This window comes from Bos javanicus, chromosome 15, assembly GCF_032452875.1.
Source record: "Bos javanicus breed banteng chromosome 15, ARS-OSU_banteng_1.0, whole genome shotgun sequence".
Taxonomy (NCBI): domain Eukaryota; kingdom Metazoa; phylum Chordata; class Mammalia; order Artiodactyla; family Bovidae; genus Bos; species Bos javanicus.
In genome coordinates this window covers 38,277,998-38,422,176 of record NC_083882.1, presented here as the reverse complement: position 1 = coordinate 38,422,176, position 144,179 = coordinate 38,277,998, and the positions used below count along the sequence as shown (strand labels likewise).

At 39.4% G+C, this 144,179-nt stretch overlaps 2 protein-coding genes and 1 long non-coding RNA gene across 3 annotated transcripts; all 3 read right to left on the bottom strand.

Annotated features, from left to right (window-relative positions):
• Window positions 1-55,270: 55,270 nt before the first annotated feature.
• On the bottom strand, window positions 55,271-89,979 carry COPB1 (COPI coat complex subunit beta 1). Its single transcript, XM_061440731.1, has 22 exons — window positions 89,853-89,979; window positions 88,952-89,104; window positions 85,227-85,456; window positions 84,638-84,807; window positions 82,821-82,935; window positions 81,519-81,611; window positions 79,672-79,809; window positions 77,713-77,832; window positions 76,238-76,345; window positions 76,008-76,154; window positions 74,581-74,726; window positions 73,030-73,126; window positions 71,791-71,951; window positions 70,848-70,968; window positions 65,918-66,145; window positions 65,580-65,759; window positions 63,108-63,252; window positions 62,040-62,159; window positions 59,326-59,471; window positions 58,636-58,725; window positions 57,536-57,691; window positions 55,271-55,617 (listed from the first exon to the last, which is right to left on the bottom strand). The coding sequence occupies exons 2-22, from the start codon at window positions 89,040-89,042 to the stop codon at window positions 55,558-55,560; spliced, it is 2,862 nt and encodes a 953-aa protein (XP_061296715.1). The 5' UTR covers window positions 89,043-89,104; window positions 89,853-89,979; the 3' UTR covers window positions 55,271-55,557.
• Window positions 89,980-96,309: 6,330 nt separating this feature from the next.
• On the bottom strand, window positions 96,310-109,265 carry PSMA1 (proteasome 20S subunit alpha 1). The gene is made up of 10 exons (XM_061440729.1): window positions 109,120-109,265; window positions 107,772-107,816; window positions 107,393-107,494; window positions 107,171-107,274; window positions 105,200-105,288; window positions 104,506-104,576; window positions 104,253-104,382; window positions 101,481-101,560; window positions 97,820-97,930; window positions 96,310-96,680 (listed from the first exon to the last, which is right to left on the bottom strand). The coding sequence occupies exons 1-10, from the start codon at window positions 109,120-109,122 to the stop codon at window positions 96,624-96,626; spliced, it is 792 nt and encodes a 263-aa protein (XP_061296713.1). The 5' UTR covers window positions 109,123-109,265; the 3' UTR covers window positions 96,310-96,623.
• Window positions 109,266-113,560: 4,295 nt separating this feature from the next.
• On the bottom strand, window positions 113,561-119,626 carry LOC133261917 (uncharacterized). Its single transcript, XR_009741169.1, has 3 exons — window positions 119,469-119,626; window positions 115,776-116,235; window positions 113,561-115,125 (listed from the first exon to the last, which is right to left on the bottom strand). It is a non-coding gene; the product is annotated as an uncharacterized LOC133261917 (long non-coding RNA).
• Between the last annotated feature and the right edge of the window lie 24,553 nt (window positions 119,627-144,179).

The following is a 144,179-nucleotide window of genomic DNA, read 5'->3' as shown; positions in this document are numbered from 1 at the left end:
ATCAGTGTGAATTTCTCCTTGAATTACAAGTTTGTTGTCTGTGGACAAATATCCTCTCACCACACTAGGACAATCATACAATCCATCATCATTCTTTCTTATAGTGGTGAAACTTAGAGCTAAGTGTAGTGCTCAATAGCCATAGTGATGTCATCCCAGGCTCTTGGTACCATTATATTTCTCCTTTCTCTAATACTGTTTCTAAGATCTAGCTGTTGTTTTTGTTTCTTTATATAATAAATTGGTTCTGGGAAAGTGTGCTGCTGCTACTAGGTCGCTTCAGTCATGTCCAACTCTGTGCGACCCCATAGACAGCAGCCCAACCAGGCTTCCCTGTCCCTGGGATTCTCCAGGCAAGAACACTGGAGTGGGTTGCCATTTCCTTCTCCAATGCATGAAAGCGAAGAGTGAAAGTGAAGTCGCTCAGTCGTGTCCGACTCTTAGCGACCCCATGGACTGCAGCCCACCAGGCTCCTCCATCCATGGGATTTTCCAGGCAAGAGTACTGGAGTGGGGTGCCATTGCCTTCTCCGCTGGGAAAGACTAGACCCCGGGATTTTGGAGCCCTTGAGAAGAGACCAACTGAAACTCAGCTTAGTTTAGTGGATTTCCTCCGGGTCAGCAATTGATAGCCCAGATTACATATCTTAATTTGATTTTCATTTGATTCTTAAAGCCCACTGACAAGACACTGGACCTCTATTCAAGTTAGATTCTTAGGATTGTTTTTTGAGGATCATAAGGCCAAAATACATTCTTATGGGCCCACAGGGCATAGCTCCTGAAGGGAATGGGTGTTGCCACCATTAATCTTCCCCGCAGGAATTCAACCCTTTGGCCAGAAGTAAGTTCTGGAGAGCCACCCCGTAGACTGGGGTAAAGGGAAAACTGTCTTCTCTCTCTGGGGCGGAGGGCAAGTTCAGCTTGTTTTCTGAAGTGGGGACATTCCTGGAGAGGTCCTGGTGATGTGGTCCTGCAGGGTGGGACCAGGCCTGGAGCACAGCAGGGAGATGGACAGGAGGGGATCTTGAGGAAGAATCTGAGTTTGTGCAGTCATGGGACATGACAGTTTTTCATTACTCTTGCCTTTCTTTCTTCTGGAGTCTTCAGGCATCTATGTTTAAACATTATAGACTGGTCTTTGCTAGGGTATGGGACATTGACGAGAAGGTCTTGTCTCACATCTGGGCCAGAGAACCCAAAAGGGGAGCAGTGCCCTTTGTGAAACCCAAACACAGTCGACAGGCATAGCCAGCAGTGGACAGCTGGGCCCAAGGAGCAGCAACCTCGTGCATCATTATAAGAGGGGCAGCCATTTGGCTGCATGGAAGGAAGGCCAGAGAAAAAGAATTGGAATAATTCTCACTCCTTTCCTTCCTCTCTTTTCTTTATTCCCTCTCTTTCCTTCCTCTCTTTTCTTTATTCCCTCTCTTTTCTTCCTTCTTCCCTTCTTTCTGCCCTTTTCCCTTCCTGTCTTTTCCTGTCTTCTCCTCCCCCTTCCTTCTCCTCCACCTACCTCCTCCATCTTTCTCTCCTTCCTTCTTCTAAATAAGCAATGTGCTCAGTTCAGTTCAGTCGCTCAGTCGTGTCCAACTCTTTGCAACCCCATGGGCTGCAGCACACCAGGCTTCCCTGTCCATCACCAACTCCCGGAGTTTACTCAAACTCATGTCCATTGAGTCGGTGATGCCATCCAACCATCTCATCCTCTGTCGTCCCCTTCTCCTCCCATGTTTAATCTTTCCCAGTATCAGGGTCTTTTCAAATGAGTCAGTTCTTTGCATCAGGTGGCCAAAGTATTGGAGTTTCAGCTTCAGCATCAGTCCTTCCAATGAATATTCAGGACTAATTTCCTTTAGGATGGACTGGTTGGATCTCCTTGCAGTCCAAGTGACTCTCAAGAGTTTTCTCCAACACCACAGTTCAAAAGCGTCAATTCTTCGGTACTCAGCTTTCTTTAGAGTCCAACTCTCACATTCATACACAAGTACTGGAAAAACCATAGCTTTGACTATACAGACCTTTGTTGGTAAAGTAATGTCTCTGCAATGTACTCACATGGTCCTAAATAAAAAACTATAAATGAAAAAGTATAAAAAGTAGATACCTCAGGGCTTCCCTGGTGGTCAGTGGTAAAGAGTCCGCCTGCCAGTGCAAGAGACAAGGTTCAATCCCTGGTCCAGGAAGATCCCACATGCCGCCAAACTACTAAGTCCACGCACCGCAACTACTGGCCTGTGCCCTGAAGCCCGGGAACCGAAACTACTGAGCCCACGTTCTGCAACGACTGAAGCCCATGCACCCTAGAGCCTGTGCTTCGCAACAAGAGAAGTCAACTGCAATGAGAAGCCCACGCACTGCAAGGAAGAGTAGCCCCTACAACTAAAGAAGACCCGGCACAGCCAAATAAAAAAGTAAATAAACAGCTTATACCCCAGACATCCAGTCAACCAATTCCCTCCCCACCCTCATTATTAGTGTCTTTTGAATTCTTCCAGGGATATCCTACGAATACAAAAAAGCAAACATAAATATGCATACAGTTGACTCTCGAACAATGCAGGGGTTAATCTACATATAATATATAGTTAGGACTTCACATCCACAGTTCCTCTAAGTCCTCTGATTCAACCAACCACAGGCCATGTAGAATTTTTTACCATTAAAAAATATTCCTGTGTAAGTGGATCTGTTCAGTTCCAACCCATGTTGTTCAAGGGTTGTTCTTTAGTCTATAAAAATGGTAGCATACTCTACTTACTGTTCTGCACTGTAAAAATTCATTTAACAATACGCCTTAAGAGATTCTTACATAGCAGTACATAAATAGCTTCCTCATTTAAAAAATAGTTAGATGGTACTTCCTTGTATGAGACCATTATATTTTATTTAATCTTTTCCTTTCACCAACAGAGCATATTTCATTTCTCACGTGGGTAAATATATGTATCAGAGAAATTCCTAGAAGTGGACATGCTGATTCAAAGGATATGAACATTTACAATTTTGATGTATGTTGCCAAATCACGGAGGGGCCTATTCTTGAACATATATGAAATGCACCCTGCAACATTCTCAGAGATGACTGGGAGAATTCATACAGAAATTTTTTTTCTGGGACTCCGTGGCTTGGGCCCAGTTCATTCTCCCCTACTTTCATAGCAGTAGAAGGTATAAGCCAGGCAAATGGCCACCTGTTTTCTAGCTAGTTCGCAACTAGATGTGGCTTTGTGACTAAGTCATCACCAATGGAGTATGAGTGGAGTGAAGGATGCCACTTTGCTTCCCTTGTTTCAAAGCAATCACTTGCTCTGGACTTCTACTCTATCTCCTCTTCACAAATGGAACATCACACTTGTGATGGTGTGGGAGGCTGCTGCTTAACACTGTGTGCACGGTGTGTTCTGCAGAACTCCAGAGAGTGCCCTTCACGTTGCAGACATTCTAGATTTGTAGAGTCGTTAAGAGTTTTCTGGAAGACAGCAGTCATGTGCCTCGAAGAAGAGGCACATTGTTTTCAGTTGGATTGGAGGTGAAAATGACAGGTGCTGGAATTTGGGGCTGGAAGCTGGAGCAGTCTTAGTTTAGCTATAAGACCTTTCCCGTTTTCCAGCTTTCTGGGCATGAGTCCCTGCTGCTGCTTTCTCTTTCAAAGCCTAAAAGGAGAGATTCCAGTGGAAACTTCCGACTCTTACTGGCTTTCTCTCCAGAAGGCATTTGCTTCAGATTCAATGATTCAGAACTGGAAAGGCCCTTAGAGACTTCCTTACTCAACCTTTCATTTTGCAAATGAGGAAACTGAGGTCCCGAGAGATTAAGCAGTTTGCTGAAGGACACAGAGAGTTAACGGCATGGCCAAGATTAGACCTAGGTCTTTATTAAAGGTACACCTGCCTTCTGTAGGCTCCAGCCCCTATTCTGAGCTTGTTTTCTCTGTCATTTCCACCTCCCATATCATCTTCCAACACACATACACAGAGGCGCCCACTGGTCCCACTATCTCTCTCTCCAAACCAGATAAGAAGGAAAGATGTAAAACTCATAAAGCCCATGGGATTGAGGTCAGCTTTGAGGACCATCTTGAGCAGTACAGAGTGGCATTTCGATTGGGATCAAAGACTCCAAAGGTAAAGGGAAGGTCTGCTGGCTTATTTTAGGCATTTAGAGCAGCTGGGGAAGGCGTGCTGGGAATGAAGTTTTCAGGCCCTCTACCCCACCCGCACATGGCCCAGTGCAGCCCACTCTGCCTGCCTAGGGGACTCCCAGGGCCTGTGCAGCCACCGCCCATGGCCGTCCCTTGCCAAGTCTGGGAGGCAGTGGATTTAATTCCTTAACTCAGCTGTGAGTCAGAGGTGGCCCAAGCTTCAGAGCCCAAGCCAATGCTGTTAGGGGTGAAATTGAAAACTGCTCCCCTCAGGCTCCTATCACATCATCCCTGAATTACTAAGGCCCAAAGCAGAAAACCAGAAATTCTCTAGCAGCCTCCACAGCAGGCTTCCTCCCAGGGGACAGCAGTGTTTCTCTGTGGCTCTGAGCCCCACACAGGGCAAATGTCCTTCCTTCCCTTGCTGAAGCCCTTCTAAATTGGGGAACAGATAGGGGAGGTCTCAGTTTGGGGGGATGGAAAGAGAGACAGGAATGGATTTGCCCCAACCAAGCAACTATCTGGGACTTCTGGCTGTAAGGAGAGTCAATTCAGGTTACAGAATTCAGCTACCCAGGGCCCAAAGCCTCATGAGAGAATCACAGTATCAAGATTCGAGCCCCTAGCGGTGGTCCCAGCTAGTACGGGCTTTATAGGATGGTCTTCAACATGCCACTAACTCAACGGTTAAACCCACAGCCTCTCCTCTTATTGTCCCTGCAGCCAGCAATAGCTTTGCTTTCTACCACATGACCCTACCCCACTTTGGCCACAACTGACTGGGAAGCAGAAAGTCAAGTCTAACAAATCCACAGGCTGGCCAATGACCTGCAGAACGGGATGGCACAAAAAGAGGAGTTGGGATAACTATATCTCCCCCATTTAGGAAGTTAAACAGAGAAACACTTAGAGAATGAAATTATTTAGCAGCAAGAGCAGACATTCAGAGGTTCTGATTTAGAGAAAACCAGGGGCAACTAGGATAAGCAGGCAAAAGTAGTAAGAAAACAGAAATTAGGAAGAATCAGAAGCTATGAATGGCGACAGTATTGAAACAAGGGAGCAGACATGAAGGTGCAGACTCCCTGAGTCACAGGCACATACAAGTGCCATGAAGGGCCATGGCAGTCCTGTCTGTCGTTACGGTCCTCTAGGCTCTTTAGAGGGAGAAGGCAATGGCACCCCACTCCAGTACTCTTGCCTGGAAAATCCCATGGACGGAGGAACCTGGTAGGCTGCAGTCCATGGGGTTGCTAAGAGTCGGACGTGACTGAGAGACTTCACTTTCATTTTTCACTTTCATGCATTGGAGAAGGAAACAGCAGCCCACTCCAGTGTTCTTGCCTGGAGAATCACGGGGACAGCAGAACCTGGTGGGCTGCCGTCTATGGGGTCGTACAGAGTCGGAAATGACTGAAGCAACTTAGCAGCAGCAGGCTCTTTAGATTCAGAGCAACCTTCCAGAATTTACAGCCCAACGAAACAACAATAAGAGTCCTCTCCTTAGAGTCAATAGGAATTGTGTCTCCTTTTCCATCTCTCTCTCTCTTACTCACATCAAACACATTATGTGTATGCGTGCACTCAGTTGTGTTAGACACATTACTTGACATAAATTGAATGTTTCTTCATTCCCAACAACCAAAAGAATGAAGCACAGCCTAATCTCGGGTTTTTCATACATAGAATGAGTCAATAGAATGACAGACAATGTTGAAAGAGCAAAGTAAGATCGCCCACCATGCTCCCCCACTTAATAAATTAACTACTACTAATGGTAGTAGTTTTCAAGTATTAGATACATACTTTGGTGTATCCTTGGACACATTTGGACACAATTGCAATTATGGTGAAGATATATTTAGATTTAGACTTTTATTGGCTTAATGGGATTTTAGAGGTATTTAGAAGCATGGGGAAGAAATGGTACCTCCCCTGCTGGTTCGGTGGTAAAGAACCCACCTGCCAATGCAGGAGATGTGGGTTCGATTACTGGGTTGGGAAGACACCCTGGAGAAGGAAATGGCAACCCACTTCACTATTCTTGCGTGGGAAATCCCATGGACAGAGGAGCCTGGAGGGCTACAGTCCGTGTGATCACAAAAGAGTCGGACACGACCTAGCAACTAAACAATAGTGACAATGGGGGGTAAATGAGGATTCAGGGAAGAACTCTACATTTCTGGCCTGTACCATTATATAGAACTACTTTGTTCTATATGATCTGATGTGAGACTTGGACCAAAAAGAAGGCTGAGTCCCAAAGAATTGATGCTTTCAAAGTGTGGTGTTGGAGAAGACTCTTGAGAGTCCCTTGGACAGCAAGGAGACCAAATCAGTCAACCCTAAAAGAAATCAACCCTGAATATTAATTGGAAGGGCTGATGCTGAAGCTCCAATACTTTGGCTATGTGATGTGAAGAACTGACTCATTTGAAAAGACCCTGATGCTGGGAAAGATTGAAGGCAGGAGGAGAAGGGGACGACAGAGGATGAGACGGTTGGATGGCATCACTGACTCAGTGGATGTGAGTTTGAGCAAACTCGGGGAGATAGTGAAAGACAGGGAAGCCTGGCATGCTGCAGTCCATATGGTCGCTAAGAGTCAGACACAACTGAGTGACTGACTGAACAACAACAACAAAATGTTGTTCTAGCGATATGTGTGTATTTAAATTTAAATCTAAATTAATTAAATGAGATAAAATTTAAGTTCCTGGTTACTAGCCACATTTCAAGTACTCAATATCTATATGTGGTTACTGGCTACCACATTAGCACAGATGGAGAACATTTCCATCACTGCAGAAAGTTCCACAGGACATTGGTAAGAGATGTCCATTATCCTCTATCACAGGGGTAGGTAACTCTTTCTGTCAAGGGCTAAATAGTTAATATTTTAGGCTTTGAAAGCCTATGGTTTCTGTTGTAGCTACTCAACTCTCCCACTGTAGCATGATAGCAGCAAGACAAAATGTTAGCAAATGACCATGGCTGTGTTCCAATAAAACATTACTTACAAAGAAAAGGCAGCGGGCCACACTTGGCCTGCCCACTACCTGCAGTAACCTTGCTCTACCACATCGCCCTACTTGTTTCTAAGAATTACTTCTTTATTTTTGAATTGTCTTTCTCCCCATGAGGGCAGAGACTGCATCTATTTTGCTCATCACAGTGAATTCAATACTAAGAACACGTGCTTAATTAATATTTGATGACTGACTGAATGAATAGTGGTGTTGCCCCTTACTGGACTAGGGAATGCCAGAAAAGGAACAATATTTTAGAGAAGATAAAGAGGTCCCTTATGGACATGCTAGTCGTACTATAGTTTATTTTTGTTATTCTCTCTGTAGTCTCTTTCACCTTTAGCCTTCTTTAAGTCTCAATAGTCTGGAAGTCAGTGATATTTTTCAGGAGCTGGACAGAGTTACTGCTTTTTGGACTCACTCCCTGAAGGCTGTAATCAGAGTTCCAGCCATGAGCCAAAGGAGCAGAAAGAGGAGTTGTGCCTGGCCTGGCCCTACTGCTCACTTGTCAGTGTTGGCTCTAAAAACCTAGATCCTTTCCCATTCTGTTTGGACTGAGTGAATTAGGAAGACCAAATCTGTGACAAAAAGAATTATTCAAAGCAGAATTTTCCTAAATTTCAGTCATTCATTCATGCACATCCTTCAGTTGTTCCATTACTGCATTTCCATACCACCTGAAAACAGGTTTACTGAATATTGCCAACCCTTTCAAAATCTTTTTTTTGCCCCTTTCAAAATCTTTAACACGATTTTGTATATGTATAACTGAATCATTTTGCTGTGTATCTGAAACTAACATAACATTGTTAATCAACTATACCCCAACAGAAAATTTAAAAATTTTAAACAAAGAAATAAATGATAAAATTTTTAAAAATTGTAACAAATTTTGATTGGGTCATTCCTTGCTCAAAAAAGCTCTAGGGACTTTCCATCTCAGAGTTAATTCTAGAGCTCTTACCACAGTCTGTAAGGACCATGCAATCCAGTTCCTGGGATCCTTCTCTGACCTCATTCCTGCTGCTCATTCAGTCCTTTCCAGCCACGCTGAGCCCTGCATATCCTTCAAATGTTCCAAGCCAGCTGGTACCTTCAGAGCCTTGTTCAACCTGACCAGAAGGCCTTACTCCTCACAGTCATCTCCCAGAAAGGCCTTTCCTGACCACATTACATAAAATATCAGCCTTCTTTGCTCTTTTAAATACATTTTAGAATCAGCTAGAAAAATTTCACACACACACACAAACAAACAAAACCCTGTCCATAAATCATTTGGGAGAACTGACACCTTTATAACATTGAGTCTTCTTTCTATCCATGCTGTATCTTTTAATTTGCCTAGCTTTTCTTTTTTTCATTAAAGTTTTACAATTTTCTTGATAAAGCCTGGGAACACAGCTTTTGTTAGATTTGTTTCTAGATGCATAAAATGATGTTGTTTTTGTAAAGGGTATCTTTTAAAAAAATTACATTACATTATAAAATGTTTATTCCTGGTATGTCATTTTAGTATCTGTTTTATCAGTTGTTACAACCCCATTTTAGGTTTGACATTATCTATTTCTTCATTCTCTCATTTTTTTTTCCCCTGATGAGTCTTACTGGTAGTAGACAGGTGTTAAAAACCTACTAGCACCCAAGATACATTCTTTTTGATGTAATCAAAAGTGTTGAAAAATTGTGAAAAGGGAAATAATTAAATCTTATTTAATGCCAGTGTTTATGTGGAAACATTATTTTATATCCCACCAAGGCTATCTGGCTTCCGTACTGGGAAACCCTGATTTATTAAATTTCATACCCACAGACTTCCCTGGTGGTACAGTGGATAGGAATCCATCTGCCAATGCAGAGGACACAAGTTCGATCCCTGGTCCAGGAAGATTCCAGAAGCTGTGGAGCAACTAAGGCCGAGGGCCACAACTACTGAGCCTGTGCTCTGCAACAAGAGAAGCCACTACAATGGGAAATCCGCACACTGCAACAAAGACCCCGTGGGACCAAACAAATAAATAAATTATATATATAAAGATTTCACAACCACAGTGAAGTGCCTTTTTAGTTATCAGTTGCTTGCGCTCACCTCTGGACCTGTCTTTAGTTCTGGAGGTGATAGATGGATGCTGAGCTAGGAGAAATGTGTGTGGAGGGTGCCCAAGAGAAGTGGTGATAAGCTGAGGGGCCTGCTTCCCCACCCGCTCCTGCTGCCCACATTGCTTCTAAGAACAGTTGTCCACATGGAGGTATCCCCTAGGGAATGTTTCCAGGGGTGGAAGGGGGCAGCCAGTGAGGGCCTCTCCAACTCCTGGGAGGCAGGAAGTGGGGGCTTCTTAGAACTGTCAAGGTTTCCTGGAAGCCTATGAGAGCTGAGGCCATCTGGCTTTCTGCAGCTTGCTTTTGGGCGTGTTTGGAACCCGGAGGAGGGCGGCCCCTCTGGGGACACAAGCTCACTAGTTGTAAACCCTGAGGCCGGCAGGGTGTTCGTGTTGGTCTGGAGAAGGAGGCTTTCAAGCTGCAGCTCTTCCTCTCTCACTGCTGGTCATCACAAGCCCACACACCTGCCCTCTTTGCAGCCTGCACTTGTCAAATCAAACTATGCCTTCTGAGAAATACGATCGTTTTCAAGGCTCTTCCTTTGAGAAACCCTTGAACTGAGGAAGGCAGGAAGCCACAGGCTTCTGGGTGGGCAGAGCCTACCTGGGTTACCCGCCCCCCACCTCAGAGGGGAGCGCAGCTGTTCTGAGTCATCAAAGAAGCCTAACAAATAACACCTTCTTGCATGTTAACACCATCAAAGAGGTCGGTGAAGGCCAGTTTATAGCTGGCATGAGGGCGCTGAAAAGAACAGAGACTTTGAGGCTGCAAGGCCCAGTTTCCAGCTCCGGCTCCTTCACCTCCTGTCCATATCTCACAGGTGACCTCTCTCAGCTGTGAAAGCCATCATGGTCAGATGTGTGATACTATTTTTAAAAGTTTTGTGTATGTGAACATAATGTAACTTAAAATGGCTTGTGTTTGTATATGCTGTGTTAATTATGGTACCGTTAGTGGCTGCGATGACCTTCCCCCGTGCCTCAGCGGTAAACAATCCGCCTGCAGTGAAGGAAATGGATTCAATTTCTTTCAATCAGGAAGATCCCCTGGAAAAGGAAATGGCAACTCCAGTATTACTGCCTGGAGAATTCCACTGTCAGAGGAGCCTGGTGGGCTAGAGTCCATGGGGTTGCAAGAGTCGGACATGACTTAGTGACTAAATCCCCACCACACAGTGGCTGTAACAAATAAGCCCACAAATGTATAAAGACCCAAACAGAATTTCATTTCTCACTCACGTTAAGTTCATGGTTGTTCGGCAGGTGGCCCTTTTCCCGTCAGTGATTCAAAGACTGAGGTTCCTTTCATCTTGTGGTTCTGTTGGCCCCCAGAGCAGGCCGAAGGAGAACAGGGTGTGGAAGTCACACTCTCTTCCTGAAAGTTTTGGCTCAGAACTGGTACACGTTCTTCCTGCTCACATTCCACAGGCAAAAACGATATGCATGGTCACATCTGGGTGCAAGGATGTATAGAAAACGTAATCCTAGCCCAGGTAGCTGCTTCCTGGCAACAATCTGTATCATGGAGAAGGAATTGAAATTCCAGAGGATATGCTAAGTAGGCAAAGGAAAAAATCTGGCAAAGTGTAGGGAAAGAGCAAATTAGCCAAGATGGTGTGGTCCGGCTCTCTCACCCTATGGCCTCTTGCTCTTGCCCCACGTTTTGTGAATAATGCTATGTGACAGCTGGGATCACTCATAGCACTGCGCATGTGTGTCACGAGATACTCACTTGGCTACAGGCTACTTTTGTTTTGCAAGCATATATAAGTTTCACCTGGAAAGCCCTGGAGGTTGTGTTGTGTCACGTGAGGTTATGTTATGGCTGCTGTTACGGCCGCTGTGTCAGCCAAGAGAGAATAAATGTGTCTGCAGTTCCTATGGCTCCTCGAATCTTCTTTTAGTCTCTTAGCTCGTGCCTTGCCTACCATGGGTTCAGCGAACAGTGCGTGCAGTGAGACACAGCAAGACAGTAGGCATCATGAACAGGATCAGCAATACACAAATGTACACTAATCTATTAACAGTGGTTACCTCTGGGAGTAAGATTGGAAAAGATGGAGAGACTCACTTTTTATTTTAAACAAGTAATATTTTATGATCATATATTAATTGTATAATTAAAAGAATGATGGGCAGGTTTTCATTGTAAATTTCTGAGCAAATACGTGTTATGTGTTGTTACTTTTATCATTGTTCTTTTGTCCAATCCTAGAGTCAGAAACAGAGAAGGCAATGGCACCCCACTCCAGTACTCTTGCCTGGAAAATCCCATGGATGGAGGAGCCTGGTAGGCTGCAGTCCATGAGGTCGCTAAGAGTCGGACACGACTGAGCAACTTCACTTTCATGCATTGGAGAAGGAAATGGCAACCCACTCCAGTGTTCTTGCCTGGAGAATCCCAGGGACGGGGGAGCCTGGTGGGCTACCGTCTATGGCGTCGCACAGAGTCGGACACGACTGAAGTGACTTAGCAGCAGCAGCAGCAGCTATTACAAGTCCTTCATTAGACGCATAAGGTTTTACGGTAGAGGTGGCATGGGGGAAGGCAGAGAATTTTTCTCCTTGAAAATTTGCTTAATCTATTGTATAGCACAGGGAACTATGCTCAGTATTTTGTGCGTGTGTATATATGTATAACTGGTATACTTTGTGCACCAGAAACTAACACAACATTGTAAATTAACTACACTTAAATTAGCAAAACAAAAAAAATTTTTTTTAAGTTAGGTAGGGACTTCCCTGGCAGTCTTGCAGTTGGCACTCCATACTTCAATGCAGGACGTGCAGGTTCAGTCCCTGGGTGGGGAACTAGGATCCCATATGCCAAGCAATGTGGAAAAAAAAAAAATTAGGTAACTCGTCCACAGTCATGAAGCTAGCAGAATCTAAACCCAAATCTGAATCCTGACCCAAGTGGAATTTTTTGCAACCTGAACTCGCTCTCAGCTAATGAAAAGTACTCCACATTTCCTGCACTAACTGGATTTTTTACCAGATCCTCATGTTAAAAAGGAAAATCTGAAGAGATCCTGTATGATATCTGTCCTGGATATACACTGGAGGCACCATTTAGAGATGTTTCTGAGTAATGTAAGATTGCTTATAGCCATACTCTTTGGAAAATGTCTCATTGACAAATAACTGGCATATTTGCTCAGCAATAGATGTAGAACTCATCTGTATCATAGAACACACTTCCAAAAAGGAAAAAAACCTAACCCCAGACATTGACACTTCATTTCAGCATCAGAAAGTATTACTTTAAAAAATGTCTCTGATACAGTTTGGACCCTGTGGACTATGGCAGCACCGTCCTGGAGTGCTGATAGAGGTCCTGGAAACAGGAGAATCACTGTGAATGGAACGTAGGAGGTCTTACCTGTTAACCAGAGAACATGAGTCTATTGAACCTTTGAAGACAAAGCATCGTAGCAGACACCACCTCTGATTCCTCTCAAGGAAGCTAAAAAGAAAAGTGTTTCCCAGTTGGCTTTTGGTATATGCTTTGATCTGAAGCTTCGATCATGGAGCAGGGAGAGTATTTCAAACTATTACTACAGTTCAGTGAAAGACATTTCTAATAGTCTTTGAAGAGTGGAAAATTTTTTTTCCACGAAAGACAAGGCAAATTTGGTAGCTGCTTTCCTTTCCTCATTTCATTACAGATTTTCCTATTCAATGTTTCATCGTGTGTTTTGTTAGTTCTGAACTCAATTAAACCCTTAAGCACTTTAGGCCTGTACATTAAAGACTATCATCAGTAAATTCATATGGGGTTTACAAATTTGTTTAATATTTATACCAAAGGAGACTTCAGAGAGAATACAAATTTAGGAAGCCATGGAAGAGTCGACTCAGAAGGATCTACAGGGAAACACTTTATATGCATTTCTGTAAATACACAGTGTATTTACAACAAGTGTAAAAAAATAAATGTAGTTCTAAAAAAAAAATGAGTTGCCATGTCTTAATTCTTCGCCAGCTGGAAAGGCCATTTAGATTTTCTAATTTTATTTGAACACAAATTATTTAACATTTTGCATGTAGAGAATGAGAGGTAATCATTAGCATGAAAGAGAAAAGGAAAAGATTTATAATCAATACTGTGCAGAAGGAAAACAAAATTACAAATGCCAGCCGGCTTCACAGATGGATGTTAGAGGGACAGGGAGACAGATGAGGAGGGAATAGATGGAGAGAAAGAAAAGGGGGAGAAGAAAGGACCCCCAAGAGGGGATAGTCTCTGGGGAAGAACAGAGGCCTGTAGGTCAGGCCAGAATCATTTATTCATTCAACAAACTGTTACTGTGTATCTACTATGGGCCAGGATTCTTCCAGGTACTAGAAACACAGCACTGAACAAACCAAAATCTTTACCCTCGTGGAGTTTTGTTTTCTAGAAGGGCATAACAGACAAATTAAGCCAGAAGTACACCGTGTATCAGGTAGTGGGAAGTTTTTAGCTAAAACTAATACAGGGTGAGGGAGCTAGGAAGTGCAGGGGAGAGGAGTGGAAGAGTGTTAATTCAGGTAAGGTGGGAGTGTGTGTGTGTCTTTAGGTAACTGACCTCATGGTCAAAAAGGACTTCACTAGAAAGGAGCCTTTTGAGCAAAGGCCCGAGGAGACCCATGTGAACTAGCATGCAAACAGCAAAATAGCTATCACTGCAAAGGATGCCGTTGGTTGTCCAGCCAACATCCAGATATTCTTCCACTCTTTCTAACAGAAACCCTCCCCACTTTCCAGGATGCAACCACATGATCAAGAGAAAGCTGGACTCCATTTCTAATTCCAGATCCCAATTAGACTAAGCCGATCCTGGCAACTCAACCTCACTTATCAGCGACTGGTTCAAGAAGCCAGGCTTAAGCCAATCAACACAGGGAATCCTCCTGGTCACTGTCATTGGTCCAGGGGCAGGCACAAGTATAACTTAAACTGGCCTAAGCAGATTAAAAGAAGGGATTTATATTTCTGTTGAGGGGGAGGAGGTTTGGTCTCTGTTGTGATGGATGTGAACAAGGAAGCATGTTGTCACAGTTATTCAGGACACAGTGACACGGCCATCCTTAGACAATGAGGGAAGCCAGGTTACAGACAAAGCCAGCACAAAGGAGAGGGCAGAGCTAGAACTGCAGAAAAGCAGAGTCAGAGCCTGATTATTCCATGCCTGGAGCCTGATCTACTTAAAGCCTTCCTATTATAGAAGATGAAGAATCTCCTTACTGTTTGTGCCAGTTTGAGTTAGATTTTCTGTTTCTTGGTGCTTAAAGGTTCTTAACTATGATAATAAAAATAACAGCAGCTAACACTTCCTGAGCATTACCTTGTGCCAGGCCCAAATTTAATTAAATCTGTAATCCATTTAATGTTCTCAACAATCTAATGAAGCAAATAACACTACGTCCTTATCTGTAAGATATAAGTGACTTTGCCCAAGATCATATGGGTAGTAAGTGGCAGAACCAAAATTAGAGTTCAGAGCCTGCATTCATAACCACTATGATGGTAATCAATATATGAGGCAGAGAAAGAGAGAAAAAGAGAAAGGCGTATGTGAAGAAGCCTGAGGAAGAGGCAGGGGGAAATCAAGCTGCTGTTATCAAAAGAGGGAGAAGAAAAACCAACGCATGTCCTCCAGAGAGGAGATGTGCTATACATTCATAATGACATAACAAGTGAGCGCTACATGTCTTAAGAGCTTATAGTCAAAGATGAGGCAGGAGAAATGAGCCACTTCAAGGACAGCTGTCCAGGGGCATCTTCTGGAGGGAAGTCTATGAACTAGACCTTAAAGCATTGGTGTTACTGTGTTAGGCGAAGAGAAGAAGGTTTTTCGGATACATAGAAAGGGGTGAACAAAGGAAGGGAGGTGGTGATCCTTTGGAGATGTCCCTGGTTTGGTGGGAAATCGGGGGAACTAAAATTCTGGAATTTAGTTGGGGGCTAGATCTACAGATGATGGTCTGCTGACGCACTAATCTTTTATGCAAGATTTCTTCTGTTTTGAATTCAAAGAGAATACTAATTTGTGTGTGTGTGTGGCTACACCACACAGCATGCAGAATCTTATTAACAGTTCCCCAACCAGGGATCAAACCCATGCCCCCTGCAGTGGGCCGGTGGAGTCTTAGCTACTGAACACCAGGGAAGTCCCAAGAAGACTAAAGTCCAGGAGAAGGATTATTCTCCCCACACTACCAGTGGGGTAACCAAGGCCCAGTGCAGAAGGGCTTGCAGAGAGGTCATGCCACCCAGAGGCAGAGCAGCACAGGACACCAGTGCTCTGCCCTCCAGTCCAGGACAGTACCTCCCACAGACCTAGCACCCACCACCGCAAAACCAAGTCTAAGGCTGTGACTCAGCTCCAGAGGCTCCAAGGGGATCTTTGGAGGGAACTGGGTGCACCCCTCCAGGCTAAGAAAGGCATCTGACTCACATGATGGTTAAGAGCAAAGACTCTGGGGACTTCCCTGGTGGTCCGGTGGTTAAGAGTCCACTCTTCCACTGCAGGGGGCATGGCATGGGTTCAATTCCTGGTTGGGGAACTAAAACCTTGCATGCTATGTGGTGAGAGCAAAAATATAGAGCAAAGGTTCGAATCAGACAGACCTAGTTTTGAATCTTAATTTTATAACTTATGGTGATCAGATCAGATCAGTCGCTCAGTCTTGTCCGACTCTTTGTGACCCCATGAATCTCAGCACGCCAGGCCTCCCTGTCCCTCACCAACTCCCAGAGTTCACTCAGACTCACGTCCATCAAGTCAGTGATGCCATCCAGCCATCTCATCCTCTGTTGTCCTCTTCTCCTCCTGCCCCCAATCCCTCCCAGCATCAGAGTCTTTTCCAATGAGTCAGCTCTTCGCATGAGGTGGCCAAAGTACTGGAGTTTCAGCTTTAGCATCATTCCTTCCAAAGAAATCCCAGGGCTGATCTCCTTTAGAATGGACTGGTTGGATCTCCTTGCAGTCCAAGGGACTATCAAGAATCTTCTCCAACACCACAGTTCAAAAGCATCAATTCTTCGGCGCTCAGCCTTCTTCACAGTCCAACTCTCACATCCATACATGACCACAGGAAAAACCATAGCCTTGACTAGACGGACCTTTGTTGGCAAAGTAATGTCTCTGCTTTTGAATACGCTGTCTAGGTTGGTCATAACTTTCCTTCCAAGGAGTAAGCGTCTTTTAATTTCATGGCTGCAGTCACCATCTGCAGTGATTTTGGAGCCCAAAAAATAAAGTCTGACACTGTTTCCCCATCTATTTCCCATGAAGTGGTGGGACCGGATGCCATGATCTTCATTTTCTGAATGTTGAGCTTTAAGCCAACTTTTTCACTCTCCACTTTTCACTTTCATCAAGAGGCTTTTGAGTTCCTCTTCACTTTCTGCCATAAGGGTGGTGTCATCTGCATATCTGAAGTTATTGATATTTCTCCCGGCAATCTTGATTCCAGCTTGTGTTTCTTCCAGTCCAGCGTTTCTCATGATGTACTCTGCATAGAAGTTAAATAAGCAGGGTGACAATATACAGCCTTGACGTACTCCTTTTCCTATTTGGAACCAGTCTGTTGTTCCATGTCCAGTTCTAACTGTTGCTTTCTGACCTGCATACAAATTTCTCAAGAGGCAGGTCAGGTGGTCTGGTATTCCCATCTCTTGAAGAATTTTCCACAGTTTATTGTGATCCACACAGTCAAAGGCGATACCTTAGACAAATGGTGTAACTTCTCAGAGCTTTAGTTTCCTCATCTGCAAAATGAAGTGGAGTACAGTGCCTACCTCATAGGATGGTTAATAAGGTCTGAATGAGGTCATGTAATGCCTATTAAGAACTGAGCATGGGCTTCCCTGGTAGCTCAGTGGCAGCAAGTCTGAGGGCTAATGTGGGAGACATGGGTTTGATCCCTGATACAGGAAGATCCCAGAGGCTGCGGAGCCACTAAATCCATGTGTCACAACTCATGAACCTGTGCTCTAGAGCCCGTGCTCCACAACAAGAAAAGCCACTGCAACGGGAAGCTCACGCACCACAGCTAGAGGATGGCCCCTACTCAGGACAACTAGAGAAAACCCCAGCAGCAACAAAAACCCAGGACAGCCAGAAAAAAATTAAAAAAAAAAAAAGAATTTAGCACAATGTCTGTTCCATAGAGGGCTCCATAAACGGGAGTTTGAGGGCAGTATGGTGTGGTGCAAGCCCTAGAGTCAGACAGACTTCCAGAGGTCAAATCCTGGCTCTAGTATGACTACTGCATTTCATTAATTCTGTAATGTATGCTCCCCACCCCTTACCTTCTTATTTCAAACATCTCTGCACCAAAGCATCTTAGTTGTGTAACGTGGTTTAATTGCCAGTGTCTCCTCGCAGTACAAGAGACAACAGTGTGACTTGCAGTCAGTGTCTTACATCGGGCAGATAACAATCTTTTGGCACCTCAGTTTCTTCAGTTGCAAAATGGGAACAATAATAATATTTACATTACAAGGTTGTCAGGAGGGTTAAATTAAATTTACTCTGCAAATCTCTGGCACACAAGTGAGTGTTCAATAAATTCCATGTATTGCTACTATCTTTGTGACTATTACCCAAATCAGATAATGGGGATGGTGGGAGCCCCATAGACTGAGGAGCCAGAGGGAGAAGCAGCCCCATGGGGATGTACAGAAGTGAAGGTGACGATCAGAGGGGCAGTGTTAATTCTGAGATTCAGGAGGTGAGTGTGAGGAATAGTAGGAAGAAATGCAAGAAGCCAGTGGGGTGCGATGTGGATTAGTGAACTTTTTTTATATAAGATTTTTTGATGTGGACCATTTTAGAGCCTTTATTGAATTTGTTACCATGTTGCTTCTGTGTCATGTTTTGGTATTCTGGCCCCGAGGTGTGGGATCTTACCTCCCCTACCAGGGATCAAACCAATACCCCTTGCATTAGAAGGTGAAGTCAACCACAGGACCACCAGGGAAGTCGTAGGGCATTTGGTTTTCAGATGAAGACTGGAACCCCCCCTGGGGTACCCAGGCCCAGTGGGGATGGGATGGTGAATCCAAAGGGCTGGTCAGACTGGGCTGCTGGGCTGCTTGATCTGTTGAAATTCTCCCTTTCTCTGACTACAATCATCATTTCTTAAGTGTCACCAAGTGCCAGGCACACTGTGCACTTGATATGTTGATATGTCCTATCTCATAAAACCCTGTTGTCAACGCTGTGAGTGAGGCAATTTTATTAGGTCAATTTTATAGAATAAACCAAAGCTCAAAGAGGCAATTTAACATGTTCAAAGTGGCGTGGCTCTTACAAGCCAGAGCTGGAATCTGAATCCAGTTTTTTGACTTTACATCTAGTACCGAAGTCTGCCTGCCATACTGCCTCTTGAACTCTCTTCTCCACCATCTCTCTGTGTTGACAAGTAATTTTCCTCTCTCCTCACCTCCACTCCTCCTTCCTCCCCCTACCGGTCTCCGCCTCCCAGGCCCACAAATGCCAAGCTCACAAGTCATCTGTTTTGCCAAAATTCTGTTCTGATTTGATAAACTCTGGCGGGGCCAGCTCACTCAGCATGATTCAGCCAGAGAGAATAGCGAGCTTGCATGCTCGGCATGCCGAGCGTCTGAGCTCAGGCAGGATGGGCGGCGCAGGAACCTCAGCTTGACAGATGGCTCCACTCGGCTGTCTCCCTGGGCCCGATGCCAGGGCCAGCGCTTGCTCTTTGCAGTGGGGAGGGCAGGAGCCAGGTCCTGTGATTCTCACATGCGTGGCTGTGTATGTGCATGTGTGGCTACATATGGAGCAGGGGTGGGCCAGGCTGTGAGCCACTCAGGCCCCCTATTTGTAGGCGGCCGATTTGTGCGACCGTGTGTATCTGTGTGCGTGCAGATGAATGTGTTTGTGTGTGCCTGGCTGCATGTTTGTGGGTGTGTGCGATGCATTCGCATTTGAATTTTGAGTTTGCATTCATTCTGGTATGTGTGCTCAAGAACATGAGAGAGGAGAGTACAGTGCCTTGAGAAGTCAACTTTCTGCATGTCCTGGTCTGCGATGGGGACACAGACTTTCTGCAAACACCCAGCTCCAGCTCTCTCCTCACTCCAGAACGGAGTGACGTGAGTAGCTGTAGAAGTCACCTCATTCCGAAGGTGAAGTTGAAGCTCTGAACTGAGATTCAGGTTTCTGAAAACAACTTCCTGGTAGAAGTACTTAAATTCGGGTGAATCCAGACGCCCTCTGAAAATCTCTTGACTAGAATGGATCTTCTTTTTAGGAAAATATCCTCAAAATACTTAATTTCACATACAATATAGAAAGCTCAAGGGGCCCTCCAAAGCCTGTTGTGGATCTCAGTTAGGAAACAGTATGATACAAACATTTACTGAGTGCTCTTGCGTGTTCGGTGTGTGCACTTACTTTACTGAATACTTATCTGTACTATTATACTGAGCCCTTGCTAGAGAGATAAGTACATAATAGAAGTAAGATGGCCACTGCTTTTGAAGAACACAGTCTAGTAGGAGAAATAGATGTAAATGCATGACCTCAGGCCACTGTGACTAGTGCAGTGATAGCTGAGTGAAGGAACTGCCAGGGCGCGACAGGATGGGTTTTTTGAATGGTTCCAGGAAAGATTCACTGAAGAAGTGGGCACTTAAGCTATATCTTGAAATATCAGAAGGCATTTGTCAAACAGAGAAAATTGGGAAGAACTTTCCAGACAGAAAGAAGAGCATGTAAAGAGGTAGAAGGGATGCTGCATTTGGGAAAAATGTGTCTGGGAGGAGCAGGAGGCTAAAAAGGAATCTGGACGCAGACTGTGAAGAGCCTGTACATATTCAATACTAAGCTAAAGGTTTTATCCTATAAATGATGGGGAACCACTGGTGTTCTTTAAACAAGAGAGTGACATGGTGTAATTGGTGCACAGAAAGATCACAGTGCATACAGAGCTTCTCCAGAGACCAGATAAAAAGGATGCCGCAGTAGCTCAGGTGAGAGACAACGAAGATGTGAATAACAGAAATGTGGGAAAACCAGGCCACAGGTGTGAAGAAAGGAGATATTTAGGAGATAAACTAGTCAAGAATTAAGTGCCTCCATTAAATGTATGGGGTTAAGAAAAAGAAAGGACAGTCAAGCATGGCTTCTCTGGTTCTAACATGGGAAGAAAGGCGGACATCAGTACCATTCACTGGGATGGAACCAAGAGGCAGATTCGGTTGTGGAGGAAGATAATGAGTTCTGTTTGGGACATTGACTAGAGATGTACATTAGGCCATTGGCTATATAGGTCTGGAGTACTGCAGAGAGAGATCTGGAAATACATTAATAAATTTGTGAGTCATAAGCAGATGATTGACAACTGAAGTCAAGGGTAAGAGATGAGATCACTCAAGGAGAATGTGGATATTGAGTGAGAAGAGAAAAGAGAAAGAAGTCAGTAGTTAAGGGTACATAGAGGAGGAAGAATTTGTAAGGAGAGAGGGAGGGAGTATTCTTAGGGTTTTGAAGTGTTGAAAAAGAGCCTAGAGAAAGGGATACTCTAGAAGCTAATAATGAACAAAAATTTTTAAATGAGGGATTGATCATTAAGTCAAGGGCTAGAAAGAAGTCAAGTAAAGGAAAGATTGATGTAAAACCATGCGAAAACAGAAGATAGAAAACTGGAAGGAAATATGAAATACACAAAACACTAACCAGAGTTATTACTATAGGGGAATTATGGGAGTTTTTAATATATTTTTTATGTGTGTTATCTAAATAGTCCAGGACAAATCTAATGACTGTGTACCAAATTCGAACAATGAGAGAGAAGACCTGGGGAAAATTTAGGAGGCTATTGGAATAGACAACTTTCCAGCCAAGATGGAGTAACAGGCATTGGACTTAACCTCTTGCCTAAAACAATTATAAACAAGACAAAATATATGAAATTTTGAGTAAGAAAATACGGACATACCTCAGAAATACTGCAAGTTCAGTTCCACATCACCACAATAAAATGAGTATCTCAATAAAGCAAGTCATATATACTTTTTGGTATCCCAGTACATATAAAAGTTATGTTTACACTCCTGCAGTCTCCTAAGTATAGACTATATTCAGTCGTCTAGGCTTCCATGGTGGCTAAGTCATGTTGGACTCTTTTGAGACCCTGTGGACTGTAATCCTCCAGGCTCCTTTGTCCATGGAACTTTCCAGCCAAGAATACTGGAGTGGGTTGCCATTTCCTTCTCCAAGGGAACTTTCCAACAGGAATGGAACCTGCGTCTCCTGCATTGCCAAACAGATTCTTTATCACTGAACCACCATGGGAACCAAGACAACTGACTATCCACATACAAAAAAATTACTCAGATGCTTACTTTACACAGTATACAAAATTAATTTCAAATGGATCATATACCTAGATATAAGAGCTAACATTGTAAGACCTCTAAAAGCAAATGTAAAGAGAAAATCTTCATGACCTTGGATTAGATAAAGTTTTTAGACATGACACTAAAATCTTGAACCTAAAAGAAAAATTAATAAGTTTGACTTCATCAAAAAAAAACAAAAAAATAAAAAAAACCCTTTCGTGCCTCAGAGCAGCCATTAAGAAAATGAAGAGGCAGCCATAGGTTGGGATAAAACATTGCAAATAATACACCTGATAAAGAGCCTGTATCTAAAATATATGAAAAACTCTTACAATCAATAATAAAAAGAAAAACAAGCCAATTTTAAAATTGGCAAAAATTTTAAGACGTTTTACCAAAGAAGACAAACAAATGGCTGATGAGCACATGAAAAGATGCTTAGTATCATTTGTCAACGGTGTGTAAATTAAAACCACAGTGAGATGCCAATGAAATACTTATCAGAAGGGCAATAATAAAAAATGCATACAACACCAAGTGTTGGTGAGGACACACAGAAATTGACATGCTCGGCATTGCTGGTGGGAATGCAAAATGGTACAAGCGCTGTGGAAAATAATTTGTCAGTTTCTTAAAAGTGTAGCACAAACTTACCCATATGACACAGAAAATGCACTTCTATAAAGCTACCCAAGATAGGTGAAAACTTATGTCCACACAAAGACATGTATGCAAATTTTCATAGCAATATTATTCATAATGCCCCAAAAGGAAACAATCAAAATGTTCACCAATTGGTCAATAAATAAAATGTATCCATACATTATTTATTACATGGATATTGCATATCCGTGTAATGGAATCTTAATATTTGCAAGGAATAAACTATTGACATGCCACAACATGGATGAACCTCAAAAACATGCTAAGTGAAAGAAGCCAGAAGCAAAAACTACAGATATGATTCCCTACATCTGCAATATCTAGAAAGAACAAACTTGAAGGGATAGAAAGTAGATTAAGTGGTTGCCTAGGTCTGAGGTGGAAGTGGAGATTAATGATTAAATGGACATTGAGGAACTTCTTAAAGTGATGGGAAATGTTCTAAAATTAGATTATGGTTATGGTTGCACAAGTCTACTGATATATCAAATCATTAAAATTTTACATTTCCAATAGATGGATTTTGAAGTATGTAAATTATACCTCAGTAAAGCTGTTTCACCCTGCTTATTTGTCACCCTGTTTATTTAACTTATATGCAGAGTACATCATGAGAAATGCTAGACTGGATGAAGCACAAGCTGGAATCAAGATCGCCAGGAGAAATATCAATAACCTCAGATATGCAGATGACACCACCTTTATGGCAGAAAGCAAAGAAGAACTAAAGAGCCTCTTGATGAAAGTGAAAGAGGAGAGTGAAAAAGTTGGCTTAAAATTCAACATTCAGAAAACTAAGATCATGGTGTCCGGTCCCATCACTTCATGGCAAGTAAATGGGGAAACAATGGAAACAGTGACAGACTTTATTTTGGGGGGCTCCAAAATCACTGCAGATGGTGACTGCAGCCATGAAATTAAAAGATGCTTGCTCCTTGGAAGAAAAACTATGACCAACATAGACAGCATTTTAAAAAGCAGAGACATTACTTTTCCAACAGAGGTCCATCTAGTCAAAGCTTTGGTTTTTCCAGTAGTCATGTATGAATGTGAGAGTTGGACTCTAAAGAAAGCTGAGCACCAAAGAATTGATGCTTTTGAACTGTGGTGTTGGAGAAGACGCTTGAGAGTCCCTTGGACTGCAAGGAGATCCAACCAGTCCATCCTAAAGGAAATCAGTCCTGAATATTCATCGGAAGGACTGATGCTGAAGCTGAAACTCCAATACTTTGGCCATCTGATGCAAAGAACTGACTTATTTGAAAAGACCCTGATGCTGGGAAAGAGTAAAGGTGGGAGGAGAAGGGGACAACAGAGGATGAGAAGGTTGGATGGCATTACCGACTCAATGGACATGAGTTTGAGTAAACTCGGGGAGTTGGTGATGGACAGAGAGGCCTGGCGTGCTGCAGTCCATGGGGTCACAGAGAGTTGGACATGACTGAGCGACTGAACTGAACTGAACTGAAAGCTGCTTCAAAGAGAACAAAGAAGAAATAAAAACTTTTGGACATAAAAAAGTTGGAAAAAAGTCATTACTGGCAAACTAGCACTAGGAAAAAGGTTAAAGGAAATATTCCGGCAAAAGGTACATCATACCAGATGGAAATCTAGATCTACAGAAGGGAATAAAGAGTACTAGAAATAAAAATATATGAGTGTATTAAAAAGCAGAGATATCACTTTGCCAACAAAGATCTGTATAGTCAAAGCTATGTTTTTTCTAGTAGTCAAGTACAGATGTAAGAGCTGGACCATAAAGAAGTTGAGTGCCAAAGAATTGATGCTTTTGAACTGTGGCATTGGATAGGACTCTTGAGAGTCCTTTGGACTGCAGGGAGATCAAACCAGTCAATCCTAAAGGAAATCAACTCTGAATATTCGCTAGAAGGACTGATGCTGAAGCTGAAACTCCAATACTTTAACCACCTGATGCTAAGAGCCAATTCATTGGAAAAGACCCTGATGCTGGGAAAGATTGAGGCAGGAGGAGAAGGGGGCAACAGATTGACAGATGATGAGATAGTTGGATGGCATCATTGACTCAGTGGACATGAGTTTGAGCAAATTGGGAGATAGTGAAGGACAGGGAAGCCTGGCATGCTGCAGTCCATGGGGTCACAAAGAGTCAGACATAATTTAGTGACTGAACAACAAATCTATTTCCATGAAACAAATTACTCCAAACCTTAATGGCTTGAAACAACAAATACGTGTCTCACTGTCTCTATGGGTCAGTTTTAGGAGACAATTCTCCTTTGCATTTCTGCAACATCTTGTATCCATTTTGTTCCAGACTATCTTTTCAAGACTATTTGTATAGTAAAGAGCCTAGGAAGACAGAGTTTTCCCTGGTGGCTCAAGCCGTAAGGAGTCTGCCTGCTGTGTCAGAGACCCAGGTTGGATCCCCGGATCGGGAAGATCCCCTGGAGAAGGAAATGGCAACCCACTCCAGTATTCTTGCCTGGAAAATCCCATTGACAGAGAAGCCTAGCAGGTTACAGTCCATGGGTCGCAAATGGTCGGACACATGACTGAGCAACTAACACACACTTCCTCCATGGTGGAGGGCAGAGTTGTTTCTTGTTCTAATAGGAAAATGTCTTTGTCTTGGACAAAGGTTGAGTAGGTTTGCTGACATCCTCCAGCTTTTAATCATACACTGTAAATGTCAAAGCTGATTTCAGGGTGTTTTCTCTGCGTGGTCCAAACACAAACTTAACTAGTGACTATTACATTACTATGCTCCAGGAAATATCTATCCCAGGATCTGGAGGAGGGCGGGAGTACAAAAATTGAAAAGATTGTCCAGTGGAGACATGATGAGGGTAGGAGGAGAGAACTTCAAAGTAGAGAAACACACTGCATAGCAGGACATGGCCTGATAAAGGCTCTTTGGTGTGCAGCACTGTGGCTAACTTGGTTGTGAGAGAGACCAAGGGGCCGGCGAGAGCTTCCTGCCCCTCGGAGATGGCATGAAGATAGGAGTATGCTAAAAGCTGAGATGGGCTCTTGAGTGAGAAGAGAATCCACAGTGTGGCACCCACAGAGTCACCACCTTACTGTCATTCAGGCTTAAAGATGACAGCCCATGGAAAGGTCTTGACACTGGTGATGGTGAGAACTTCCTTGGTATCTCAAAAGCCTGGAGGTGATATTCCCAAGAAGGCAGAAAACAAGGATGGCATGTTGGTTTTATTATTTTCTATTATGTTTATAAAAGTAATATATACTTAACATAAAAAATTTGAATAGTACAGAGAATATAAAGTGGTAAACAAAATCCTTTCCCTGCCAATCCCACGCTTCAGAAACACCTAATGTAGAATAATAATCCCTTGCCTGCCTCTCCCCTCCCCATTCCTCTACCCCTCCTTCTCCAGAAACAACCATTTTAGGCTCTTAGCTGTTTCTTCTGGTATGTATAAATCTGTTTTCCTAAATATGTTCTTATTGCTATCTTTTGATTAATCAACTTTAGACATAGTGTAGTGACTCCCTTTTATCAGGATTTAGCTGTCTACACCTCTATCCCTTCTGTTTTTTCTCTCTCATTCTCCCAATGGGAGACTCCCATTGTATGACTCCCAATCAGAAGTCATTGATATATTATTATGCCTATGCAAATATAATTTACTACTGATCATTGAAGTACACCAAAATTATATACTTTTTCTTACTTTTGCTTTTCCTAAACTTAACAATTGCCTTGATTTTTTCATTTGCTTAAGTTTCTTTGTAATTATTACCTACAGCTAATTCTTCTGAAGAAAAGTTATGACAAACGTAGACAGTGTATTAAAAAGCAGAGACATTTACTTTGCCAATAGAGGTCTGTCTAGTCAAAGCTATGGTTTTTCCAATAGTCACTTATAAATGTAAGCATTGGACCTTAAAGAAGGCTGAGCACCAAAGAATTGATGCTTTTAAACTGTGGTGTTGGAGAAGACTCTTGAGAGCCCTTTGGACTGCAAGGAGTTCCAACCAGTCCATCCTAAAGGAAATCAGTCCTGAATATTCATCGGAAGGACTGATACTGAAGGTGAAGCTCCAATACTTTGTCTACCTGATGCAAAGAGCTGACTTATTGGAACAGATCCTGATGCTGGGAAAGATAGAAGCAGGAGGAGAAGGAACAACAGAGGATGAGATGCTTGGATGGCATCACTGACTCATGGACATGAGTTTGAGTAAACTCCGGGTTGGTGATGGACAAGGAGGCCTGGCGTGCTGCAGTCCATGGGGTCACAAAGAGTCGGATACGACTGAGCGACTGAACAACAACAACTCTTCTGAAAACTTCCAAAAATCTTTCACTATAGTATTCCTCATGGTCAATGGCATCAGGAAAACTATCAGTTTGAATTTTTCTCTTGAAGACACTCCTGGAAACCATCCTTTTCCCATGGTAACTGTTTGCACTCTAGTCCTCATGCTCAGATCTCCCTGGACTATCCTTTTCTGTCATCCTGGGAATTCTTTTTATTTTTGCTGTTAACTTTTCCTGAGTTGGAGTCCCTGCTGCCTAGAATTGGGTTACAATTCTTCCTCTTTTTTGGTTTACACCCTTATTTGGGAGATCACATGTAGCAGTGGTTTCACTTGTTTTAGCCCAGTGAGAGCCCACAATGTTCCCCTTTTGAATCACCTTGCTCTCATCAGGACTGCTTGTACTCTACAGCTGGTGCAAAGCTGTCCTCCTAGGACTTCTCCTGTCACCTTTCATGTGCTCTTCATCTCTTCTTGTTGGAACTTCTGTTTTATTGGTTTAGTATTTCTTATTTTGATGAGAAAGGGTGCATTTAAAATGTCTTTATTCTATCCTCACACTTGATTATAGTTTGATAAGGTATAGAATTCTCAGTCAGAAACTATTGGCCTACAGAATTTTTAAAGCAGTTCTTCGTTCCACTCTGGCTTCCAATGTTGCTGCTATGAATTCTGAAGCCATTCTGATTCCTGAGTGTGTATAACCTATTTTTACTTTCTGGAAGCTTTTAGAATCTGAAATTACACAACGATGTTCTGAATTTCACCAACTGCCACACATGAATGTATTTTCAGTCAATGTGCTGAGTACTCTGTGAGTCCCTTCATTCTGGGAAAATGAGTCCTTCAGTTCAGTTCAGTCACTCAGTCATGCCCAACTCTTGGTGACCCCATGGACTGCAGCACACCAGGCCTCCCTGTCTATCACCAACTCCCGGAGTTTACTCAAACTCATGTCCACTGAGTCAGTGATGCCATCCAACCATCTCATCCTCTGTCATCCCCTTCTCCTCCTGCCTTCAATCTTCCCCAGCATCAGGGTCTTTTCAAATGAGTCAGTTCTTCGCATCAGGTGGCCAAAGTATTGGAGTTTCAGCTTCAGCATCAGTCCTTCCAATGAATATTCAGGACTGATTTCCTTTAGGATGGACTGGTTGGATCTCCTTGCAGTCCAAAGGGCTCTCAAGTCTTCTACAACACCACAGTTCAAAAGCATCAATTCTTCAGTGCTTAGCTTTCTTTAGAGTCCAACTCTCTCATCCATACATGACTACTGGAAAAACCATAGCCTTGACTAGACACACCTCTGTTGGAAAAGTAATGTCTCTGCTTTTTAAAATGCTGTCTATGTTGGTCATAGCTTTTCTTCCAAGGAGCAAGCATCTTTTAATTTCATGGCTGAAGTCACCATCTGCAGTGATTTTGGAGCCCCCCAAAATAAAGTCTGTCACTTTTTCCACTGTTTCCCCATTTATTTGCCATGAAGTGATGCAGATGCCATGATCTTAGTTTTCTGAATGTTGAGTTTTAAGCCAACTTTTTCACTCTCCTCTTTCACTTTCTTCAAGAGGCTCTTTAGTTCTTTGCTTTCTGCCATTAGGGTGGTGTCATCTGCGTATCTGAGGTTATTGATATTTCTCCTGGCAGTCTTCATTCCAGCTTGTGCTTCATCCAGCCCAGTGTTTCTCATGATGTACTCTGCATATAAGTTAAATAAGTCCTTAAGTTCTGGGAAAATCCCTTGAATTATTTCTTTTGATTCCTTGCCTCAATTATTCCTGTTCTTTGACTGCCTGTTGTTGGAATGTCAGAATTGTGGACTTGTCCTTTAAATTTCTTATCTTCCATCTCCCACTTTCCATCTCTCTGAAATTTCCCTTTACTTCCTCAGAGATATTTTTCAATTTTAACTTCTCATCTTCCTATTGAATTTTTCATTTCTGCTATCATGGTTTTAGTTTTCACAGGCCCTGTGTTGTTCTTTGAATATTGCTTTATTGAAAACCTGCAAGGAAAGTCCATCTCTTATCTCTTTGAGCATATTGATAGTGATTTAGAAGTTTTCCTTTTCCTGCGTTACTTTTCTTTCCTTTCACTTTCATCTGCTTGTTGGCTTTGGTCTTTATCATTCCTGTTAGAGGTTTTACTCAGATGTTTGTTAATCATTGATTATCTGCTCTTGTTGAAGACAGGACATAAAATAGATCTGAAGCTTTGAGCACATGGGTGAGACTTGTTGAAGTTTCACTGTGGGATGATCTGACTCGGTCATTTGTCGGGGAGCCCCCAGTGTCAGTAGCTCTATTTGTTTCTCCTTTGACAGATCAGATCCTTCAAAAAATGTTTTAATAATCTGTTCAGAGGGTAGATAACCTGGCTGCTTGCCTTCTAGGAGCCAGGAAGGGAAAGAGAGCTGGGAAGTCTCAGCATTCAGCCTTCAGTAAACACGTATCAGGCCACACTACCCCACACATCCCTTAATGCGGGGACTCCTCTTCTTTTTAAAAAATCCTTTCTGGACAATAACTCTTCAGTCTTCCACTAGACTGGATAAAGACAGTTACTCAGGGGGATAAAATATGCAGGAGACTCTAAAAATCCATTTCATAGGCAATGTTCAATCAATTTTCCTAAATTTATTTCCCACTTTATTTCTCCTCAGTTCCTGAGCTTCAGAAGAGTCTGTGGTATAGAGCCAGCTGGTTCTCTGTTTTTCCCTCTTTATGTGTATGATTCTGCTTCTTAAATCTGCCAAGTTAGTTTACTACTTGTCCATCTGCTTTCCAGATTCCAAATTTTTATTGCTGCTGTCTCCTCTCCTTTCCCCACTATCCTTGAGAATCTCTGTTACTCTAAATCTCTTTACTGTGGTTTTAGTGGACAGAGGAGCCTGGCAGGCTACAGTCCATGGGGTCAGACATTACTGAGCACACACACGCTCATGCTCAGGAGGGAGCAAAATTATGTGTGTACATTCAAACCACAACCTTTAATTGAAAACTCTTAAACATTTTATATTAACTCATGGATGCAACTCTGAAGGTTGGAATTCAGTTCAGTTCAGTCACTGTCATATCTGACTCTGCAATCCCATGGATTGCAGCACACCAGGTTTCCCTGTCCTTCACTAACTCCTGGAACTTGCTCAAACTCATGACCATTGAGTCAGTGATGCCATCCAACCATCTCTTCCTCTGTTATCCCCTTCTCCTCCTGTCTTCAACTTTTCCCAGCATCAGAGTCTTTTCCAATGAGTCAGTTCTTCCCATCAGGTGGCCAAAGTATTGGAGTTTCAGCTTCAGCATCAGTCCTTCCAGTGAATATTCAGGACTGATTTTCTTTAGGATGGACTGGTTGGATCTTTTTGCAGTCCAAAGAACTCTCAAGAGTCTTCTCCGACACCAAAGTTCAAAAGTGTCAATTCTTTGGCACTCAGCTTTCTTTACATCCAACTGTCACATCCATACATGACTACTGGAAAAATCATAGCCTTGACTAGATGGACCAGTGTCAGCAAAGTAATGTCTCTGCTTTTTAATATGCTATCTAGGTTAGTCATAGCTTTTCTTCCAAGGAGCAAGTGTCTTTTCATTTCATGGCTGCAGTCACCATCTGCAGTGATTCTGGAGCCTCCCAAAATAAAGTCTGTCACTGTTTCCATTGTTTCCCCATTTATTTGCCATGAAGGTTGCAATTATTTCCCCCATTTTACTTGTTGAGGGAAAATAACTTATTCAAGATCACACAGCATGTACATACTCAGATCTGTCTTAAACACTTTCTGTTTATACACAAATGTGTAGAATAGAAGTTGCAAACTGGAAACCTGCAGACAGACAGAGCCAGTAGAGATTTTTGGTTTTGGCCCCCAGAGTATTTTTAAACTCAGGAAATTTCACACAAAAATCAAGTGTTTGGCTTTACTTGAAAAATCCAAAGATCTGGCAACGCTGGACTTGCATTCCAGCAGGACAAAACCAGCTGGAACGGAGTCGTGTTCGGTCCTTTTAGGTGTGGGACCCTCTTTATAGTTTGCTACAGTCCTCGCATGTCTTAGGCTTGTTTGTAACACTCATATATGTCACCTGCCTGGGTCCTGTTTTCACAGTTTATGAATTTTTAGTCAAACAAAATGAGTCTCACTATACAAACGGTTCTGGACCCTGCTTTTTAACTTACTTTTATTAAGCACCTCTTTGTGTCTGTTTATCTGCCCCACTTACAGCTGTTGTCCTCTTACTGTGCAAATGATCAGGTACACAAGTGAAGGCCTCTTGTAATCAGGTTCTTGCTATTTGATCCTTTTCCCTTCACCCAAAGTTGACTGATCTAGGGACAGACACCTAATCCAAGCTGAGACAATCAAATACTCTTCTTCTGGGAATTTGAAACTTGGACCGTCAAAATGATCAGAGCTGCCCTCATTCCTCTCCTACCAAGATTTGGTTATTTGGTAATTCATTGAATTCTGTGAATGAATTATCCCAGTAGCCTTCCAATAAATTCCTTACTCGCACACTTTTGCTTTTGCTTAAGCCAGAGCTGTATGTTAGTTTTTTTAAATTAACTTTTCTCTCCTTTTCGCTACTGATGCTGCTACCCTTTTCCAAACTTTATAAAAGCAATACCATTAACATCTTTAAGTTAAAACAGCTTTACTGAGATGAATTCATATTCCATATAGTTTGCCCATGTAAACTGTACAGTTCAATGGTTTTTAGTGTATTCAGAGTTGTGCAATCATCATCACGGATTTAGAACATTTTCATCTCCCAGAAGAAACTCTGTACCCATTAGCAGTCACTTCCCGCTGACCCTCAGTGGTCCTCCACACTCAGCCTTAGAACACCAGGAATGTACTTCCTATTTCTACAGATTTGCCTAGTTTGGACCTTTCATATAAATGGAATCTTACAACATGTGGTATTTTGTGACTGACTTCTTTTATTTTGCATAATGTTTTCAAGGTTCATCCAAGCTATACTCTGTATCATGAATTCATTTCTTTTTATTACTGAATAATATTCTATTGTGTGGATATGCCATATTTTGCTTATCTATGTTGATGGACATTTAGGTTGTTTCTACTTTTTGGCTATTATGAATAATATTGCTGTGAACATCCATATACAAGCTTTTGTGTGGATATGTGTTCATTTCTCTTGGATTTACACTTACAAATGGAATCACTGGGTCATATAGTAACTTGATGTTTAACTTATTGAGGATCTGCCAGACTGTTCTCCAAAGCAGCAGCACCATTTACACTCCTACCAGTGGTATATGAGGATACCAGTTTCTCCAAATCCTTGTTAACACTTGTTACAATCTGTCCTTTGATTTTTTCTCGTGGGTGTAATGTGGTGTCTCATGTAGTTTTGTTTTGCATTTCCCTGATGTCTAATGATATTGACCATATTTTCATGTGCTTATCAGCCATTCCTATATCTTTTTTGGAGCAATGCTGATTTGGATCCTTTGTCCACTTTTAATTGGGTTGTCTTTTTATTGCTGAGTTGTAAGAGTTCTTTATATATTTTACTTACAAGTCCCCTATCAGATAAATGATTTGCAAACATTTTCTCACATTCTGTGGTTTTTCTTTTCACTTTCTTCATGGTGACTATGGAAATCAAAAGTTTTAACATTTGAAAGAAGCCTAATTTATTGATTTTCTTGTCACTTGTGATCATTAACATTTTGACACTTCCAGATACTTTCCCAGATATTTTCTATGTATTTGAATAAATATCAGATGATGTATACTTCATTGCTTTTATGTATTTAATAAATTGTGAACAATTTCCATGACTGTATATCATTACTAACATCATAGTATACACTGCATGAATTTACTATAACCTGTTTACGCAGTTGCTTAGAGACAGACATTTAGGTCATTTCCAATATTTTGTTATTATAAGCAATCCTTGTACCAGTATCTTTGCATACATATCTAGGTTGTTTGATAGAAGAAACCAGGACTGAGACATATGACAGACGCATGATGAAAGTCAAAGAGGAGGAGAGCTCATTAAGCTTGTATTGGATAAAGTATAAGTTATGCAAAGAAGACTTGAAGCTAAGGCTGGAAAGACAAGACTGTGGCTAAATCACTGAGGGTCTCAACTGTCAGCTTAATAAATGTAGATTTGGAAAGCCATAGAAGCCTTTTAAGTGGGGTTTTGACTTGATAAGAGCCATTCTACTCCCTTTGATAATGTTAGAAAAAAGCTGACTTCCAAAACCTATGTTCTAGAGAAATTGGAGGAAAACCAAGGGATGCTACTACCATAGCCAGAAGAGTAGAAGCTTCAAGAAGGGTATAGCCAACTAGGTCATATGATAACAGAGAAATCAAATTACACAATTAAGCAATAAAAGAATTGTTGTGGCATTCATCTGAGTAAAATATCAATGGATAGGAGGAGTCTGAGAGCTGAAAGTATAACAAATAACATAATTTAAAAAAAAACACATGGGAAATGAGGAGGTAGAGGCAGTAAATGTATTTGTTAGGCTAGGCTCTGCGGTAGCAAGAAACTACCCTCAAATTTCAGTGCCTTACATTGCTTCTTTCTTATGCTCCATGTCCTGGGTGGAATGCTCCACATGGTCACTTAGGAGCTTGAAGTTTTAACTTTTAGAAGACAGAACCCCCTCCACAATTGTCCCAGTCATTGAAGAGTCAATTGGAAGGTCACATGTCAGCTGCTCTCTGCTTTGGTCCAGAATGAGATACTAGTCCCAGTCAAAGGAGCTGGAATATGGGGTGAGCACCACTATCCCTGATATAGGCAGTGTAGACTATATAAAATGTGTTATAAAGGGAAGGAAGGAGATAAGGTAGTAGCTTGGGTGGTAGGCAATGTGTGTATTTTTGTTCTTCTGATTTCCAGAGAATTGAGTTTGTTTACAGGACAGGTGTAGATAAACAATGGAGCCTGTTATTGGTCCTGGATAAGGTGGAAGAGGGAATGATGGGCTTCAGAAAGAACACGTGGCCCTCTTTCTTTGAGATTGGCAGGAAGGAAGAGAAGGAAGTGTAGAGAGCTAATATGTGGGTGTACAGGCAGGAAACTGAGGAAGCTCACACCTGATATTTTTAGTTTCCTAAGTGAGCGACTGAACTGAACTGAACTGAAGAAGTAGGAGGCAAGTCAACTGATAAAAGTGGTACTAGCAGTGGTGCTGGCGGGAGGAATAAAGGCAGGTTGTGAGCATTCTGGAGTCTGGAGAGTGTTCTCAAATCTATCTCCAATAAGCCATCAGCCCTCGACTGGACAACTATGATAGCTTCTTATCTGGTTTCTTACCTGCACTCAACCCTTTTAACATACTACTAGTGGGTTGACCTTTTTTAAAAGACAAGGGAAATCAGATAGTGCCATCTTCTGCATAAGGCCCTAAAAACCCACAAAACCCCACTGTTTCAAAAATCCTTAAAATGGCCCAAAGATATGGCTCACCTTGACTTTTCCAACCTTGCCCTCAATTCCCTCCGTACATCCTTACAAGGTCACCTTTCATTCGCTTCCTCTTTCTTGTCTCAGGTCCTTCACAGATTCCCCTCCTTCTACCTGGAAACCCCTTCCATTCTGCTTCCGCTGCTTCCACTATGCTCAGTTGAGCCCTTCCTTTAGGTCTGAAATTAAATGTTCCTTTCTCAGGAAGGTCTTTCCTGACCCTTCAGACTAGGGTAGCTCTTCCTGTAGTACATTCTTGTTTGGAGTTTTTTCCTTTGCAGCACTCTTTGCAACCATAATTATACGTTTATATATAGAGGACAAAGTGTCTCTCCTCTACACTGTAATTCCATGAAGGCAGACACTGCGTCTGTTGTTTCTAGCTACTGTTATGTGTTTCACATGCAGCGCATTGCCTGGTGCATAAGAGACAACAACAACTTTGAAGAGATAACCACGATTACAATACCTCTGAATGCCCCATCAGGGGTAAAGAGCACAGAATTGTTTTAGAGCCAATCTGCCTGGTTGAACTCAGCAGCCCACATATAGGGGTGGATGATTGGACTGACACAAGTTTAGGGTTTTCAGAATCGGTGTGTTGACAGGAGGGAAATAAGGCTGGTTTTCATGCAGCATTATCAGATCTAGGCAGCGTAGGGAAGAAAAGGAAATATTAAGGGGAGTGAGGGACTAGGGAGAAGATTGTGAGGACAAAAGCCTGGTGGTATTCTGGATGTCAAGGGGGAGGTACGGTGGGAGTGAAAGTGAGAGAGCTGGGGAGCCAGGAGATGATAATATACTAGACCTTAAGATAGCTTAAGTGGAGTGGCTCCAGGTCCAGAGAAGGCCCAAGATATAACTGTGGCTGTGAAGTGGTGGTTATTGTTGCCAATATTAAGAAAGAAAGAGGCTAGAGTGTTAAATATCTTCACATAGTGAAATCACCTGGGTGATGGCAGGACTCGAAGTAGAGAATTTAGGGACAGAAGTGGTCAAAAGATAACCACTGCAAAGATAGCATAAATGGCATGAGTCTCAAAGACAGGTCCTCCCCTCATTCCTTCCATTCTTGGATCATTCATTCAAGAGTGGAGGTCCCAAGACAGAGTGTCTGATGGGCTGAACTGGATGGCATAAGTCTCAAAGGAAATAATTTTGCATGTGACAGAAGCGTGGTGGTAGGTTAGTATCAATGGGGAGTGGAGGCTCCAGTGGAATATGAGAAAATAGGCAGTTTTTAATCAAGAGATTGGAAGAGGACATTGGGGAGGCATGGTCTTGAGAGCCAAGTAAACTGCCATGAACTTACAGTTTACAGGACAGCTTTTTGTCTGTTTGTTTTACAATGGATCAAGGGTTCTTCCAACAGTGAAAGTAAAAGCAGCAACGTGTAATAATGAGAGGGCAAGCTCTGGATTAGAGATCAGAGTTCCATTTATGGCCCCACTGCTTGCTAGTTAATCAGCCTTAGCTAGTTATTTCACCTCCTGGAGCTCAGTTTTTCCATTTGTGAAATGATAGTGTCATAACTGGCTTACTGTGAGGATTGAATACATGATTGGATGCAAAACCGCACTGTAACCTGTAAAGCGCTGTCCACTTATGAGCTGTTATTATCATTATTGCCCAGTGAGTTAATGGTAGCATGTGGACAAAAGTTTGTAATTCTTAACTTTTAGAACATCATGGGAGGAAGGCAGGACAAAGGCTATCTCCATTTTACAGGTTCATTTATTCAAGAAACCTCACTGAGCACTAATCCTGTGTCAGTTACTGAGCTGGAAAAGGGATAGTAAGGTGAATCAGACACAATCCATACTGCTGGAGTTCACAGACTAATGAAGAAGACAGACACAGTAACATGTTAAGTTGTGCTACCTGGTATAATAGTGGAATAGAGAGTATAGTGTGAGCACAGAAAAAAAAAAAAAAAAGAACTAGGGACAGCCTGAGAGAGCTTTATAGTAGAAGTGGCATGTGAGCTGGGTCTTGAAGATTAAGCTAGGGAAGAGGATATGCCATGCCCAGTAAGTTAGTGATGGAGACCCCACTAGAACCCAGGGCCACAAACAAGCAGTTCTGTGCTACCTCCCAGAGAAAAAAGCCTCTTTTGTTCCACCCAGGAGCTTATTCTCTGTTTTGCTAAGGGCCTGGCTGCCATGGGAACAACACCGTCTTTGCTTAGTCCCTTTGCAATGTGCTGTTAGGGTGCAAAGGTACAGCTCAGATCCTCCAGACATGAGGCATCCTGCTTGTTTCCACCTCCTAGCCTCTTCTCAATTGCCTGATGATGCCTGTTACTGGCTGACTGCCCTGCCCTGATGTGGGAACCAATGAGAGGCCAGGAGGTCAAATCTTGAGTAGTTTCCCCAGGAAACCAGCAGGGCATTAAAGCAATCATGACTTGTCAAGCACATCCCTTCTCCCTTCACTGTTTCCTTCAATAACCTTGAGGAAAAACCAGATCTTGCCTGGTTCCCTTCCTCCTCAGTCTTTTAGTTCCCAAACACTGCTGGTCCCCTTCTCACTTCTTCAAAGGGCACTGAAGATGACCAGCCTCATTCTTGGAAACATGGGTCCTATTCCTGTTTAATAGTCAACAGTAATAAAAGCCATGGTCTATCTATTTTATAGAGAATGTAAGAGCCTCAGAGCCTCAGAGAAGGTAAGAGATGAGGGCCTTAGGGTGGGGGAGTCCTCTTGGAGGGGCAGCAGAACATGGGACTGGACTGCATCATAAGGCATGGGAATAAGGACTGCCAAATTTTGGCTGTCTAGCATCCATCCTCCTAACAACACCTTGATTATGTGCAGTCTTGGTGGGAATGGGCATCCAGGTGCCTATCCCCCACTATGGTTGCTGAAGGGTTACAGAGTTCTACCTTGTGAGGCTGAAGGAAAATAGCAGAAGCTGTCTTCCTGCTGAGACTAGCACCACGCCTAGCCAGCAGTACCTGCTTAGCAGATGTCACCTCTTCTTCAGCACTGCCACTTTTCATATGTGTGGTGTGAGACAAGCCACTTCACATTCTTTAACTCAAAAATGATGTGTGTAAAATTTACCAGCATTCCTAATGTGTATTAACTACTATGATTGTCATAATTATAACTTAATTAGTTCTTAAAACAGTGAATGAGTTGAATCAATTGTGGTTGATCATCACAGTAGTGACTGAAATTAAAGTGATGCAGATGCAGACACTGACTTGCTGATATAGAAATTTATATCATTCATATAAAAAGATCACATTATGACCATTTTTTGAATAAATATATAAAAATAAATACATATCTGAAATGTTATGTCTCAAAGTGCTAACCAGTATTTATCTCTGGGTAGTGAGATTGTGGACAATTTTTAAAAATTTTGCCTTTATTCATTTTCTGTCTTCAGTGAGCAGACATTGTTTAACAGCAGTTAATTTTTAAGTTCAAAAAAGGCCATCACATAGTAGAGAATCAAGGACACTGGCTTGATTTAAGCCAGGGGCAAATTTAAGGGAGTCGGGCAAGGCAGCCAGAATCTATGCAATAGAGATGGACCCAGGTTGGCAGTCACAGCATACTCCCAGATAGCACACTTCTGGTTTAAAGGAAGGTCTTGGGAGTGTCTAGATGCAGAATTCAACCCTCCAGGGGACTTGAGGCCAGAGCTCAAAAAATAATTTTTGTCTCTTCCCTGTCTATTTCTCCTACTGCATCTTCTGCCATGTCATCCTTCTAATGCAAAAAAGCAAAAACAAAAGCAGCCATTTGGTTCCTCAAAATATGCCAAATTCATTTCCACCTCAGGGTCTTCTTACCTCCTTACTTCTCTGACAACCTTTCTAAGTTATTCTCCATCTACCAGGCTCTATCAACCCCATTAGCCTATTTACCTCCTTGGTAACACTCATCCACTCTGAAAACATCTTATTTGATTTTTGGCACAAAAATGTAAACTCATGAATGCAAAGATTTTTCTGTCTTGTTCACCATATACAAGCTGTCACAAGAATAGTCTTGCATAAAGAAGAAGCTCAACTAAAAAAAAAACTCAATTAATGCAAAAGCAAAACTCATCAGGGAACAAAAATATTAAGCAAGGAAACTGAGGCAGAAATCTAGTTGTGCTACTGGAACCTAGAAATAAGGAGGGTCAGCAATTGCGAGTTTACGTTTTGGGTTGGATTCAGAGTCAGGAATATAAGGAAATAAATACTACTTCCTTTGCACAGCAGTTATCATATTAAAAGAAAAAAAAGGTGACACTTCCGGGGGAATATGACACAGCCTGTATGTATGAGTTTATTGGAACTGTGGGCTAAATGAGTAATTTCCTGAATGATGTGAAAAGTGATGAGGCTTGTGGCATTCCGGAAAAATTTGACACAAATCATGCACTAAAGTAATCCCATGGAATGATGTTTGATAGTTTAAATGGTCACTTCATTTAAAAGGTTTTGGCCTGAAGTTATGACAACTGAAAAATTTTCACACACACCAAAATTCCTGGTAGACAGCTGTAACAGCTTTTCTGGGACACAAAGAAGCAGGTACCTAGAGTTCTATGCCACACTCTCTGTGAACAAGTAGGACCAAGGAAGAGAGGGTATGGAGGGAAGAGCTGAGACTTTTATTCAACACTTTTTACATGCCACAAACAAGGAATGAATTTTCTCATTTAATAACCCTGCAAGGCAGGCATTATTTATTTCCATTTCCAGAAGAAAAAAAATTAGGCTGAAGCAGACTGACTTGCCCAAGACCACAGTTAATAAATTACAGAGGAAAATCTGATTCCAGGTTTACTTGACTCCAAAGGCTGCACTCTTTCTACCACACTTGCCTCCCTAGCATTCCTGGAAATCCCCTTGATGAAATGTATTGCTCATCTTTAAAAAAAAAAAAGAGAGAGAGACAGACAGAGAGAGAAGGCAATAATATGGCCTAAAAGCAGGCAGGAAGTAACAGGAAAAACTAAGTAATCCACAAACTATTAGGTTGAATCACATGACATTGCTATTAGTAGTTTTTTTTTTAAGCCCATAAAAGAGGCAATTTCACATCACCCAGCCCCATGGTATATGCGCTGTGGATGAAGATCACAACGAAAATACTATTTAACGGGGACTTCCCTGGTGGTCTAGTGGTTAAGAATTTGACTTCCAATGCAGGTGACACAGGTTCAATCCCTGGTTGGCGAACTAAGATCCCCAACGCCGTGGGGTGACTAAGCCCATGCACTGCAACTTCTGAGCCCATATGCTGCAACTCCGGAGCCTGCATGCAACAACTAAGACCTGAGGCAGCCAAAAAGAAATACTTTTTTTTTTAGGAGATAAAACACTACTGATAACCACTCCACCACTCATTTGTCCACACCTTTATATATTTTATTTCATTGCAATTTCAGTAACCCTTTTGAATGGGAAGGGTAATGATAATCATTTTCACTTTATATATGAGGAAAAGCAGGTTTGGCAACCCAACCTAACTTACCAGAGCAACTTTTGCCCTTAGGCAAACCTATAATTTTTTTTTAAAAAGGCTTCTACCTGCCCCCACCACTATCCCACTCTCCACCTCTCATTCTGTCATAATAATTTTGTAATTTGACTCATATGACAGGCTCCTAACTGGTCTCCCACACCCCCAAACTATTCTCCAAACAGTAGCCAGAGGTCTTCCTAAATGCAAATCTGATCGTTTCACTTGCTTTCTTAAAATTCTCAGTACTTCATTCCCTGCAAGATGAAATTCAAAGGCCTCAGCCTTCACAACTGGATCCTTATTTACCATTTCCAGTCTCACCACCTGCCCCCAACACACTTTACGTTGAATAGGAGTTGCCTTTCTGTGCTATGCATGTCTGTGACTTATCCAGTTGTTCTGTGGCTGGATAGTTTCCCCATACTTTCTTCCCATTCCTTACCTGACATTCAGCAGGCAAATTTATGCTTTCCAAGGCTTAGTTCAAATGTCATCTCTGTGAAAATTTTCTTGACTTTCCTCTGATAGTTTTCTGTGTTCTCATAGCTTGTCAAATAGTCCTTGATTGGGTATTCTTAAAATACTCACCAAATTGTATCTCATCCTCTGTAACTTCAAGATAATGAACAGCACTTACAACAGGTATTACAGTCAGAACCCAAGGGTCTTGGTAATGCCCTGCCTTATGGCTTAGGCTGGGGAAATAAGAGGAAAATCTTACTTCAGGTTGAGTGCCCCAGACCAGGGCACATTCTTCCATGGCTTTTCCAAAGTTCTTTATGGTAAAGGCATAAGCCAGGGACTACTTGAACTTGGGTTTATTCTTCCATTTACCAAGACTTATTTTCATTGAATAGCGCCTGTGAGTATACAATCTGCGTGAGTTACATAATAACATCTTGAGTTTATAAGTTACATTTCACACAGACACCTTGGCCAGTGGTGGAGCATCTAGAAATCAAGTTGTCCTTTGTTGCCACCATGATGGTGACACATTTAATTCAATTTGATGAACAAGAAACAATTTACTAGCAGAAAATAAAAAGCCACCGTGAGCACAAATGGTCACAAAGACAAGTTATTAGATCAAGAACATTCAGCTAGCCAAACACTCCCCTGAAAGTGAAAAGTGAAAGTGAAAGTCACTCAGTTGTGTCTGACTCTGCAACCCTGCAGACTATACAGTCCATGGAATGCTGTAGGCCAGAATCCTGGAGTAGATAGCCTTTCCCTTCTCTAGGGGATCTTCCCAACCCAGGGATCGAACCCAGGTCTCCCACGTTGCAGGCAGATTCTTTACTATCTGAGCCACCAGGGAAGCTCAAACACTCCTCTAATGCTTATTACTTTTAAAATTTGGGAGCTGGTTTTAACATTTATGGAGAAGAAACATAAAACTGACAAACTTCTATCAAATTTTCTTGGGCCTGGAAAAAAAAGACTACCATTATTTGATATTAGCTGTGGGAATACACTGGTCCAGCTTGTGAATTATAGTGTACTAGCAGATATGTTTGAAAATAAGCTCTTAACAGTCATACCTTTACTCAAAGCATGAGTAATAATCATACTTTTACTCAAAGCACGGGGTCATTAGGGAAAAAAAAGTATGACCTTAACTAACCTCATAGAAAGAACATTTTGATTACAACTAATTAAATTCACTTTATGTTGTTGGGCTTTAAGAAACTATATGCATAGCTTAGCAGAGTTCAGAAAATTTTCTGGACAGACTTTTTGAACCACATAGCATTTCCCCCACATTCTGGCTGGTGAAGCCCCATGTGGTAAGATTCAGTCCCCACCCTCTTTATAGGAGAATGCAGTGTTCACTTACAAGGAGATGCTAGCTCTCCGGGTGGGTTTTAAGACATCAAGATTACAGATCTAAAAATCACAAGAGCTAGAATAAGGGACCCCAGCTAATGAAATATCTTAGGCACACCCAGTGATTTGAGGCAGTAAACAGCATTTATTTTCAAGAGGTACCACTGACATGACTGATGTGATATTTTGATTTTTTATTCACCTTCAGAGAGAGACAGGCAGTATATCCATGACACACCCTGATTCGTCTCAATATAGGAGACATTCTTAGAGAGTGGGGTCTTTTTTCTCATCTAACACTCTTTTTTTTAACTGAAGCATAGTTGACTTACTACAATGTGTTAGTTTCAGGTAATAATACAATGATTCAGTTATACATAAATACATGAATATATAGGCTTCCCTATATATATATAGGCTTCCCTATATATAATAGCCAGGAAGCATCTGCCTACAATGCGGGAAACCTGGGTTCGATCCCTGGGAAGGGAAGATATGAATATATATTAAGAATTCTTTTTCAGAGTCTTTTCCCTTTCAAGTTATTACAAAATACTGAGTAGAATTCTCTGTGCTATACAGTAGGTACCTGTTGATTATCTATTTTATACATAATAGGGTGTATACGTTAATCCCAAACTCATAATTTACCCCTTCCTTTCCCACCTAACACTTCATATCCACAACCTGTTATCTCTTATGGCTACTGTTATCTCTATAGCTACAGGCTTCACTCATTTGGTTACTCAATAAATATTTATCTACTTATCTACTGGGGACTCTGGTACACATCATATACTTAACACCATTTGCTTATCAATATTCATTTTAGGGTGTCTCAACATTTTAAATTTTCATTATTTATAATGTTTTTTTATCATGTCAAAGTTTTTGGACATGTTTTTTTCTTTTTTAAGTTATGTCTTCCAAAATGTTATTACCAGGGAAAGGTCTGACCAGGTCAAAGAATCACATAGCTACTGTTGTGTATGGTCAGGACTGCAGTGTCAGCTTTCAATTTAGAATCATTTGTGAAGTATATAGTTGGGCCACTGTAACAGAACACAATAAAGATGATGAAAGTCTAAACCAGAGCAATGGCAATAGGAGTGGGGAAAAAAGATGAGAAAAATACTGAGGAAGGGAGAACACTGGGCTTGATGTCTGATGGGATATAAGGGGTGGCGATAGAGCTAACAGTGACTACTGGGTTTCTAGCATAACTAACCAGAGACTCAGCAGAGGAACAAGTCTGAGCGGTAACATAAGTTTCACTTCATAATGTGGATTTTGAGGCATCTCTGGGTAATAGCCAGCAAGCGGTAGGCGCTGGAGTGGTGGCTGTGCATCGCTGGAGCAGCTGCGAGGAGATATGCCACATCCAAGGGCAAAGGAGAAGCCCCAGCAAGATGGTAGGAGGGGCAAATTCGCATTTAGAATCAAACCCCATTCCTGCCAGAGAGGCTCAGAGGGCTCAAACAAACCTTGTGTGCTCCAGGACCCAGAGACCCCACAGAGACTGAGACAGAACTGTGGTGCAGTGTCTCCTGCGGAGGGATGGGTCAGCAGTGGACTACTGCAGGGGCAGGGGCTCTGGGGGCAGCAGACTTGGGTATGGCATAAGCTCTCTTGGAGGAGGTCACCATTAACCCCACCATAGAGCCACCAGAACTTACACAGGACTGGGTAAACAGACTCTTGGAGGGCACAAAGAGAAACTCGTGTGCACCAGGACCCAGCAGAAAGGAGCAGTGACCCCACAAGAGACTGACCCAGACTTGCCCAGGAGTCTCCAGCAGAGGTGTGGGTCAGTGGTGGCCTGCTGCAGGGTTGGGGGCACTGAGTGTAGCAGTGCCTGCATGGGACCTTTTGAAGGAGGTCGCCATTATCTTCATTACCTCCACCATAGTTTGGCCCCAGGTAAATAACAGGGAGGGAACACAGCTCCACCCATCAACAGAAAATTGGATTAAAGATTTACTGAGCACGGCCCCTCCCATCAGAACAAGACCCAGTTTCCCTCTTAGTCAGTCTCTCCCATCAGAAAGCTTCCATAAGCCTCTTATCCTTCTCCATTAGAGGGCTGCTGCTGTTGCTGCTAAGTCGTTTCAGTCGTGTCTGACTCTGCGACCCCATAGATGGCAGCCCACCAGGCTCCCCTGTCCCTGGGATTCTCCAGGCAAGAACACAGGAGTGGGTTGCCATTTCCTTCTCCAATGCATGAAAGTGAAAAGTGAAAGTGAAGTCACTCAGTCGTGTCTGACTCTTAGTGACCCCATGGACTGCAGCCCACCAGGCTGCTCCGTCCATGGGATTTTCCAGGCAAGAGTACTGGAGTGGGTTGCCATTGCCTTCTCCCTGAAGCATATGTAAAAGCAGATTAATATGACTGTTCCAGCCTTCAGTGACATTCAACTTTTCATTAAAAGTTCTCCTCTAAAATGCTGTTCTCTACAGCAACCATCTAATATTGATGGCCATAGACACATGCATCTATATCAGGTCAGATTCCTGCCCCAGTGAGCAGGTGACCTCTTCAGGGCTCCATCTCCATCATGGTGCCTAAAAAGACCTTCAGCTTCATCTAGATTCAAAACCAAGTCTTTTGAATCCAAGTATGTTAACTTTACTAAACCATGATGCTTGTATATGTTTATCTTAAACTTTACTTTAAAAACACAGTAACTATAAGAGATGTTCAACTACCAGTAATGAAGGGAGGGTTATTTGCTTACTTCTAAATTTCTCTCTGGTGACCACAGACAGGAAAGTACTCAATTATTTTCTTAGGAGCAAGATAAGTGGATAATATGCAGCAGAAGCAATTTATGTGGCAGAGCACAGAGGGCGTTCATAGATACAGGGTCATCTTTGAGTACCACATGAGAAAGCAAGCCAAAAGACTTGGTTTTGAATCTATGCCTCTCACTTCCCTGGGAAATGTGTTCTGACACCAATGCTCCTGATATTCTAGGAGAGAGCATCCTAGCAAGAGACAAGCAGAATGTGAAGTTTCTTCATGTGAAGCCCCACAACTCAGAAGAGACCCCAGATTCAAGAGAACAGAGAGGCTTGGGTCTCCTTGACATACAAACCTCATGGCTGTCATCCCATTGGTTGTCTTGTTTTCTTCATCCTTCACCATCATGCACACAGACTGAAAACCACAATCACAGAAAACTAATCAATCTGATCACATGGACCATACCCTTGTCTCATGAAACTATGAGACATGCCCTGTAGGGCCACCTAAGATGGACAGGTCATGGTGGAGAGTTCTAACAAAATGTGGTCCACTGGAGAAGGGAACGGCAAACCAATTCAGTATTCTTGCCTTGAGAACCCTATGAACAGTAGGAAAAGGCAAAAAGATAGGACAATGAAAGATGAACTCCCCAGGTCGTTAGGTACCCAATATGCTACTGGAGATCAGTGGAGAAATAACTCCAGAAAGAATGAAGAGAAGAAGCCAAGGCAAAAACAAAACCCTGATGCGGATGTAACTGGTGATAGAAGCAAAGTCTGATGCTGTTAAGAGCATAGGAACCTGGAATGTTAGGTCCATGAATCGGGGCAAACTGGAAGTGGTCAAACAGGAGATGGCAAGAGTGAACGTCGACATTTTAGGAATCAGTGAACTTAAATGGATTCACCCATTCACTTAAATGCGTGAATTTAACTCAGATGACCATTATATCTACTACTGTGGGCAAGAATCCCTTAGAAGAAATGGAGTAGCCATCATAGTCAACAAAAGAGTCTGAAATGCAGTACTTGGATGCAATCTCAAAAATGAAAGAATGATCTCTGTTCATTTCCAAGGCAAACCATTCAATGTCACAGTAATCCAAGTCTATGCCCCGAGCAGTAACGCTGAAGAAGCTGAACAGTTCTATGAAGATCTATAAGACTTTCTAGAACTAACACCCAAAAAAGATGTCCTTTTCATTATAGGGGACTGGAATGTAAAAGTAGGAAGTCAAGAAACACCTTGTGTAACAGACAAATTTGGCCTTAGAGTACAGAATAAAGCAGGGCAAAGGCTAATAGTGTTTTGCCAAGTGAATGCATTGGTCATAGCAAACACCTTCTTCCAACAACACAAGAGAAGACTTTACACATGGACATCACGAGATACTCAACACTGAAATCAGATTGATTATATATTCTTTGCAGCCAAAGATGGAGAAGCTCCATGCTGTGGTTCTGATCATGAACTCCTTATTGCCAAATTCAGACTTAAATTGAAGAAAGTAGGGAAAACCACTAGACCGTTCAGGTGTGACCTAAACCAAATCCCTTACAATTATACAGTGGAGGAGAGAAACGGATTCAAGGCATTAGATCTGATAGACAGAGTGCCTGAAGAACTATGGACAGAGGTTCCTGACACTGTACAGGAAACAGGGATCAAGGCCATCCCCAAGAAAAAGAAATGCAAAAAAGCAAAACAGCTGTCGAAAGGCCTTAAAAATAGCTGAGAAAAGAAGAGAATTAAAAAGCAAAGGAGAAAAGGAAAGATATACCCATTTGAATGCAGAGTTCCAAAGATAGCAAGGAGAGATAAGAAAGCCTTCCTCAGCGATCAGTGCAAAAAAATAGAAGAAAACAATAAAATGGGAAAGACTAGAGATCTCTTCAAGAAAATTAGAGATACCAAGGGAGCATTTCATGCAAAGATGGGCACAATAAAGGACAGAAACGGTATGGACCTAACAGAAGCAGAAGATATTAAGAAGAGGTGGTAAGAATATACCGAACTACACAAAAAAGATCTTCATGACTCAGATAATCATGACGGTATGATCACTCACCTAGAGGCAGACATCCTAAAATGTGAAGTCAAATGGGCCTTAGGAAGCATCACTACAAACAAAGCTAGTGGAGGTGATGGAATTCCAGTTGAGCTATTTCAAATCCTGAAAGATGATGCTGTGAAAATGCTGCACTCAATATGCTAGCAAATTTGGAAAATTTACCAGTGGCCACAGGACTGGAAAAGGTTAGTTTTCATTTCAATCCCAAAGAAAGCCAATGCCAAAGAATGCTCAAACTACTGCACAATTGCACTCATCTCACATGCTATTAAAGTAATGCGCAAAATTCTCCAAGTCAGGTTTCAACAGTATGTGAACCGTAAACTTCCAGATGCTCAAGCTGGATTTAGAAAAGGCAGAGGAACCAGAGATCAAATTGCCAACATCCATTGGATCACTGAAAAAGCAAGAGAGTTCCAGAAAAACATCTATTTCTGCTTTATAGAATATGCTAAAGCCTCTGACTGTGTGGATCACAGCAAACTGTGGATAATTCTTAAAGAGATGGGAATACCAGATGACCTGACCTGCCTCTTGAGAAACCTATATGCAGTCAGGAAGCAACAGTTAGAACTGGACATGGAACAACAGACTGGTTCCACATAGGAAAAGGAGTACGTCAAGGCTGTATATTGTCACCCTGCTTATTTAACTTATATGCAGAGTACATTATGAGAAATGCTGGGCTGGATGAGGCACAAGCTGGAATCAAGATTGTGGAGAGAAATATCAATAACCTCAGATATGCAGATGACACCACCCTTATGGCAGAAAGCAAAGAAGAACTAAAAAGCCTCTTGATAAAAGTGAAAGAGGAGAGTGAAAAAGTTGGTTTAAAACTCAGCATTCAGAAAACTAAGACCATAGCATCTGGTCCCATCACTTCATGGGAAATAGATGGGGAAACAGTGGAAACAGTGACAGACTTTATGCTTTTGGGCTCCAAAATCACTGCAGATGATGACTGCAGACATGAAATTGAAAGATACTTGCTCCTTGGAAGAAAATTTATGACCAACCTAGACAGCGTATTAAACAGCAGAGACATTACTTTGCCAACACAGGTTCATCTAGTCAAAGCTATGGTTTTTCCAGTACTCATGTATGGATGTAGTTGGACTATAAAGAAAGCTAAGTGCTGAAGAATTGATGCTTTTAAACTGTGGTGTTGGAAAAGATTCTTGAGAGTCCCTTGGACTGCAAGGAGATCCAACCAGTCCATCCTAAAGGAGATCAGTCCTGGGTGTTCATTGGAAGGACTGATGTTGAAGCTGAAACTCCAATAATTTGGCCACCTCATGTGAAGAGTTGACTCAGTGGAAAAGGCCCTAATGCTGGGAAGGACTAGGGGCAGGAGGAGAAGGGGATGACAGAGGATGAGATGGCTGGATGGCATCACCGACTCAATGGACATGGGTTTGGGTAGACTCCGGGAGTTGGTGATAGACAGGGAGGCCTGGTGTGCTGCGATTCATGGGTTGCAAAGAGTCGGACACGACTGAGCGACTGAACTGAACTGATATCCCAGCTGATTTACAAGGTTTGTTGACAAGTATATGTAAAAACACAAGGCTTCTTAGTATGAATTTTTTGAACTAGAAACCCTGCAGTCAGTTATTATTTCATTATTTCATTTTACAGATAGAGATAGACCCAAATAGACACATCAATTTTCAGAAAGTTAGAGAACTGAGATTCAGTTTAGGAAGAATCTCACTTAGGGGTGTTTCAACCCACCATGCTGCATTTCCTTTGTGTATTTTGTTGGTCTTATAATCAAAATACATAGTTTTCTCAGAATCCCACAATTATATACAGAATCAGATAAAAGGCACAATCCCACTTGCCTGCTTTTGTCACTGCATAACTAACTTCTTAATCAAAGAGATTCTGTCATGCTAGATAGAGAAAACAAGAGAAAGTGGTCAATTATCAGAAGTGACTTTTGATCCAAGCGAGCAATTCTAAATAATTGTTACTGTGATCTAGCTGCACATATTTCTGTACTCAGTTGTTAATCATTCTACTATCATCCTGAAAGCAAATAAAACCAGTATGTTCATCAAAGACCATCTATCACATGAGGTGTATGGGTTGTGACAGTTTCATTTAAGTGTGAAAACAACAGTTTATATGCAAAAGTGCTAAAGCTAATTAAAAAACTGACATGATGAATACTATTATAAAGAATTCTTGAGAAATGAAGCTTCCTCTAAGTAAGTTTCTGATGTTAAGAAAAGAAAAAAAAAGCATTCAAACAGAGTACATAATTAGTATTTAAATTCTGAGGGAGGTATGAAGATAGTTTGAAGAATAGGTTTCAGTCTTTTCTGTAGTGTAAGGAATGTGAATGGGGAAAGAAATAAGAGTGAATACTTATTAACATCTACTATGTGCCAATGTATAATACAATCTATGATTTCATCCCTCACATCAATTCTATGAAATAGACATTTTAGTGAAAGTGTGAAAGTTTTAGTCATTCTGTTGTGTCCGAGTCTTTGTGAACTGCCAGGCTCCTCTTCGTAGCCTGCCAGGCTCCTGTCCATGAAATTCTCTAGGCAAGAATACTGGAGCGGGTAGCTGTTCCCTTTCCTAGGCAATCTTCCAGGTTCAGGGATCAAACCCAGGTCCCTTGCATTGCAGGCAGATTCTTTACCGTCTGAGCCACCAGGGAAGCCCCAGATATTATAAGCATCTCACAAATGAGGACACTGAAGCACAAAGAGATGAGGCAGTAGTGTCAATGTATGACTAGTTGCAAGGTTCTTGTGTCAGAAGGCTTTATACCTGAGTTTGACTCTTAAAATTAAGACTTGATAGGAAGTAACACCCTCTCTTATGACTGTAATCATCATCTGTAAATGATGATTTTAATAATATGTGCCTGATAAGGGTCACTGAGGGGTTATATATGCCACTGAAAAAGCACTCAGTGCTATGCCTGACACATGTAAGCACTCAATAAATTAGCTATTCACGATTGTCTAAGACCACAAAACAAGTACATTCAGACAGGATTCTACACTTCTTCTGATTCTAAACTGAACTTCTGCACTGTAGCTGGTTACCACTTCAGGCTCCTGAGATTCCTGAGGGTAGAGAGTGATGTTCAAGGATGGGAAAAGATAACAGAGTCTGGAGGGGACTGTAAGGCAGGGAGATGATATGCCTGACCCTACTTTGAGGACAGCATTCAGAACTATTAGGACAAAAGACTGTAATTGTAAACTTGATCTTGGTTTGAGGGAAAGGATATAAATTATAAGCTAAGGGACATTCTCCAGTGTGGAAGAAAAAGGTCACCAGTAGAACTACTTACTTTATCCAATATATAACACAGATACTTCATACTTGATGTTATTTGAGTTTTCAAAAATATTTTGGGGACTTCCCTGGTGGTCCAGTGGCGGGGACTCTGCGCTCCCAGGCCTAGGGGCCTGGGTTTGATGGGCTACAATTCATGGAGTCACAGAGTTGGACACAACTGAGCGACTATCACTTCCACTTCTTCCTTTCAGAGAACTACATCCTATTTGCTGCAACTAAGACCCATTACAGCCAAATAAATAAATACATATTTAAAAAATAATTTTGGTTCTGTCACTTTGCTGCTGCTGCTACTGCTGCTAAGTCGCTTCAGTCATGTCCGACTCTGTGCGACCCCATAGATGGCAACCCACCAGGCTCCGCTGTCCCTGGGATTCTCCAGGCAAGAACACTGGAGTGGGTTGCCATTGCCTTCTCCATTGTGTGAAAGTGAAAAGTGAAAGTGAAGTTGCTTAGTCGCATCCGACTCCTAGCGACCCCATGGACTGCAGCCTACCAGGCTCCTCCATCCATGGGATTTTCTAGGCAAGAGTACTGGAGTGGGGTGCCATTGCCTTCTCCGTCTGTCACTTTAGGTATCCTAAAACAAATTCCTTTGTTTTCTATATTATTTACAAATCAAGTGGAAAATTTTTTCACAGCTAGCAAAATATCACAAATATCAATCTCCTTGCTAATAAAAAAAAAATTATATTGGTTTTTCTTTGTATAAAAAACTCTAAACTCCAATCTCTTCTAATCCCAAAATGAAAGTAACTGCACATGGCTCCCTCTAGTGTCAAGACAGCAAAATATCAAGGACATTTAATTTTCTTGTAAGATTTACACACTTACTCAATACATTTATATATTAAGCTCTTAACTGGTATCAGATACTTTGCTTATCCTCTTACTAGATATTATGGTCCTAATTATATAATATTTTATAATGTGAGCATTGCTGTTATTTAAGTCTTGCCCCACTCTGAGACCCCATGGACTGCAGCACGCCAGGCTTCCTTGTCCGTCACCATCTCCTGGAGTTTCCTTAAGCTCATGTCCATTGAGTAGATAATGCTATCTAACCATCTCACCCTCTGTTGCTCCCTTCTCCTCCTGCCCTCAATCTTCCCAGCATAAATGTCTTTTCTAATGAGCTGGCTCTTCGCATCAGGGGGCCAAAGTACTGGAGATTCAGCTTCAGCATCAGTCCTTCCAGTGAATATTCAGGACTGATTTCCTTTAGGATGGACTGGTTGGATCTCCTTGCTGTCCAAGGGACTCTCAAGAGTCTTCTCCAACACCACAGTTCAAAAACAACAATTCTTTGGCCCTCAGCCTTCTTTATGGTCTTTATGGTCCAACTCTCACATCTGTACAAGACTACTGGAAAAACCATATGGACCTTTGTCAGCAAAGTGATGTCTCCGCTTTTTAATATGCTATCTAGGTTTGTTATAGCTTTCCTTCCAAGGAGCACCTTTTAATTTTGTGGATGCGGGCACTGTCCACAGTGATTTTTGAGCCCAAGTAAAGAAAATCTGTCACTGTTCCCACTTTTCCCCCATCTCCTTGTCATCAAGTGATGGAAGTGGATGCCATGATCTTAGGTTTTTGTATTTGAGTTTTAAGCCAGCTTTTTCACTCTTCTTTCACCCTCAAGAGGCTCTTTAGTTCCGCTTTGCTTTCTGCCATTGGTGGTATCATCTGCATATCTCAGGTTGATATTTCTCCTGGAAATCCTGATTCTAGATTGTACCTCATCCAACCCGGCTGGATGATGTACTCTGCATGTCAGATAATAAGCAGGGTGACAATATACAGTCTTGACATACTCCTTTCCCAATCTTGAACAAGTCCATTGTCCATTTCTGGTTCTAACTGTTGCTTCTTGTCCTGCATACAGGATTCTCAGGAGACAGGTAAGGTGGTCTGGTACTCCCATCTCTTGAAGAGTTTTCCAGTTTGTTGTGATCCACACAGTCAAAGGCTTGAGCACAGTCAATCAAGCAGATGTTTTTCTGGAATTCTCTAGCTTCTTCTATGATCCAATGGATGTTGTCAATTTGATCTCTGGTTCCTATCTTTTCTAAACCCAGCTTGTATATCTAGAAGTTGGTTTATGTACTATTGAAAAGCCTAGCTTGAAGGACTTTGAATATTACTTTGCTAGTATGTGAAATGAGCGAATTATATGGTAGTTTGAACATTCTTTGGTAGTGCCCTTTGGGACTGGAATGAAAACTGACCTTTTCCAGTCCTATAGCCACTAAGGTACATGCTCAGTTACTTAGTCACGTCTGATTCTTTGCAACCCCTTGGACTGTAGAATGCCAGGCTCCTCTTTCCTTGGGATTCTCCAGGAAAGAATACTGGAGTGGGTTGCCTCCTTCTCCAGGGGATCTTCCCCACCCAGGAATCGAACCCACACCTCCTGCATCTTCTGCATTGCAGGCAGATTCTTTACCTCTGGGCTATTTGCTGAGTTTTCCAAATTTGCTGACACATTAATTAAATCCAGCAATTTAACAGCATTATCTTTTAGGATTTGAAATAGCTCAACTGGAATTCCATCACCTCCACTAGCTTTGTTTGTAGTGATGCTTCCTAAGGCCCATTTGACTTCACATTTCAGGATGTTTACTGTAGGTGACTGACCACAGTATCGTGGTTATCATTAAGGCCTTTTTTTGTATAGTTCTTCTGTGCATTCCTGCCATCTCTTTGTAAGATCTTCTGTTTCTCTCAGGATGTTTACTGCAGGTGACTGACCACACCATTGTGGTTATCATTAAGGCCTTTTTTTGGTCTAGTTCTGCACATTCCTGCCATCTCTTTGTAAGATCTTCTGTTTCTGCTAGGTCCTTACCATTTCTGTCCTTTATTTTGTCCATCTTTGCATGAAAAGTTCCCTTGATATCTCCAGTTTTATTGAAGAGATCTCTAGTCTTTCCCGTTCTATTGAAAAAGCCTTCTTACATGAACAATGCAAAGAAATGTGAGCATATAAAGTGTATTTTAAATCCCAACTGAGAGCACAATGTAAACAGCTTTTCTAAACAGTGCTATCCCACTCAATTTACATTTAGTAAAGGCACAAAACCAATAAAATGCTAATAAAGTATAAATATCTTAACGTAGAATCGATATCTGACAACTGTTTTAACTTTTTTCTCTTTTGTTCTCCTTATTTATGAATTTAAGAAAATGGCCATGTGAACCAATTTCAGCCCAAGAAAATTGACCAGAGTGTTAGACAATTTTCTGAGAGTATCAACAGAGATATATTTTTGGACATACAGAAAGATAAACCCTTGAGATTTAACATGAAATCATGGTTGTGAACACAAAACCAAAATCTTTAATGTGTTAAGCCACTTTTCCTGTCCTGTGTTATCATCAATAGGTGTTCTATAGAAAAAGGATTCCCTGGTTATATAAGATTAAGATATGCTGGGTTAAACCAAACTTTACTGAAGGACCTCTCAACATTTTCAGTATGCTAATGTGGGTGGTGAAACACCAATACAGAACAACATAAAGCTTTTCCAAACTGACTTGACTGTGGAATCCCTTTTCTCTCATAATATCTAATGGCATCAAGGAAACTAATATTCATGGGAACAGAGCCTGGGAAATGATCTAATCCGAAACTGCATCAGTTGTTCTGCTCTCATCACAAATCTCCAACGCTGGACACTGCACCCACCCGATCCCTTTTTAGCATTCCCAGTATCTTTCCTATTTGGTAGCCACTGACTCTGCTTTGAGATCTTGGTGTTCTGGAATCTCAAATGCCCTATGATCCCCTGGTTCATTTGATTAAAAAAGCAAGTGGCTTCAAAGTTTCTGACATCATACAATGTATCCGTCTCCTTCACACTCCAAACAAATCATTTCATTCTCACTCAAGTGCTGAAATAGGAGATGCCGCTGTCACTCTTTCACAGACCTGATCTATGGACTTATCCTGAATGCAGCCTGAATCTTAGCTGGAAGGCAAAGTGTAATAGTTTAATGTTCAGACTTAGGTAAAAGAGCAGACTATCTCAGTCATCCCCAAGGAAAGCAAGGGCCAAAAGAACAACACAATCTGACCTGAGGGAACTGAACTCAGCTCACAAAGGCATTTAGAATCATCCTGGGGATGGTGCCCAGCCCTGGCATAAAATGAGAGAAAAGGGAGGAGAAGGTGAGGCACAGAGGCAACATGGAAACAGGACAGCTCTCTGAATCCTCTGGAGTTGAATGCTCCCAGTGCAGCTTCAGTAACTGGCTGGCTGGAAGCAACTTAATTCCTGACAAACATAAAGGAACACCCAAAGCTAAATGTGAAGATTAAAAATCTATTTTGGATTATCTGCTTTTCACTATGATTCAGAATAATTAAGAATAGTATGTTTATTTTAGGCAGTTTATAATCCTCTTTTTAAAATGAAGATGGATACAGATGGCCAACAAACACATGAAAAAAATGTTCACTCAACATTACCAATTATTAAAGAAATGCAAATCAAAACTACAATGAGGTCATCACCTCACACTGCTCAGAATGGCCATTATCAAAAAATCTACAAACGATAAATGCTGCAGAGGGTATGTCGAAAAGGGAACCTTCCTACACTGTTGGTGGGAGTGTAAGTTGGTACAGCTACTTCGGAGAACAGTGTGGACATTCCTTAAAAAGCTAAAAACAGAACTACTACATGACCCAGCAATCCCACTCCTGGACATATACCTGGAGAAAACAGTAATTTAGAACTATATATGTACCCTAATGTTCACTGCAGCACTGTCTACAATAGCCAGGACATGGAAGCAACCTAAACGTTCATCAACAGAGGAATGGATAAAAAGTATGTGATACACATATATAATGGAATATGAGCCATAAAAAGGAACAAAACTGTGCCACTTTCAGAGACATGGATGGACCCAGAGACTGTCATATAGAGTGAAGTCAGAAAAATAAATATCATACAACGTCACTTATATGTGGAGTCTAGAAAAATTTTTACAGATGAACTTATTTGCAAAGCAGAAATAGACATACAGACGTAAAGAACAAACATATGGATACCAAAGGGGAAGAGGGGAGTGGGAGTATGGAGAGACTGGAATATATATATATAGACTACTATGTATAAAATAGACAACTAATGAGTACCTACTGTATAGCACAGGAAACTCTATTCAATGCTCTGTGGTGACTTAAATGGGAAGGAAATCTTAAAAAAAAGGGGGATATATGTACACATACAGCTGATTCACTTTGTTGTACAACAGAAACTAACACAACATTGTAAATCAATTACACGCCAATAAAAATTAATTAAAAGATAAAATGAACATGGATCTGTTTTCTCAAGGTATTTGATACTTTCTTCTAGAACCTAAATTTCAGAGAAAAGCCCTTTAGAACACGATGAGGCATTTTTAGATAAACTGATGTCAGAATAGTAAGTCAGTAACCATTAATCTGGACAGGGAAATGGCAACCCACTCCATTGTTCTTCCCTGGAGAATCCCAGGGACGGGGGAGCCTGGTGGGCTGCCGTCTATGGGGTCGCACAGAGTCGGACACAACTGAAGCGACTTAGCAGCAGCAGCAGCAGCAACCATTAATCAAGTAAATCAAGGCCTATCTCATTTCATATCACTGTATCTTTAAATTCTCTTAAAAAAGTTCATATATTCACAACTCAAACAGCAATTTAAATTTATAATAGAAATCTATAATGCAACTAAAAGAAATTCATTGTTACATAACTAAAATTATGTAATTATACATTTATTCATAAAACAACAAAAGACTTAGGAATAGATCTGTTTATTGTACTGTGAAAATGGTCTTGATACATGTGAGAAACATTATATACTTTGAGGACAGCATTCAAAACTGTTAAGACAAAAGACAAACTATAATTTTAAAATCAATCTTGATTTAAGGGAAAGGCTATAAATTATTGGCTGGAATGCATTCAGCATGAACTCAGATTCTATATAACACAAAGCACAAAAAGAGTACAAAAGATGTTGGAGTCCAGTAAGCCCATACCTAGATTTTAACTGTAAAGCTGCAAAGACTTTTTTGTTTATTCTTATATACTATTTTTCTTCTGAGACAAGTTGATTTTATCTCCAAGACTTAAGGCCATTCCCTGTAAGAAAGAATGAAGATGTTTATACATAATTATTAAAACCGTATGTAATCAGTAGGTTATTTCATCTTACCAAGCCCCCACTCAATGATACCAACCAACACTGAAACTAGGATGTACAAAAAGACTCAACAAAGCTTCACTTGGTTAAGTACTTGTAGTGCTAGATTGACAGAGTCACTAGATTTCAAAAAACTAAAGAATACATTCACAAACACTCCACAGGAATTAATCTGACTTCAAATAAACCAGAATGACAGACCCAAAAGGTGGGCCATTTATTAAAGGAAGCAGTTATATTTCAAGAGTGAAAAGTGAAAGCGAAAGTTGCTTAGTCATGTCTGACTCTTTGTGACCCCATGGACTATACAGTCCATGGAATTCTCCAGGCCAGAATATGGGAGTGGGTAGCCTTTCCCTTCTCATCTTCCCAACCCAGGGATCAAATCCAGGTCTCCTGCACTGCAGGCAGCTTCTTTACCAGCTGAGCCCCAGGGAAGCCCAAGAATACTGAAGTGGGTAGCCTATCCCTTCTCTAGCAGATCTTCTCGACCCAGGAATCAAACTGGGGTTTCCTGCACTGCAGGTGTATTCTTTACCAAGTATGATTATTATAAATATGTGTGTGTGCTTAGTTGCTTAGTTGTGTCCGACTCTTTGAGACCCCATGGATTGTGGCCCGCCAGGCTCTTCTGTCCATGGGGATTCTCCAGGCAAGAATAATGGAGTGGGCTGCCATGCCCTCCTCTAGGGGATCTTCCTGACCCAGGGATCAAACCCAGGTCTCCTGCATTGCAGGCAGATTCTTTACCATCTGAGCCAGAATGAGGTTGTATTAGATCATATATATGATATATAATTATATTATTAGAAATATTAAAATAGTATATATTATAGATATAAAATAATATATCGTTATAAATATTAAAACAAATATATAATTATATTATAAATATATATTATAGATATGAATAATATATATTATAAATACAAGAATTGTATATATATACATATATATAAGCATCTAATGTCAACAATAAAAGTCTGTAAGTAAAGACTGGCTATAATTTCCAACAAGGTAGAGGTTTTTTTTTAGGAAGAGTTATTTCACAAGAATAAAGAAATCTTTAGTGGTTATTTAAAATGGGATAAATAAAATGGGCATTTATGTGATTAAAGCAAGATTTGATATTATACCCTACCTGAGGTTAAATGGGCCAAAAGGGACCCCCACTGGTCCCCAACATTAACAGCCAAACACGTCTGCTCTATTTACCCAGTTTTAAAATATGCATTTAAGAGGCTACAAAAATTTGCACTGAGATATTTGACCAGTAATTATTGGGGCAACAGTTAGACCAAAGGGCAAGAACTCCTCAGCTCAATCTCACTCTGGAGATGCCAGAACTTTTTATACAAAGGTCACTAAAATGGACAGGGAAAAAGAAAAAAAAAAAACTTATAAAACTCCTCTCTCTAAGACCAAGCTTGTTGATTGGATCCCAAATGAAAACAAAGGTTAAAGGGATAAAAATTTACAGAATTGAGATGAAAGTATATAAAATTGTATATTTAAATGGACTTTACATAAGATGGTTGGCATCCCACGTAGCTCAGTGGTAAAGAATCCACCTGCCAATGAAGGAAATGTGGGTTCAATCTTTGGGTCGGGAAGACCCCCAGAGAAGGGAATGGCAACTCACTCCAGTATTCTTGCCTGGAAAATCACACGGACAGAGGAGCCTGGCAGGCTACAGTCCACGGGGTTGCAAAGAGTCAGACACAAGTGAGCAACTGAGCACTAGCAATGCACAAAACACTAGTATGCCAGAGGACACTATATATAGAAATGAGAGAGACACAGATTCTTTCTCTTTTTATTCAGTTCAGAGACCATCTCAAAAAAAGCAACCGTTACCTGACTCTTTGCACGGATTCTTATGTGGCCAGTAACAGGGGCCTCTGGTCCCTGTTGTATCGGCTTTTCAATGCTAACGTTTGCAAGTGCATCTTCTCCAAATATGGAACGAGCATAGAGGTTGGCTGCCATAAAGCCACAGTAACCAGAAAGTGCCTGCAAGAAATTTGGGATAAACTTAATACTAGAGAACTACACATAAGCAAGACTAAACAGCACAGGTAAATTATCACCACTTAAAGCAGCTTATTCACCACTTATTCATACATGACTGTATGAACCTGTTGATACTCGCAGAACTATACATGTAAAATGTGTGAGCTTTACTGTTGTCTGTATCTCGATAAACTTGATCTTAAAGAAACAGCACTTATCCTAATTTGCATTTCTATATTCTTTGTTTAGAGTTGTTTGAGTGCCTCCTACACCAGACCTTAAGCTCTATGAAGAAAGAGACTATTTTTATTTTCTTCATTATTGTATATCCAGCAGCTCACAGAGTATCGGGCATATAGTATTTATCAGACTCAATATCTGTTGAATAGACTAACATGAATTAAAGCCTACTTGACTTGGTCTGGCAGTATTCTTTCACTGATTATATCACTACCACAACATTAGCAGAAATTTTATAAAGAAAACTTCCTTACATTCTCAGCTTCAGTTTTTGGTCTTTTTCTCTAGTCTTTTTTTCATACATACACAAACACAGCAAAAAATCAGAGTACATTAACAATTCCATACTTGATCAGATATATTCTGACCCACAATCAGAATCAAAAGAAGAGGTCATGGACATTTTCTAATCTAGTACACTTTGGAATAAAGTTTTTAGTTAAAAGGGAGAAGACTGAAAAGAAAAGTCAATCTGACTATTTAGTTGGGTCACTGCTCTAGGGACAAGCAGATACTGCTCCTATTTCAGTAGAAAGCAGTAAGCAGATTCACACATTCTACAGGATAGTTTTTTCTAACTAGTCCAGAATGACACTGCTTTTCTCAGGCTAAGTAAAAACACAATATACTACAGAAAATACAAGAAAGCCAAGAATCTACCATTACTCTGTATCAGATTTAAGAAGTACCCAGGCAAATCTTACCTTCTCTGGAGTGAGGCATTTCATGTTGGTTGACTTTAATATGTGCTGTAAATAGTCATTTAAATCAACTATATTTGTGTTAACTGTCACCTGTACAGAGGAAGAGGAAAAAAAGTCAAGAGATTATACTTTTAACAGAGAGAAGGCTGTGAATTTCTTATCTTGGGGCTGATAAAACAATCACTTATGTGTCCTATTAAAACCTCCTTCCAAGTACTTAAGGGGAAAGGGTGGGCAATGAAAAGTAAATGACATCTACAAAATCCAACAAACTGTAGGCTGGTATCAGAACTTTCAAGTACAGATAACTTCATAGACCGTCAACATGCTGTACATAAAATAGTTCTAATAAAAATCAAGGCTCATAGGAACAAAGTTCGCTAGCAAGCCACTGACTGCAAAGCTTCTATCGGATACTGATTCAATGGTAAGTTTCTATTCATACATACAGGGATGGAACATTGTTTATAATGTCTTGAACAATTAGATTAATTATAGAACTGTTACTCTCACCAATTTACAACAGTAAATTAACCAAACCAGTTGCATGCTTTCCAGTTAAGGCTAATTTGTAAGCATAGATACTGAAAGACTTTACTTTTCACATCTGGGATTAATTTTATCAAAGAATCCCTCAACACTAGCCAAAAAGAAAGATAAGGAGTTTAAGAAAATCATCTAAGGACTAACTTTGTTTTCCCATTCAAATTCAGCCCACATCTGACGGAATTCGGCATCAGTACAAGTTGCAGGCTGGATATAGTCCATGATGTCAATGTGAATATCACTGAGGACCACACAATTTCTGTCACTTGCTGCTCCAGAGACATCATAAACTGCAATTTAAAAAGATTCCCAATCACCAAAGGCAAATTTTAATTTAAAAGTTTTCATATTTCCAAATAACAACTATGATATTAGCAAATAGTTCTGCTTACTCAATACTGAGCTCTATTGTGTATGTTTTACAAATTAATTACTTATTTAATATTCCCATTAATCCCATGTTACAGTATTATTACTTTCCATCTTATAGAGAAACAAAAACAGAAAAGTTAAGTTGCTCAGGGTCACAAAACTGGTTAAGTGGCAGAGGCCAGGATTCAGTCAATGAGTGCTTACATAGCAGTTGCAATGTGTTATAGACACTGTGGAAAGATATACAGGTAATAGTGTTCCCACAGTATAAGGCAATGGCACCCCACTCCAGTACTATTGCCTGGAAGATCCCATGGACGCAGGAGCCTGGTGGGCTGCAGTCCATGGGGTTGCTAAGGGTTGGACACGACTGAGAGACTTCACTTTCACTTTTCACCTTCATGCATTGGAGAAGGAAATGGCAACCCACTCCAGTGTTCTTGCCTGGAGAATCCCAGGGACGGGGGAGCCTGGTGGGCTGCCGTCTATGGGGTCGCACAGAGTCAGACACGACTGAAGCGACTGAGCAGCAGCAGCAGCAAGCTTACCAAGAATAAGTTCCTTTAATTTTCAGCCCCACGTCTAAAAATAAATGTATTTTTCTCTGAATCAACTTATCAACTTTCACCACCTCACTTTTGCTGCCTCTTCTCTTCAAGGTTAATACTTGCTGCCATTCGTGATGCCTGCTTTGGTTTAGGACCTCACTCCATCAGTCATCACCTCTTTTACTCTTAATGTCTTTACCTTCATACTGATTTCCTTCCACTAGAGTTTATGAACATAGTCAAGGCTCTCTCATCTTCAAAAAAAAATCTCTCATCCTTTACTTCTTTTCTGGCTACTGCCCCCTCTCAATCTTATCAAAACCAAGGTCCTACACTCAGAGTGATCTACACTCACTGTCTTTATTTCTCCAAGTCCAATGTAGCCCTGAACCTACCACTATTGCCCAAGACACACCGTAAGCAATGTTTTACTATCACTGATAGTCAACCTAAAGGACCTTTCTTGTAGATCTTCTGCAGCTTTGGACACATCTTCAAGATTTTTCCTTACTTCTCTAACCACACTTCCTTTACAGGCTTCTCCTTCTTTTAATATTGCTCTGAATAAAAAACTCTGAACAGCTTTTAATATTCTTGTTCTCTTGGATTCAGTTTTCAAATCTCCCCTCTCTAACTCTTTATGCCCTCTTTAGGTAATTTCTTCCATTTCTATGGTTTAAAAACAAATATTCATCTCTACTTTAGACCTTCTGTTAAGTTCCAGGCTCATCTCAAACTGCCCTTCAGTAACTTAAAGACCGTTTAATTTATTACATCTCTCAGTCCTTCTCTCCTGTATTCCATTTCAGTGATTAACATAAACACCAACCTAATACACCCAAGAAGGAAATCTGAGGGTTGCTCTAGCCACTTACTGTTAAATCAATAACCATGTCCTGGACATTCTACCCCCTTAATATCTATTATATTCAGCCCTTCTCTTCATCCTGGCCATTACTGTGCTGGTTCAAACTCTCTGTCATCTCTCACCTGGGCTACTGCAAGTCTACTAGCTAACCTTCCTGCCTCTTCCAGTCTTCTTTAGCGCTGCCATAGAAATATTTAATCATGTGATTCACCAATAGTTCCTCAATGGCTCCTCTTTATATCCAGGATCAAGTCTGAAATTCTTAGCATGACAAGTATAGTACAGCTGCCACTAACCTTCTCAACCTCACTCTTTTCTACCATCAGGCTCTAGGCCACTCTCAATTCCAGGTATATCAAACTACTTGCATTTGATTCAACTGAATCTCTGTCTGTAGACCAAGTACTGATCTTTCAAAACCCCACTTGAGCTTCAGCTCCTCCACAAAGCCTCTCCTCCCAACCCCCCACCACTCTGTGAGAAATAACCGAATCTCTGCATAGACTTCCACTTCACCAGCACAGGCTTCTGTCACAGCGCTTAACATTCTGTACTGTACATTATCTATTTCCCTTACTGAACTAGAAGCTATTGAGGACAGAGATTTTTTTGTTCCTACCACAGAAACTGCTTTTTTAAAAAAGAGAGCTTATTGACTAAATATCTTTGTGCACGCTAATCCCTAGGTGGCTTGGAAACAAACACCTGTGCACAGTTCTAGACTTAGTTCAACGGTTGATAACATTCCTTCCTCCTTTATAAAGCCTTCCATAGTTAGCATTTTCCCCCTATGATCCCAAAGCACATAGTATATACCCTAGCTCTTAGCATACTGTATTGTAACTTTATATTACTTATTCTTCTCCTCTTGCTTGACAGTTTGAGGACAGTGACTCTCATTTCTGTACATCCAGAACATAGTACAACTCTGAATAGCACAGCAGATGTCCCATAAATCAATAAATGAATGGATTCAAGTCCTGTCCTCAAGAAATGTCACACAGCTGCTCATTACAGAAATTCCTTAATAAAAACATCCAAACATCACAGGCTATAAAACAATTCCTTACCTATATTACCAAAAATTATTCCATTTTCTGTTGATGCTACTTTGACATTAGCTTTAATATTTGCAAAATCATGAGGAGCAAGAGTCAAAGGAGATGGCTTTTCCACAAGTTTCAAGTCCCCTGAAAAAAAATTTAGATGTGGCTAAAAAGACATACATATTAACCTCTCCAATCATAAAACCTTAAAATACAGCTCAATAGTTTCTGGTAAAACAAGGAATAAAAGAAGGATTATGATTCAAATATGAGGATAAAAAAAATCATTTAACACTATTATTCACATCAATATGCACATTTTCTTTTAAAAGGTAAAAGGCTTCTCAGAATAATTGTATATTTAAATTTGTTTATGTGTGTGTGGGGGGGTTGTATTTGGGGCATACCATTTTATTTCAGTGAATGGATACAAACTTTTCAAAAAGCTTAAGTCTTAAACTGTACACTCCATTACAAAGAAAGATAAACCAACCTGAAGAAAGAATCAATTCTTTATGTAGGACTCAAGCTATGCTGACGAAGACAGGGCAGAACTATGTTCTCCCTTGATTTCTTAAAGCCTCTTAACTCTTGCTTAAGTCATATAGAATTTTGTAGGGAAAGTGCACTGTTTGTATTTACAATTTGTATTTTCCAACTTCAAAGCCAGATGCGTAAATGTGTCTTTATTAAGAAGAAGAAAAAAAACTCACATTGCTAAATGTGATGATGTATTACTTTGGCCACACATGGGGTATGCATTTAGTTATGAACTCAGAAAATATCTTGTTCTGCACTAAGGCAATTGAAACTAACTAAGCTATCTGGTGAATCTGTAATATAAGCAGTTCTTATGTATATTTTAAAAAACTGACATATGTTAGATCAAGCTCACTGAATGAACCTATCTAGGAGTACCAAAGAACATAAGCATAAGAAAGTATCACAGAGGCTCAGAAACTAAGACTTGATTCAAAATGTCACAAAGGGCTCAAGAGAATTCTTACACTAAAACTTGTACATGTCTCTTAGTAACCTGTCATAAAGATTTACCATATAATAAAACTTTCCCTTTATGGTAACTTTCCTTACCCAGAGTAGCTAATTCTAACGTGCAGTTCTGCAAGGTGTCACTGGTTTGGTTCACAACAAGTACATCCAGGACGATGTCATACTGGTTGACATGAACATAGGCTTCTGCATACACAGGGTCTGAGAAACCTGTCAACTGGGTAACCTGTCAGGCAAAAACAATCAAATGACTGAGACAATCAAATATATCCTAGCCAAACGACTAGGGATGTTAGGTGATTAACAGATGTACTTAGATTAAACCAGTCATTCGAAATGGGTATAATAAAATTCTTTTATAATTTAGACATGGTAATTGCAGCTTACACATTACCATGTTAAATATGTTCAGCAAATACATTAAACATTATCTCAACTTAGGAACTGAATAGATTTGAACAGATTTTCAGTTAAATCCCTCAGCACATACACTCACTGGTTGTTACTTAAACTCGGGAAAAATAATTACAAGCAAGAAATTCTTGTAATTCCATGAAGATAAATTTTTAGATGTACCCCCACCAAAACTTTAAAAAGAACATCCAGTTCAGTTCAGTTGCTCAGTCGTGTTTGACTCTTTGCGACTCCATAAAAAAAAATAAAGAAAAGAAAAATCCAGAGTATATATAATATTTTAAAAATGTAAAACATAACATTTCACCAAAAACATAGGCAGCAAAAGAAAAAAATAGGTAAATTAGACTACATCAAAAATCACAAACTTTTGTGCATCCAAGAACATTATTAACACAGTGAAAAGGCAACCCAGAGAATGGAAGAAAATATTTGTAAATCATACATCTGATAAGCGACTTGTATCCAGAATACATAAAGAAATCCTATAACTCAACATATAGAAAACAATCAACCAGATTAAAATCACTCTCAAAGGACTTGAGTAGACATTACATCCAACATTACTAATCACTAGGGAAATGCAAATCAAAAGTAAAACAAAATGTCACTTCATACCCATTAGGATCGTTACTATAACAGAAATGAAAAGTAAGTGTTGGCAAGAAGATGGAGAAATCAGAACCCCTTCTGCATTGAAGGTTGGAATGTAAAACAGTGCAGCTGCTACGTGGAACAGTACAGCGGTCCTCAAAATACTAAAGCAGAATCACTATACTATCCAGCAATTCCATTTCTGGGTTTAACACAAACGAAAGTAGACCTCAAAGAGATATCCAAACATCCACCTTCATGGCAGCATTACTCACAACAACCAAAAGTTCGAAGCAACCCAAGTGTCCATCAACAGATGAACAGATAAACAAAATGTGGTATATATTTAGCTTTGAAAGGAAAGGAAATTCTGACACATTACAAACTGGATGAACCTTGAAGACATTAGGCTAAATGAACTAAGAAACCAGTCACAAAAGGATGAAATTGTATGATTACACTAATATAAGGTACCCGGCATAGTCAAATTTACTGGGATAAAAAGTAGAATGTGACTACCAAGGGCTGAGGCAAGATGGGAATGGGGAAATATTGTTTCATGGGCATAGAGTTTCAGTTTTGAAAAATGAAAATAGTTCAGGGGATAGATGGTGCTGATAGTTACATAATAATGTCAATGTACTTAATGCCACTGAACTGGACACTTAAAAAGTTAAGAGGGGATTTCTCTGGGAGTCCAGTGGTCAAGAATCCACCTTGCAATGCAGGAGATGAAGGTTTGATCCCCGGTCAGGCAACTAAGATCTCTTATGTTGCAGGGCAACTAAGCAAGTGTCATAACTGAGACCTGATGCAGCCAAATCAACTGACATATATATATATTTAAGTAAGTTAAGAGAGTAAATTTGATTTTATGTAAATTTTACCACAATTTCAAAAAACAAAGTGAAAAAATTTTATAACTGTAATACTGTCAATATCAATTACCAATTTTAAGGGAGAAAGTGTTTTAGTAGTTCCTATTCTGCCACTAATCTTACCTTGGGCAAAAAAATCAATTTGAGACTGTTTACTTATCTAACAGAGGAAGGATTAAACTAGGTCATGGATGTGTAAATTTAATATTTGAGAAAAGAGAGATATAAGAATAATTTTCCTAATGAAATCTTATATGGAACTCAATACATTAAGAATATAAAAGTGGAGTTGCACTGTTTAAAGTAGCAGGGGACAGGAGAAACTGAGGGCAGGGTGTGGGGGAGGAGGCTAGTGTTCTACGTTTTAAAAGCTCTAGTTAACCTCTCAGGATCCCTTGGCTCAATGTTTTACGGTAATTTGACACACAACTGGAACAAGTTATGAAATCAGCCACGGGACTAATAGTACTAGCATATAGAAAAGTATCAGGTTCCACTGAGTTTCAATTCACGTTTAATGAACCTATCAATCACAGTAAAGACAAAAAAATATCCTGTACTAGTTATTTTTCTTTTACAATAAACAGCAGGACAAACAAATTCTTGATTAGTACTTTCTTAAGCAGCCAATTTAAATAATCCACTGGTGTATTTGATATATCGTTACCTTGTTAAGTTTAGATGCTAGGGGATCTGCAGCTTCTTTTCTCTGTGTGTTACCCATTGCTGCCAGCAAACTCAGCTGAAACTGATCTTCCTTGCAGTTCATTTCATTCTTTGCAGTTAGTTGCATGAAGGAAATGGGGTCATCAGGCTGTACTGTCACATTCCTCTTTTCAGATTCTTTCTGTGTTGCAAAAACAATATACCAACTCTCATTAATTTGGAAAAAAAAGATAGCTTTTTGGAGGCCTTCAACATAGACACTCCTCACACATGAGAACTGAAAAATCAACAACAAAGAACACAAAGCACTTTTATGCCTTTATCATGTATATACCTTACCTTTTGGGATAATTTTTCTTCTTCAAGTTTAGCAGATAACATGTGAGAAAGGGACTGTCTGCATTCCTTATTGAAAATGTCATTCATTAAAGGTGAACATTCAGATAAGACCTTGAGGCACAAGGAGATTCGATCTACATCATCGTCTGTAATCGGCTTCTTAGGAAGAGAGGATTTTCCCAAATGTAGGATAGTGGCCATGAGCAACATTGCTTCAGCAACAAAAGACTAGACAAGGAAAAAAATGGTTTATTTATTGTCAGGCTTCTCCAAATGCAATAATGTCACTTTAATATAACTCAAAATCCAAGAAATTAAACCTAATATCACTTAACCTGAATATTTTAGATTTTATTTTTTTACACCCTTCTCCTTCCTGCCATCCTCTAAAACCTTCATTAACCCCCAACTGATTGAGTAGAGATTTTAAAACTATTTTCTCTCACACTTTTCAACTTCGGAAAGTTAAAAGAATGATTTTTTGTTACTGTTCAGTCTCCAAGTCATGTCTGACTCTGTGTGACCCCATGAACTGCTTTGCCAACCTTTGTTGGCAAAGTGATATCTTTGCTTTTTAATACACTGTCTAGGTGTGTCATAGCTATTCTTCAGGAGCAAGTGTCTTTCTAATCTTGTAGCTGCAGTCACTGTCTGCATTGATTTTGGAGCCCAAGAATGATACACTTCACCAATTGTTAATATTCTGCCAAAACTGTGTTCTTATTCTAACCATATATGTACATTTATTTTTTTGACTTGGGCTTCTGAGGTGGCTCAATGGTAAAGAATCTGCCTGCAATGCAGGAGGTGGGGATTCAATCTCTGGGCTGGGAAGTTCCCTTGGAGAAGGAAATGGCAACCCATTCCAGTATTTTAGCCTAGGAAATCCCACGGACAGAAGAGCCTGGTGGTCTACAGTCCATGGTGTCACAAAGAGTCAGACTTCTGACTTAGCAACTAAACAACAACAACAATTTTTTTGGCTTAACGTATGAAAGCAAGAATCTTTACTTCATAAGTGCTTTAGCAAACATCTCTTGATTCAGGACAGTTTCCTGGATAATCATAGTATCATTATCTCACCTAAGAAATGTAACAATTCCCAACTATATCTACTACACTCCAAATTCAATTAAATCTTCCTAATTGTCACAAAAAAATTTTTTTTTTAAATCCAAGACCAGGTTCATGCATTTTATTTGATTATTATTCTCTTGAGCCCCTTTTAACCTAGACCGGTCCCTTGGTTTTCTGTACTGTTTTCCACCATTGTGATGTAAATGTATCTACACATTGTGATCAGCATACAGATATGAAAAAATTATCAGAAGCCTGGGAAGGATAAATGTAATAATCCTTTGTGTCCAGATATGGTCTCTAGAAGGAAAGAGAAGGGGAGACAGAAAAAGGTAGCTAAAGAAATAATAACCAAAAATTTCTCATATTTGATAAAAACTATAAAACCACATATTCAAGAAGCTCAATGAACCATAACCAAAGGAAACATAAAGAAAATCACACTAAAGCATATCCTAGTCAAATGACTGAAACCTGAAATTATAATTATAGTGATGAGAAAATCCAAAACCAGCTGAAGGAAAACAGGACACACTCCACAAAGAGGCACAAGAGCAACATCTTGATAGTACTGAAAGCCAGAGAACAGTGAAGCAACATCTTTACAGTGCTAAAAGAAAAAACTGTCAACCGAGAACGCTATACCTCAAAGATATCTTTCAAAACTGAAGGAGAAATACAGGCTTTTTCAGACAATCAAAAACCTAAAGAATTAACTGTCAACAGATCTGCACTACAAGAGAAGTTAAAGCAAATTCTTTAGGCAAAAGGTGTACGATACCAGAGAGAAAGTCAGATCTACATTAAGAAATGAAAAGTGTTGGAAAAGCCATAAATGAAGGAAAGCCAAGACAGCATGGTGATGAACAACCAAACCTCCTTCTGCCTTGTACCAAAGGTGGCAAATTTCTTGAACTAGTATGTTACCAGAAAGCTGGTTCTCTTAAACAGATTCCAGGAAACGCTCTCCCAACTTGCAGAACCAAGGCATAAAATGTTGGAGATTTTTAAGAAGCATAATTTAAAGAACAGACAAGACCTAAATAAATAAATAAGGGCCCTCAGAGAATTACAAAGTAAGTTACTCCTCATAAATAAAAGTAAATGATTAAAAGAGATAACACATCTTATAATTTACCTGATCCTCTGAATCTTATTTATGGATTTAGGAGGAAAGCTATACGATGGAAATTTTTTAAAAAAATCCTTGCTATTATAAACAGTGCTGTGATGAACATTGGCGTACACGTGTGTCTTTCTTTTTTTTTTTTTTATATATATATATTTTTTTTTTATTTACTTTTTTTTTTTGAACCCTCCTCTCTCCCCCCTCCCCTACATGTCTCTTTCAATTCTGGTTTCCTCAGTGTGTACGCCCAGCAGTGGGATTGCTGGATCATAAGGCAGTTCTATTTCCAGTTTTTAAAGGAATCTCCACACTGTTCTCCATAGTGGCTGTACTAGTTTGCATAGATGAATGGATAAGAAAGCTGTGGTACATATACACAATGGAGTATTACTCAGCCATTAAAAAGAATACATTTGAATCAGTTCTAATGAGGTGGATGAAACTGGAGCCTATTATACAGAGTGAAGTAAGCCAGAAAGAAAAACACCAATACAGTATACTAACACATATATATGGAATTTAGACAGATGGTAACAATAACCCTGTATACGAGACAGCAAAAGAGACACTGATGTATAGAACAGTCTTTTGGACTCTGTGGGAGAGGGAGAGGGTGGGATGATTTGGGAGAATGGCATTGAAATATGTATAATATCATATATGAAACGAGTCACCAGTCCAGGTTCGATGCATGATACAGGATGCTTGGGGCTGGTGCACTGGGACGACCCAGAGGGATGGTATGGGGAGGGAGGAGGGTTCAGGATGGGGAACACATGTATACCTGTGGCGGATTCATTTTGATATTTGGCAAAACCAATACAATATTGTAAAGTTTAAAAATAAAATAAAATTAGAAGAAAAAAAAAAAGAAATATACTTCAGAAAACTCTTACTTGAAATGAGGAAAAAAAAAAAAATCCTTCAAAAATCCCTAATCTAAAAATAAAGTGTCTTATTATATGGAGGTTTGACTATATGAAAGAATCTAATGGATTATTATGGAACTATTAAATATTATTATGATTAGGAAGGGTTTAGAAGAGCATAGGGAAAATGTTATAAAGTTAAGTGAAACTACAATATGGTAAAACACAAAATGATCACTACTAGGGAAAAAGTGTTTCAAAGATAAAAGTCATAATAAACTCTTTCTGAGGAAAGGTTTTTGTTGACCTGAACTGAACTGAATGGAATCCTATTTTTGATGTTTCTATCTCCACTACAATATTAACAAGATTTGTACTTCAGTGTTTTAACCATGACTGATTTTTTTCTCATTAATTTTCATTACATCACTCCTTATTTTAACAATGTGAAAAAGATATGAATAAAAATAAAATAAAAAACACTCAGTTTTACCACAAAGTGATTTTTTTTTTAATGAAAGCAAAGATTTTTTTCAGGCAAATGAAAGCTGAGAGAATTCATCTTCAGCAGACCTGCATTATAAGAATAATCAACTTCTTCAGGCAGGAAGAAAATATCAGATAGAAATCTGCATGTATACAAAAAAATTAAAAACACTGTAAGTATAACTTTTTTCTCATTAAAAAATATTTAGAAGAAAACTGACTATTTATATGGATGAATGGATAAACAGTAACAGCAGAATATTAGACGGCCTGAAAAAAGAAAGAAGTTCTGACAACACTATCATTCAAATGAACCTTGAAAACATTATGCTAAATGAAATAAGCCTGTCACTGAAGGACAAATATTGTATAATTCCATTTATAATAGGTGTGTAGAACAGGCAAATTTATAGAGGCAGAAAAGCAGAATGGTGGTGGCCAAGGACTAGGGGAGGGAATATGGGGTTATTGTTTGCTAGTTATTTCCAGTTTGGGATGATGAAAAAGTTCTGGAGAGGGATAGTGGTAATGGCTAACAATTTGAATGTACTCACAACACTGAACAGTACACTTAAAAATAGTTTAAATGGTAAACTTTATGTTACATGTATTTTACCATGAAGAAAAATATGAAAATAAACAAAGCAAAAATGAAAAAAAAAAACACAAAACCCAAAAAGGTACTTGAACTGTGTCCTGTTTCCAACTCTCAATTACTTAAAACTTGCAAGTATATCCCTTCCCAACATGAGTCTGGTCACTAGGTAAATAAGAAAAGGGAAAGAAATGGTACATATATACATAAAAGATAACTGACTATTTAAAGGAAAAATAATAATAACGCATCACAGTGTTGATTAAATGACACGCAGAAATAAAATATAGGACAATAACATAAAGGATGGCAGTAGCGGTTGGGTAGAACGACAGTACATTATTGTAAATGAGTATATAGTCAGAATGGTCAGAAGCCACGAAGAAGGTATGAACTGCAAAAATGGGAATATATTTAAGAGGCATTTCTAGGATAAAACAGACTATGACTGGCAGGATGAAGATGCTGGAGAGACAGGCATTTCCTTCACTGGGCTCTGACTAATCCCAGCAATCAGAAATAACTTCATAAACCCGTGTATCACTTCCACTGGACTAATCATACTGTGTTGTTATTACATTACTATGTCAATTTTACAATCATTATACTATATATCTATATTTCATTATATTACTGTGTCCATTTCCCCATTTAAAGCATAAGCTCTTTTATGACAGGAATTAAGCATTCATTCACTTTTGGGTCCTCACTGTTCAATGCATATAGCAGGCACTCAATACTCATTTTAGGTAAATGTAGAATAAATGAACTTACATTTTGCTTTTTCTTCTCCTGAACCAAAGCCACATAGCGCAAGGCAATCTTGGTCAGAGTTGTGGCAAGAGAGGCAGCAACAAAGAAATCTCCATCCAGAAGGAATCCTCTTAGGGGAGGTCTGCAAAGCAATCAAGGCAAATGAAACCCACCAACTTCTTAAGCAGCATGCAGCTTTTGTACAAATGACTCAAGGAAGCCTATTTCATACTCTCACTGCCACCCTTCGATGATAAAAATCTCCACTAGCTCCCTCTTTACCTCTCAGAATAAAAAAGGAAAAAGATTTTAAAAAATACATGGCTTTAACACATCTGCAATGTTAAAAGAGCTAAATAAATAAACAGAAAACTGTTAAAGGTGTATATTCATTTATTGCGTCCCTTTGGGTAGTTCCAAACCTCTTTAAGCCTCAAATTCCTCCTCTATGAAATGTGGCTAATCAACAGAATACTGTCAAAGACTATCAGAGACAAGCTATTTATTTAGTACAATGCCTAATACATAGTAACCATTAAAATTTTAGACATCGTCAAAATTTTCATCATCTTCACTATATAATTGGAGAGCAAATATGGAGGAAAACATCAAATTTTTTTTCCATCAATCAGAAGTGCAAAATCTTGAAAATATGTTTTCCAAATGTTATTTGGAAATAAAACTCAAATATCATTAGTTACCTCCACTTAGTATTTTCTATGTGAGTAAAGTAATCTTAGTTTAAATAGAACACAGTTCAATGAGAATATTTATTAGGAGCAGAGAATTAAAACTATTAACACAATTTCTGGAAGAAAGAACTTAAACATCCTTTTCCTTCCAAGTATCTTAAATAGTGAAGATTTCTATTTGGATCAAAAGAGTAAACTAATAAGAGAAAGAAGTCCTCTGACTGTTTTATACACAGAAGTATAGCTCGCAGGTCCCAGGTGCTGCAAATTACCTTTCTTCCTCTTTCTTGGTTGGTCTAGAACTGCTAAGGGCACTCTGAGTTGCATAGGTGCCCATCTCAGTTACCAATTTCTGAACTGGACCCACAGTTATTTCTTCTTCAGGTTTTAATTCACCAGCTTCTTTTTTAATCTCTGACTCTACAATTGGGATCTAAAAATCAAAAGGAAACATCAAATATCAGTAGGAAGCCAAACATATTTAAATATCCAATAATTCTTCCCCAATCAGGGATTGAACCTGCACTCCCTGCATAGGAAGTGTGGAGTCTTAACCACTGGAATGCCAGGGAAGTCACCCAACTTCCTCTCTTTTAAACCAAGTAGATACTATGCATTTATTTCTTAATACCAGTCTGCTGCTGCTAAGTCACTTCAGTCGTGTCCTACTCTGTGTGACCCCATAGATGGCAGCCCACCAGGCTCCGCCGTTCCTGGGATTCTCCAGGCAAGAACACTGGAGTGGGTTGCCATTTCCTTCTCCAATGCATGAAAATGAAAAGTGAAAGTGAAGTCGTTCAGTTGTGTCCGACTCTTAGCAACCCCATCGGCTGCAGCCTACCAGGCTCCTCCATCCATGGGATTTTCCAGGCAAGAGTACTGTAGTGGGTTGCCACTGCCTTCTCCATAATACCAGTCTATCATCTAATTTATGAGCTCCAAGAGTCGTCAATCATTATCTACCGACCTTATTATATAGATGAAAAACTTGATGTCCAGTCAGGTTAAGGAAATTATATCCAAAGTCCCAGAGTTATTACTGGCAGAAGCAAGACTGGAATCCAGGTTCCTAACAAGCACTGTCCTTTCTATTCTACTATATGGGCTTGTTTAGATGAGGAAAATGCTGCCAGTTTTAGTACATAAATAGGTATTCTAAAGTCAGCCCTGTTCTTACAAGAATTCTTTTTTTTTTATAACACAGAGGATTAAGCAGAGTTTTACAATTCTTTTTCCTTTTTTAAAATATATAACCTTTTGTTCAAATAAAATTTTATCCAGAATGGTAAATACTACAGATAAAAGAACATGTGTTATCAATGCAGGGGAGGACAACTCCCCTAATTTCCCACTGACCAGAGGCTTAATTATCTAGGTAATTAAAATTTTTTCAATCTTCTTTAGCCCAAACACTAGTAAATAAAAACACAAAAGTAAATCACCACATAAAAGTCAGATTTACTAAAATAAAAATCACCACATAAACTAGCATTTATTAAAGTAAAACATACCTCCCCAAGGGACCTGCGGACCTCAGTCATCACACTCTGAATGTCCTCCTTGGTACTACAGTATTCTCCCAGGATCCACAATGCTCCTCGGTAAATCCTAAGGCAAGAATACAAGTTACGAAGAACTGACTCGGCTAACAAATTTTGAAGCAGTGATCTTTTTTTGTGAGTTTAAGCTTAAGGAAGAAAAAAATATTCTGCAGTTCCAAGGGACTATGGATGAAATGTTAAGAAAGAATATAACAAGACACTAAGTTTCTTTGATTTTCTCCTGAAGTCACAAGAATTAAAAGGAAAGTAAGTGTTTTTATTTAGGAACATTCTACAACTGGTAAACCCAGGAGTTAAAAAATAAAATACCCAAATGTTTCCCAGACATGTGCTGTCTTTCATTTCAGACAGAATTTAAGGTAAATTTGATTTTATAACCTACCACTATAAAAAGTATGTATTATTTTTATATAAAAAGTAATTCACAGAAGAGGCAGGGATGCCAAATAGACCAATGAAAAAGGAAGGAATGCAGAGAATCAAAACAACAACAAAAAAAACCTCAAATAAAAGCAAGCAACAATTTTCTAGTTAAAAATGTTGAAGTGAATTAAGTCTTCAGTCATCTTTTCCCTAAGATTTTCATTAAATTTATTCCAAAAAAATTCTAGAAACTGAAACCCTAAGAGGTTATGGCTGCCAAAAGCTAAACTTTGACATGATTTTTTTTTTCCAGAAAGGAAACAAATCTTTCTCACTTCCATAAATCTCAATACATTTTCATATCATAAAACCAACATTGTACTCCCTTCTTTTCTATACAGGCAGATATAAGGCAAGGCTACTACAATCCATCAGGTGATTTAAATGAAGCAAACTCAGCTGCAATAGTCCTTTCTCATTAGCAAAGGCTATCTGAAGGGAAACATAACAGATTTAGGCTGTTATTTTCAATCCTCCACTTCAGTAAATGCTAAAGAGGGAATATAAATAATAATGGTATCCCCAAAATAATACCTTTTAAAAATATTTGCCTTATCAGATTATTCCTTGCAAGTGTATAAAATGCAATTGATACTTAATACTGATCTTGTAAGCTGCAATCTTGAGCTCATTTATTAGCTCTAATAGTTTTGCTTTATGTGCTGGGGTGGAGGGTGGGGGTAATTCTTTCCCTTGTTAATATGGTGGATTACATAGATTGAATTTTTTTAACTAGTCTTGCATCCCTGTAATAAGCCCACTTGGTCAAGGTACATAACAAAACAAATAAATAAAAATATGTTTCTTAGTCACTTTAGAATTTATGATGCTTTAGAGGAAATGAAAATGGAGAAACCTATCTAAATCATACCTACCTACCAAAAATTTTTTTGCTGATAGATTATGGATTCACTAAGAGTGAGAGTAGGGGTGACATGTTTCTGACATTTATTTTGTCTCATTTTGTCTTAACTGTTTTAAGACAGCTCTCCTGTCTTATATTTTCTATCAACTTACCCTTAAAGACAGAAATTGGTAAAATGCTTAACTTTACATTTAAACAGATTTTAAACCTACTTGACAGATTTGATAGCATGAAAGACTTCAAGCATCTTCTCAACAATAAGCATTCTCAGGTTATCAAAGCGCTGAATGGCTTCACGAACAAACTCCAAAACATCTGCAGCTGCTGCTTCATTACTGTCACTGAGAAATTCCATTAGCTAAAAGAATAATAAAAAGGGATAGCAATTACACATTTTCAGAAAGAAAATTACCTATTACCTAAGGTTAATAAGTAAACTGAACAAGTTCACAAAGAAAATAAACAATACTTCTCAAATACACAGCAAAATGTAAGTTGAGAGACAAGTCCCATTATGTAAACAAAGGCATGATGACTCTTCAGTTTACCTGCAGCGAAGTTTATTACAAAACACATGATAAAACTGAAGCTAGAGGACTTCCCTGCTAGTCCAGTGGATAAGAATCCACCTGCCAGCACAGGAGACACAGGTTTGATTCCTGGTCCAGGGGTCCAGGAAGATCCACATGCCTTGGAGCAACCAAGCCCGTGCACCGCAACTACTGAGGCCCATCACCCTAGAGTCTGTGCTGCGACAAGAGAAGCCACTGCAATGAGAAGCCCACACACGACGACTAGAGTAGCCCCTGCTCGCTGCAACTAGAGAAAGCCCATGTGCAGCAACGAAGGCCCAGCATAACCAAAAAAACAAAAACTGAAGCTGGAAATCCACAATTCAAAATAAATTAACTGCAGACACACAAAGTTGTAACTAAAAGTAAAATCACTTTAGAGAAAATTCAGAACTCAAAGTCAAAATTTCAAATTACAATAACATACCTCATTTGTCTGACAATGACAGAAAGAAAAACATTGTTGGTATGCTAATTTTTCCTCTAAATCCTTCAAATTTAAGAGATTATCTTAATTGATTATCTGAAAGAAACTTATTTGCCCTACTGATTGATTTATATACACAGAATATTTTACTATAGGTAATAGTAACAAACATTAAGGGCTTCACTCATAGCTCAGTTGGTAAAGAATCTGCCTACAAGGCAGGAGACCTGGGTACGATCCCTGGATTGGGAAGATCCCCTGAGAAGGAAACAGCAACCCACTTCAGTACTCTTGCCTGGAGAATCCCATAGACAAAGGAACCTGGCAGACAGTCCATGGGGTCACAAGAGTCGGACACGACTTACCAACTAAACCACCACCAACAAACATTAGTTATAATAGTATATGGAGGTATATTTGTCATTATTTTTTGTTGTTGTTTTTTCAGTGAAGATGTGAGAGAAAGAAGTCAGAGTTCTTATCCTTTTGAGCTTAGTAGCAGACATAAAGATCTCTTCTGACCATGAGATTTAGTGATTATAAAAAGCTGAGATTTCTAGAATTTAACTGTCAAATAACTAAAATTTCCTAATTCTTATTTTTAGAGAATTTCAAAATTGAGATCACTGAAATTACATACCACAGGAATAACATTTGCAGCCATATCTGGAAATCGGACAGAACAGGAATGCAATGTTCGCACAAGGAGTTGTCTGTATTTGTCAGTATCTTCATGCTCTGACACATTATTTGTTTTAATTACTTCCTTCTTAAGGACAATAACCAGCTGTAGAACAAAGCAAAAATAAGTGAGAATGACATCATGTTTGGCTTCATGGCTTACAAAGTGCTGTCAGAATTTTGTTTTACCTCTTCAACATTCCTAGAGGAGACAAGATCCAGTGCTAACTGCAGGGTCTTCTTGCGTACTTCTAAGTCTGGTGTGCTCAAAACTCTTAGGATGTCCATAACCAGATCCTAAAAAAGAACAGAAATAATCTAGAATTAATATCAGTATTTCTGGTCACAAGAAGAAAATCTTAACTGTAGAATAGAGGGTTCTATCATGACCTTAATTCTATGATCAATAATAAAACCACTACTGTTGGACAAAACAGATAATTTGAGTTGCCTGATGTAAGGCAACATGAAGTATGTAATATCACATATGATGCATTCAAACTGAACACGTTTACTCTGACTCTGTCAAGCTTTAGCTCAAACGTGCAGTTTATAGGAAATACAGAAGTCAGAGCAACCAGCTAAATGACACCGAAAAAAGTAACCAGATACATCCAGAAGGAGTCTCTCGAACAAGTCAGTGTTCTGAAAAAACGATACTGCTCAAATTAAGAGACTTAAGGAACCACACATGACAATTACATACATCACAACCAAGTGTGATGTATGGCTATAAATAGGAAAAATCAAACGAAAAGGGTGTTTTAAGAATATCTGGGAAAATTGGATGATTCATTAACAATTTTGTTAAGTGCGGTAATGTTATTTTGGCTCTGTAGGAAACTAATATTTTAAAGAAGGATACTTAAAATTCTATAGCAAATATTTTTAAATATAGCAAAACAAAATATTTCACTTCTTTAAAACTTTATATTTTTAAAAAATTCTGATAAAAATGTTCTAAAATTTTTAAGGATAAACTCCTCTATAACCTTCACTTATACATACCAGTAGTTAATAGCTCACATTTGCTGTGTCTTATTCTCTATACTCCTAAACGTTTCACTGTATACCCAAGAATAAGAAAAATTTCGTATATAACACAATTATAAAATTTAGAGAACTTAACACTGATTAACGATACTATTAACTAATACAGAGTTTGCATTCACATTTCTCCAACTGTCCCAATAATGTCCTTTTAGAAAATGTTTTTGTTGTTACTCTGATCCAGGATCAGCATTGAATGTAGCTTTATTTTTATCATGGGGCTTTAGTTTTACAATAATCATTGTCACAGATGAAACAGGTATATTGATAATTTTCTAGAATCTAATCATCTTTCATTCTCAGTTGGTGTTAATTACTTTGCAAAAAACGTAAATTAAAACTAAAACAAATATATCTCTACTGGTAAGAACACCAAGTGCAGTACAAATAGAAAAGATAAAAGGTAACACATTAATTCATGTTAGAAATTCCTTTTAATAACAAAGACAATACCACAAAAGGCTACGCTGCTTCAAGAGTTATACCTTAGTTGACCAAAATTTAAACTGCCAAAATCTCCAAGCATTTAAGCTAACCAAGATGAAAAGTATTGGGAATTATTTCAATTTGCAAGAAGATTCTATTTAGGATTTCTCTGTTTCAAAAATATTTACCTGTAGTACTCGTTCATGAGCAGGATGTTCTTTTAATTCTATCAATCGATCTAGAACTATAAGCTTTACATTGTTGTCACTCTCCTTAATAATTAAATCAATGTAACACTGAGCAGCAGCCTATGTAAAAAAAAGAAATACATTTTAAGAACACATTCATCTATCTTAAACATAGAATCTGAAAATAAGTAAAGCCTCCAAGAAGCCAAAATACATTCACTATCCTGCACTGAAAATTTATGCATTTTTCTCAGAGGAATGTGTCCCTCTACTACCCAAGTTCTAACAAATTTCATTATTTTTTTAAATTACAAAAAATTGGAAGCATCACAAATTAAAAGGATGAGAAGAGGCTGTTACAGGTAGGAACCCTCATTAACAGCCAAAAATTAAGGGCTGAACCTAAGGAATAAGGCAGAAAAAAGCAGATAGAGAATCCCAAACAGTTTAACTACTGAGCAACTTTTAGTTTAGGTACAAACTCTAACCCACTTGCATTATAGAACAGAAAAAATCAAGAATATAAAGATGGCTCTGAGTCATTAAAAGCAAAGGACAAAGAAATCTGAAAGAGCTCCTAATGACTAAAGCTAGGACAATTTGATCAACAAAATAATAATATTAGATTATAATCCATAGAATAAAACATCCATACTGATATAAAGAAGAAAAGGAAGGAAAGAAGGAAAGGAGACAGCGAGGGAGGGAAGAAGGGATGAAGGAGAATGGACAGCTCCTCCCTGCAGAACTCCAAATAATAAGTGTAGAATGAGGCTAACAAAAAATCACCATTAGAATATAATAGAAACTGCTGTAGAAAAGATCTACTGATATGTGCTAAAACTAGTTGGGTATAAGTCTGAGGAGAAATAGGATATTTGCACAGTTTCTAAGTATGTTCTCAAGATATTTATTGATTACAAAAGGAAAAATCATAAGTCAACAGTAGAGAAACCTGACAGAGACCACCTTAATCGAATGATCAAGGTTAACATCACCAGTAATAAGGTATATCAGTATCATGTAGGATAGGATACACTGAGAATGGTGTACCACTTCTGTGGTATTTCCCTAAAATATTTGCACATTAAACTAATGAGGAGAAAATGCCAGACAAACCAAAATTAAGAGATATTTTACAAACAAACTGACCCAGTACTCTTCAAAAGTATCAATGTCATGAAAAACAAGGAAAGGCTGAGGAACTGTCACAGACTGGAGGACAGTAACACATGATAACTTAGTGTTACATGGGATCCTGGACTGAATTCTGGGACACAGAATGAACTTTAGTAGGATAACTGGTGAAATTTGAATAAAGTCTATAGTTTAGTTAACAATATTGTTCCAATGGTAATTTTAATTTTGACAACTACACAATTGTTATGCAAGACATGAACATCATGGGAAGCTGGGTGAAGGGTAACGGGAACTTTGACCTATTTTTGCAACTTTTCTGTAAGTTTAAAATTATTTCAAAATAATACATTAAAAAGAATTTTTTAAGTATTGGTGGTAAAAGCACTAAATTCCCCTATTTGTACAATCTGGGTTTTTACAATAATTCATTCTATGAATAGAGTAGGGTTCCTCACATAGTCTTGAGAGAGTACATTAAAATATTTCATTATTGAAAACATTCACTGGAACCTTTTTAGGGTCTGTCATTTAGGATTCAGCATCGATTTCCCCAGATCTAGTTCTTAATGTGACTGAAGTATAGGGTGGAGATCTTAAAATACCAGTTTCAGGCTCCAGAAACTAAAAATACTGCTATTCTGTCACTTTTACTTTTTATATACATACGAAAGCAAAAAGTAAGAAAAGAAGGTTGGACTACATTGGAAATCAAAGAATTTTCTAAAATTTGTAGTTGATTGTAACGTCGCTAAATCAAAAGTGAGAAGACAGCATATCTATCGTCTAACTGGCACACAGACACACAAAAAAGGACAGGACCTTGATGGCAGTAGGTGCACTAGAGAGTGTTACTAATGTTCCAGCAGCTTCGTATTTCACAGCAGGGCTAGATGACTGTAGTAAGTTATAGATGCAGCGAATGAAACGAGCCCTTTCTGATGGATTAGCATGACAGACCTGGAGAAGAAAACACAGGTTTCAACTGAATTCAGGAACACGTGCTTTCAAACACATTCTTAAAGACAGATGTCAGCTTATGGGATATGCTGCTGCTGCTAAGTCGCTTCAGTCGTGTCCGACTCTGTGCGACCCCATAGACAGCAGCTCACCAGACTTCCCCGTCCCTGGGATTTTCCAGGCAGGAACACTGGAGTGGGTTGCCATAGTTTTCTTCATTTGAAAGCTAAGAGATGTCTGCCAATGCAGGATGAGACACCGTGATACAACACTGGTAATTTCAGGAAGAAATAGATTTTACTTCAAATAACCAACTGTTACAGCTACTCATTCATTCAATAATAATTTATATTTCCACTTTTTCATAAGAGATTTTCAGATGGCTTATAATTAAAGACATGCACACTATACACAAGACATTAACCAAGTAACTAACATGCATACTGTAACAGGTATTAAATTTGGTCCTACATTTCTATTCTGGATGTCACATCAAAAAGGTAAACATGATGTATTATATGAATTTCAATAGATAATAATAGAAAAATACTAGCTTTTTAATAAAGCAAGAGCACTTCTTTTTCAAGTACTACTATCGCACTTATTATTTGGGACCATATTCAATGTTGAGAAGACAATTAACATTTTCTATTCCATTCTAAATGTATCTTAATACTTTTACCTGTGAAGTAAATATTTCTTATTTTTTCTCTTTTGAAGTTAGCATTTGTTAGATTTTTCTAAAATGTACACAGTCAAATCTCTATTACTCCACTAAGACTCAAAACCTCTTTCCTCTTACTATAACCTGGACCCTACTAGACAAAGAAGTCATTGGACAGCAGAGAACTCCTACTTTGGAGAATCTTAGGGGCATCCCTAAACCATACAGATGAATTACATTTATATATTTACATATGTAATATTCATAGTTCTGGCTTCATCTTAAATGTCAATTCAAAATGACTGGATACCCTGTGTTGAAAGAGGCCTCTTTCCTGCAGAAGCAAAGAGGATGTAATGAGTTAGCAGGGTCCGCTATGTATTATGTCCATGCCATTCTATGCAATAAAAGTCATTCCTAACATATATTTTTGTTGGCCTCCAATGGTATTAATAGTAAAACTGGATGTTACTGCATCTTTTATTTTCTCAGAATATTAAGATACAATCGATTTTTTGAAGGATATATTGAATTAAAATGTTGTCAATAAAGTACTTCATTTTAAAACCCAAATCTCTGATCAAGTTTTAAAATTCCTGTGAGTCAATGGCATAAAATGTCATATTAACATATTTAAAATCTTTCTATTCTCTTTTACAAACAAGGAACAAAAATATATTTAAGATTTTTTTCCGTTTGTCTTTAGATTTCCAAAGTAGTTGGGTATGTATTCAAAAAAAGATCTTGACTTTTAGTTCAAAGCCTAATTCACAGTCAATTCAGTGACTGAGCAGTACACCACAATTTCTTCACATATGTATTGGGTCAAACCGTGAATTTTTCCAGAATTCTTTATGGAGATTTAGAAAGAATGGAAGAATTTGGAAAATATGACAAACCAAAGGGGGTAGGGAAGACTTTAATAGGCCATGCTGCAAAATATTTCTACTGTTAAAACATGTTACCCCATCAATTAAGTTGTGCCCTCAAGATTGTTTAACCTTATCTCAAACTCTTAATTTTACCCATTATAGATTAGTTTTACCTTATAAATTAGTTCAACAATAACCAACTGAAGAATATCTCCAAATGTCTGAACTTGATCAATACAAGTACTTAGGTAATCCAAAGCTCGATCCTGAAAAATTAAGAATATATTTATCAAACTCAACCTCATTCAATAAAAGGACTTAAAGAACTTTAAAAAACATACACAACTAAACCTAAAATAAATGAGGAAATCAGGGCAAAGAAAAATTAATTGAAGGAAAAAAATAACGGTTAACACATAAATAAAAGATACAAAGTCAAATACATTTTCTATTAATAGAAATGGGCCACAAATCTAGCGTCAAGAATTTTATAGCAGCAAAACTAAGGAGAAAAACACTATGTATTACCTGATTCGGGGTATCTACACAACCTAAACAAACCAATTGCCTATGAGTACAGTTATTCCTATTTCTGAGACCTAAAATAAAAATCTGATTCTCACACCCTTACTATGTAACATAGAGAACATACCTATGGTCTCATCAACATCTCTACAGTAAAAGTATCAATAAATTTTATTCAAATTCTAATTATGTAGGTAAATAGCATAATACCAAACACACAGGTCAATAAAACCACTGTACAAAAGGACAAAACTCTGTGGCCCAAATAAGCAGCATTCTTATAATCTTGTTTACAAAGATAAAATGATAGCATCTAGATTTCAGAAGAATGGATAGAGTCCATTATTTTTCAGTCTTCATGCATATTTTGATAATAAATACTGGATGGCAAAAGTTCCAAGATTAAATGCCACCAATGTGTGCAGAATCTCTGCTAAGCAGCAGAAGAATAAACTTTAATTACCAGCAGAGCTGGATATAGGGCTGACATTTACTTACGAAGTTTGAAAAGCCTAACAAAAACATACATCTACATTGAAGTCCACCCTCTTTCAAAGCTATGGCTCAGGACAGACCCTATAAAGAACTTCTGTTTTTCTCTATTAAACAATTTTAGATCTTTACCAACAGAAGGAAAAATAAAGCCCCAAACCTGGGTGCCAAAGCATATGGCAACAATAATTTCAATCCGGAAGAACTGTAAAATGGCTGTTATTAAAAATGTCTGTCTGGTGTTTACTTAAAAAAAGAAAAGAACACATACATAAGCAATATACCACAAAACGAATTTTTTAAACTCTGTTTTTATATAAATTAAATTCAAAAATCTAAAAAAATCAAAATAATACAAATCATATGTACTACAAACAAAATTACTAAAAACTTGTGTCTGTAATATCTTTAATTCTCATTTAAATAGTCATAAAAGTATTTTTTAAAAAGTACTTCACCTGATCTGCATGAATTAGCATCATAAATGCATTTCTTTTGCAACTTGCATCCTTCTCATTCACCAGGAAATCATGGATCAATTCAGGAGCATCCGGTATAAGATGTTCAAAGTTTCTTCAAATAAAACAGGTAATATTCATATTTAGTAACTCTCTGGACTCTACCAAAATTAACCTTTATCAAACCTTATACCACTATTAATTGTTTTGCTTTTTTAAACTTTAAATCAATTAGAAAATTGTGAGGATGAATCAGAAATTTATATCTTCATCTATTTATCGAATTGTTTTTTAGTTCAAATTAGAGAAAGCTGATTTATTCAACATGCTATCTATCAACTGGACAGCTCTAATAATTCTCTTTCATATACTTTAGGGCTATAATATTGATGCTCATAATGACAACCTTGAGGTACTGAAAGATCCTACATTAAGGATTATTGGAGGGACTTCTCTGGTGGCCCAGTGGCTAAGACTCTGTGCTTGCAATGGAGGGGGGCCAGTGTTCAATCCCAGGTCAGGGAGCTAGATCCCACATGCTACAACTAAAGATTCCACATGCTGCAGCTAAGCTCCCATGCAGCCATACAAATTTTTTAAAATATTAAAAAAAAAAAAAGAATTATTGGAGAAGAAATAGTCCCTTCTATTTTATTATTTATGCACTGTATTTATCTACTTTTTACTTTGAAAACTTAGAAGTGTTTGTAGTATACAGAACAATGAACACCTGCTTAATAAAAACCATCCCCTAGCTTTTTTTTCCCCTTAACTTTAACAATAATTAATTCATAATCATTTTGGTTTCACTTATGTCTCACTTCCTCTCCTCCCATATTATTCTGAAACAAATCCCAGACCACTTAACATTTCTTCTGTAAATGTATCAGTATGCTTCTCTAAAATTAAGAACTTTCTTTTTAAACTAACATTATCAAGTAGTAAAAACTAATAATTTCTTACTATCATCATATAGACTGTTCAAATTTCCAGTTGTCCTATAAACATTATAATTTTTGTGTGTGTACTGTAAGTTTAAATTCTGAAATCTGTGTAATCTGTAATGATAACTTTCAAAGAACTGTACATTATTAACCAGACTACCACCTTCCTGAACAGATAGCAAAGTCCAATATAACAGTGAAAGAACTGTGAAATTACTAAATTATTGACTATTAAAGTACAAAGATGTTTATATAAATTACATCCTAATTGTAAATAGACTGACACCAGTGACTGTAAAAACCAAGCATTCCAACCTACTAACTCACTCTTTTAAAGTTCAAACTTTAAAACTGCCTTTTTAGAACTGCTTTTTAAAGTCCAAAATTTTCAGTTTTCTAAGAACAGGAATCAGTTGAGAACTGCAACACTTCCTATTAAAAGGTTTCCTCCTTAAGGCCTCTAAGTATAAAAAGACAAGACCCACATCCCACAAAAAGAGAATTCTAAAATAAGGTCAAAACCTCAAAGTTATGGGCTAAGCAAGTCAATAAATTAATTAGCTTGGGTTGGAGTACTAAAATTGAGAAAGACAGGTAGAGACGTAAACTGGACAGCATACAACCTGTTTAAACGGGGCCCCTGCCATTCACTTCCAGCAGATTACTGTCATGCAGAAACCAGGACCTGGTGTTGCCAGATCTTTTTGACTTTTCAATGTTAACAACTTAATGATAATAAGGAAAAATGTTCAGGCTAATCAAAACATATTTGCAAGGTACATAAAATCTGTAAGGAACCACTCTGAAACTTCTTCTGGTCTGAAAGACTAAACAGTCCATATAGAAGTAAGCCAAAGGAGGACCTTTGTTTACCTATAGATAGTATAGATGGCCAAAACAGCATTTCTTCTAACATAGCTGTGTCGATGCTCCAAACAAGCACGGATAGCTGGCATTAAAGGTTCCAGTAATTCTGCCTCTTTCAACTTGCAAAGAAAACGAAGAGTAGATCCTCGAATAAATTCATTAGGATGCTGAAGATCCTGATATAAAAATCAAATATGAAATGCTGAGTCCAGTATTTTACAAAAAACCACAACATTTAAATACAAAATTTTTCAATAAAAAAAAAATTAGGAAGTAGGTTTCAGGACAAACACCTAGATTATTATACAATTTCCACCAGACTCCTATAGATTAAAGCAATTTTTACTTATCACATCAATGTCTTATATTCTATGTGTCGCTGTTTTTTATTAATAACACATAAAAATGCATGGACAGTAACTGGAAAAAAGCAACAATAAAACTTTTCACAATAACTTTTTACAACTTCTGCTTCAAATCTAAAACTTACATTTCTGAGATTTAATTTCAAAAATTAAAACAGAGCCCACACCACCAACTTTACAATTATTTAAAAATCAAAGCAATATTTGGAAATAATTACGGTTTGGTTTACCTTTCTATATGCATCACAAACAAGGATCATTTCATGTAAAAGCCTCCCATCTGGAGTTGTTTTAGGAACAATTTCCCAAAATACCAGAAGTAATTTTTTGATGGTATGATCCTGAAGAGGTAGCACAAAACGAATGATGGTCATCAGAAGTCCAGGAAGTTTTTCACCATTCAGAATCATAATGATTACTTTCTTCAAAGCTTCAGTCTTTGACTTCACATCTCCTTTTTCTGATTAAAAAAAAAAAACCAACATTTTTTTAAAAGCACAATTATTTTAAAAGAAAATTCCTCAGATAATTTTAAAAGCAATTAACAAAATAAAATATGTTCTCACTTTATCAGCAGCAATAGTAATAAAGGTACCAACCCAAGTGACAAGGGTTTTCCACCTGGCTCTGCCAAAAACAAGCTGTATGATTTTATAGTCATTTATCTCTGAACCTCATGATTCTTTACATATAATAGAAAAGCACTGGATTAGATCTTTGACCCCAAACCAATGGAGTTAATGTGGAAGCCATGAATCTATAGGTGTACCAAAAAATGTGTATCTCAAACACACCTGTAGCTATTTTTCAAAATGTAAACAGATACATTATGTGCTTTGGAATTCAAAGTAGCTTTTAGTCAGTACCTATTTTCTAAACCAAAGTTACAGTCACTATTATGAAGGGTGGGGATGGGGATAAGTGACCTTTTTTAACATTAGGAAGAACCTCAAACTCGGAAAAGTTGGGAATTAACACACTAGATTAATTCCAAAATCTCATATTTCTACAGATTATAAAACTTCAGAATCTTTGAGAAATTACCTAAAAAATTGGAGGAAAGTTAAAATGTACTGGATCAGCAACCATTATTTATTATTAAGGATGACACATTTAAGATGTTAGTTTACTGTTACTTAACCTAAAAATAAGTGCTCTATGTTATGCAAAACAATCTATAATTTCACATCATTATTGCATACTGAAGAATTTATGGTTAAAATCTTCTGGATCCAAAATTTGAAGGCAGAAACGTAAGAGACAATATACTGAATACTGATGAATTTAAGGTATGCATTAAAAATGCAACACAGGACTCCCCCATGGTATAATGGATAAGAATTCACCTGCCAATGCAGGGGACACGGGTTCGAACCCTGGTCCAGGAAGATTCCACAAGTCTCAGAGCAACTAAGCCTGAGCCACAACTTCTGAGCCCAAGTTCTAGGGCTTGTGAGCCACAACTACTGAAGCCAGTGTGGCTAGAGTCCATGCTTGTCAAGAGAAGCCACTATAGGGAAAAGCCAGCACACAGCAACCAAGAGCAGCCGCCATCCCAACCTCCCCACAGCCATAGAAAGCCTAAGCAACGAAGACCCAGTGCAACCAAAAATAAACAAATAATGTCTTTAAAAGAATCGAACACAGTGAGGGTTACTGACAAAGTTATACCGTAAGTGTCAATGTGAAGTGAAAAAGTGTTATGCTCAGTTGTGCCCGACTGCCCAACTCTTTGCAGCCCCATGCATGGCAGCTTGCCAGGCTCCTGTGTCCATAGAATTCTCCAAGCAAGAATATTGGCATGGGTTGCCATTCCCTTTTCTAGGGGATCTTCCTGATCCAGGAATTAAAAGCCAGGTTTCCCATATTGCAGGCAGATTCTTCACCATCTGAGCCACCAGGGAAGCCTTATAAGTGTCAATATTTTTGTTTAAAACAGACTAACTTCTTATGCATCTCTCCATGCTTCACAGTATTATATCTCCTGCTACACATGGGAAAAAAAACACAAAAAACTGTGTGCCATATCAAATCAAGAAATGAACAAATGTAAAAGGATGAAGTTAAGCATTAATCTGGGCATACCTTCAGTTTTTTCTTTTTTTTTTTTACTATGTATTTATTCATTTGGCTGCTCTGAGTCTTAGTTGCAGCATGTGAACTCTTAGTTGCAGCATGGGATCTAGTCCCCTGATCAGGGATCAAACCCAGCCCCCTCTGCATTGTGAGCATGCAATCTTAGCCACTGGACTACCAGGGAAAATCCTGAAAAATCCATTTGTAACTAAAGGTTTAAAAGTTTTAAAAGTAAGTTTATTAGTAAACTTGAAAAAAATCAACACCATTTATTTCAAGTTCCCCAATCCTTATTTCCATTTATTATAACAATTCAAATTGAGGTGAAGAATGCTTCTTTTCACATCCTCAAAATTTTCAAAGCTTCTCCTCTTTTATGAAAAACAGAGTTTTAAATATCAATTTAATTCACCAAAATATACTCCAGGAAATGTAGAGTCATCAGGGCTCATATCCAGTGATCAAAGGTAAAGTGAAATTAAAGCATATCAGTGTTTCACCAAACAAAACTATTTGTTATTCAAACTGAAAACTATTTCTAAATCTTTTCATCTCAACTCCATTGAAATTCAGTAAAAAATAAACGTAAAATTCAACACTACTTATTTATTTACTTGGTAGGTGAAGTATAGTTAAGAAAAGAGTATTTTTACAGTTAAGGACAAGTTTGTCCTTTACCTTATCATCCACCAATAAACTTAAGTATTTGGGGGTTTAAAAGTGAAAAACCTTTAAATTATGAAAATTTGAAGATTTTGAAATTAGAAAAAAAAAGTAATGAAAGTTTATTCAATTTTTATTCCATTCTACTCTCTTACATGAATATAGGGGAAAAAAGGAAATACAGTATGTGTGGCTTTTGTAAACGAAGATCAGCTTAAATGCCATAAAAAAATATTTATTTTTCCTTCTCTAGAAATAGGCCTCAATAGAAACCGAATATTATGTAACCTAAAATCACAAGGTATTCCATTACTGCTGATTAAAAGCAGGAACATGCAACTAAAATATCATCTCCTTTCAACCTGTAAATTATCTTCTAAAAGACACTATCAAGATTTGAAGCATAATTTTCCCTCTAGTCTGTTTTAAACGGTAGTTATCAGTTTAAGTAAAACTTATTTTTATTAGTTCAATTAAGCAAGAATTATTATCTTGGAATGTGCATTACTTTAAAAAATTTTTGACAGAATCACTCACAAAAAGGAAATACAGTACACACTTTTAACATTCAGAAATAACGTTTTTGCTTTCTTTGCATAAATGCTTTAAAAATCAAAAGCTTAAGTGTTTCTGAGAAAACATATATATGTTCCAGTGTTGACTTCATTTGTTCAACAGGCAGTAAAACAAAAAGAACAAGCCACATAATATGAAGCTAAGTGCACATGGAAATTAAAACATTCTAATACACACTCTCAATCTGTTATCTACAGAGAACTGTCGGCTACATTTAAACAAGCCACTATGTTATCTTAAGGAATAGCTAAAAACTAAACCACTACATGTATTTAGCTGATATAGCCCACCATGATCTACGGAGAAGGCAATGGCACCCACTCCAGTGTTCTTGCCTGGAGAATCCCAGGGACAGGGGAGGCTGGTAGGCTGCCGTCTATGGGGTCGCACATAATCGGACACAACCAACTGAAGCAGCTTAGCAGCAGCAGTATCAGCACCATGATATAAGCTAAGCTGAGATGTTCTTTTATTTCCAAAAACCAATACTGCACGCCTAAAGTAACAAATTTTCATTTTTAGCAAGACAAAGTTTTATTGAAGAGATCTTTAAAAAAAAAAAAAGTATTTCTAATTATAAAGGAACTTGAAATGCAAGTGAACTTTTTACTTTCATTTTCAAAATATTACCAACATTTACCTAGATCATTTTTTAAGCTAATTTCAGACGGTGGTTCTGAATCCATTGGCACGTTAATTAACGTATAGCAGACGTTCTCCGCAGCCGTCATGGTTCCCGGTTACAGCCTACTCTCGATACAAGATTTAAAGATAACAGATGCCAAAAAAAAAAAACCTAGAAAAAGAAATATAAATATATTACAACTGATAAAACAAAATAAAAACAAAACCAGTAACTATAGTGATCTTTTCTGTCTAAAGTTCATTCAGCTTAGCTTATGAATTTTACAGCATTAGACGGGGAGAGTCAATCTATATTACTTTGCATAGAAATAAATCCTGATGTATTAAAACACACACTTGTCAGCCTTAGCCTAAGTTACATTATCTCCCACCCCACAACCCCGCCCAGAGTCTAGAAAGCTGTACTGCAGAATTAAAGCCCACAATACAGTGACAAGTCCCCCAGCCCCACCCCATCACTATATAAAAGTGATTTTTAAACATAATACACAATCGGAACTTCTCAAGTTAAAAAGAGCCCGGACAAAACTACTCTGCTTAAAACCCTTACAGCGCTTTAATACGTTCACCCATGCGACCCGACTCTGTGGACCAGGAGTCCCTCAACTGGTGCTCTGCACCCCCACGTCCCTTCCCCGTTCCTTCCCTCCAGCAAAGGAAGCCCCGGCCGGGAATGGCGAGCCCCAGGGGCCTGGGAGGGAGAAGACCCCGGGCCAGTAGGCAGGCCAGGATGGGGCGGCCCGCTCAGAGCTTCCCAGCCCTGCACTCCACTTCGCCAGGCCCGGACGCTAGCGGCCTAGTCGCTCCCCTTCCGAATCTCCCCGCTAGAGTCCAGTTCCTCCAACTTTGCCCAGCCCAGGGAGCGCCTCCAAGATGAGGGGGCTTGTAGGCCGTTACCTGACTCCGAGGGGCAGCAGCTGGGGCAACAGCGGAACCGTAGACTCCGGCTCCAACCCGCAGCAGCGGCGGCGGATCCGCAGAGTCCTCCGCTGACGTGGAAGGGGGTGGGGAGCCGACCCAGGCCGCAGCCACCTAGCCCCTACGGCAACTCAGAGAGGACAAGCCCTCTCCGTCCTGCGCCTGCGCGTTCCGAGTGCGTCGCAAGCATTTCTAGTTCCGAACTTTAAAAGTCTCTTCCTGTTTTCTTAGCGTCGGCTGCTTTAGGCGGAAGAGGAGACTGGAAACACAAGCTAAGTTTTCCCTGCAAGCCTGAATTAGGCGTTGAGGTCATTTAAACACTACTTAGAAATTGTATTTTCAGCCAGAAACTCCACAGCAGCCAGTGTAGGACAGGGAGTGCTTGGACTCAAGAACATTTTATAGGACTGACGGCCTAGTGGGAAAGAATGCTATCCTGGGAACTGGAATCCCCTTTCTAACTCACCCACGAATAAACTTGGAAAGTAACTAAATACAATTTGAGGAAGTAACTTAAGTTCTTCCAAAAGACACTAGATTGTATGAAGATCCGTTTCAGTTCTTAACGCCTCTGCCTCTGCAGTTAGGCTGGAGTTCCTTGAACATCAAAGTCGCACTGGTTATGATTTCTGGTCTTTGTTTAGTAAAGGTCCCTTTCATGATCCTTTAGAAGAATCTAGATTAAATTTTTTTATGCATAAAGGGAGATTGACAGTCACTGTTTTAAAGGATTTTACCTGTTTCCAAAGACCTAATTGTTACAGCTACAATCAGCCATAGTACCTCCGATTTTGCACATTTAAGGTTCCACATCCTCACCCTTCCCACCTCCCCCCATCCCCCAAAGAGGATTTTCCGACCAATCATTAATAATAAAAACTTCTTTGAGGCCTTACGCAAAATACTGTGAATACAAAGACCTGACAGAACCTGACATAAACAAGCTCACCTCCGGGAGATAGAACACAAACAGTGCCTCTCTATGGACTGGAAGAAACACAAGCTGGAATCAAGATTGCCGGGAGAAATATCAATAACCTCAGATATGCAGATGACACCACCCTTATGGCAGAAAGTGAAGAGGAACTCAAAAGCCTCTTGATGAAAGTGAAAGTGGAGAGTGAAAAAGTTGGCTTAAAGCTCAAAATTCAGAAAACAAAGATCATGGCATCTGGTCCCATCACTTCATGGGAAATAAATGGGGAAACAGTGGAAACAGTGTCAGACTTTATTTTTCTGGGCTCCTGAATCACTGCAGATGGTGACTGCAGCCATGAAATTAAGACACTTACTCCTTGGAAGGAAAGTTATGACCAACCTAGACAGCATATTCAAAAGCAGAGACATTACTTTGCCAACAAAGGTTTGTCTAGTCAAGGATATGGTTTTTCCTGTGGTCATGTATGGATGTGAGAGTTGGACTGTGAAGAAGGCTGAGTGCCAAAGAATTGATGCTTTTGACTGTGGTGTTGAAGACTCTTGATAGTCCCTTGGACTGCAAGGATATCCAACCAGTCCATTCTGAAGGAGATCAGCCCTGGGATTTCTTTGGAAGGAACGATGCTAAAGCTGAAACTCGAGTACTTTGGCCACCTCATGCGAAGAGTTGACTCATTGGAAAAGACTGATGCTGGGAGGGATTGGGGGAAAGAGGAGAAGGGGACGACAGAGGATGAGATGGCTGGATGGCATCACTGACTTGATGGACGTGAGTCTGAGTGAACTCCGGGAGTTGGTGATGGACAGGGAGGCCTGGCGTGCTGCGATTCATGGGGTCGCAAAGAGTCGGACACGACTGAGCGACTGATCTGATCTGATCTGATCCATAATCCAGATATTTTGAGGTTTGTTCTTTCTAGAACCATCAGACAAAAAGTAAATTCTTTGAGAATCCAAAATATATCACAAAAGCCATGTGCTCCTCAAACCCATTATTAATTTTATTAAAACTATTTTTCTTGAGATCCCATATATTCTTCACCTAGATTCTTTCAATTGTAAAAAAAAAAAAAAAAAAATCTTGTATAGCTATAGTACAATATCTAATCCAGGAAACTGACACTGATACAATTCAGTCCTCATTCATATTTTACCAGTTTTACGTGTACTCATTCTGTATTTAGTTCTGGGCAATTATATCATGCTAAGATTCATATGATCACCACTAATAATTCCATTACAAAGCTCCCTCCTACCATCTTTTTGTCACTATCCCTTCCCTCCTTAACCCCTGGATACTACTAACCTGGTCCCCATGTATGTAATTTTGTCATTTCACAATGTAACCTTTTAGTTTGGCTTTGTTTTTCACTTAAGGTTAATTCCCTTGAGATCAACCCAAGCTATGTGTGCAACAAGTTATTCCATTTCTGTCTTTATTTTTAATATGGAATTTTCACAAATGCAGTTATCTGGTTTCCAAGTCCACTTCTCAAGAAGTGGCAATCTATCAGCATGAAATGACCCATAAGGCATTAAAAACTAAACTTAGCAGTAACAAAAGCTCAGCAGTTTGAGTCTGCACTGAAAATTGTCATTGCCAGTGTATATACATTATTGTATATATTTTTTAAATTAACTTAAATTGGAGGCTAATTATAATATTGTAGTGGTTTTTGCCATACATTGACATGAATCAGCAGTGCACATGTGTTCCCCATCCTGAACCCCCCTCCCACCTCCCTCCCCATCCCATCCCTCAGGGTCATCCCAGTGCACCGGCCCTGAGTGCCCTGTCTCATGCATTCAACCTGGACTGCTGATCTGTTTCACATATGGTAATATACATGTTTCAATGCTATTCTCTCAAATCATCCCAACCTCACCTCCCACAGAGTCCGAAAGTCTGTTCTTTACATCTATGTTACTTTTGCTGTCTCGCATATAGGGTCACTGTTACCATCTTTCTAAATTCCACATATATGCATTATTATACTGTATTGGTGTTTTTCTTTCTGACTTACTTAACTCTGTATAATAGGCTCCAGTTTCATCCACCTCACTAGAACTGATTCAAATGCATTCTTTTTAATAGCTGAGTAATATTCCATTGTGTATTAAATACAGAGTTTATTAACAGGTATCAGGATCTTATAGAGCCTAATTCTTCCTCACTTGTTATAACATGCACTTTGTTTTGGGACTTCTTTTTATCTAGCATATATCATTTTGAATACTTTTTAAATTATAAATTGAGAGCAAGAACCTGTCATATAAGAATTGAAAAATTTAGACGTCTAGAAAATCAAGGCCTAGAGAAAAGGGACTTGTCCCCCAAATCACAAAATGGTTCAATACTGAAAAAACTGGGATGAATCATGTTACCTACTTCACTGCATCTTATTTTTAACTATTCCAGTTCTTCAAAGATGCACATATGCAGTCCATCCTAAAGGAGACCAGTCCTGGGTGTTCATTGGAAGGACTGATGCTGAGACTGAAACTCCAATACTTTGGCCACCTCATGCAAAGAGTTGACTCATTGGAAAAGACCCTGATGCTGGGAGGGATTGGGGGGCAGGAGGAGAAGGGGACGACAGAGGATGAGATGGCTGGATGGCATCACCGACTCTATGCACATGAGTTTGGGTGAACTCTGGGAGTTGGTGATGGACAGGGAGGCCTGGAGTGCCTCCTGGGGCAAATTCATGGGGTTGCAAAGAGTCGGACACGACTGAGCGACTGAACTGAACTGAATAAATTCAAAGTGAATTAAATGTTATCTTTATATCAAAGTGATAGGTTTTATGAAGATATTATTAAGAATTTTATTATTTAACAGACTAAATGGAATGACTGAGTATCACACACTGGATAAAACATGAAAAGGCATCAAAGTGAACTCTGTACAAATAGAACTGAATCTTATTGGGGTGGGGAGGATTTTAAGTTCTAAAGTCAGTGTGCCAGACTAAAATTACATACTGAAAAAAATTACTAAAATTTCTCGCAAAGTACAATACAGATGAGTACACCCACTAAGTCTGGAGACAGGTGGAATGACTCCCTTTCTGTTTTGTGTGTTTCATGAGCTTGACACAACTTCACTGTAGGTCAAATGGCACTGGTGGGCTCATTGCAAGCTCAAATGGCAGGCTCTTGAAGCTGATTCCAGAGTGGAGACCAACATCTCCACATTCCTGTATTTAGTTATAGGCGGACTTCCCTGGTGGCTCAGATGGTAAAGAATCTGTCTGCAATGTAGGAGACCTGGGTTTGATCCCTGGGTCAGGCAGTTCTCCTGGAAAAGGGAATGGCTACCTACTCTGGTATTCTTGCCTGGAGAATTCCATGGACAGAGGAGCCTGGCGAACTACAGTCCATGGGGTCGAAAAGAGTCAGACATGACTGAGCAATTAACATTTTCACTTTTCATTCCTTCAACAAGGATGCCAGAGTTTCTCTTACCACTCTCCCTTCAAGAAGTCACAAAAGAGTTAAACCTATTAAGATTCACATAAATTTTCCCACTTAACCTTTGCAGTAATTCTCCAAAGGATTTCCCTAAAGCAGGGTTAAGTCAACTGTTCAAAGTCAAAAGCAGCTAATTAGTAGAATTAAGTCTAAAATCCAAGTTGCCTATCTATGAATCAACTGTTCCTTTCTAGAAAGATATGAATCTCAGAAAATAACTCCTTTGGGCTTCTGAGCAGTAAAATTCTGGATTACAGGCTTTGTCTTTTATTTTTTGGCTATGCCACAGGGTTTGTGGGATGTTAGTTCCCTGACCAGAGATTGAACCTGCCTCCCCTAAGGGGAAGTGTGGAGGCCTAACCACAGGGAAGTCCCTGGCTTTGTTTTTTTAAAACAGATTTCCTCTAATTTCATTTTGTATGATCTAAGATAAAAATTGTACTCAGTATTTACATACACAGTTCATAGGCATAATGGAAGGCAGGCTAAAGATTATGCTAAAGTAGGGCTGGGCAGGATATGAGGAAATGATGGTTTGAGATTAAAATTTCCATTTAGCTATTTTTATTGACTACGCGAAAGCCTTTGACTGTGTGGATCACAACAAACTGTGGAAAATTCTGAGAGATGGGAATATTATACCACCTGACCTGCCTCCTGAGAAATCTGTATGCAAGTCAAGAAGCAACAGTTAGAACTAGCCATGGAACAACAAACTGTTTCCAAATCAGGAAAGGAGTATGTCAAGGCTGTATATCATCACCCTGCTTATTCAACTTATATGTAAAGTACATCATGCGAAATGCCAGGCTGGATGAAGCACAATCTGGAATCAAGATTGCTGGGAGAAGTATCAATAACCTGAGATATGCAGATGACACCACCCTTATGGCAGAAAGCGAAGAAGAACTAAAGAGTCTCTTGATCAAAGTGAAAGAGGAGAGTGAAAAAGTTGGCTTAAAACTCAATATTCAGAAAACTAAGATCATGGCATCCAATCCCATCGCTTCATGGAAAGTAGATGGGAAACCGTAAGAGACTTCAGTTTTTTTGGGCTCCAAAATCACTGCAGATGGTGACTGCAGCCATGAAATTAAAAGACGCTTGCTCCTTGGAAGAAAAGCTATGACTAACCTAGACAGCATATTAAAAAGCAGAGACATTACTTTGCCAACAAAGGTCCATCTAGTCAAAGCTATGGTTTTTCAAGTAGTCATGTATGGATGTGAGAGTTGGACTATAAAGAAAGCTGAGCACCGAAAAATTGATGCTTTTGAACTGTGGTGTTGGAGAAGACTCTTGAGAGTCCCTTGGACTGCAAGGAGATCCAACCAGTCCATCCTAAAGGAAATCAGTCCTGAATATTCATTGGAAGGACTGATGCTGAAGCTCCAATACTTTGGCCACCTGATGTGAAGAACTGACTTTTTATTGGAAAAGACCCTGATGCTGAGCAAGACTGAAGGAGGGAGAAGGGTACGACAGAAGATGGGTTGGTTGGATGATATTACCAACTCAATGGACATGAGTTTGAGTAAGCTCTGGGAGTTGGTGATAGACAGGGAGGCCTGGTGTGCTGCAGTCCATGGGGTCGAAAAAGTTGGACACGACTGAGCAACTGAACTGAATTGAACTGATTTTTGCAAAAATTCCCTACACTGAGACCACAGATACTACTACTGCCATCTGCTGGTTGTAATGAAAAATCATTCGCATGTTAATAATCTTCCCACTACTATTATTAGAAAGTGATTTTTTCTTAGGTTTTACTAGGAATCTCCAAGGTTAAACTCTAAAAATCAGTATTCTGGACCAAACCTCCATGGAGGTTTCTCATGCAGCCAGTCTATTCGCTGGGGTGTTAGTATAAGGCTGTTATATGTAAGAGGTAATATTTTTCCTGTCACTAAAAACAAGGCAATTTAATTGGCAAACATGGTGACCACATATGATGATGACACAGCTGTAATCACAGACTACTATTTACAGTTGAAGCTACTTAAAAAGCAAAACCCCAATACATCAGCAGGTGAAACAATTTTATTTCACAGTTGTCTTTGAAACCACAAAGACACTATGTTCTTCATATAAAAACATTAGTAGAGAGAACTATACTTTCTAGAAAATGATTATAGAGGCCCTCTTAAAGAAAAATGAACCCAATTATATGGTTTTGGTGGCAGCTTAAGAAAAACTCACATCTGAACTGATTCCTAAAACATACCATTCTATCCCACCATTCTGCATCTTTTGGTTCAAAGTGTAGATTACTGTCATCAGAATGTGCTCCTGCATTCTTACATGTATGACAATACATATATAGACTGGTTTATTGTTTAATGTTCCATTGGTTCATCAGCCTTTTCTGCAGGTTCATCAGCAGGTTGAGTAGGCTTAAGAGAGGAAGAAAAAAGAAAGTATGTAAAAAGAACACTTAACCAATATACACTTTTACTCACAAATATTACATAATAAAAAGCAATGAACAATTCCAGCATTTCATCATACTTTGTTGTGCTTAAGAATAAAGGCTTTTCTTATCACTACTAGCCTTAAAAATAGAACCAGCACACTTTAGACATTCTTTTCCTCCTTAGCACTAATAAACACAGCAAGAATATTTTCCAACAAAGCAGCTGTGAGGTACTATCCTGCACTGTTTCCAACAGCAGTTAAATAATGCAAATCTTACTGCTCCAAATACCAACATCTTTTTCAAGTTAAAAAAAGAACTCATGCTGTAGAAGAAATTTCTGTACTTTTTTCCCCAATTACACAGCTATTAAATAAGCACCTATAAAAGCAAATGTGTATTCAAATTTTGACAAAAAAGGCCAGTATTTAACCTGAGATTCACCAGTACTTCTTGATCCTTTTCTCAATATTTGTGAAGAGTCAACTTAGTTTCCCAAGCTGGTCACCAGTGAGTTTTCTCTCAGTCCCACCTCTGATAGAATCTCGGCTAGCCCTATGACTTGCCTTAACCAACAGAATGTAAAGAGGAAATGCTGTGCCAGTTCTGGGCCTCAGCCTTAAGAATGCCTGGCAGCTTGCGCTTCTGAGCTTTTGAACTTTTGCAACCTCTGAGCTGCTTCCTGCCAGAGATACTCTGGTGAAGGAGAGGCCCTGAGACTACATGGACAGAGGCCCAGCCATCCTTCTAGCTGTCCCTCCAAGATACCTGGCAAATGTGAGTAAAGAAGACACATGAGTAAAGCCATCTCGGATGTTCCAGCCCTACCTCCTCAACTGACTGTAATGTTTGAGACACCCGAAGTGACATGAGCCAAAGAACCATCTAGCTGAGCCCTCAACACACAGAACTGAGAAGCTACAAAAGAGAACCCAATCAGCCTTTTTGTGTTTTATAGAGATCACTGAACCCCTCAGTATTAGTTCTTAGTTTTCCTACTGCCACATGAATTATGAGCCTATCTCAAAAATTAAAGACAAAAACAGTAGATTTACACAGTTGTGGTAGGAATAGCAATTTACAATAGAATTAGTCTCTTGGTTATAATTAGTTATATACCTGTGCCTTTCTCTGTGGTCTTTCTTCCAGACCTTCCAGGAATGGAGACACATCATCATCATCATAAATCGTAAACTCCAAGTCTTTACCAACAATTCCAATGGAAACATTCTGAAGGGGAAAAAAAGGTAAAAATTAAAAATCAAGAGAATTTAGGTTGGAAAAATGCTTATGATAAAAAGAAAAAAGTTGAATAAAAATTTGTACAGCACTTGAATGAGACAAAAAAAACAGGGAAAACAAGAAGAAAACTAGTAAACTTTTGTAATCTGCAGATTTAATATTCACTTTTGATAACCACGAACAATCCTGAAGGTCTGTGTCACCTAGAAATTTGCAACTTGGCTCACAGTCAGAATGTGAAGACCAGTGTGAGGAAACAAATCATTTGCTAGGAAGTAAGCCTTCATTCTTTACCATCTGAGAGGTAAAGCCTACATTCTAAGAAATAATTAAATTTATTCCTTCTATAAGTTAAGACATAATGGTTCTTAAGGAAATAAATTTTGGGTTCTAAAATATTGAGTTTAGGGGACTTAGAACCATGTTCTACATGGAAAAATTAAAAAGCAACTCTTAAAATGTTCAGTGAATGCTAACCAGTACAGTAGAGCTCCCATAAGATTAAAATTTCAGTGAGAACTTGAGACATTAAGGATATATAGGGCATTCTCTATGATTCAATAAAAATGTAAAATCAGAAAGCCAGATACCTGAGCAAACTTTCCAAGTTGTAAATGCCAACAGTCAACTGTATACCCCGAATTTAAAAGACAGTCATCTTGGAGTGATGGCATTATAGGTATTTTTAAAACAAACAAATAAAAACAATATAATACACTTTAATGTACTTTCCTAATTTTCTTGAAAGAAAATTATTTTTATGATAGGAAATGCTGTTTAAAAAGATTATACAGGTTATAAAGTCTTCATACACATATTAACTATTAATTACCCAATCATAACAAAACGTATTTTTTAATATGGTAACTGATCTCTCTAGTGATCATTAACCTCAAGGAGACCTTTAGTTGTTGTATGATACAAGTTTCTAGATCATTCAATCTCCCCTTCCCTGGACAACTCTTTCTAACATTCTCCATTTCTCTTGCAGCTCAAAACCTTGCTTCTAATCAACTGAGAAAACAGAAGCAATCAGAAGAGAATGTTCATAAGCTCCCATAGTATCCAATCTTTCCTATATCTATATCCCTAGATTCTCTCCCTTCGTGTTACTGGGAATGAAGAGCCCCAGTCCTCTCTGAAGCCTACCTTTTCAGCTAGGTGCTGTTGGTGATTGGTCCAGCAATTCTCATTTTTATCCTATATAGATGTTTTTATCTTTTTTTCCCTTAATAATGATGTTTAATCTACTTAGTGCACATCTTTACTTGTTTATTTATTTATTTACTTCTGCACTATGTAGCATGCAGGACTTTAGTTCTCCAACCAGAGATGGAACCCATGCCCCCCGCATTGGAGTGCAGTCTTAACCACTGGACCACCAGGGAAGTTCCATAAACCTTTTTCTTGATATTGGATTATTTTTATAACCATGCAGCCAACTATTGTAATCTCTCCCATCTTAAAAAACCAAAACAAAACCCCTTTTTTTTCCACTACATTCTCTACCAACCACCACCCTCTTTCTCTGGACCCGTAACAGAAAGTCTCCTCCAAAGAGCTGTCTCCAATTTCTCTCTTTTTCTCCTGACTCTATTCCTAGCACACTTTTCCTCTCCATTCCATTAAGACTGTCTAGTCAAGTTTCAGTAACATCACTGCTAATCGAAATGTTAATTCTCAGTCCACATCTTTCATGGCCTATTGGCAATGTTTCACGCTCTTCTCCTTAAAAGTCAGTTCACCTCTCTATTGGTGGGTTCTTCATTTGTTAGTTGTGGCTTCAACCAACCATGGATCAAAAATATTTGGGGAAAAAAATTCCAGAAAGTTCTGAATAGCAAAACTTAAATTTGCTGTGCCCTGGCAACTGTTTACACAGCACTTATATTGCAATTACAACTATTTACATGCATTTACATTGTATTAGGTGACACAGGCAATCTAGAGATAATTTCAGGTACACAGGAGGATTGTGTATAGACTATATGCAAGTATGACATCATTTTACATAAGGGACTTGAGCACCCTTGGATTTAGGGATCCATGGTAGGGGATTCTGGAACTAACCCCCCACCACTGATGCCAATGGATGACTGAAGTTTCTTCATTTCCTTTTAAAGATGCCTCATTTTCCATGTTTTTCTCCTACCTCCCTGGCATATTTCTCAGTCCCTTTTTGCTGATTCCTACTCTCACCTTCTAATCTCTAAAGGATAGAGTACCCTTGACCAAGTCTTCAAACTTGTCTTCAAACTTATTCTAATCTTTCAGAAATCAAATCCTGGCCAGTCTCTAAATACCATTTTTACACAAAGACCTCAAAACTTTAGTTCTAGGATAAACCAATCTCCACCAAACACTAGGGGGTGAACATCCAATAATCACTTATTCTGTATCACCAAATGGACACACAAAAGGCATTTCAAATTTTGTATGTTCTAAACTAACTGCCTGATCTTCTGTTCCTCCAAATGTCTCATCCATCTCAGTAAATCATAAGGCATCTATCCTTCCCCTAATCAGGCAAAAATGCTCAAGGCATTTTTTAAACTCACACCTCACAACCAATTCGCTAGCAAACCTTTCTGGTTCTAATTTCAAAACATATGCAAAATCGAACCACTTCTCATCATCTCCAACTCTATGACTCTGTTCTAATCTACCACAGTCTATCACTTGAATTACTGTAACAGCCTTGAAACTATTTCCACCCATGCCCCCTCTCAAAATGGCAACGTGAGTGACTTTTAAAATCTACATCAAGCCACAGTATTGCTCTGCTCAAACTCAAGAGTAAAATCCAAAGTACCTACAATGTTTACAGGATATATGCTATGTGGCCTCCATTACCTCTCTGACTATTCCTTCTTCTCCTCTTGATTACTGACTCCAACACAACTGGCCTCCTTATGTTGAATACTAGCAACATTCTGAACTCAAGGCCCCATATGCATAGCTCACTCACTCAACTCTTTTAGATCTTTCCCTCAAATTTCACTTTCTCAGTGAGACCATCTCTCACCACTCTATGTTAAATTATACCCACCATGTCTCCTTCTTATACCCTATTGGCCATTCTTTCTCCTTTTAAACCTGTTTTATTTTTTCTAAGTATTTATCATATTCTAATATCCTAAATAATCTACTTGTGGGTACACTGTCTCTCTTTGCCCAACTGGATGTATGTCCCAGGAATGCCAAGATGTTTGTTGTATGCATTATATTTTCTCCATGCCTACTGCCTGCATGTGATTGGTGCTCAATGTATATTAAAAATACAAAGATATTCCTATCTCTTGATGAAAGACATTCTGCAACAGAATTATATGTTTTATTGCTTTATACCAAAAAGAAATATTTAAAAATCATTTCAAAATCAGTCATTTACTGAATACCTTAAAGAGAAAGAATAAGCCAAGGAAACCATCTTACAAATTAAAGAACTGTAAGTATACACACCTCTATTACTTACATTTGTATAATAAATGATTAAACTATAATGTTAGTATCCCCAATTGGAAAATGTGATACTTACCTTTGTAGTCAGGTCCTGTTCTGCAGGAAGGGTTTCCCGTAAGGCACGCAGACCATGCTTAACCAGTTCATTCAAATTGCCTAAATATAATAAATTAACAATTATTTCTTAATCTTAATTAATTAATTAATTAATTCTTAATTTTCATGCTAGGCTTCCTTTATTTATTTGTCAGGTCTATAGTCTGAAATCATGGTTTTAGTCACACACTAAATATATCATAATAAAAAAAAGTCTAATGTTTGGCCATATAATCTCCTAATAGCAATTAGATTGCTATTGTTTAATGAGAGAATGAATGCATGATTTTTGTTACTAAAGTTACCCTTTTCTTATGCTAAGTTAAGATACAAATCAGGATTTTACAGCTCAAAGTTTTGTAAAATGTACTCTGTGAAATGTTTGTCACTGTATTTGCTCTTTATAAAAGAGTCTCCAATTGCTTGTATGTGGTCAGTATTGCCCTGATACCAAAACTATACAGAGCTACCAGAAGAAAGTAAAACTACAGATCAGTACCCCTGATTAACAAACACACAAAAACCTCAACAAAGTATCAGCAAACTAAATCCAGCAATGTTTATGTTTCCATAAACATTTTACGTATATATAATTTATGTTATACATCATGACCAAGAAGGATTTGTCCCAGGAATGCAAAGCTGGCTGAACATTCAAAAGTCAATGAATGCTAGGCAGAACACTCGATGACATAAATCAAAGCAAGATCCTCTATGGCCCACCTCCTAGTGTACCAGAAATAAAAACAAAAGTAAACAAGGGGGACCTGATTAAACGTAAAAGCTTTTGCCCAGCAAAGAGAACTATAAGCAAGGTGAAAAGACAACCCTCAGAATGGGAGAAAATAATAGCAAATGAAACAACTGACAAAGGATTATTTTCCAAAATATACAAGCAGCTCATACAACTCAATGCCAGAAAAACAAACAACCCAATCAAAAAGTAGGAAAAAGACTTAAACAGACACTTCTCCAAAGAAGACATACAGATGTCTTCTAACAAACATATGAAAAGATGCTCAACATCAGTCATTATTAAAGAAATGCAAATCAAAACTACAATGAGGTATCACCTCACAGTGGTCAGAATGCTGCTGCTGCTGCTGCTAAGTCGCTTCAGTCATATCCGACTCTGTGCGACCCCATAGACAGCAGCCCACCAGGCTCCGTTGTCCCTAGGATTCTCCAGGCAAGAACATTGGAGTGGGTTGCCATTTCCTTCTCCAATGCACGAAAGTGAAAAGTGAAAGTGAAGTCGCTCAGCCGTGTCTGACTCTTCATGACCCCATGGACTGAAGCCTACCAGGCTCCTCCGTCTATGGGATTTGCCAGGCAAGAGTACTGGAGTGGAGTGTCATTGTCTTTTCTGCTGGTCAGAATGGCCATCATCAAAAGTCTACAAACAATAAATGCTGGAGAGGGTGTGGAGAAAAGGGAATGTTCTTGCACTGTTGGTGGGAATGTAAATTGAAACAGCCACTATGGAAGACGGTATGGAGATTCCTTACAAAACTAGGAATAAAACCACCATATGACCCAGCAATCCCACTCCTAGGCATATACCCTGAGGAAACCAAAATTGAAAAAGACACATGTATCCCACTGTTCACTGCAGCACTATTCACAATAGCTAGAACATGGAAGCAACCTAGATGTCCACTGACAGATGAATGGATAAAGAAGTTGTGATATATATACACAGTGGAATATTACTCAGCCATAAAAAAGAACAAATTTGAGTTCATTCTAATGAGGTGGATGAACCTAGAACCTATTATACAGAGTGAAGTGAGTAAGAAAGAGAAAGATAAATATTTTATTCTAAAGCATATACACAGAATCTAGAAAAATGGTACTGAAGAATTTATTTTCAGGGCAGCAATGGAGAAACAGACTTATGGACATGGGGAGAAGGGAGGAGAGGGTGAGATGTATGGAAAGAGTAACATGGCAACTTACATTACCACATGTAAAAGAGATAGGCAACGGGAATTTGCTGTATGGCTCAGGAAACTCAAACAGGGGCTCTGCGTCAATCTAGAGGGGTGGGATGGGGTGGGAGATGGGAGGGAGGTTCAAAAGGGAAGGGAAATATGTATACCTATGCTTGATTCATGTTGAGGTTTGACAGAAAACAACAAAAATCTGTAAAGCAATTATCCATCAATAGAAAAATAAATTAAAAAAAAAAGTCAATGAATGCAATACATCACAACAGAATGCTGGGGGGCGGGGCGGGGCAGTGGGTGCATGATTACCTTGATGCATAAAAAGCATGTGTTAAAATCTAAGATCCTGGCATAAGCAAACCATTTGAAAACCTGCCCTATCATCACGTTACATCTTTTTCTTTTCTTTCTCACAACTAAACTGATTTATTTATTTATGGACTACTTATTGCAGAAATGTCTATGTGGCTAAAAATAAGAATCACAGAAAAATAAAAGCTGTAAACAGAATTTACAAGTAGTAACTAGTACAGTGGCTCTCAACTCTGGCTGGGACAAAACTTCAGACCAATTGAATAAAAAATCTTCAAGGTAAGGAATACATAGTTATATTTTGAAAAAGTTCGATCAGTGACTGAAACTACCCTGGTAGACAGAGAAAGTAAAAACTAGTATATATGACAGAAGTAATATACACTTCATGGGCTTAATCTTTTTAAGAAAAGTAGAGCCTTTTTTCATGTAGGATACTGTGTTTATTCACTATATAAAGACTAGGAGGGCAAAAAAGAAAAACTACTTACACTCCATAAACTCTGACATATGTCTCTCCAAGTAAGTACGAGCTGATTGAGATCGGGCTCCAATGGACATAGCTCTGCAGTCAAAATAGTTAGCAGATGGACAAGTCTGGAAAATGTGAGGACCCATATCCTACAAATAAAAGAAAAATACATTGCATAATTCTCGACTCTGATTGAGCTAAAAATTAGAAAATTTGTTAGTTTCAAAAAAAAAAAAAAATCATTAAAATATAACAATACTCTATGAACTTACATCATAACCAGCAATGAGCAGCCCAACACCATATGGTCTCCGGCCATATCGCTGTGTTGGTATCTGGGTTTCTTAAACTAGTCAAAGAGTTTGTTCTAACAAGAAGTAAAGTACTGTCTTTAATTTCAAATTAAACATTATCAACAAAGAGTTCTGGTTTTTTTAATTGCTGCATAATCCACTATCCCAAGAAGAAGAAAATAAAACAAATATTTCTTTGGCTTAGTGTTAAAAGATGTTTGACTATCCACCAAACCCGAAGTGAGTGCTAGCAAGATGATCTTTTCTGGTATAGAGAATTTCATTCATTTTGGATATAAGGGACAAGGACTTAGGGGGAGCATCTATAACCACCAATAAACAAACATTAAATCTCTTCTAAAATTGATGCTCAGTTTTTTATGAAATTAGGCTTATCTATATCTGGAACATATTAATTGCTTATCTATAAAGGTTGATAAAAAGAACAACCCAACTCATTTAGAATCTATTCTTCCATAGTAAAACTCCCTACAATTCTCCTTCTAAAGACTTTAAGCATTCTTTTACTGAAAAGTGACTCAACTTAAAGTTTGCACAATCTTACCTATGTTATATATCATATTCCTAATAAGTAACATAACAATAAAGTATCAAGACCCTTTAAAGTCTACATCCATAAATGCTACAATAAATGCATAAATAAAAAGGATACTGCTTCCAATTAGAGATACAAGACGAGACACAGGAAGAGGTCTGTCAAATACAAATCTGGAATCCAAACACTCCTGGCGCATAAAATTACTGAAAAAGAAACAAGAAAAACTCAAATCACAGAGTCATTTTAATCAAACAAAGTAATTTGGTTTCTTTTTGCTTTCTTCCAGATGTTTACATGAATTACAACCATACAATGGAACCATAAATATATAATGACAAGGATGCATTTTTCTATCAAATCTCTATATTTTAAATGTTCTATTATTGAAAGTGACTAACCTTAAAGTTTTCACAATTTTACCTAAGTTTGTGACTATACGTTTCTTAGCTCTAGATAACCTTTGCCTCAGAGCACTTTACAGAACAGAGAAGAAAAGGCTGCACAATAGGAAAAGAGCAATCTCTCTTCTCTTACCCTTCCCACTGTCAACAAGACTGTCTTAATTCCATGTCTTGAGCTAGCAAAAAGAATAACTTTGCTTTTTTCCTTGAAAGCTGACAAAAATTTCCCCAATAGAACAAACAGAAGAAACTGAATCCATACTAGGGCGCTGTTAACATGTTCCTGTCAATGTTACTTCTATCCATAGCAGTACTCTAGAGGAGACACTACACTGTTAAGTCTCTTAAATCCAACAAGATGCAAGCAAATGCAACACTGGGGAAAAGAAAATTCAGACCTAACTATTAAAGCCAAGAGGATAAACTTTTCTTTCATATTGCTCTGTCTAGTTTATGTGTGTGTCACATCCGATGATCAAATGTTGGCTGCCATAAGCAAGCTAGTTGTTCACTACTTTCACTTAAGTTCCTTTCCCAAGGCTGTCTAACACTGCATTGCTCAATATGGCAGGTATTAATAACATGTGACTACTGAGCACTGAAAAAGTGGCTAGTCCGAATTAAGACGTATCTTCAGTACAAAATATACATGAAATTTCAAAGATTTAGTGCAATAAACAATGTAAAATATCTAATAAAGCTTTTAAATGATTACATGTGACAATATTTTTGAAAGATTGGGTTAAGTACAATGTTTGACAATGCAATATATATTTTCAACAGCTAACAGAAAACACTAATGTAGTCACTATATTGCTGACCTAAGAGAGCAGGGAACTCACCAAATAACTTGAAAATTTTAAACATCAGCATTATTAACTGTCCTTGGTGTTTATATTCCTCCTTTCTTAATTAAATCACAGACAAGAGATTACTTGTGGCTAACTACCTCCCACTTACCAACACATACACTGAAAGATGCTGTATGAAGTGTTCTACATGTTAGGCTGTTTATCAATAATCTTAGAAAAAAATACTACAAAAATTGAGAGTTTGAGTAACTAGAGCAATATCAGATTGAGTGTTAAAAGTGGGAATTAAAGACTGTGTGATCCCAAAGCCCCAGCTCTTCATCTATGCCTCTCAACTGGAAATAATCTTTATTCCCTACCCCCTCCAAAGAAATATACCTGTTGCTCTCCACTTTCTACCTTGTATTACAGATATTCTACTAGATTTTAAGCTCCTAAAAGATGAGATCTATGTCTGATTCACCTTTGTATACTCTTTGTATCCAGTATTGAGCTTTGCAAAAAATAAATGTCAAATGAATACTGGTATATTAAAGACAGCAAGGGTGGTTCAGCTGATCCTTCAGAAACCTGAAGTGTCATGCTCTTCTCAGATTTAACATCAAACTATATATACTGAGTTAACAAGTAATACATTATTCAATGACTTCTAAAAAGCATTAATGTTAATGTGGTTAATCCTATTAATTACTGCTACAGTGATCAAGAAATGGAATACTTAGTAACTGAGCCCGAATCCATTAAGGTATTAACAATCTTAACCTATAAACACGCTAGCAGATAACTTCCTAAAATATCTGGATTGTTTCTAGATATGTAATCAATTATGAATCAAAAGGGATGTTTCTTTTGTTTTCCAGGATCATACTCACCATAATAGTCGAGCATCAGCAGTAAGTCCCGCAATTGAGATACCAATATGGTTATCAACATGGAGAATTTTTTTCTGATGAGCTGCAAGTTCTGACTGTGCTCTCTAAATAGAAACATCATTTAAGACAAAAGAGTAAGTTTATAATTTTATTATTTATATAGTGAAACTAACATTTTACAGTGTTTTCTAGGGAGGAAGATATATTTATTGCTTTACTTACCTTCAATGCAACCAACACTGCGTGAGTTTTTGATTTCAGACCAACTGTGGCTGAACCTTGTTTGACAGCTTCCATTGCATATTCAATTTGATGAATTCTGCCCTAAAATGAAAAAAAAAACAAAAACAAAAAACCTTAGTCATTATAAGACCCTTTTACGTATTTAAAATAATTTAGCAATCCCAAATCTCAAGTAGGCATAGTTACACCTCAAATGCTGTTTCTTAAAACTAGAAGACTGACTTTAATAATAAACTTAGGTTTCAGGAACGTATAAAATGATTATATTCCATTTTCTCGCTTCCTATAATCCCATAAGCTTCTGAACACACTGCAGTCACCAAAAGTCACTTCACAGGAGTAATATAAAACATTTTACCTGAGGGCTCCAAACAGTGACATCATTGTCATACTGGTTGCGAAACTGAAAGTAAATGAAAAAAGACCTATTAACACAAGAACATTACAAATTCAAAATCTTAACAAGCTCTATCATTAAAAAATGTTCTCTCATCTCCCTCCATCCAGCATTAAGGAAAAGCTGTTATTGCAGTCTCATTGGAAGATTACTACTGTAATCAGCTGCAAGCCAATTTTACATTTATAAGGAGATGGGGGGGGTCGGGGGTGGGGCTGGGTGGATCTAGATGGTACCTAGCTTCCCAACCAGTCTTGCAGATCTAACACTGTTCATAGTACTTGCTTTGGGTTCAGTCAATTACTAAAGTTCCTATGTGTCCACTTTCCTTTCTATCTTTGCTAATATTCTTCCCTTATATCAGACCCTACTTTACCTTTTCTTAAGTCAGCTCAAATGTCTACCTCTTGAAATCTTCTCCATCTTTTCTCCCCAAATCTCAAAACACACTCCCACCAGTTCTTTATTTTCACTTCCTTTTCTGCCTCATACTACGATTTGGGATATGTCTGATTTATCTTTGAACCTTCACTGCACTTAAAACATTCATACTGAATATGTAAAGGCACATACTGAACGTGCCTTTCATTCATTCATACTGAATGAGAACACAAGAATGTCCCCAGGAAGTCAGAAGTGGACACACATTGCCATAAAAACAGACCCATTACTGCTTTAAAGACGATATTAAAACAAGTCCAGCAGAGTACTTGGGAGACTAATCATGGGGGTGAGAAGGCTGAGCGCTGGAAGGCAGGCACAGGCCTGGAATCCCTGAGCTCTATACTTTAACCCTGATTTCATCACTAATATCAGCTTCGGTTCACTCATTTGTAGTATCAGGTGACTAGACAACAGGGACCCGCCAAGAAAATGAACGCGGTCCCGGCAGCAACGCAAACCCTGGAATCAAGTCCGCACTTGGCAGTACAAGGAAGTCTGAAGTTAAGTCCCTATTTTTCCTTTCTCCCACACAGACCACTAGGGCCCTCTCTGGACTGCTCGGAATCTACTCGACTGAAGGAAACTGAGGAGCGAAATTGGCTGGTAGACCGAGAAGATACTGTTCAAGGCCCGGTGGAAAGCGAAACAAACCCCAGGGAAAGGTCGCACCGGCAGCAGACTACCGACCTCCACTCTCCCGGCCAGGCCGGAGATGCTGAATCACCGCCTGAACCATCCCGTCGGCTACAGTTCCCAAGTCCCATGGCCCCGAACCGCTCTAAGGAAGGCATGAGAAGAAGCTCCCCCTAACCCCCCAGCCGCGGACCTCTTCTCCAACCCTGCCTAAGCTCGGAATCCAACGCACCATGGTTCCGGCGCGAGCCCGGCTTCGGCCTCCTGCAAACCTGCGGATGGAACAGCACTGCCGAAGCTTCCGCTCGGCGATCTACAGAGAAGACTGCGTATTTTGACGGCGGCGGCGCAGGGTAGAATAGTTTATTCCAGAGATATTGATAGGCTTCCCTTGCTCCCCCGCCCTCAGAGCTCTCGGGCGGCTCAGAAGTGGGAGGGGCCTGGGAAGCTAGAGGAACTGAGATTGGCTGGAAACCTTGGGCCAGGAGTGCCCGCGGGAGCTAGGAGCTGCTGGGCCGCAGCTACCAAGTACCCCTTCTTGGGTTCTTGGGGAAGTTACCTGCGTGTTGCTGACTCCTGTCAGTTTCTCACCGGCCTGACCAGAAGCACCAGATACTACAGGTGATCGAGTGTGTGGCTCAGTCTCCCCTTAAGCGATATATGAGGTGTTGTGTAACGTGAGAAGAACGATACTGAAAGAAAGGCCACAAATAATGGTCCGTTTTTGTGCCAACCATCCTCTCCCTCTATCTTGTTTGTGAACGTGCTTTTCTTTCTACTTTGGAATCCTTTCTCCTACTCCTTGGGGAACTCATATTTCAAGGATTTGTTATCATCAATCTTTTTAACATTATTATTGGCTTCACCCCAAGAGACTTAACACTCTTTGAGGGCGCCAGTGTCTTTCTGTACCTTCAAAACCAAGCACGATGCTGAAAGATTAGGCAACTAAGGGAAAAGGTGGACATTTTCTTCCAAAACACGTATTTTCTCTTTTGTGAGCATCTTTTAGTAAATCCTGAAATAGTTTAGGACAGTTGTGCAATCAGCTGCCAACCTAACATTTACTGACTGCCAATGATGACTTGAAGTGAAGTCGCTCAGTCGTGTTCGACTGTTTGCGACCCCATGGACTATACAGACCATGGGATTCTCTAGGCCGAAATACTGGAGTGGGTAGCCTTTCCCTTCTCCAGGGGATCGTTCCAACCCAGGGATCGAAACCAGGTCTCCTGCATTGCAGGAGGATTCTTTACCAAGTGAACCACAAATGATGACACTTTCTTTATAAAAAAGAAAGGATGGATACCTAGAGTCATATAAGGGAAGAGTTGAGAGGGTCCTTAAGTATCTAAGCTTTGCAGATGAAGAAGAGACTCAGCTCACTTAAGTGATTTGCTCAAGTTCCCAGCAATTTAGTATCAGACTCTTTTTTTAAACCTTGCCACTTATATATTTTGGACATTTTTTCATGTTAAACATTTTCTAGGTTAAACATGACTCCCTAGTATTATGCACTGGATATTTTATTTACCCAAATTCCTAGTGTTTAATATTTAGGTTACCCCTCTCCCAAGCAGCTTATTTATGACATATCTTTTGTATACACATCTGTACTCCTTTTTATAGAATAAATTCCTGAAAATGGAATTGTAGGGTCAAATGAAATGGATATTTCTAAAGCTTTTATGAAAAGTACTAAATTGCTCTGGAGAAATGTTTTACCAAAATGTATTCTCAACCACTGTATATGAGTGATCCCTTTCTTAAATTCACCAATATTGCTTGTTGTCATTTTTCAAAGTCACTGTAAATTTAGTAGATTAAATTGAAAGATTGCTTTCTTTTGTTTTCCCAGCACCTAGCATAAAGCCTACCACATAAGAGCTTAATAAATAATGTTAAATGGGTGAATAATGAATGTTGAATGGGTGCTTAAAATTATTTAGCACATAAAAATTTTGACAATTCTTTTCTACATATCTCTGTGTATTGACATGCCTCACATGTATGTATTATATAACTTTTTAACAAGCAAAATAATGATAAACTTCTATACTAGATATAAAAAAGTATGGTCATCTTTCATATTCATAATTTAAAATAATTGTGTAGTATTCGGTTGTGTGGAAATACAATAATTTACATAACTCTGGGCTTCCCTGGTGGCTCAGTTACTGGTAAAGAATCTGCTGCAATGCAGGAGACCCAGTTCAGTAGCTGCTTGGGGAAGAGTCCCTAGAGAAGGAAATGTCAACCCACTCCAGTGTTCTTGCCTGGGAAATCCCCTGGACAGAGGAGTCTGGCGGGCTACAGTCCACTGGGTCACAAGAGTTAGACACGACTTAGCGACTAAACCACCAACCACCACCACCATGAGTGGGAAATTATCTCCAAGTTTTTGCTACTGTAAAAATACTATAATGAATATTCTTGTTCAGTTCAGTTCAGTCACTCAGTCGTGTCCGATTCTTTGCTACCCCATGGACTGCAGCATGCCAGACCTTCCTGTCCATTACCAATTCCTGGAGTTTACTCAAACTCATGTCCATCGAGTCGGTGATGCCATCCAACCATCTCATCCTCTGTCGTCCCCTTCTCCTCTCGCCTTCAATCTTTCCCAGCATCAGGGTTTTTTCAAATGAGTCAGTTCTTCCCATCAGGTGGCCAAAGTATTGGAGTTTCAGCTTCAGTATCAGTCCTTCCAATGAATATTCAGGACTGATTTCCTTTAGGATGGACTGGTTGGATTTCCTTGCAATTCCAAGGGACTCTCAAGAGTCTTATCCAACACGACAGTTCAAAAGCATCAATTCTTTGTTGCTCAGCTTTCTTTATAGTCCAACTCTCACATCCATACATGATCGTCCATGCATGACTACTGGAAAAACCATAGCTTTGACTAGACAGACGTTTGTTGACAAAGTAATGTCTCTGCTTTTTAATATGTTGTCTAGGTTGGTCATAACTTTTCTCCTGAGGAGCAAGCGTCTTTTAATTTCATGGCTGCAGTCACCATCTGCAGTGATTTTGGAGCACCCCAAAATAAAGTCTGTCACTGTTTCCATCGTTTCCCCATCTATTTGCCATGAAGTGATGGGACCAGATGCCATGATCTTAGTTTTCTGAATGTTGAGTTTTAAGCCAACTTTTTCACTCTCCTGTTTCACTTTCATCAAAGGCTCTTTAGTTCTTCTTTACTTTCTGCCATAAGGGTGGTGTCATCTGCATATCTGAGGTTATTGATATTTCTCCCGGCAATCTTGATTCCAGCTTGTGCTTCATCCAGCCCAGCATTTCTCATGATGTACTCTGCATATAAGTTAAATAAGCAGGGTGACAATATACAGCCTTGACGTACTTCTTTCCTGATTTGGAACCAGTCTGTTGTTCCATGTCCAGTTCTAACTGTTGCTTTTTGTACATGCACACATTTTGTGTAGTTTCCTGATTAACTCTTTATGGTGAATTCATAGAAATAGAATTGCAGTTCAAAGGAAACCTAAATTTTCAATCATGATAAATACTGCTAAATAGCAAAGAAGAAAAGCAATATCAATATGTTTTCTAGAATGCCCCTTTCCTCGTCTGCCAGCTTGAGCTTGCCATGGTTAAAGGGGAATGATTGACTTCCTATGTCCCAATCTAAAATCTCTCTTCACGCCCCTCTGACCACCACCACCAACTCAGTTGCCTTACTTCTTCCAAGACGAAATACAGGAAATGGCAAGAGAGTTCTTAGCAAGACTAGTACAGTTCTGTTGATGCTCTCTGAGCTTAGCAGGTGTTTGCACTTGACTCTTTACTTTATGAGTTCTTTGGAAACATTTCCATCCCCAATGAGCAAATGCTCAAATCTCTTACTTGCACTTGGGTAAATACATGTCATTTGGTCTAAAGCATCTGAGGTGTACACCTCTAGCTTCTTTCTCTGGAGGATTCCTCATGCTTCCACTTGACCCCTCTCTGGTAGCCCATATCTGACTCAAAGAAACACCCACAGAATGGCTTTGCCTCACATTTCTGGGACTACAAACATTTCCAAATTAAAAACTCATCTTCACAGCCAATCAAAATTTCTTTCTGCCTCAGTTCAGTTCAGTTCAGTCGCTCAGTCCGACTCTTTGCGACCCCATGAATCGCAGCACACCAGGCCTCCCTGTCCATCACATACTCCCAGAGTTCACCCAGACTCACGTCCATCGAGTCAGTGATGCCATCCAGCCATCTCATCCTCTGTTATCCCCTTCTCCTCCTGCCCCCAATCCCTCCCAGCATCAGAATCTTTTCCAGTGAGTCAACTCTTCACATGAGGTGGCCAAAGTACTGGAGTTTCAGCTTTAGCATCATTCCTTCCAAAGAAATCCCAGGGCTGATCTCCTTCAGAATGCACTGGTTGGATCTTGCAGTCCAAGGGACTCTCAAGAGTCTTCTCCAACACCACAGTTCAAAAGCATCAATTCTTCGGCACTCAGCTTTCTTCACAGTCCAACTCTCACATCCATACATGACCACAGGAAAAACCATAGCCTTGACTAGATTCCCCTACAATGTTACCTCCATGAAGGCAGAGGATTTAAATGACAGAGGTGAACAAATCACCTCTAAGGTCACCTGTGCCTAGAATAGTGAATACTGTTAAGTGTTAAGCGGAGAAGGCAATGGCACCCCACTCCAGTACTCCTGCCTAGAAAATCCCATGGATGAAGGAGCCTGGAAGGCTGCAGTCCATGGGGTTGCTAAGAGTCGGGCACGACAGAGCGACTTCACTTTCACTTTTCACTTTCATGCATTGGAGAAAGAAATGGCAACCCACTCCAGTGTTCTTGCCTGGAGAATCCCAGGGACGGGGGAGCCTGGTGGGCTGCTGTCTATGGGGTTGCACAGAGTCGGACATGACTGAAGCGACTTAGCAGCAGCATTAAGAATACTTAACAAATATTCTGTAAGTATTGAATGAATGGGTTCCTCAGATATGAGCCAGACACTAATCCACTATGACACTCAGCTTAGGAGTCATATATCTGATTTTCACTAAAGCCTCTTTCCCTAGACATGCAGTAAGGAAGTCAATATACAATTTAAAGTGGCAAAAACAGCCTCCCTCCTTTTTAAAATTTCTAATTTTCATGGTCTTCCACTTTACTGCGGAATGTGGGGATAGTTTACTTTCTTTAGAGCCTCAGCCAAAACTGAAACAGAAAGAATCCCATTTTAACATCGTGCTACACACATTAACAATAGTGTTTATTTACTTACAGTTTGTCTCCATCTATTAAATCAAGCCTGCAGAGGACAGGAACTGTGTTATATTTCAATAAAGTTTAGAATTCATGGATGAATAAGAGTACTTTAGCAGTAGTGTGTTAGTGGCTCAGTCATATCTGACTCCTTGTGACCTCATGGACTTAGCCCACCATGCTCCTCTGTCCATGGAATTCTCCAGGCAAGAATACTGGAGTGGGTAGCCATTCCCTTCTCCAGGGGATCTTTCTGACCCAGGGTTCAAACCCAGGTCTCCCACACTGCAGGTGGATTCTTTACCGTCTGAGCCACCAGGAAAGCAGTAATAATAATTTCAAATCTATTGCATATATTCCTTATCTATGCATATATCTATTGCATATATTGCATAAGTTCAAAGAATGAAGTCCCAAACTCTGTTTCTAGTACTCTTCTAGCAGAAATCTTTGCATTTGCAAATATTAATAGCAAAATGACAGAATTGCTTGCACTTTAATGTCACCATGCTAGATATTCTCTGCTGCCCCTACCCTTTATGGGTTACTTCCCCAAGTTTTATTCCCTTCTGGCTTCTGGTTGAGCTCAGCTGATGGAGTGAGTGAGTGAGTGAAGTAAGTGAAAATTGCTCAGTCGTGTCTGACTCTTTGCGACCCCATGGTCTATACAGTCCATGGAATTCTCCAGGCCAGAGTACTGGAGTGAGTAGTCTTTCTCTTCTCCAGGGGATCTTCCCAACCCAGGGATCGAACCGGGTCTCTTACATTGCAGGCAGATTCTTGACCAACTGAGCTATGAGGGAAGCTGATGGAGAGCACTAGCGAAAGATCAGAGGGCAGTAGGAGAGAGGCCACTGTGTTTATTACCCTTTCTCCTTCCACATTGGCCATAGGTTGGCAGTGGTACTGCGTCATCTCTTGCTGTTTTCTTGCTCACGTTCTGATTATGTTCTCTTCAGTTGCCCTTTTCAAGTGTGTCATCTGTTTCTTGCTGGAACCTGACAGATAGAATAATATTTTTGGTTTTTACAGGGTGCAGGAGGTATACAACACTTTTTTTAATGTGAGAAAAAAATCTGTTGTTTTTTCTTGATATTTAGTTTTTACTATACTTCTAGGCACATTAATACTGGTGACTCTGAAATAGCTGGAAAATAGAACCTAAAATTGTGACATATACCCTTTCCTGTTTGCTGCCTACTCAAAAGTACAGGGGAAAAACTCAGCTTACAGTTGGTTTTACACTTTTCCAATAATAAGAGGAATAAACATTTATTTTTTCAAATGCAAACAGTATGAGAGATAACCCCATTTAATCCACGAGGTAGAGAAAATTACTATTAGAAATTTAGTCATTTTTTGCCCTATATAAATGTCTAAAAGAAGGGAGGGAAATTGTCCTGATGATACATTTTCCAATATTTATAATATGCATACAATGTCTCTGTATGCATATGCATGTTGTGGAGTATGACTCATTCCATAGAAAGAAATACTGCTTTTTTTTTTTTTTTAGGTCAACATGAGGCTAACTGAATTCTCGTCCTACCATGCTGGTGGGAAAGTCAACCTCCATTATTATTGAGCATTTCCTCTCCATCCAGAATTGTACAAGGGTCTTAATCATTGTGGAAATACCTGGAATTACCTCAAATTATTTGGTCATCCATCCACATTGATTTACTGCTGAGATTCCTTTTTGTGCCATCTTCCCTTCAGGTCTGTTGACTCCAATATTCTTTTTACCACCTTTAGAACTCAAGAGTCTGGAAACAAGTAAGTGAATTTGCCATCCACTGCGCCTGGGTGCAGTCTTCCTCTCTGAGGTTTTGTCAGAGTAAGATAGGAGTCTTAGCTGTTCACTCAACTTATAGGCTTCCATCTCCTAAATCTTGAGGAATCTGTCTTCCATGTTACCCTCAAAGGCATTTATTCCCCCCCCACCCCCCACCAACTTCTCATTTCAAAAGACAGAGTGAGCCTTTGTTGTCTCCATGCAGCTTTTGCTGTTTGCCTTACAGGAATCTGGGGTCTGGATAGCTGCCTGGATGTGGTCAAGAAGTAGGGGTTCGATCCTTGGTGGGGGACGTTCCACATGCCACACTGTGCTGCCAAAAAAAAGAAAAGAAGTAAGGAGATAGGAGAAAACATAGAATTAGTACCTCAACAAAATTAACTGCCACAGAAATTTGTATACAATTATATATGCTTGTTTTTAATTTGCACATGACACCACAAACATTTCTTCATGTCACATGCTTTTAAATGTCTGTATAACCATAAGGTATTCCATCATATGAATGCATCATAGTTTATTTAACCAACATTTGATAGACTTTTAGATGGCTCTCTCTGAAGGTAGCCTTCTCTGTATCTACTACAACTTTTTAATTTTTTTAAAAAATAGATGCTCAGAAGTTAAAGCTCTCTTCTGATAATAGCTAAAACTTGGAATATAGCAAATTGAAATTAAAAGATATAATTTAGAAGAATAACACTTTAGAATTCTGTCTAAAGTGTATAATACAATTTTCCTCTTCAGTGTGTGTGACCAAAAGAGAGGCCTGTACAAAAGCCATTGGCATACTTGAGTTATTTAGAACATTTTTTTTCCGGAAATTAAGCAATTGTTACAGAATGTCATCTGGACAGTTGAGTAACGATGAATGTTACATGTCCATAGGAAAGTTTCAACTTGGCTCATATTCAAATTTACTTTTGTTTAATTCTAAAAAATCCTGAAGTGACCAATAATGGTTTTTAAACAGAGAAGTAATGTGCTTTTCTGGCCTATTCTTTCTGCAAAATACCCTTACTGATCAATTTTGTACCTGCTGGTTAAAAATCAGGATATACCCTGAGCCAAATCCTTAAATCCCGCTTAAAGGAGCTAAAAGTCATTGGAACCCCAAGAGACCAAAATGTTTTTTCTCTTGGTCCACAAGTGCTGCTCTGCTACAAGAGCTACTCGGGATGATCCGGACAGTGACCTTCAACTTGCAAAGCCACCAATGTACTCATAGAAAGGAATTACGGAAAGGACAAGTCCTAGAGTCAGATATTTCTTTTTCGTTCAATAGATATTTGTCGTTTACCTTACTATATGCCAAACATTGTTACTATGGTGCTAAGAATACCTCAGTAAACAAAACAGACAAACATCCCTGAGTTAGAATGTTAGGAGGTGAAATCAAAGAGGAAATGGGCTAGGGGCTACTGATATAGGGCCTGTAGGCTAGGGTGAGGACTTTAACTCTGAGTGAGATAGAAAGCTACTAGAAGATTTTGAACACAGATATTTCAGGATTGACATTTTGAAAGAATTATCCCAACCTTTGTGTTGAAAACAGACTAGAGGGGGCCAAGCAGGTTAACAAGAACAAGGCTACTACAGTAATCTAAGCAAGCGATGACAATGGCTTGAACCAAAGTTGTAATGGTGAGATTGTAGGAAGCAGCTGGATTCAGGGTATATTCTGAAGACAGAGCCAACAGTGCTTTGCTAATGGACTGGCTGTGACATGTAAAAGAAAAAGAAGTTTCAAAATGGCTTACGTATTGGGCCTGAGTAAATGGAATAAAGAAGTTGCAATGAAATGCAACAAAGAAGGGACTTCCCTGGTGGTCCAGTGACTAATACTCTGCCCTCGAAATGCCGGGGGCCCCGGTTCCATCCCTGATCGGGGAACTAGATCCCACATGCCACAGCTAAAGAGTTAGCGTGCTACAACTAAAGATCCCATAGGCCGCAACTAAGACCTGGCACAGCCAAATAAATAAATAAGTAAATAAATACTTTAAAAAAATTCAACAAAGAATAGATAGGAGGAGTAGGTTTCAGGGAAAAGATGATGACTATAGTTTTGCATATTTCAAGTCTGGAATATCTACTAGACATTCTAATGGAGACATGAAATTGTTAGTTGGCACATGAGTTGGAGTTTAGTGGAGAGGTCCAGGCTGGAGATACAAAATTGTGAGTGATCATCGTAGAGAAGTATTCAGAGCCGTGACATTGAAGTGAGAGTGGATAGAAAAGAATTCCAAAAACTGAAGCCTGGAGCATTTCAATTTTTAAGGCAAACAGGTTTGTATTTAAGCCTAGCTACTTATAAGCTCTGAGACCTTCAGTGACTTATTTTACCTCTCTGAACCTTTGTTTTGTTGTTGTTGCTTAAAGCTACAAAATTGAGATAATATTGGTCAGTATCTTTTATGATTATTGTGATGACCAAGTGAATTTCTCATCTAAAGTGTTTAGTACACTGCCTGGCACATGGTAAATACTCAGAAAATATTAGTGATGATTATTATTACTTTTTAAACCAGCATTGTCTTCTAAAATGTTGCTGACTACCTTAGTGATAATATGATCATATAATCAATATAGTGGCAATGCCTGCTATTTATCTGCATAAAAAGTGATAAATTGAAAGTATAGTAAGCCACTCCCTCCCCTCATATCTAATATCTTAAGTAAGATGTACTTTTAGCCATGAGTAAAGCTGAGTTTTTTCACCTTGTTTTTTAAGTCCTTTGAACTGTTTAATTTTGCTTCAATCTGATTTGAAAATTTTTAGGTATTTTTATTTAGCTGCTAAGATCTATGAAACACAATTATAGAGGCTCTCCTTGTAAGCTTTGGCATTCAGTATGACTGACTGCTCTAAAAATAAAAACATGGTTAGTGAAGTTTGAAATAAGGACGCTCTTCTTTAACACATTTGAATAATCATTTGATCTGGAAATTATTTCATCTTTCATTAAAAATGTCTTTTAATTCTCAAAATAAATAACCTCTTATTGCCCTAGCAAAATAAAATACATTCTGATCTTATTTTCATAGAAATCACCCTGAGATTGTTTGGAAAGCCACTTTCTATATTAAAAACAGACATTTCTTCCTTTAATGGGCCAAAACTAGCAGTTTTTTAGTGTCAGAATGGCTTCAGAATTTCTTTTCCTTTGACCTATTGCTGAGGTGGCAAGGGTAACCATTGAGAAACAAAAGAATAGAGACATTTTAGGATGAAAAGTGTATTCTTATAAATAAAGCAAAAATTTTCACTAGTTGTATCTCTTTTTCTTTCCTCCCTACAAGAGAGAAAAAAAAATCAATCCATAGTCTACCAGTAAGTAGGCTAATAATTTCTTAGATACTGGTCATAATAAAAGTAAATGCAAGTGTTAGTCACTGAGTCTGACTCTGCAACCCCCTGGCTCCTCTGTCCATGGAATTCTCTAGCAAGAATACTAGAGTGGGTAGCCATTCCCTTTCCAGGGGATCTTCCTGACCCAGGGATCGAGCCCAGACCTCCCTCATTGCAGGCAGATTCCTTACCATCTGAGCCACCAGAGAAGCTCCAATAAAAGTAACGTACCCTTTAAAACCGATGTTTTCTAGAATTGAAGTCCAAAGTTATGTGTGCAATTCCCTTCTCTGCTGCTAGGTGGCAATTAATGCCTTGGAGAGAAAAAATCTCCACCCATCCCTTGCCCTCCCCCTCATCTTTCCCCACCCAGAAAGATACGTGCATTTTCTTTCCCTTAAGGTAAGAATTTTCTTAAGGATAATTTTCTCTTTCCTGCTTTGTTTTGTCCGAGTGAATTTACATTCACCTTTTCCTTTAATTGTTAAGAATATCACAGACAAAGCCAACACAGTCTGCCATAGCTCGAGAAGGATAGATCATATCTCTTAAAGAGGGTGGTTTCCAAACAGAGTGTATGTTCATGAGTGATATAGAGTAGGAAGTTGTTATAATTTCCCTGCAGAGGTTTGTTTTTCTCAATTTTAGTAAAGAAAAATTTCCTGTGAAAGGAATTACAACTGGACCACACTACCATTATGCCAAATGTTGTATAGTTAAATATAAAACAAAAATAAAATAATTTTTTATTTCAATGTGGTGAGATTGCTTTTTTCAAGTGAACTACAGAACAAACAGTGAAAGAATTTTTCATAAGACTCACAGAGTGATATTATACAAAAAAATAATATTTTTTTTTAGATAACCTGCCCCGATTTATCTGTTCTTAGCGAAATTATTTAAAGACTACACGTAGTTTCTATTTGTAAGTCGACTGAATCTTGTCTACATCCTTTTTAAAAAGTTATTATCCAGAGACGTTGTGTTTCATGACCTTCTTTACCAAGAGTATATGTAGTGGGTGTTGGTTTTATATAAAATTCAAAATATCAAATCCTTGTTCAAAGAAGACTCTCGGTTTAGGTCTTAAACCAGACAGACTCTCCCCAGGCTGAACTTAATGAAGCCGAACACCAAAAAGAAAAGCTGCCCCTGGCATTCTAGGCCTTCCCTGCATCCAGATGGCCTGTCTGTAGCCTGGCCAGAACCAAGCCCTTCCTGCTGCTGGCCTTGGATGACAGCCCCCAGCTGCACCAGCTTCCATACCCTATTAACTCTTCAGTGTCCAAGACGTTTAAGAAGAGTTGGGACCTCCACTGTGATTTGGACTGAAAGGGTAAATCAAGTTTTAAGCTTGAAGTTTACTTTATAAAATTTTTATCCACATCCCCTCCTCCCTCCCCTCCCATAGGCTCCTGCCCACAGTAGCTCAGTCAGCCAATTGGCATCAGAGGAGCACCGTTTGGAAGGGAGTGTGTGTGGGCAGCCTGCAGGTGAGGTCAGGGCTGCCAAAGCAGACCATGCGGTTTGTCCTGTGCCCACACCCAATACCTGACTTGTGCCTCTCCAGAGCATGAGTAGACACACAGCAGTCCTGCTGTTCAAGGTGTGGGTAATTTTGAAAAGTATTTTTTGTTAAATAACTTGTTCACAAGACTTAAGTTCAGCAAACAAGAGTGCATAAATGGAAGATATACCATGACCATGAATGGATTTAAGAGAAGTTCTCTGAAGCAGTTGTGCCAGAAAAACAAACCTACTCTGTGTTTTAAAAGTATCCTTGGAAGTCTTACTAGTGGCAGCAATTGTTCTCGTCTTGGGTTTTCAGAGGTTTGTTTATACGTGGGAATTTCACCAGGAGGTAATGCACAAAGCAAACGTTACACCTGAAGGCAGACTTTCCCTATGGTTTTGCTTTCCTGCACATAGAGACATGTTATTAACTGATTTGTAAGGGTGCTTCTCTGTTGGCAAGAATAGGTATTTTCTTATTTCCGAAAGCCTATATGAGTCTCCTTATTTTTGAATCTCATTTCTTGGTTCTATGCTCACTGTTGTTTTTAATTATTATTATTATGCCTGTTGCCAAGCTATTCCACTTTCCACAGAGTTGATTAGAGACCTGAGAAATCCAGGCCAACATAAAGACCCAGTTTCCACATGAGACTATGTGAAAAAAGGAAAAAAAGTAAAAAAGAACAGCAAAAGTCCGAAAAAGAGCTTAGAGCTGTAGAGGATAGAGATTAAAAACAGGAACTCACAGAAGGAAGAATGAAAGGATTAAAAAAAAACATAAGAGTACTGAGATGAAAATAAAGTATATAAAAGAGAGAATAAAAATAGATCTGATCTATCTGGTGCTTTGCAGTGTTTAGCCTGGAGTGCTGGGTGGCTCCTCTGAGCAACAGAACCTCTCTCAAGAGTTGACATGAAAGACCTCTCTGGCACTGGCTTTGCATTTGTGACTTTAGAACTGAAACCTTTCCCTTGACCCTCTCCATCTCCCCAGCTCTGTTCAGACCTTCATTCCCCTGGTTTCAACTATCCCACTTGCTTCTCTGCATTTGCCTGGCTCTCAAATGCACAAGATTGTGTTTGCAGGCCATGACCTTGTCTCTTTGCAACTAAGATGATGAAAATAAGGACTCGCCATCCAGCTATGTTGTCTCAGGCCAGTTTGGGCAATTCCTCCCCATTGGATCAAGCCCTCAGGACTCTTCTTTCTGTGAAAAATGTAGTGAGCTAGACAAACATTTAGGAGAGATTTGTCCCCAGTGGGGATAGGATATCATTACTCAGAAAATAGGCTGAGGTCATCTAAATGCAGAAAGAACAAAAAGGTCCATCACTTCTGAACATAAATGTCTAATGACTGATACTGATAACTGACAGATTGCAACGGGATTTTCACAGAACAGTAAAATGCTACTTGCATGAGAAAGTATATGTGAGAAAAAAAAACACATGGAGTTTAGAGATCAACTTTTTCTCTTAGTAAATCTGAATCAAACCCGGGTCTCCTGCATTGCAGACAGACGCTTTACCGTCTAAGCCACTAGGGGAGCCCACAGTAAATCTGAAGAAAAGTCCAATTAAAGGGGGACATAGTTTAGAATAAGTCATCTGATGTTAGTTTAATGCTCTTTTTTTGAAATGTGCATTTTGTTCCTGAGAAAACAATTTTACTTCCCTTTTCATTTTGAGGAGAGGGGCAAAAACTTGGGAGCGTCATTCCTGTGTTCTAGTGCCAAAAGAAAATGGTTGGCATGAGAAATGTTATGAATTTATGAAAAACAATAGTTTTTTCCCCTAATTAGAATGCTGTGTTTTTCACTATTTTCCCCATCACCATGAGAGTACATGTACAAAAAAATGGCATCTTTGCATACAACCCTTTGACCAGATTTCATAATTTTTGTTCTATGCTAATAAGCAGTCTTTACTAGTTTCAGTCTTTACAAATAAGTCTGTAAGTTTCTGAGGCAGCGAATATCAGTAGGGTCTTCTCTGTCCTCTGTCTCTTGACCCCCAGCTGAAACCCTCTATTCACCTAAAAAGGTGAAGCTAGACCCTATTCTACAGAGCATTTTTTCCTTATGGTGCCACATAAAACCGTGGGGACTCCACTCTGGCCGAAGAGACCGAGACTGGCTGCCGACCAGTTCAGCTGGCTTGAGAGACGCCAGCTTCCTTGTCCTCTCACAGACAGTCCCTTCTGTGCTGACCTTTGACTAATTGGCAGGGCTCTGGAGCTCTGACCCGACTTCCTCTCTGGCCACACTCTTCTTCCCCACATTGTTGGTCCTTCTTGGAAGCGGGAAGAGCCTGAGGAAAAGGTGCTGGGGAGAGGGAAAGTGTAAGTCCTGACATTCAAGCTCCTAAGGATATTTTCCCCATCCTTGATAAATGTTACTGTTCATTTAAATGGATGTCAACAAAAGATTTGCAAATTAGTGGAAACATAGAGAATTTAGTGTGCTCTATGCATTGGGGTCGGAGAAGGCGATGGCACCCCACTCCAGTACTCTTGCCTGGAAAATCCCATGGATGGAGGAGCCTGGTAGGCTGAAGTCCATGGGGTCGTTAAGAGTCGGACACGACTGAGTGATTTCACTTTCACTTTCATGCATTGGAGAAGGAAATGGCAACCCACTCCAGTGTTCTTGCCTGGAGAATCCCAGGGACAGGGGAGCCTGGTCGGCTGCCGTCTATGGGGTCGCACAGAGTCGGACACGACTGAAGCGACTTAGCAGCAGCAGCAGCATACATTGGGGTAGGTAACATACAAATCTCAGGAGACTATGCTAGTTGTTCTGCAAATGTCCTATAATCTTTTTAAAATTCCATATTTAATGGATTTTTAAAAACATTTTCTTACTTTTTGTAATTATTATGATCTGTAGTTCCATTGCGTGGACATAGATTCCAGGAAAAACTGCAATGCATATAGACAATGATCAAAGAGCTTAAAAAACTGATGTTAAAGCTTTAAAAAATTCCAATAATTTATCTCATAATCAATTAATTAATTAACTAATTTTGAAAAAGCCCCAACCAATATATACTTAAGACCCTTCATACCATGTTTAAAACATTTTTTTTAAGGTAAGGAATATGGAAGAACGATTGTAAAACTGTAGAAGTCCCTTTACAATTGTGAAAGCAAAGATTTGAATGTATTTTCCTGATTTTCCTTTAATGACTTCAGTTATGGCATCTTATTTGCATGTATGGCATCTCTCCTGCTAACTTCCTAGAAAAAAACTTCCTCCCTCATTTGGTCGTGTTTGTGACCCTTTAATCTAGCCCCTTTACCTTCCGAAAGTTGGCATTCAACTGAAACCAGAGCAAAAAAAAAAAAAAAAGAAAAAGCCTTTTCCCAGTTTGTTGGCAACTTGTTGAAGGCAATTGACTGCTTTTCAATAGAAAACATTTCCTTCCCCTATGTGTCACCTCTACCCCTTAAAACACTTTCCAGAGCTCTGACTGAGCCCTCCCTGGATTGCCAGACAATGGCTTCCTTTTAAATAAACTTAGAAGCAGCTGGTGTCATATACAGGTATTTTCTTGAGAAAAGAATCATTGATCTCCATAAGGTGTACATAGTTAAGAGCACCACAGAACTGAAAGGGACTTCCCAATTCAACCCCATCCATGAGTTTTACAGGGGAAGAAACTGAGACCCAGAGAAACAAGGGTATAGTCCATTTTAGAGCAAAGATGCTTCCCTTTTTCTGTGCTATGGACCACCTTGTCAGTCTGGTGAAGCCTGTGATTCCCTTTCAGAATCTTTTTAAGCATGTCAAATAATGTACATGAAGTTGGACCCTCTTTCTTAAATCATGTAGAAAAATTAATTCAAAATGGATCAAAAACATAAACATAAGAGCTAAAACAATGCAATTCTAAGAAGAAAACATAAAATTAAACTTTATGAATGTAGATTGGGCAACGGTTTCTTTAGTCTTTTTCAGTTCAGTTCAGTTCAGTCGCTCAGTCGTGTCCAACTCTTTGCAACCCCATGAATCACAGCACGCCAGGCCTCCCTGTCCATCACCAACTCCTGGAGTTCGCCCAAACTCATGTGCATAGAGTTGGGGATGCCATCCAGCCATTTCATCCTCTGTCATCCCCTTCTCCTCCTGCCCCCAATCCCTCCCAGCAATCAGGGTCTTTTCCAATGAGTCAACTCTTCCCATGAGGTGGCCAAAGTACTGGAGTTTCAGCCTCAGCCTCAGTCCTCCCAATGAACACCCAGGACTGATTTCCTTTAGGATGGCCTGGTTGGATCTCCTTGCAGTCCAAGGGACTAGCAGTTTTATTGAAATTTAATTCCCATGCCATTTTGTTTTTGTATTTGTTAGTTGCTCAATGTGTCTGCTGACTCTTTACAACCCCATGGATTGTAGCCTCTCAGGCTCCTCTGTCCATGGGATTTCCCAGGCAAGAATACTGGAGTGGGTTGCCATTTCCCCCAGCAGAGGATCTTCCTGACCCAAGGACAGAATGTGGGTCTCCTGCATGGCAGGCGGATTCTTTACCATCTGAGCTACCAGGGAAGCCCATAAAATTTGTCTATTTAAGATATGCACAGGTTTGGCGTATTTACAGAACTATACAACCATCACTGTAATCTAATTTTAGAACCTAACGTTTCATTTTTTAAACAATAAGGAGGATTTATTGGTTCATGTACAGAGACTATCAAATAATGACACAAAGGTCTAGATTTTTCTAAGTCTGTCTATTCTTTTATTCTCTCATTTTTCTTTTTTTTCTCTTAAGAAAAATTAGATCTAATAAGGGACTTATAGCCAGAATATATAAAGAACTCTGGCAGCTCAATAATTAAAGACAATCCAATTAAAGAATGGGTAAAAGATATAAATGGGCATTTATCCAAAGAAGACATACTATGACTCATGGCCTGTTAACCATGTGAAAAAGTGCTCAGCGTCATTAACTATTAGGGAAATTCAAAACAAAACCACTTCACACCCCTTAGGATAGCTGTAATCAAAAAGCATGCAATAATGAGTTGGAGAGGATATTGTGAAATTGGAACCCTCAAACACTGCTAATGATGAGCTAGAATGGTGCAACCACATTGGAAAACAGTTTGGCAATTCTTCAAAAGGCTGAACATGTGACCAAGCAATTTCACTCCTAGGTATAAACCTGGGCTTTCCAGGTGGCTTAAGTGGTAAAGAATCTGCCTGTCAGTGCAGGCATGGGTTCAGGAAGATCCCCTGGAAGAGGAAATGGCAACATACTCTAGTATTCTTGCCTGGAAAATCCCACAGACAGAGGAGCCTGGTGGGCTACAGTCTATGGGGTCTCAAGGAATTGAACACAACTTAGTGACTGAGAACACAGGTATAAACCCATTAAAAATGAAAACACAGCATGTAATCTACACAAACATTTGTGAATGCTCATAGCATTTCAGCTATTATTCATGCTGATTGAAAAGTAGAAACAACCTAAATGTCCATCAATATGAATAAACATAATATGGTATAGCCATGCAGTGAAATATTAGATGGCAATAAAAAGGAATTGGAGTCCTGATACATGATACAACTTAGGTGAACCTTAGAAACATGCTAAGTAAAAGAAAACAGTGACAAAGGACTCATATTGCATGATTCCATTTATATGAAAGGTCCAGAATAGAGAAATTTATAAAGACAGAAAGTATATTGGTGGTTGCGAGGGCTGGGGAACAGAGAGGAAAAGAGTAGGTGGTGACTGCTACTGAGTATGAGTTTCTTCTTGTGGTGAAACTATTCTAAACTTAGATTATAGTGATGGCTGCATAAGTCTGTGATTATATTAAAGCCTTTGAATTGTACATGCACTTTAAATGGGTGAATTTTATGTTATATAATTTTTATCTCAACAAAGATGTCTAAAAAAATAAAATACAGTGATTTCCCTGGTGGTACAGTGGATAAGAACCTGCCAGTAAGGGACACAGGTTCAATCCTTAGTATGGGAAGATTCTACATGCCAGGGAGCCACCAAGCCCATGTACCACAACTAAGCTGAAGCCCATTTGCCTAGAGCCTGTGCTGCACAGCAAGAGAAATCCCCGCTAGCCAGAACTAGAGAAAAGCCTGTGCACAGCAATGAAGACCAGTACAGCCCCCTGCCTATATAAAAGGAGAGAGAGATGATAGAGAAAGCAAGTATTTTTAAAAATAAATAATATATGTAAGAATCCAAAGGAAGCCAATTCTTTCAAAATACAGTTATCAGAATATTAAAAATAAATAGCTGATATGGTAGCAATATATGTGCTTCTTTGTTAACATGCTAAATTACAAGGTGTTTAACAGCAAGTCTGTTCAGTCAGTCAGTCGGTTCAGTGCCTCAGTCGTGTCCGACTCTTTGCGACCCCATGGACTGCAGCACGCAGGCTTCCTGGTCCATCACCAACTCCTGCAGTTTACTCAAACTCATATCCATTGAATCAGTGATGCCATCCAACCATCTCATCCTCTGTCGTCCCCTTCTCCTCCCGCCTTCAATCTTTCCCAGCATCAGGGTCTTTTCAAATGTGTCAGTTCTTCCCATCAGGTGGCCAAAGTATTGGAGTTTCAGCTTCAGCATCAGTCCTTCCAATGAATATTCAGGACTGATTTCCTTTAGGATGGACTGGTTGGATCTCCTTGCAGTCCAAGGGACTCTCAAGAGTCTTCTCCAACACCACAGCTCAAAAGCATCAATTCTTCTGCACTTAGCTTTCTTTATAGTCCAACTCTCACATCCATACATGACTACTGGAAAAACCATAGCCTTGACTAGACGGACCTTTGTTGACGAAGTAATGTCTCTGCTTTTTAATATGCTGTCTAGGTTGGTCATAACTTTTCTTCCAAGGAGCAAGCGTCTTTTAATTTCATGGCTGCAGTCACCATCTGCAGTGATTTTGGAGCCCCCAAAAATAAAGTCTGTCACTGTTTCCATACTTTCCCCATTTATTTGCCATGAAGTGATGGGACTGGATGCCAGATCTTAGTTTTCTGAATGTTGAACTTTAAGCCAACTTTTTCACTCTCCTCTTTCACTTTCGTCAAAGGCTCTTTAGTTCTTTACTCTCTGCCACAAGGGTGGTGTCATCTGCATATCTCAGGTTATTGCTATTTCTCCGGCAATCTTGATTCCAGCTTGTGCTTCATCCAGCCTGGCATTTCGTGTGATGGACCCTGCATATAAGTTAAATAAGCAGGGTGACAGTATACAGCTTGACACACTCCTTCCCCGATTTGGAACCAGTCTGTTGTTCCATGTCCAGTTCTAACTGTTGCTTCTTGACCTGTATACAGATTTCTCAAGAGGTAGGTCAGGTGGTCTGGTATTCACATCTCTTTCAGAATTTTCCAGTTTGTTGTGATCCACACAGTCAAAGGCTTTGGCATAGTCAATAAAGCAGAAGTAGATGCTTTTCTGGAACTCTCTTGCTTTTTCGATGATCCAACAGATGTTGGCAATTTGATCTCTGGTTCCTCTGCCTTTTCTAAAACCAGCTTGAACATCTGGAATTTCACAGTTCACATAGTGTTGAAGTCTGGCTTGGAGAATTTTGAGCATTACTTTACTAAAGTGTGAGATGAATGCAATTGTGCGGTAGTTTGATTGTTTGGCATTGCCCTTCTTTGGGATTGAATGAAAACTGACCTTTTCCAGTCCTGTGGCCACTGCTGAGTTTTCCAAATTTGCTGGCATATTGAGTGAAGCACTTTCACAGCATCATCCTTTAGGATTTGAAATAGCTCAACTGAAATTCCATCACCTCCACTAGCTTTGTTCATAGTGATGCTTCCTAAGGTCCACTTGACTTCACATTCCAGGATGCCTGGCTCTAGGTGAGTGATCACACTGCTGTGGTTATCCGGGTCATGAAGGTCTTTTTTGTATAGTTCTTCTGTGTATTCTTGCCACCTCTTCTTAATATCTTCTGCTTCTGTTAGATCCATACCATTTCTGTCCTTTATTGTGCCCATCTTTGCGTGAAATGTTCCCTTGGTATCTCTAATTTTCTTGAAGAGATCTCTAGTCTTTCCAATTCTATTGTTTCCCTCTATTTCTTTGCACTGATCACTGAGGAACAGCAAATCTATTCAGTACCATAATTTTGACGTAGTGATGAATAGATATGGTAGGTTCAGATATCTGCAACAAATGTGAAAGCAGTAAGAAATGTCTGACTTCTCTTGGCAAAAATCCTTAAGTACTGCTAATACTCTGTGGTTTCTTGTCTACATTAATAATCAAAGGACTATGTGGCAAATTTAAGCCTACAAATGGTAGGATATGAATGGTAGGCAGAATTGGGAGAACTCTTGAAGGAAATGGTGAATTTCAATTAGACATCAATTAAAATAATGATGTAATTTTTTTCCCTTTAAAATTCACAGACACCCTGAATTCTGTCTATGGATGGAATGGACCTCCTGGGGATCCATCAAAAGAATTAGTGAGAAAACTGGTTTAAAATCTGTTTCTCCTGACTTAGCCCAGTTCTCTGTCTAATGCTACAATCCCCCACCCCCTTAATGAAGAGGATTAAGTAGAAAAGAATGAGTTTTACTTAAATTGCTGCTGCTGCTGCTAAGTCGCTGCAGTCGTGTCTGACTCTCTGCGACCCCATAGATGGCAGCCTACCCGGCTCCCCGATCCCTGGGATTCTCCAGGCAAGAACACTGGAGTGGGTTTCCATTTCCTTCTCCAATGCATGAAAGTGAAAAGTGAAAGTGAAGTTGCTCAGTTGTGTCTGTCTCCTAGCGACCCCAGGGACTGCAGCCTACCAGGCTCCTCCATCTATGGGATTTTCCAGGCAAGAGTACTGGAGTGGGGTGCCATTGCCTTCTCCGACTTAAATTGCTAGAGTGAGTCAATTCTAAAAAGAGAGGGACCCAATTGTTGCTTGCATGGGAGTTTCTAAAGAGTAAAAAGGATTTTAACTATAACCCTTCCCTACCCATTTCATTCCTGCCCCACTCACACAACCACCACCACTGTCCATACAACTTATATACACTACTGCTACCAAATGATATTGTAATTATTATATTTCAATAGAAGACATAGATTTAGAAAACGAATTGTTGTTTAGTGGAGTTCGACGTTTTCTCAGAGGGAATATTTTTAAGAATTTGGTTTTAAAAACCTAGCGAGGCAGAAAAGCTGCCAGCAGAGATTGAATTTGCTGGAAGTAGAGTGAGGTAACTAAGCTAAAATCACTAATTTTATATTTTAAAGAAATTTAGCCACTTTTTAATTTAGAGGGATGCTTACCAGGGCATGCCATCTTAAGAGATAGCTGCTGGTAAACATGTGGTTGCTAAGAGGTAGAATGCAGGAAAACAAAGACAAGTTGTTTGTCCTCATTCTATTCAAACAACAATAAATATCAGATGATTACACACAGATCAAGTAAATAATTTTTTAAAATAGGAATGTGACATGCCTGCTATTATTTGAAACCGGGGACAGGGAGGTTTTTGGGCCCTCTTCTTAACTGCATCTTCCTTCCAGAGCACCTCCACCATGCAATATAGCACTGCCTGATAATAGTCATAGAACCTAGACCATGGTTTGGGATTGGGCATTAAGACTGATGGTCACTTGAGTACTGGAACTTATTAAAAAGTTAGACAAACCCTAATCATATCTTCTGAATTTTTTAAAAGGACATGTTTTGACTGTGGTGTTTTATAGTTTTTTTTTTTTTTTTCTGGCATCAATAATTCTCTGGGCAATATACTTTGTATACCAAAACACTAGAGTCAGAGGAACAGAATATCTAAAACTGACACCATCTGGAAAACCCAGGTTGAATGGCCACCAGATCAAGTGAATCGTAAGTGCAGTAAAAATGGATAGGGATTGGGGAAGGTCCAGAACAAGATCACTGGTCAGGATTCCATGACTTTCCATAGCAAAGTCATGTGGTTTGAACCCAGCAGTCAAGGTCCATAGACTCAGATTCTCATCCAGAACAAGAATCAGGGCAAGCTGCCAGTCAGAAACCATAGAAGAGAAGCAACCCGATGAGCTCAAAGACTCGGGGGAGTAAAGGTAGGTAGCCAAATACTCAGGGTAATGGTCCATTAAGCGGAGCTCTCCAGGGACTGATAGAGAGGGACAAGTAGGTAAGACAGACAACTTGAGACTTGGTAACAGAATAGCTCCTGCCTCAGGTCTAAAGATATGCTGATTCTGATTGAGACAGAACTTAGTCCCTACAAGGAAGGCTAGCCTGAACCTACAACTGGCAGGAGCGGGGAGATGGGGCAGAGGTTGGGGAGTAAGGAAAGGGAGGTGGAGTATCGGCTGCTTTTGGTGAATCCTAACATCACTATACATCACTATACGGAGAAGGCAATGGCACCCCACTCCAGTACTGTTGCCCGGAAAATCCCATGGGTGGAGGAGCCTGGTAGGCTGCAGTCCATGGGGTCGCTAAGAGTCGGACACGACTGAGCGACTTCACTTTCACTTTTCACTTTCATTCATTGGAGAAGGAAATGGCAACCCACTCCAGTGTTCTTGCCTGGAGAATCCCAGGGACGGCAGAGCCTGGTGGGCTGACATCTATGGGGTCACACAGAGTCGGACACGACTGAAGTGACTTAGCAGCAGCAACATCACTATATGTATACATGGTTATTTATAGATATAAATAGCAACAACCATAATTATAGCTGATATAGAGCACTTAAGTGTTACTGTTAATAGCACTTGACATATGTTAATTTACTTAACCTTTATAACATGCCTACTTTCAGGTTGTGATTTAACCAGCATACACTCTAAAGACATTAATTAATGCAGCTTAAGACACTAATAAGGGCTGCCCCCTAGTTGGCTCAGTGGTAAAGAATCTACATGCAATGCAGGAGAGGCAGGGTTTGATCCCTGGGTCTGGAAGATCCCCTGGAGAAGGAAATGTCAACTCACTCCAGTATTCTTGCCTGGGGAATCCCATGGACAGAGGAGCCTGGTGGGCTACAGTCCACGGATCATGAGGGGACTCCTGCCAGGGCCTCAGAGTGGGTGGGCTCTTGTCTAACATTTGGAAATGAACTGTCTGAGGAGACACATCTGCTGACAAAGCAAAAGACTTTATTGGAAGGGACATCCAGGTAGGCAGAGACCAGCAGGGTAAGGGAACCCAGGAGAACTGCACTGCCGGGCGGCTCAGTCTCAGGTTTTCCAGTAATGCGGTTAGCTTTCTGGGCTGTCTCTGGTCAGTCATCTTGCCCATGGCCATATATGGTCCAATTCAAGGTCCTTCCTCAGTCAAGATGGTTTCCAGGGCAAGGTTTCTAAGAGGTTGGCCGGACATATCATGGGCTGGTCTCTTCTCCCTCCTTTTGGACTCTCTGTAATTCTCCTGGTTAGTTTCTGGCAGCAGCACTGTGTTCCTTATCAGGATCCCCTCATACTAGCGGTTATTATCATGCCTGGCTAAGGCAGGTAATTTTGGTCAGTGGTTCCCTATTATTATGTTCTTTATGAAAAAGAGAAAACAGACACAGAAAGTTAAGTGATTTGTCCAAGTTCCAGTAACCAGTGAGCGGTAAAAGTGGGATTGCCCTGGATTCAGTCTTCCTTACTACTCCATAGCCCTGTTAGTTGTGTGTGTAGATGTATATGTGTTTGTGTGGTGTATACATACTTATCCACACAAGTGTGTATATTTACATATCTATGTGTATATTTACATGTGTACACACACAGGCACACACACATATAGATACAGTGGTATGCTGGAAGCAAATGTTCACATCTCTTCCCAACTCCACATTCAATATCATCATATTGGTAGCTTGAAATTGGCCATGGTGGGAGTATTTTCAGCAAGAAAATTGGCAAAGGCAATAAACCAGGTCTTATTTGAAGGGCTGACTTACCCCCGCACCACTGGGTATACGTATCATATAGATACACACATTATCTTATGGATAGGCATATATAACATGAGTAACCAAAAACATAAACAAATGCCTATTATAAGCCACAAATATGTTAAAAATACTCAAATATCAAATGAAGTATAAAAATACTAAGTTAGAGACTGTAATAACTTATGTTGAACTACTTCCCCTCACACAGCCTATATTGGTTAAGAGATCAAATATAATGTTTTCTTTAGAAGATACTTGCTAAAAAAAAAAAAAAAGAAGATATTTGCTACACAATGTTAAATTTTAGTATACCAAAAATGTTTCGGTATTACTCTGTGATAGGTCCCTATCAGTCCTAGATCTACTATGTTGCTAAAAGAAAAATACTGATTATAAAAAACCCCAATGTTGATGTTTGTGGTTGCTGTTTTTCAGTTAGACTCATCACAGAATTAGTAGTGGAAAAGATATAATGTCTATGGCTTTCATTGAAATGTACCTATGGGTTGCTGTGAATTTTAATATGAAATTCATTGCCTGGGATCTGCACAACTTTTGTTTAACTGAATAAAATCCTCCAAATGGGGATCAACTTCCGTTGTTCAGTATTTATTATTTCATCCACAGTGAAACAGGAACTGTAAGCATTGGGATAAGTGGACTGAAAGGCTTCTAAATCTCACTGGAGCTTCTTAGAATGAGCCCCATTATGTGCAGTAATCTGATCTGATCATTTCCAGAAGTGAAAACTAAACCTAAAGAGGTGTTCTTGCCACTTCATACAACATGTAGGCAAGAGTAGGCAATAATCCGTGTCCTTTGATCCTTCCTGCCAAATGAGTGTGATGGAGTTGTGTAAGGCTGAAGGTCTGGCCATGAAGACAAGAACAGATTCTGTCCTCATGCAGGAGGATGGAGTCAGTAGGTGACAATAATACATGGGACTGGATCTTTTTTTTTTTTTTTTGTCTTTGCAAAACTAAACATGTTAATTCTAAGCCTCACAGTCCTCTAATGCCTGGTATTCTGTCTTTAACAAATATGTGTCTTGGGTGAAATGGTCATCTGAACAGATTCTGAGCACAATCTTCACTTTTTATAATGCTGAGAGGCAGTGGAGACCATATGACCACCCTCTGGGGCTGTGACTGCATCTGTTCATCTTAAAGGACAGAGCTGAACACAGCTAGCTTATTATTATTATTTCAAGTTTACATAAATAAAAAAGGGTTGTTATGCATAAGCTGGAGGAAAGCAAAACTCAAAGTAAATATATTCATGTATTTCATAAACATTCATGTGCTACATAGTCAAGGAATCAAATAAAAATAAAACAGCACAACTTGATAGAAACATTATGCTAAGTTTATTTCCAAACCAGTTGAGGTGAATTTTTTGTTAATTTCATTTTCTCATACACTGCTTTGGAATCCTAAAATTATACTGGAATTACTCCAGAAGTCCTAAGATACTAAAGCATATGCATTTATCTTGATAGATAAAGATATTACAAAATTATTCATGAGGCTAGTGTTTTCTCTGACTTTCCCAAACATAATGAATTAAGACTGGGGAGAACTTATTAGTAATGATGAATAACCTGCTTGTACCATTTAAACAAAACTAGAGAAGAAAAAAAAGATTGAAAAGAGAAATAAGACAAGCAGAGGATACTAGAAAATACAAGGTAACCAAACAAAGTTTGAGAGAGCAAGTCAGTCTGTATTTTATTCTTGCTGCCATGGGTTATGTAATTTGTTAAACTTTTTATAGAAAAAAAATGACCTTGAAATCTAATTATTATTATTATATTTTCTTATTCTCTTTTAAAATAGTAACACTGTAATAATTCTTGATGTAAATATAGATATATAAGTGAGGAATTACCAAAAAGATTGCTTAAAAAAATTTTTTTTATTGGTGTATATTTGCATTACAGTGTTGTATTAGTCTGAAAAATTGCTTTTAAACATTTTGCAAATTCAGAGTACAGTACTTTCACTAGGATGTCCATTATTTCTCTGCAGAGTGGGAGGAAATGCCATGGACTTGCCTGTCTTTTCCTGTGTGCACGCTGTCGCTTCAGTTATGTCTGACTTTTTTCAACCCCATAGCCTGTAGCCCACCAAGCTCCTCTGTCCATGGGATTCTCCAGACGAGCATATTAGAATGAGTTAACACTTCTTCTTCCAGGGGATCTTCCCAACCTAGGGATCAAACTTGAGTCTCTTATGTCTCCTGCATTGGCAGGTGGGTTCTCTACCCCTACTGCCACCTGGGAAACCCAAACTAGATTACGATATGTTGAGGATTACATATCTCAACACAGCACACATACAATAATCCAGAAAGATATTATTACCCACCAAAACATAAATACTCAAGGAACTTTTAGAGTGAGACCACTCTATACAGAACAGTGTACACTCAACCCTAAAAATCTGATTTCGGTGACATTATTATTGGATCATTTGCATCCAGCAAATCTCACCCATCAACAAGCATGCTGTGAGAAACAAATAACTATTCTTCAAGAGTGGCAATGATTTTGTAATTTTAAATGTATAATTATTTTTACATTAAGATAATATCTTTGTTTAGATGCTTCTGATATTTCTCTTTTTTAAATTTCTTTTTCATCAAATACAATGTTAACTTTTTTTGCCACACCCAAAGCCTCTGAGTTCTTAATTCCCTGACAAGGTATTGAATCAGTGCCCCCTGTATTGGAAGTGCAGAATCTTACACTGAACTTCCAGGGAAGTTCTTAGATGCTTCTGATATTTAGAATTTCACATTGAAGATCTTACTAGTTTTATATACACCACTATCGGGATGTGATGGGTTCAGTTCAGTTCAGTCGCTCAGTCATGTCCGACTCTTTTCGACCCCATGAATCACAGCACGCCAGGCCTCCCTGTCCATCACCAGCTTCTGGAGTTCACCCAGACTCACGTCCATCGAGTCAGTGATGCCATCCAACCATCTCATCCTCTGTCGTCCCCTTCTCCTCCTGCCCCCAGTCCCTCCCAGCATTAGAGTATTTTCCAATGAGTCAACTCTTCGCATGGAGTGGCCAAAGTACTGGAGTTTCAGCTTTAGCATCATTCCTTCCAAAGAAATCCCAGGGCTGATCTCTTTCAGAATGGACTGGTTGGATCTCCTTGCAGTCCAAGGGACTCTCAAGAGTCTTCTCCAACACCACAGTTCAAAAGCATCAATTCTTCGGCACTCAGCCTTCTTCACAGTCCAACTCTCACATCCATACATGACCACAGGAAAAACCATAGCCTTGACTAGATGGATCTTTGTTGGCAAAGTCATGTCTCTGCTTTTGAATATGCTATCTAGGTTGGTCATAACTTTCCTTCCAAGGAGTCAACGTCTTTTAATTTCATGGCTGCAGTCACCATCTGCAGTGATTTTGGAGCCCCCAAAATTAAAGTCTGACACTGTTTCTACTGTTTCCCCATCTATTTCCCATGAAGTGATGGGACCAGATGCCATGATCTTCGTTTTCTGAATGTTGAGCTTTAAGCCGACTTTTTCACTCTCCACTTTCACTTTCATCAAGAGGTTTTGAGTTCCTCTTCACTTTCTGCCATAAGGGTGGTGTCATCTGCATATCTTAGGTTATTGAGATTTCTCCCAGCAATCTTGATTCCAGCTTGTGCTTCTTCCAGTCCAGTGTTTCTCATGATGTACTCTGCATATAAGTTAAATAAGCAGGGTGACAATATACAGCCTTGACGTACTCCTTTTCCTATTTGGAACCAGTCTGTGTTCCATGTCCAGTTCTAACTGTTGCTTCCTGACCTGCATACAAATTTCTCAAGAGGCAGATCAGGTGGTCTGGTATTCCCATCTCTTTCAGAATTTTCCACAGTTTCTTGTGATCCACACAGTCAAAGGCTTTGGCATAGTCAATAAAGCAGAAGTAGATGCTTTTCTGGAACTCTCTTGCTTTTTCCATGATCCAGCGGATGTTGGCAATTTGATCTCTGGTTCCTCTGCCTTTTCTAAAACCAGCTTGAACATCAGGAAGTTCATGGTTCACATATTGCTGAAGCCTGGCTTGGAGAATTTTGAGCATTACTTTACTAGCGTGTGAGATGAGTGCAATTATGCGGTAGTTTGAGCATTCTTTGGCATTGCCTTTCTTTGGGGTTGGAATGAAAACTGACCTTTTCCAGTCCTGTGGCCACTGCTGAGTTTTCCAAATTTGCTGGCATATTGAGTGAAGCACTTTCACAGCATCATCCTTTAGGATTTGAAACAGCTCAACTGGAATTCCATCACCTCCACTAGCTTTGTTCATAGTGATGCTTTCTAATGCCCACTTGACTTCACATTCCGGGATGTCTGGCTCTAGGTCAGTGATCACACCGTCGTGATTATCTGGGTCGTGAAGCTCTTTTTTGTACAGTTCTTCTGTGTATTCTTGCCATCTCTTCTTAATATCTTCTGCTTCTGTTAGGTCCATACCATTTCTGTCCTTTATCGAGCCCATCTTTGCATGAAATGTTCCCTTGGTATCTCTAATTTTCTTGAAGAGATCTCTAGTCTTTCCCATTCTGTTGTTTTCCTCTATTTCTTTGCATTGATGGCTGAAGAAGGCTTTCTTATCTCTTCTTGCTATTCTTTGGAACTCTGCATTCATATGCTTATATCTTTCTTTTTCTCCTTTGCTTTTCATTTCTTTTCTTTTCACAGCTATTTGTAAGGCCTCCCCAGACAGCCATTTTGCTTTTTTTGCATTTCTTTTCCATGGGGATGGTCTTGATCCCTGTTTCTTGTACAATGTCACGAACCTCATTCCATAGTTCATCAGACACTGATGAACCTTCCTGTGATGGGTACAGGAAGGTTAATCCAAGAACAAAGAAATTTTATGACTCTTTGAGAATTCAAATTACCGTCTGAGGGTGGCTCAGACAGCAAAGAATCTGCCTGCAGTGCAGGAGACCCAGGTTCGATCCCTGGGTCAGGAAGATCCCCTGAAGAAGGGAACGGCAACCCACTCCAGTATTCTTGCCTGGAGAATCCCATGGACAGAGGAGCCTATCGGGCTACAGTCCATGGGGTCACAAAGAGTCAGACACGACTGAGCAACCAATACTTTTTGAGAATTCAGTTTAAAGCCCCTATGCAATTGATTGGTCTTCCCTGATAGCTCAGCTGGTAAAGAATCTACCTGTCATGCAGAAGACCCCGGTTCGATTCCTGGGTTGGGAAGATCCCCTGGAGAAGGGATAGGCTACCCTCTCTAGTATTCTTGGGCTTCCTTGGTGGCTTAGACAGTAAAAAATCTGCCTGTAATGTGAGACACCTGGGTTCCATCCCTGGATTGGCAAGATCCCTGGAGAAAGACATGTCAACCCTCTCCAATATTCTTGCCTGGAGAATCCCTATGGACAGAGGAGCCTGGTGGACTACAATTCATGGGGTCCCAAAGAGTCGACACGACTGAGCAACTAAGCACACACTTAAGTACAATTGATTGGAACAAATCCATGCAAAATCATCCAGGGGAGACATGTGTCATTCACCAGGAGGACTGACTTGTTATTTTATGGAAGAGGTTGTGGAAGCATAGAGAAAGGACAGTCTCTAGGACAAATGGGGGTGGTGTTCATGCAAGTGCTCTCCTGGGAGAGAAGGTCCCAGCCAAATGCCTCTGATTATTGCAGTTCTACTGGCAAGAACATTCTCAAAGTGAACATGTATCCAGGGAATTATAGCCAATGAATTTCCAGTGTTTCCAGCTCCCTTAGCATGACCTGAGTATCCCTGTTGTAGGATTGCTACATCAGGCTAAGACAGGATGTCCCTTTTAAACATTGAATTATTCTAATACCTCTGGTTCTGCTTCCAGGTTCACCAAACAACAGTCTAATTAGAATCTTGAATGTCTGTTTTAAAGAAGGGAGAAAGGACTAGCCACATGGATGTGACCTGTTGTTGCGACATTCATTGTTCATTGCAAATTAATAAAGTGGCTTTTCTCGTTCAGTGTAGTTTTGGCAGAGTGATTTGCTAAAGTGTAAGTGTTATTTTGTCCTCCCTATATTTCCCCCCACATTTCAGAAAGTAGATTAATGTAACCACAATCACCAATGAAGATATAGAACTATTTTATCATCACAGAGATCCCTCATCTACTCCCTTTATTGTCATTCCTATGCTCCTCCCCTCCCCCAATCCAAATTCCTAGAACCACTAATCTATCCTCCATCTCTATAATTTTATCATCTTTAGCATGCTATGTAGATGGAATCATACATTATGCAACCTTTTGAGATTGGCTTCTTTTTACTCAGTATAATTCTTTCAAGATCCATCCAGGTTGTTGCATGTATCGACAGTTTGTTTCTTCTTATTGCTGAGGAATATTCCATGATTTGGAGGTATTTATCTTAACTAGTCACCCACTGAAGGATATTTGGGTTGTTTCCAATTTTAGCCTATTACAAATAAACATACGGGAAACATTTCTGTGTATGTTTTGCATGGACTTAAATTCTCACTTCTCTGTATAAATGCCCAGGGGAGTGATTGCTGGGTCATGTGGTAAGTATATGTTTAGTTTTTCAAGAAATTGCCGAACTATTTTGCAGATTAGCTAAACCATTTAACTTTACTACCAGCGATATATAATAGAACCAGTTGTTCTGTCAGCATTTGGTTTTGTCACTATTTTCATTTTAGCCATTTTTATAGATATATGAAGATGTTTCATCGTGATTTTAGTTTTGCATTTCCCTAGTGGCTAATTGGAGAAGGCGATGGCACCCCACTCCAGTACTCTTGCCTGGAAAATCCCATGAATGGAGGAGCATGGTAGGCTGCAGTCCATGGGGTCGCTAAGAGTCAGACACGACTGAGCGACTTCACTCTCACTTTTCACTCTCATGCATTGAAGAAGGAAATGGCAACCCACTCCAGTGTTCTTGCCTGGAGAATCCCAGGGACTGGGGAGTCTGGTGGGCTGCCATCTATGGGGTCGCACAGAGTCGGACACGACTGAAGCGACTTAGCAGCAGCAGCAGTGGCTAATAATATTGAACACATTTTTATTTACTACCTATATATCACCTTTATAGAAATACCTCTTCTCTTTTGCCCTTTTTCTAATTGGATTGTTTTTTCTTACTATTGATTTTTGAGAGTTCTTTATGGTCCTTTGGAGAAGGAAATGGCAACACACTCTAGTATTCTTGCCTGGAAAATCCTAAGGATGGAGGAGCCTGGCAGGCTGCAGTCCGTGTGGTCGCAGAGTTGGACACGACTGAGAGACTTCACTTCATGGTCCTTTGAAGATATTTGGTTTGCAATACTTTTGTAATGCTTTTTGGTTTGCAAACACATTTTCCCATTCTGTGTCTTGTCTTTTTATTCTCTTAGGAGGATGTGTTGCAGAGCAAAACATTTTAAAGTTTGATGAGTCCAACTTATCAAATTTTCTCTTATGGCTTATGCTTTCAGTGTCATGTCGAAGAGCTCTTCACCTAGTCCTAGGTTCCAGAAACTTTGTGCTTTGTTTTCATCTAATAGTATTGTAGTTTGACATTTTACATTTAAATCAATGATTCATTTTGAGTTATTTTTGGATAAGGTGAACTTCAGTTGAAGTTCATTTCTTTGCCTGTGAATGTCCAATGGCTCTAGTACCATTTGTTGAAAAGGCTATCTTTCCCCCATCGAGTTGTTATGCAGCTTTGTTGAAGATCACTTGGCCTTGCTTATGTGAGTCTATTTCCCTGTACTACTCCAAAAGCTCTGTCTATCTGTCTCTTCACCGATACCACACTGCTTTTTTTTTTTTACTATGGTGTTAACATGTAAGATCCATTAAATTTTTTCTCTCTGAATAATAGCTCTTTTTTTTTTTTTTTGAGTGCTTATATATGCCAGGCATTGCTTTAAGTACTTCACAAGGATACACTTATTTAAACCTCACAAACTCCTAGGAGATGATTTATGCCCCATTTTATAGATGAGAAAACTGACAGAGTAGTTGAGTAACTTTTTTAAGAGATGCATTTGGAACCCAGGCCCACACACTAGCCAATGTGCTTTATTGTCTCTCTGAAGTGAACCAGTTTTTATCTCCTCACAGAGTTGATTTTACTGAACTTTGCATTGGCATTTTACCATGAAACCATGTTGAAAGATATGATAAGAAATAGCTCTATAAACCTATTGTATCTACTGTAGGCAAGTTATGAGGATGTGGTTCACTGCGTCACATGGTGTCCTCTTTAGGAGGACAGATGGGAAAACTGCCTCTCAGATCTCAGTACCAGGAATAGATATATTTCTCCTGACTAAGTGGTTTGTTTTTATCTCTTGGACATTGTGAAACTGTATAAGTGATTACATTTCCCACTTTGTGCTGGCTGCTAAAAAGCTCAGAACCCAATTTTCAGCCTATCTTTAGCAGTGATGTGCACTGGATCTAATGTTGTTGTACTTCTGACTTCATCTTATTTTTCTACCCTTATTTTCTCTTCTCCCTCATTTCCTCCCTAACTTATTTCTTTTTGCTTTAGTCTTTTAAAAAAATCAGAGAGCATAAAAAGTCAAACACAAGGCTTTTACCAAAAGCAACAAAACAAAACGACAGTCCCTTTGCCCCCTCCTCCCCACTTCTGATTCCCACTCTGTGGACCAGCTAAGGTCACATCTTTTACCTCTTTCATCTGGCGCTCGTGTTTTTTTTTCACTTGGCTTTTCACTTTAAGCACTATTTCCTGATTACTTATTATGGAGAGTAGAATTTTGTTTTCTTACAGTACTCTCTGTAACACACACCCTTCACCTATAACTATCCTTCCATTGTAATAATATCACAATTTTGATTAAACCCATTTTCAGTGTTTACATTATTATGCCTATGGAAATATTGCTCACAGGTGAACTGCTTGCTGTCCACTTTGTGTCTTATATAGTCATTTTGTTTTCTCTTAGGTTAATAATTGTCTTTTTTTTAACTTCTGTTTCCATAGAGCAGTCACTAATTTCTGCCTAAGCCCTCCGACAGAATTATAAATCTCTCACTCTATCCGTTTTGCTTGTTTTCTCACAGACGTCTCTTCTGGATGTCATCCTGGAGCTTTTCATCGTCCAGCTTCAGTCTGGGCTTGTTGCTCTCCAGGCTGGCTGCCCAGTTGTCATTCTGTGACTTCCCTTTTTCATCATTTTGAGAATTCTCTCTACATCTCTCTCTCACTGGGTCTCTTGTTTCCTGGAACTCATATTTTCCTCTTGGTTTTGCTCACTTTGTTTGGTGGAACACATCCTGCAATGGATTCCTGAGAAAAAGTTCATGAAAGGTAAGTTGTTTTTTATGACCCGCATGTTTGAAATGCTTTTATTTTAGCAGCACATTTAAATGGATAGTCTGGGTATAGAATTCTAGGTTGGAAATAATTTTCCCTCAGAATTTCAAATACATTGCTTCTCTGTCTTCTAGCTTCCATATTGCTATTGAGAGTTTGACACTAGGTACCTCCTCTGGGACTGGAAGATTATTTTTCTCCTCTCTGGAAGGTTTTGAGATCTTCCTTTTCTTCCTAACATTCTGTAGTTACATGATGATCCACCTTAGATTAGGGTCTTTTCTTGTCCACTGTACAAAATGAACTTTAACACCGTGGGCCCTTTTGATCTGAAAATATGTTACCTTCAGTTTTGAGAAATTATCATGTATATTTTTATTTTAGGAATTTCCTCCCCTCCATTTTTTTCTGTTCACCCTAGAACTTTTGATTCAGTTGTTGAATCATTTAAACTGATCTGATTTTCTTCTTATCTTTCCTTTTCCCCCGCCTTGGAGATTTTCTTTGTCTTCTAACTCTTCAATTGAATTTTTAAATCTGCTATCATATTTTTTTCTTTTCTTTTTTATTGGAGGGTTGTGTGGCATGCCACACAGCATAGGGGGTCTTAGTTTCCTGACCAAGGATGGAACCTGCACCCCCTGGAATGGGAGCATGGGGCCTTAATCACTGGGTTGCCAGGGAAGTCCCATCATATTTTTACTTTCTGGAGCTCTTTCTAGTTCCCCGATTGCCCCTTCCTTCCTGTCCCTGTTTTTGTTTTGCTTTGTTTTTAAATGGCATACTGTTCTTATTTCATTTTCCCATACTTCTCTAAGGGCGCTCATTTTAGTGCTTGACATTTTCTTTTATTTCCACCATTATTGTCTCCCTCTGAACTCTTTTTGTTTGTATTTACATTTGCGATTTTTCATAAATGGCTGCCTATTCATATTTAAGAGTGAGGCACTTAAATGCCCCTTCTGTGAATGTGCGGAGTGTATTGGACTGTTGAGCTTTGCAGTAGTGTCATGTTTGGGGGTGGGGCAGTGGAAGGTACCTTCAAATGTCCTTATTTATAGATATTTTCTCTTAGGCTGGTTAGTCAGCCAGTCAAAGAAATCTTTTTACATGGGAGTTTATGAACCTGGCTTCTAGAGAGTATTAGGGGAAAAAGGCTGGAGAGTGGGGCTGCAGGGAGCTCATCATTCCTTACAGAGACCTCCATCTAATCCCCCTGTCTTCAGCTAGGTCTCATGCACCAGGCAAAGAACCTTTGACCCAGCCTCTCAAGAGAAACTGCCTGACTTCTTCCAGGTAACCTTTATAAGGGCTTTCCTGGTGGCCCAGTGGAGAAGAATCCACCTGCAATGCAGAAGACACAGCAGGTGTGGGTTTGATCCTTGAGTTATATAGATCCCCTGGAGAAGGAAATGGCAACCCACTCCAGTATCCTTGCCTGGAAGATCTCATGGACAGAGGAGCCTGGCGGGCTACAGTCCATGGGGTCACAAAGAGTCGGACACGACTGAGCGACTTCACTCACTCACTCAGGGATCTAACGGATGGTTATAAAGACATTCAAATAATCTTTTCTTTCCATTCACATGCCACATTCCCATCTTCAGAGTCACTTGGTGCCTTCAATTTCAGAAGTTTCCAGGGTTCTGTGGTGCAATTTATCTTCCTTTTTTCAGCTTTATTTGATTTGTCCCATATGAGGGAGCCTGAATTTTGACTCAGGACCAAAACAAAAGTTTGAAGGCAAAGTCAGAGAAATGGTGCCCATGGTAGAATACAAAAGATGAACAAAAGCAAGAGAGTCTCTGCAACCAGAGGAATAATCATATCCAAAGTCACAATCTTTGTCTACTTTCTACATGGTTCTCCACTTAAAAAGACAGTGCTTTGAAATAATATGATGAAGAGGAGCAGTAGTTCCCTCTGTTGATCTCAACCTATGTCCTGAGGGAGAATCAAGGCTATATATGAAGAATGAGTTCAAGGTCAGAGATCTGGAGGTTGTAGAAAAGTTAAGAAGTGTGTCCAGGCTTTAGGACTAAGGTCAACAGCAATGTGAGGATGGAGAAGTTTCAATTTTATGTGACTCTTAATTTAGAAGTGCACCCTGATGTCTTAAAGGAGTCGCTGGGAAGGGGGCTGA

Coding starts and splice junctions, on each gene's coding strand:
- COPB1 (XM_061440731.1), bottom strand. CDS start 89,042: ATGACGGCTGCGGAGAACGTCTGCTATACGTTAATTAACGTGCCAATG. Junction 85,457..88,951: donor TAGCTTAAAAAATGATCTAG/GTAAATGTTGGT, acceptor TTTTTTAATCAG/AAAAAGGAGATGTGAAGTCA. Junction 81,612..82,820: donor TGCTAATTCATGCAGATCAG/GTGAAGTACTTT, acceptor TTAATTTTTCAG/GATCGAGCTTTGGATTACCT.
- PSMA1 (XM_061440729.1), bottom strand. Junction 104,383..104,505: donor TGCTCATTGCTGGTTATGAT/GTAAGTTCATAG, acceptor TTTTATTTGTAG/GATATGGGTCCTCACATTTT. Junction 101,561..104,252: donor TATGTCAGAGTTTATGGAGT/GTAAGTAGTTTT, acceptor TATTATATTTAG/GCAATTTGAATGAACTGGTT.